Source organism: Actinia tenebrosa, unplaced genomic scaffold (assembly GCF_029948245.1).
Source record: "Actinia tenebrosa isolate PJP-AT-01 unplaced genomic scaffold, QUT_ActTen_1.0 PGA_scaffold2__45_contigs__length_23673736, whole genome shotgun sequence".
Lineage (NCBI taxonomy): Eukaryota > Metazoa > Cnidaria > Anthozoa > Actiniaria > Actiniidae > Actinia > Actinia tenebrosa.
In genome coordinates, this window is record NW_028292579.1 from 11,726,927 (window position 1) to 11,869,733 (window position 142,807).

Here is a 142,807-nt window from a genome sequence, read left to right on the forward strand (position 1 = left end):
TCTGAATCTCCCGGGAGGGGGGGGGGGGGGGGGGGTACTACCACCCCAACTTGCCGCCAGGATCTCAAAACCCTGACCCTATCCCAGGCCTAAAATTTTGATTTTACATACCCTACCCCAGACTAAACTAAGAATTGTACACCTCTATCCCAGACTAAAAGACGGAAAATACGGTTTTACAATCGATTGCAATCAATATTCACTAACATTTTTATTGTTTTTGTGTCGGCAGAAAGCGTAGCCTATTAGCCAGACAAAAACGACCAAATCGTTAACCCTATCCCAGACTAAAATGACACCCTATCCCAGACAAAATGTCAAAAACTGATACCCTACCCCAGACCCAAAAGCCGAAAAACCATACCCTATCGGCACATAACCGTATAGCAAATATAGGGGAGTACCCCTCCCCCCCTGGGCTGAATCTCTTCATAAGTTCAAATGTACACTGTAAAATTTAGAGCACTGAAGTTCACGTGATGAGACTGCGCAAATCTTAATCTGCGTCACGGAGGTTTTCAAAATGCGTCCCACATGGAATGAAGTGGCAATGGGAGGGTAGTCATCAGATGCACACTCGAATAATTGGGTCTACTGGTCATAGCAAGGGGTTAATCATCTATGGTCTAGGGGCCGACTAACCTCTCCCTTAGGCTTCGGCCGAGCTTCCTGATCAGTTTGTAATTCCCCCCGGGATAGCGGTGTTGGGGCAGAAATCTCCAGCGTAGCCGTAAGTCCATACGACGGTTCAGCATTCGATGTCTGGAAGTATGGTCCTGGTTAAATTAGTCAATAATAGTTAAAATAATCCCTAAAATAATCTGACGAGTAGATGAAGTCTAGATTAGGTCAAATTTGTGTGCATTTGTACATTGTACCTTTGCAATTTGTACTATTTTTGGAATTAGAAAACTTCCTTAGAAAAATATTTTATGTACAATTTACAGTTGTAACGGTGATCCAAGATAAATTAAGGTGTCCCGAGCAAAAAGAGCTCCTTCAAATCCAGTTTTACACCCTCAACTCTAGCTCCTCCCTTACTTTATAACCAGTCCTTAATAACACAATAATATAACCAATTTTTCAAATGATTTATTTCATATATATAAATATTTTGATAAGTTTACAAACAATGGTTCACCTTAATTACAATGGACCCTTATTCTCAAAAGTATTGTGGATGCGAGGCTTCAATACATGAAATACAAAAGAAATCTCTTTCTTGATGAAATTTGTGGCATTTCTTTTGTATTTTTATGTTAGCCTCGTATTCTTAAAATTATAGCATTCCACCATTCACAGGCAAATGTACAATATAGAATATAGTAATTTTTTATATATTTAATTTAATTAATTTGCGGTTATGAAATTGCAAAACATGAAAATTAAAACAGCTCTTCCTTCTATCTTGAAAACATGTCACGTGCTGGGCACTAAAATCGCACAAATATATGTATAGCATTTATAACTAGAAAGAATGTGACATCTTATTCCAAGAACTTTTGAAGTAGAAAAGAGATGGTTTTAATTTAAATTTAAGTTACATACCGAGTCAGTACCGGCAATTTAGTCCACGCCATTTTTTTTTTTTTTTTTTTGGTCAACTAGTATCACTTGAAACTAGACAAATGAAAATAGTTACATTCAAAGAATCGTATTTCCAAAGGTATGGCACTTTATACCTTGAGTGAATCAGTGCATTTACTATTTATATATATATATTTGTTTCTGTGTGTGGGTTGCCTGTGGTAGCCAGTGTCTCATAAACCTTCATAATTTATTTTCTGATTCATCTTCTGAGTTTGGTCTGCTGTAGACCTCATTGTACAACTGACTTGTTAGTCTCTGCATCTCGTTATGTGATTCGCGAACTTCCTGTGAATAAAACAGAAAATGTGAAACTATTAGACTATTAAGGTTACTTTGAATCTCAGTTAAAAATTGTTCTGCACGTCTCGATACAGTAAAGGTTAACGAACTATACATAATTTTAAGCTTATAAAACAGAGAATACGATAATATGTTTTCCTATAAAACCTTATCTTTGACGAATGCCGTAAGTTCGATCTTAAATCTCGGTACGCTTACATAAAAGAAAAAATGAAGTTCAAAATTTCTGTGTCATATCAATCAGCACATGCATGACTTCACAACTATGTTTGGGGCTTAGCAATATAACTTTAATTTTTATGCAAAGAGCATTCAAAGCTCAGACATTGTCAGAAACAGCTAAAAACTCAAGTAACATGAAACCCAACGTAAAATCATAAAAACTAAGGTCTTCATCAATATCGATCGGGGATCTATATATCTTTTATTTATTCTTTCATTTTTGCATTATCAGTTCATTTTTGCATTATCAGTGCAAAAGAAAGCTGCAGCATACAGCATGTCTTAGTAAAGGAATGTTGCAGTAGAGAGTTCAAATGTGCTGCAATTGAACGCTTAGTACTAACCTGCCGTGTAAATTTTCTTGTGAAGAATGGAAGGAAATACTTTGCGTCAAGCTTAGTGAATCCTTTGAGGGCTTTTCGTTGGATTCTCCATTCATCGTCCGTCAGCTTATCGGCATCCAGTGCTGTGCCCTGGATAACGAAAGCGAGATTTGCTTAACGAATAATTACACTTATTTTCAAGGTTTTGGTGGAAGTTAAACATGGAGTGTCCATGTCATTATACATAGGTACGTGCCCTAAATGTTTGTGGCATGGCAACACGATGATTGAAAGCCACAAAAGCCTTTATTTATTGCGACAAATGGGAAATTCAGTGGGTACAAGTGCACCCCTGACTTTGTCACTGGGAATACCTTGAAAATTCGGAAAAGATCATCAGTGTGAAAGAAATTTGCTAATCTAGTGGAATATTACCCGAACTCCTTCAATCAAATACTTTGGGGTTTTCCCATTTTTATTCTTCGTTATGAAGAATGGTTAAAGGGAGATACCTATAGAACCCTTGCATGTGACGTCAAAGCAACTCAATCTGGGGGACAAAATAAAAGAGTTCCCTTCTCTCGAGGATGGATATCTTTTATGATGTTAATATGTTCGGCTGTTTTGACCCCCAGGTAGGGATATAGTGCAAAGGGTCAGTCTAATAACCCAACTCAAGATCCTGGATATGATCATCCCATGATTATATAATATGAATCTGCTCCAATCACTACGCTTCTTACCTCAGTCTCTGTTTTGCTCATCGTCAGTCCTGATGCAGCAGTATTTTCAGCCTTTAAAAACTAAGAAAGGAGATCAAAGACGACACGAATGATAAGCAATTGAAACAAACTTAGAAAATACATTTAATGAATGCTGGGTGTCCGAGAAAATGGTGCTTTAAAATATCTGGAATGAGAACAGGAGAAATGAGAGGGTAATGGAAAAAATCCCTTCCCATAAATTTTTGTAGTCCCGAGATGGGGTAGGAGGATGTTTAACAAAATGGAAGGTGAAACGTCTTACTAGTGTACGTCTACAAAGGATCAGATATAACATATAATGTTTTGGAAAGTATATCTGGAAGGACTTTACGCAAAAGGGCTCATTATCTATGGAATTAATGGATCTCAGTGAGCCTATTGATTCGTTACTGAAGTCTGGCATAAAAAGTGGAGCAAGTCTACCTTGAGTAAAGGTAACGTGGAGCCACCCAGAAATAGGATAGTAAATAAAACTATGATAAGAGTCGAGGTGATCAAAACATGGCGTTTTTCATCATCTAATCGAAGGTGAAGCACGAGGGCAAAGGCAACGGCTCCCCTTAATCCTGCAAAGCGAAGAAAAAAATCAAATTTTGTTAAATGTTGGGTTCCTAGAGCAGAGCTTCTTTACTTAGGGATACATATACTGATTTTGTGTTCGCATGTTACGTCATCGCCGCCATATTGGTGGTATTTGACAGAAGATTTCTCATGTTAATACCACCAACATGGTCACCAGTTGTGTGTGACAATGATTGCACACCACAATTAGAGTTTTTGCAGCTTAGGTCCCGAACACACAATGCTTTTTGAAAACTTTCCGTTTTTCGTCTCACATAAAACACATCGAAAGCTTCGCGTTCACACTAGGCGTTTTAGCCCGTAACAAGGCATACCACTACGCAGACAGGGTCACGCCAAAGTCACGGCACTGTCAGACCAATCACATTGCGCGAGAAAAACATCAGCCAATCAAAATTCTAGAAAACATCACGGTCATGGCAAGGCACACATATGGCTATAAGCTTTTCACAGTCATATGAAATCTGCTCTATGCGGCACGGCTCTTCCAAACTATGAGTTTTCATGGTCATACGAAAACTGCTACATACCACTGAAAAACATGATAAATTGTGTTTTTCTGTCAATCTTGGTGTCTCTGAATTGATTGACAAGGGCAGAGAGTGGATAGATGTTGACGGCCCGACCAAGAAGACATAAAATCTAAAAAGACGAGAAGGAATTCAGTCAGGGTAAACAAGAAAAGTGAAGTCTTTTGTTGAACTGGTATTGTGTTCTGGAAGATACTTTCTTGCGTATTATGCAGTGTTAGAGGTGTCCTATCAGTAACTATCAACACTGTTCTGGGGTTGAAGAAAAAACTGGTTGTTGGCATTGCAGTGCATTGTGGGACTGTTTTAGGGGACCTATTTCCAAGATGGCGTCAATTTGTCTCCCAAAACATAACCACAATGTTCTGTAATGCCAACTCAGCCCAAATTATTCCACAACCTTGGAATGGCTAAAGCCAAACAAAGAAATAAGTGTGTTTCCTGTTGTGCGACCGACCATAATTTTCTTGCCGATTTTTGCCGACCCTAATATTTTTTTCATTTCCAAATGCACCACAGGGTTCCCAGTGAGCTCATTTCCACTGTCATATCAGTAAAAAAAACGACCTACCGACCCCAATTATCCAATTCTTTTTTTCGTGCAACAGGAAACACACTTATTTTTTTGTTTATTTTTTTGTGTATTTTATCACACCTAATATAGCACTAGTTCATAGCTGTAATGTTCCTTTAAGCTAAATGTAGTATTTTTCCCCAACCATATACGCATTGTGACTGGTTATATTTCATAACAATGAAAGCACTACACATGTAAGTGACTTACTATACTCCAAATAACAAAGGCTGGTTTAAACTGATGCTTGAAGCTGAATATGGCCATACCAAGGTATGCAAACACACAGGTTTCTGTCATTAAGACACAGAATATCAGTAATTAATAGTTTAAGGAAATATAAAACTTTAAGCTGAATGTACAAACTATGATTGTGTAGTTCCAAAAATGCTTAAACATAAAAGCGTAAACATAAAAGTGTTTTCACATGTATGAGAGGCTAGTCAGTCCAGAAAAAGAGTTATTCAAATTGGTCCCCACATTTTGATTTGGTGTATTGACCAACCCAATTCAAGCTGTTAAAAAATCGGCTCATGCACCCAGGATAGGTCTATATAAGATTAAGAAGAGATTATAAAAAAGCAATGGTGCAAAAGAAAGTGTCTGTTGGTTGTAAAGCAAGCATCGATGTGCCAGTTGAATGCTGTAGGTATATTGAATGTATTATTCTAACGCTGTGTTTTGCTTACTTACCTGCCATGAAAGCTGCAGTTCTGAAGATCTGTTGTACCGTGATCTGAGTCATTGGTGACAGGTTGAAATGGGTGTAGTGTGACATACAAATACCACAAAATAATATTGCCATGATGCCTAGCAAGGAATACAAAACAAGAATGTTAAGCAAAATAAAACTATGCTAATGATGGAAAGAAACAAATGCTGGGTGTCAAATGACCTATCAACCAATTTTCACTCCCAATAAAAATCCCTTCCTGTAAACTGCAATTTGGTAGAGGGGCTATGAGAAGCTATGACCCTCTTAATTACCCGTTCTGAAGTTGATATTAAAAAACTGGGTGGAGTTAGCACTGCAGGGGGCTGTTTCAGGGGATAAAATGGCCACCATTTTGGATATACATGTATGTCCCTAATTAAGACAGCCCCAAAATGCACTGCAATGCTAATTCAAACAATGTTTTTGCCATCAACCTTGAAATGGATAATACAACAAACACCTTTTTGGTGTGATCAACATTAACATGCATTATCACCCAAAGGCATTTTCTGATATGACAGCCCATCCAGATGCTAGACTTTGCAAACATTCGCTATAAATAATATATAATTCCCCTATGATGTCTGATAATGTCTATATGTAGAAATGTTGTATTGTGCTCACTTTGCTAACACAAACAACTTCTCTGCATTTACAGTGAGCCAGTCTGTGCTCAACTACTCAAATAATGACCTCCACTTCACAATTGTTAAAACAGTCATATTATACCTGACAACTGGAGCCCCTCTGCCAGACCATATGGAGCATAAGAGAATATCAGCATAGTAGCAAGCTCTAGGGATGGTGTGCTGCGCAGATCAACATGCTTTAGGAGGTGAGGAAACGTTAAGGCTAACATTATTTGAAGGGTGTATAATATGGCATATGGCCCAACAGATGCATAATCTACAGTGCACATCAACCAAAGAATCCTGTATGGAAATACAGTAGATACTGTAGATTTGTCCTGCCCTTAAATCTGGAAAATAACTCTGGGTTTGGATAGTTATCCTTGGGTGCCAAAGCTCTTCTATTGTCACTGGAGTCACAGTATTTGGTTTATGATTTAAGGTAATCCAGTTAGAGAGAAGGATTTTTAACATTCTCTCGTTGTTGTTTTTTTTTTTTACTTCTTTTTTGTTGTTGACATTTTTGAAGCAGTAATGCCCCTAAAAACGAATGCTTCTAATGGTTTTTAATAGCATCGATATTCAAAACATTATTTAAAAAATAGTACTTATAAGGATTATCCTGTAGAAATTCCTTTATTTCCCATAAACAAATGACTTTTAAGTAATAGATAATGTATTAAAGGATATCAGTGCACTGAACAAAGCAAATGCTATGCCAATAGCTGCAGATCCAGCAAACATGACCATAAAGTTAACAATTGCAGAGAAGAACGCCTCAAATGAAGACATGCTTGCATACTTTGGACCACCAAGTGAAAGAATTGTACTGAAACACAATAATTATACAATCAAGATGACATAAGAATATTCCATGACAAGCTTGTGAGCTACAGTACCTGTGTTTCACATAATGTTCTTTAGATAATACAGTTTAGCTTTGTTATCTCGAACCCTTGTTGTACCCCCCGTGAACCCCTTCTTGGGAAGTACGGGAGGTATAGAGAGAATGCTGGAGCTCGCCTCTTACCAAGGCGTTCCAATTTCAATTCCCAGACTCTGCGTAGCATGTGAGTAGAGTTGCTCATTGGTTTTTCTTCTATGCTTTGAGGGGTTTTCTCAGGTTCTCTGTTTTTTTTGTCTCTTCACAAAAACTTTTAAATTCCAATTGGAATGCAGTGGAAGAATAGCAACTCTGTTGACCCACTGTTAATTTCCATTTTATGTTATTTATTAAACCCTGGGTATCTTGAGCTGGAGGCTGCATACCGTGTTCAAGCAGTCAGTGTAATCTAAAATATTTCAGATATCTTAAACCCTCATTATTTCAAACCATTTCCCTGGTCCCCAGGAGGTTCAATATATCAGGATTCTACTCTAATCTACAGTAAAGAAGACACATTTGTATATTATTTTAGCAAGACATACTTTGTCATGACAATTGATACTGCATCATTTAGAATACTTTCTCCAAACACCAACATGTTTAGTGTTGGGTCACAATCCAGTGCATGGAATATAGCCAGTGTCGCAACAGGATCAACAGCTGATATCAGAGAACCGAATGCAAAGCTGAAATAAAACAAAAACAAGACACTTAGAAACATCATTAAACATTTTAACTGAAGCCAGCAAAGGCTAAAGAAGGTACTTTCTTTGTTTATGAATGAAACAAATTACCTTTCTCTGAGACCAAGTTGAAAAGCTACACCTCCCTATAAATGAAAGTATGATACATCAACTTCAGATAAAAGTGACTTTCAGTCTTCAAGGAATGCACAGCATTGCAAAGTTTGTTGGGCCTCTCCCTTGAAACAAGTGTTCTTCTCAAGGTTCTCTGGTTTTCTTTCCTTCGCAAAAAATAAGATGCAAAATTCCTATTTCATCTGAGTTAGCAGTACCCTGACTTATATCAGCCCAGATGTTGCTTCAGGGTATCAATAAAATTTGAAGGTTTTTCGTAGCGTGGAGAATTCATAGAAGAAACAGAAAAAAAGTATTTTTCCTTGAAGACTAATAATTTTCTCATGTGAATATTCCTTATTGATCAGTACCCTATCTTGTGGTTTAATGAGATCACATGTAATGGCACACTCAGCAGGATTATAGATATCCTCCATCATCGTTTCTAGATTAGTAGCTTACCTTTCCTAATAAATAAATACCCCCTCCAATGACTAAAGCAGATACAGCTGTACCGAACACAGCATATATAATAATGGAGCCAATGTTTGAAAAGAAATTTCCCTGAAAACATAATAAAAGAGAATCATTATATTTTGCTTTAACAAATGTCTTTTCCAGTGTCGTATGTAATTTTTACCACTGAACTGAATGTACATACATACATACATACATCTTTATTAAAGTGTCTAATCGTTCTAGCGCCAAAGGCACTAATTGGGGACACAAACAATTAATTAAAAATTAAAATCTCAAAAAAAAAAAAAGAAAAAAAAAAAAAATCTTAGTTAATGCTAATAATTACATAATTTACAATTCATGAACTAAAAAAAAAAAAAAAAAAAAAAAATTTTAACTAAAATTTAAAATTATTTCTAAAATTATTCCTAGTAAAAAAAAGACTAAACTAAGATTATTCTTGCACTAAGTCATACATAAATAACAATCCCTACCACAGCCCTCTAATACAGCCGATATATCCTTTTTTCTTATCATTTTTTTAAAGGCTGATAATGTTGAAATATTTCTTTCCTCCTTACTTAATTTCAGGTTGATTTTGATAGGATGATAATGTTTTAAGGGTAGTGCTTGCCCTTAACTGAAAGATGCTAATATTGGGTAGAATTTATTTTGAAAAGAAATGAAAATGATTCAAAAAAGCTTTCAAGTGATACATTTAATACATTTGATACATTCAGTACTGGTAAATGTGAACAATGAGATTGTGGAAACAGGAAAAAAACACTGTTCAGCACATCTGCTAAATGTGAACAATAAAAAAATCAATAACTGAGAAAGGAAATGCAAAATAATTGAAACAGAAAACTGATAATATGTTGGTTTTGTAAATATGGGTATTTCATGAATCAATTGTTCATTATTTTTTATAAACGCCATTACAGCTATACCTTGTGTAATGAGTAACCAGTAGTATAGGGAATGGGGGTTCCAGCGCAATCTCAACACGGGCAAGACCCGTGTCAAAAATCCACCTACGGACAATCCCCACTCCAAGTGTGGTTGGGGGCAACAGCGCAAATATGTTAGTCTATATATGGAGTGCGAAGAATGTAAGAGAACTTTTAAGAAAGAAGCGGACTTGAAGAAGCATTTGAAAATGAAGACGAAGTGTATGAGCAGTTATGATTGTGGATGTGGTAAGAAGTTTGAGACTAAGGTTAAATTGTTTTGGCATTGTCAGGACTGTGAGTACGACTACGACGACCTAAAAAGTGCTTGGTATTAGGTATAAAATATTTCCTATTATATAGATGGAATCCCAAAGCAACTTCAGCACGGTGTCAATACCCGGTAACGGTGAGATTGACGTTAGACAGTTTTGGCGTCAGTCAGAAAGGAAGGTTAAAAGGACTCTCCGAAAAGGTATAGAAGAATTAGGAGCCCTGAAAGCGAGCATAATGGTAGAAGTAAGTTTGTCAAAAGACGAGGTAATGACGACAGCAATGTTGCGATCAAAGTCGTTAGTGATATTAGAATCCACGAATCTGGATAGGTCACTCAGTGAAGCCTTAGAAGCAATAATGGAGTCGCTGTCTAACTACACGAAAGAAGGATCGGGTTGGACAGTAGAGGAGGTTGAAGGAATAGAGATAAGTATGGCCAGGTACGTACCCATACGAGGGGGGAGTTACGTACCGCTACCAACGTGGGTAGAAAGGAAGAAGGCTATTGTAAACGTGAAGAATGAAGACAATCGATGCTTTATGTGGGCAATCAGGTCTGCACTGTATCCAGCAGAGAAGGATCCCTGTAGGACAAGTAAGTATCCCACAGATGATTTAGAGTGGGATGGTGTGGAATTTCCCATGCAGTTGATAGACATCCCCATATTTGAGGAAATAAACGATCTAGCAATTAACGTTTACGGAGTCAGAGAGCGGACGATAGTACCGTTAGTTCTGTCAAAAAGTAAAGGAGAGCGTGTACATTTATTCTACCACGGCGGACACTACTCATGGGTTAAACACATTAGCAGACTATTCTACAGACATACTAAGCACAAAGGCAAAAAGTACTTCTGTGACTGCTGCTTGCTGTCATTTACATCCTTAAATGCCCTAAAGAAACACGATGAGATCTGCCGCGGAGTCGAAGAAGTGGCGCAACGGATCCAGATGCCCACCAACAAAGAGCTTTCATACGCAGACCATCAAAAGCAGATGCAAGTGCCTTACGTGATATATGCAGACTTCGAAGCGTTGATAACTAAGGAAGAGCAGAAACGTGACGCCACGAATAAGGTAGGATTACACGAGATCTGCTCCTTTGGTTACATAGTAGTCAGATCAGATGGTAAAGCAAACCCTCCTGTGATTTACCGAGGTAAGAACGCAGCTAATGAGTTTCTAGAAGCATTGCGAGAAGAGGAGGAAGAGATAAGAGAACAATTAAGACGCCCAAAGAAGATGGAATTTACCAAAGAGAACCAGGAGGCTTTTAACAAGGCAAAAAAATGCCACATTTGTCAACATACGCTTCTTCAGTTTGGAAGACGAGCCAAGAAAGCGTGGGATGAAGATGGAAAGTATCTAGGAGAAGCTCATTTTAAATGCGGGAAGTATGCTAAGAAAGGTGAGAAGCCGGGAAAGCCCTCCACGCACTGCATTCACTGCCACAAAGCATTTGTTGAGGATTTCTATGTGGATAAGGTTAGGGATCACTGCCACATCACTGGTAAATACAGAGGAGCGGCTCATTGGAAATGTAATATAAACTTCAAAGTAAATCCAGACATGGAGATTCCGGTGTTCTTTCACAACCTCCGCGGTTACGACTCCCATTTGCTACTACAAGGAACAGACGGCTCCGACGTCAAATGCATACCCAACAACAAAGAGCGCTACATGTCCGTAACTGTGGGTAAGCTAAAGTTCTTAGATTCGCAGCAGTTTATGGCGGACTCCTTAGCAAACCTCGTAAAGTATAACACCAACTTTCCCATTTCCAGTCAATATGGCGCGGAAAGGAAAGGAGTCTACCCATATGAATACATGGATTCCTGGGATCGATTCAAAGAGTCCCTACCACCCAAAGATCGCTTCTACAGCACCCTAAACGAGTCCGGTATAAAGGATGAGGAGTACCAGCATGCGTTAGACGTGTGGGAAAAGTACTCCTGTGAGAACATGGGGGACTACCACGACATCTACCTAAGGTCTGACGTAGTGCTGCTTGCAGATGTTTTCCAAAGCTTCAGAAAGATGGCAATGGAATACTACGGGTTGGATCCCGCTAATTTCTACACGGCTCCTGGGCTCAGCTGGAGTGCTTTGTTAAAGAAGACAAATGCGCAGTTGGATCTCCTAACGGAATACGACATGTATCGGTTTATGGAAGACGGTATTCGTGGCGGCGTATGCGGACCCAGCCGACGTTACGCCCGCGCAAACAACCCCTTAGTAGAGCACGACCCAGAGAAACCAACCACATACATTTACTACCTGGATGCGAATAACCTTTATGGTTGGGCAATGTCACAGTACCTACCTGTGAGAGACTTCGAATGGGATCCAGTGAAGCCGATAGACTTCTACATGCAGGTAGGAAAGGAGGAAGACAAGGGTTACGTTTTAGAAGTGGATCTGGAGTACCCAGAGCGCCTGCACGACGAACACAATGAGTTCCCCTTAGCACCAGAAGCGATAGAGATACCATTTAAGCAGCTAAGTCCGCTGCAAAAGCAAATGTGCCCTGGTTACAAACCGTACAGGAAACTAACTATGAACCTGATGGATAAGAAGAAGTATGTGGTACATTACCGCAACCTGCAGTTCTACGTGCGACACGGAATGCGCGTAGAGAAGATCCACAGAGTCCTAAAATTCACGCAGGAACCCTGGATGCGCCCCTACATTGACTTTAACACGCAAAAGCGTACCGCAGCGAAAAATGACTTCGAGAAAAACCTCTTCAAACTGATGAACAACAGCGTGTTCGGAAAGACAATGGAGAACATCCGCAAGCGCGTAAGCGTAAAAATAGTCAGCACCAAAGAGGAAGCAGAAGCATACGTGTCACAGCCAGGCTTCGTTAGATACGTAGAAATGCTGAACTTCTACGTGATTCACATGAAAAAGGCAAACCTCTTACTAAACAAGCCCGTTTACACAGGCTTTACGGTGCTGGATCTATCGAAGCTGCTTATGTACGAGTTCTACTACGATAAGCTTAAGCCAAAGTACGGAGACCGCTGTCGCCTCCTGTACACAGACACCGACTCCCTAATTCTAGAAGTGCAAACGGAAGACGTTTACAAAGACTGCCTCCCCGACATAGACGAGTACGACACCAGCGGTTACCCGAAGGAGCACTTCCTTTACTCTGCGAAGAATAAGAAGGTAATTGGGAAGATGAAAGACGAAATGTTAGGAAAACCCATCGTGGAATACGTGGGTCTGAAACCAAAGATGTACAGCGTGCTAAAGTTAGACGGCGTAGAAAAGAAAGCTAAAGGCGTAAAAAAGTACGTGGTTAAGAAGGACATTACGCATGAGTCCTACCTCAACGTATTACGAACACGCAAGGAACAGCGGCATAAGATGAACAGCCTGCGCAGCTATGGTCATCAGATACATAACGTCACGCAGGAGAAGGTGTCACTGTCTGCATTTGACGGTAAGCGATGGATGTGTGATGACGGAGTGCATACGATAGCATTCGGACATCACACGATAAGCAGTTCTTCCATGACGAACCCACGTGTGGGGCCATCGTGAAGATAATACAAGATGGGCTGACCCTTCTTAGCTATTACGCTTCGGATCTGGTAAGTTTCCAAAGACCAATTAGGATCCGTAGCTCTTTTGGATCCTCCTTCTAATTCACCCGGCTCATAGAGATATCGAACCGTGACATCGCCTAATTTCTTTTCCTGGGGGAAGACCGCCCTCGAACTTCTGACGAAGGACTTGTGTTCCACGTGTTTCTTTTTTATGGCATCCTTGGGTTTTATCCCCGTAGCCCTGGCCGCCTCGTTGTTCAAAGCCGCGACGACCTGGGGGAGCCTCTGAGTCCATTCCCTGTTGCGTTTGGAGGGATCTTCCAGCTCTTTCCAATACTGGTACCCAAAGAGACGCTCGGCCAAGGTTTTATTAAATCTTTCGACGATGCTCTGGCCCCTGTGGTACTCTGCTTTAGCTCTTCTAATTTTAGTGTCGTGGTCTTTCAGGGTCTTAGTAACCACGCCCATAAACTCTGTCCCCGCATCCACTTGCAGCAGCTTGGGCCATTTCAAGGCGCGCTTATAAATCCTACCTAGGGCTTCTGCGACTTCCCCAGAATCCTTGCTGGTTATGGGTTCGGCGTCCTTGTATCTGCTTGCGATATCGACTACGGTCAAAGCGTACCTATAGGTCTTCTTTCTCACCTTATCGTGCGGCAAGAAAAGCAAATCCGCCTGATGAACTTCATTGGGGGTATTTACGGTGAAGCTGGGCCTGGGAATGTACTTAGGCACGGGAAGATAAACCTGCCAGAGGGTTTGTTTTTTCAACCAGTTCTTAGCTGTTTCGTCTGATACCCTGGCCGCGGTCGCGAGTTTCTTGATGGCCGACGCTCCTCTCCAATAGCCTTCCGGCCCATAGTAAATCCTTTTAAGTTTATCCTCTACGCGGCCCATTATATGAATTCCAAAACAAGATTGATCTTACGTCCGTTAAAATCCACCGTCTTTCCGTCCACTTTAATGGTGATGTTTATGCTTTCCACCAAATTAGACAAGTCATAGCTCAAAGAAATGGGGGTGTATTCTACCAGGTCAAATGGATTACCTTTGGGTAGAAACTTGGACATAAGAGAAGACTTTTCTCCATTGTTGTAACTATGGACTAAATCGCAATAGACTTCGTAAGAGGATGCGACTTTCCATTTCACATCATATGTATTGCCGCTATTTATCGTGGTACTAGTAAGACCCAGGAGTTCTACCAATGAACTGTCCTTCAAATTAGCGCTTCCATTATTTTTCTTAAATGTCATTTCATGGGGTAATCCTGTGGTAAGAGTATATCCATGCTTTGCTAGCTCCTTAGCCAGTGTTATAGGTGTGTATTGGGAATCTGGTATTTTTGGTTTGGCGGCATTATCGACGACAAAGCCGCCAATCAAATTATACCAAGAATTGTACAAAGAGCAACTAACCAACCGAACCCTTTCCGCGCGGATGGGAGGATTCAGATAAGTGGTAAAGTCATTCTTGTCGCTTTCCAAAAAGACGATCATTATATTAGATACGCCAAGGCCACGCCTCCCGCCAGCCCTGCAACTCCTACGAAGACCAACTCACTATTTTTTTGTTTCTTAGAAGGCTGGTAGTAATTCTTAAAGTCAGGCTTCTTTAACACCACTGTGGGGTGCGCCTGCGAATAAAGTTTGAAGGCGTAGTCTGTGTTTTCGAAGTTCTTATCCGCCTGCATTTTGTCTTGGTAATTCTTATCCAACCAATCCCTGTAGGCTTGTCTTTTTTTATTCCAAGCCGCCACGTCCCGCTGATATTTCTCCAGCGCTAAGTCGTGCCTTTTTCTTTCGGCGGCACCGCTTTTGTCGCCTCTAACTAATCTATCCAAATATTGACCACCATAATTAGCCCCTGTAAATGCTAAAGCTGCAATGACTCCACCTGCGACTAAGCTAACCATTATACATTAGGTAGGTACTTTTCCTTCCGTAGGTAATCCTTTACCATGATAGCCCCGCCAACGGCAGCGGTCATCTTAGCAAAATTAGCGAAGCTCTTGCTTGGGTCTTCAGTAAAGTCTTCTTTGAGCACTTTCTTACCTACCCAACCAATACCCGCAACAATAGAAGTAATGATAGCTGCTTCTTCAACAGTTTTCAACAACGCGGTCGACATTATATTACAAAGCGAGAAGGAAAATCTAGGTCGCCACGGGTGATAAATCTACTCCATTTCAGGAATCTTACTCTTTTTCGTCTCTACAGGTGCGTGATATGTTGGCGGCACATGCACGGCCTCCCACTTTACTTCTGGCTTCATATTCCACCATTGTAAGTAAAGGCTGCCCGCTGCTATAACAATTCCTAACGCACCAATGACGTACCCAGGATTAATGGAGGATTCCTTTTCGTCCTCCACCTTTTCCACCTTCTTTGCTTTGTTCTTCTTATTCATCTCCGCGAGCTTCTTTCCCGCGGCAACTCTGCCTGCAGATTTAGGCTTGGTAATCTTCTGCTCCTCCTGAGGTTGTTCTTCGGTACCACTCATCTTATACTAAGGGACTTGAAGGACTTGACAAGTAACTTGATGACGACTTGACAATGACTTGGCAATGACTTGACAACGACTTGACTAAGTACTTGAGAATGACTTAAGGACGACTTGACTAAGTACTTGAGAATGACTTAAGGACGACTTGACTAAGTACTTGAGGTGACTTGACAACGACTTGACTAAGTACTTGAGGCGACTTGATTAAGTACTTGAGAATGACTTAAGGACGACTTGACTAAGTACTTGAGGTGACTTGACAACGACTTGACTAGGTACTTGAGGTGACTTGATCAGGTACCTCAGCAAGTGCCGCCTGGAAGACCTTTTTGACTTCTCTGTCCTTCTTGAAGTCCTTCCAAGATGTTCCAAAGGAACCTAGCACCTCCTTCAAGTCGACGTGCTGAGCTACGTGCAAAGCCGCAGAGGCTACTGCCATTAACTTACCGCACTTCAAAGACAACCACCCGCAGGTTATCTTAAGTTCTTGGGCAATGACATAGTCCTCGCTTATGTCCTTCCGTAGTTGCTCCACGTCGTCTATGGGCAGTGCAAGTCCAAGCAACTTAGTTGCAAGTCGGATAGCGGAGTCTGCTACGGCGTCCGTGGTCTTACTTGCAAGGGCAGCCTCGTACCTCTTATGGAACTTCTTAACCTCCTCTTCTGACAACTTATTAACCTGCTCATGGGTAAGTTCCTTGCCTATCATTTCTTTGCACTTCCCAGATGACACAAGGATGTTAAGTTGTTCCTTGAGGTTACTTTCGTCTAACTGCGTGGGGACTTCATCTAAGAGCTGCTCAATCTCCATATACATTAGGAATCATAGATTCCAACCTCGTACGGAAACCTCAAAGAGAAGATCATCTTGGAATGTTGGTGCGTTTTTAAATGCCGCATGTATTCGTGCAGCTGTTCCTTGCTTATCTCACCGCCGTAGTCGCTTAAAATGGTTTCCAGGTCAGACTTGCTCGGAGTATAAAATACTACGAGAGAGCCTATGTTTTCCCTAAAGGGCTTAGAGACGCTGGTAAGCTGCTGGGAAAGCAACCAAACGCTAATGTTGTCATGTCTGCCGCTGAAGGCGAGCTTCACTAATTCAGAGGTGCGCTTTTTTACGTCGTCCCCACAGGCAATGTCATCCAGTATGAGTAAAGTCTGCGTATCTTTAGGGAATTGTTTGTGCCAGAACTTAAGATGGCTGGATAACTCGTTAGGATCTAAGATATCTACGAAGAAGTCGTCATCTTTCACTCCTATGCCTTCCCAGGTGCGGTTATTCACGTAGGTGGGGCATAATAGTACTATGTAGTCGAAGCGGTATCTAAAGGGTCCTAATAGCTGCTCCACGATGAACTGGGTCTTTCCGCAGCCGGTGGGTCCTACTATCAGAACGTTACAAGGCATGTGATCTGGGTTCATATATAGATGGACCCAGTGGAAGCAGTAAGAAGGATTGCCGCCGACGCAAAAGATAAAAGAGATACCATAGAAATGCAAAGGGAGGAGATAGCCCGGTTAAAAGAGCGCGTACAGGAATTGTATGATGAAATGTGTGGTCTGAAGCGCGCGGAACGGTTTGGTGCCTTGTTGACGATGGCTACGTGGGCTAAGGAGTCCATTAAGGACTTCATTCGATATCCCCCATAGATATATGGACTGCATTACGTGCGAACTACCTGCTGACTGCATAATCCCTCCCAAAAAACCGATACCCAAACCGTGTAAAAAATACACCTGCCGTCACTGTAATAAGGTATTCTCTGAAGAAGACTTCGTTGGACATTGGTGTCCCGCGGATACTAAAGCACAAAGGACTTTAGACGACGCTCGAGAAGAGTAAGAGGTCGCAAAGAAGATCTTACTAAGCCCCGGCAAGGGGAATTAGCATAGGTCTTTCTTTTTTTATCGTTATTTTGTTAAATGCTGCAAAGAGGTCTCAAGTAAGGACCTATTTTTTATTGTTATTTTGTTAAATGCTGCAAAGAGGCCTCAAGTAAGGACCTATTTTTTATTGTTATTTTGTTAAATCGAAGAATGGTTAACATGATTATCTTTTTGCTGGTTTCAAATATGAGAAAGAATGATACCTCATCTTTTAATGGGGGCTTAACAAAATAACAAGAAATAATAGACCCTATCCTAAAACCCTCTTACAGGGTTTAACAATTTAACAATAAAAAATAAGGTGTATATAATGAAGTGCATGCAATGCGATAGAGCTTTTAGTAGCAAGCAGCGACTGCAATACCATCTTTCCAAGAAAGTCTGTCAGAAGACCATCAGCACTGTTTGCGGTGACTGCGGTAAGGAATTGTCCACTGTACAGGCCCTACGATATCACCGCGATCATAGAGTCTGCCTTAAAGGCCATTGCCGCCGATGCGATGAACCCCTCTTTGAAGAAAACTGGCATAAATACCGCTGCCGACGTTACCACCTTGAAGAAGTAGTCTGCGAGAACCACGGAGACTTAGCAGAGCGATGTTGCCCCCTTGAAACCAGCCGGGAACTTACGCGGCGTAAGAAGGAAATAGACCAAGTCTTCGTATGCTTCGACGACTACGAAGGGGTAAGGTGGGAGAATAGGGAACACTGGGATGGTATCTGTGACAAATGCGGTTGTCAACGCAGCGGACAACATATTTGGTATTGCCTGTACGACGGCCCCAAGCCCTTAGACCACTACCTTGCGATACGAAAAGAATGGTCTAATATAGGATGTTACCTTACGTCGCAGCATTCGCAGGAGGAGCCTTGATTACGATATCGATCGATCTAATGCCAGAAAAAATAAGGTCCGACGTAGCAGACCAATACCTCGAAGCCCACAAGGACGATTAATCGCACAATGGATTAGCCGCCACCGTTCTTTCAACGTCGAACTTCCATCGACCGTTGGCTTTACCATAGCTACGTATGTGAGTGTACTCTTCACCTTGCAGTACGTACCGTACGCAGTCAGGAGCCCATAGACTGTACTCTTGACCACCGTCTTCCAGGACTAACCTTAAGCGGTTGATGTCCTCGAAGACAACGTAATTTTTTATTTTGTATGCGATACCTGGTATCAATTCACGCCAGTGAGTTTGTTCGACAATCATTATATCTATGAAATATTTTTTGGTGCGTTCGTAGCGCCTCCTGTGACTTGAAAGCCTTAACGCAGCCAGGACAAGGTATGCGAATGCCGTCGACGTAACGGCCGATTTCCCTGCAGATCAGATCGTAATCGTTGCTTACCATCGTTAAGTAACCATTTAATTCATATTGCGCCAATACCGCTTTTTGTTTGTCGGACAATACGCCGTTACCCTTTGGCGTCTTCAGTTCCAGACATAGCCCATCGTATTTCTTATGGGAGTTAAGAATTAGGATGTCGGGTTGACCTGCCTGGTAGCCCTTTTGCCAGCACGTTATCCTTTTACTGGTGGTATCCTGCAATTCCCCGAGTCCAGGTGCTAATAACAGCGTAGGGTGAAACCGACGCATGTAATCTACGACTTTCTTGTGCAGGTCAAACTCATTCTCGATCTTGAAGACTAACTTGTTTGGACCATCCAGAGAGTACTTTCCTGTCTTCCTTAACGTTGGTAGGACATCCTCGAAGACCCAATCTTGGAACGCCTCTGCTGTCGGTAGCTTGGAGCTAAATATTAACTGATACAAACCAGATTCCGTCACGTACAGGGATTGTGGGTGTGAACCAGAAGGGAGGCGATTCACCTCCAACTCGCTAAGCCTCTTCTTATGCTTATCTCGCACGTGAACTTTAATAGCATCTTTGGTGTCTGCGTAACCTAATGCCTTTGCTACCTCCTTTGCTTTAAAGTACAGCTTATCGCCTTGCACTATGCATTGCAGTTTAGTTTCGTTGTTTTCGAATACGCGGAGCATATTATACGTAAGGAATATTTTTTATCCTTTCGCTTGGCTCAAGGAACGCGAGCCTAGTAGGCAACGCTTTTTAGCTGATTCATTTCTACACTCAGTTGCGCGTCTGAGACTACGAAGATATATGCGTTGATCTTAGTAGTGTCGCTGGCATGTTTGGAGCGCTTGATCTCCAACGTAATGCCGTCCTGGGTATTTATCAGGCGTAAACCCTGTCCATGTAGGTCTTCGTCGTTCGTTGTACGCATGTCGATCCACAGCGCGTACTTATCCTTAAAGAATTCCTTTGGGCCAATTTGGTCACCAAACTTACGCGCGACTTCCCGGTACATGTCCTCGGGCTTTATCCCTTGTGAGTAAACCTTATTAGGCACTCCGTTAATGCTAACGCCTACGTTAGTGATGTTAGGATTAAAGAACGCCTCAGAGTCACGCAATCCTGCCGTGTATGTCTTTGCGAACAGCAACATTATCCCTGTAAGGCTGCGCCTGGGAAGGTTAATGCTTTGGTTGATGACCTCTTCGAGATTATTTGTAAAGCTGAACGTCTTATACATCACAACGTGGTCGTAAAGAAAAGCCTTGCCGGAGCTGTATTCCATACCGGCGCTACGTGCTAAGTCTTCGCTGTATACCGTTTCATACTGCAGCTCTAAGTTAGTAACGGAGTATGGGTGGACGGCTGAGGAACTTACATCTTTTCCTTGCAGGATGTTCGTAGTATCTGCTAGGGTCACTTCGAACTGCAGCTCGCTTAGCTGCCTTGGGTAGTATGCACCGTGGTTCGTAATAACTTCAAAGTCCAAAGGAACGACATATTTAGTACCATAAGCCGTCTTTATTTCGTCTTCTCCCGAGGCGCTGTCGGTTGCGCTTCTTACCTTGCGTATGGCTTCGCTGGCGATTCCCTGCTCTATCCTTTGCGCGCGGTCAAATGCAGTCAACCATAAGTCTTTGTACGTGGTATACAGATCGTACCTATTTAAGTCCAAGAGGGATTCCCCTGCGAACTTCACCCGCATCTTTGAGACAATGTTGCGGCCAAGGTCGTTGACAACGTGACGCGCGTCCGCAGTGCTTGGTTGTATTGCTAGGTCAAACCTTAGCGCCAGGGTTCCAGGAACTAAGACTAGGTTATCCGTTAGGCGGGGCACGCCTACGTACAGGGTTTCCCCTGGCTTAGCGCTGCTGGGGGTGAATGTGACACGGTGAAAGGTGCGTTCTGCTTTCAGTCCGCCAACCTGCTTAGGTAATACGTTGGGGTTTAACTTTGAGCTTATCATATATAATGGAAGTAGAAGGAACGGATTTTGACCCCACCACCGAAGAAGGTCAAGTCGATATTAACGACGAAGAATACGACGCATGGACTAAAGGCGCGGAAACCGACCCCCTGATCTACGATATGGCTCTAGAAAACAAGTATGGTAATAGATGGAAAAGCTTCAAGGCCGCCTTGAATCGCATGTGGCAATCGAAAAACCACGGCAGCCCCGTCCCTGAGTACTTGGAGCTTCAAAACATAGAGCAGCCTGAGGCAGCCGCGCGGGAAACTGTAGAGTGGGCAACGCAAGAGTTAAGGATGCGTCATCCCCACATTGACACTGACGCGATAAGACTCACAGAAAAAGGAAACAAAGTCCTCATAAGCGTCAGAGACCTGAGACAACCCGACAAAGACCGCTGGACGAAACCACAGCTCCTTTTTGACGAAAATGGCTCGATCAAGGTTAACGTGGCAAGATTAAGGGGCTTTCAAGAGGCCGCCCGAAGCATGTTAGAAGGTATGGAAGCATTGAATGAAAGGATTGCGCTAGAAAAACGCGCTATCGAACTGCAAAAAACGTTGAAGGAAAGGGAAACAGAGTACGAAAGACAAAACCGACTACTTCTCGATGCTCAAAAGAAAGAAATCGAGGTCAAGGACGAAGTCATACTGCAACTCAAGCGAGAAGCTGAAACGGCTTTAGACGAAAGAGACCAAGCCCGACACGCCTTCAATCTTGCTCTAAAAGACCTGGATATGAGCAAGGAAGAAGCTAAAAACTTGCATATCACCATAGCCGGCTCTTTAGAGGAACGGCGGCAGTTGGTTACCGAAATTAACACTAAGGAAGAACAAATCCGGCAAAGAGATCAGGCTATTGAAGACCTGGAGGGGCAAATAGAGCGGCAGCAGGAAATAATCAACGACCAAACCCATCCCGAAGAGGAAAGGGAAGCAGCTCAAAAGGAAGTGGAGGCCCTCGAGGTACGCCTTGCGGAATTACAGGCGCAAAAGGAAAACCTGGAAAGAGAATTGGGGCTTACCACCAAGGAAAAGGTAAAAAGAGCTCTGGTGAAGTATGGTATTCCGCTGGCATTTGCGGTCGCTATTAGCACCGTAGTAGGAGTCATCCTATCCGCGCTTAAGGCTACGGGCGCGGGCGTAAAGAAATTAGGCAATGGACTAACGGACTTGGGAAAAAAGATGGCAGCCGGCTTGCCTGGGCTGCTGGGTTCGGTCGTTTCCTTGGCGCTGAAGGCCAGCGGAGAACTGTTGAAGTTTGTAGGGAATAACATCTGGATCTTGGTCGTCGCTATTGGGGTGGTCCTCCTGAAGAAGATGAAGGGTTAATCTTATCCTTGTGTATTACTGGTGGCTTATCGTCGTCGGGTATCCGAGGCGTCCTCGACTGGGGATAAGTAAAGATAGTATTCGCGCCGCCTTGATAATGCGGAACTAGTGGTATGGCTGTTATAGTAGAAATGGTTTTATGATTCCAAGTTTCATTGGGGTCGTTAGCTAAACTATTTATGAAAACCGTGCGGATGCTAAGCCTACTATCTGGGAAAAGTTGTAGCTTAGCGTACTCACAATTAACCACCATTTGAAACGTCAACACGTAAAACGCCTCGGCACTATATCGATATGGTTGCGCCGAGAAATGAGAAGGCTCTCGATTATTAGCCGATATCCTAAAGGGCGCCAAAGGCTCATTATTCTCATCTATCAATCTAAGTCCTATATTAGATTGATACGCTGGGGAAAAGTTAATACTACAAATGATCAGTGCAAGACCTCCAACTTCAACCCACATTCCAATATCACGCCAGCCGCGATGCTCAAGAGTCTTATCTGTTAAGTAATAAACATGGTGGGTTTCCCTCTGATGTGGATTCATATATTTAAAGACTAAGCACTGTCAAAGTGCTAATGGTTAAATGGTTATAGGCCGCATCTCTTTGATTTTCTATGCTATTCACGCAAACACTCCCCGAGTCGTCTACTCTTATTTGTAGCTTTACCTTCCCGTGACAGTTAGTGACCATATGAAAAGTCCAAGTCGTAAGATTCTCAGGGCTATTCGGTGGCGGCTCTACTGAGAAATGCGTAGGCTCCCTGTTGTTCGTCTTCGCGCGCATAGGCTGCAGTATGCCATTCTCATCCAGGAACCTAAAGCCCACGTTGGCATGGCCGGTCGCACCAATGCAAATACTGCAAAGGATCAATTTCTTTCCTGAGTAATTCAAATTCACGGACATGCCCGTGACATCAACCCAAGATGCTTGGGTGTATTTTTTCTCACCTGTGTAAGTCGTATAGACACAATCTACTCCAGCTACGTAGGGGTTGTTCATCGCCATATATAATAGCTCAGACCAACACCCGCGACTGCTAAGCCGGCTTTTAGTAAGTTATGGTCGTATTCCTCAGGTATCGTAGGCATAACATGGGCCTTCTTCGATGGTTTCTTAACTACGAGTGGCTTCGCTTCGTGTGACTTTTTTGGCTTCTCTACGAAGTGAGGAATGTTCCTAAGAGTGTCAGAGTTCACGTCGTTCACCCCAAACTTCATATCCTTAGTAGCTCGCTGCAGCTTGTTGTTATAACCCACAACGGAATTGGTGTTAATAACTAAATTACTTGGCATTAACCAACAACCAGGCGACAAAGCGTAATCCAGTCGCACTTTAGACTGCTGCACCGCTAATTGATATCTCTGCACCGATTTAGATATGTCATTTTCTATTATTGCAGACTCAAATAAAGTTAGGAATTCTTGTTGCGTTTCCTGTGAAGCGCCTTGGGATCCAACAATGGGGTTGCGGGTATTTACCTGCGCTCCCAGGATGCAGTACACGAATGCTTCAATGCTACGGTTAATCCTGGCTAGGTTCCTTAAACCTTTTCCTTTCATTAACACAAATGGATCCCAAGTGCCGGGGTAGTTTGTTTGAATTCTAGTAATTAATGAATTATTACCCTTATCACCACCCATATCGCTAAACTCTAACTCATTACTTGGGTATTCCTGATGTCCGTAGTCGGCTGGCTTCTCACCATTGACGCCCCAAACATAAACTATGCCTAGTCCATGCGTCTTACCCTCCTTATAACGAAAGTCTTCTTGCTGTGGTTTGAACTCATTAATTAACCTTTCCAGGGCTGCGGCGTCATATCGGTTATTCATTGGATTAAATGCTCCATCTCCTGGTAGGGGTGCGTTAAGCTCCTTCAACAACCTCCTTACCGTAAAGGCAACGTGAAACTGCATAATTGGAATGTGAAACATGTCCGCGGCAACACCACAACCTTTAGTGGCAGCCCAAATAGCAAAGTTTAACTGCTGTGACCAATACCGCATGTTGGGTCCTGCTAACCATTCCCTGGCCTCTTTACCTGACGTATGCTTCAACATCGTCTCTTTAAAGATATTTCTTACTACTACGTCAAATGATTGCTTACCCACTAAAATCTCTAGATGCGTTACCAATTTTTCAAAGTTGTTTACACCACCTTCAGCATCGTAAAATGGGTAATCTTCCGTGGTTAACAATAAGTTTCTAGGAAAATTAGGTGCTTTATAAACGGGCTTATGAACGGGTGTTTTTGGGTGTAATTTTTCCAATCCCTCTTCCAAATCCTTATTGCTGTAAACTAAGTCATTGTACTCTTTGAAGTAAATCCCGTCAGATCTGCTTTCAAACTTCGAGGTTACTGCTTTGGGATACAATTTCTTAAATGCTTCCCAATTCCAGTGGCTGTTATGTGGTTGCTCCTCTATGTTATTTCCAAAAGCGTCGTACATTAGTATATAATGGATGTTATACCATCAGCACCTCCGCTTTATCCTGATTTACCTAGGGAGGGGCCTAACGAATTAAACGCCGAGAACTTCCGCTTGAATAAGGCAAATCTAATCCTGGCTTACTTGGAAGGGCAGACAAAACACTATGAAAAAGTTAGGAAGAAATACGTCAGAGCCCGGAGTACGCTACATAAGATTGCGATAACTTCAGGATCCATATCTGTTGTGTTAACGGGCTCCGGCGTTGCTACTTCGCTTACTGGACCGGGAATAATTGTTGGAGTTCCTTTGGCCGGCGTTGGGGCAGCTTGTGGTATTATTTCTGCTGTTGCTACGGGTATTATGAAACAGTTGTCAAGCAAAATATCCAAGCATGACACTACAATAGCTCTGTCAAGGGCTAAAGTAAATACTATCACTGACCTCGTCTCAAAGGCTTTGCGTGACAGAAAGATAGACGACGTAGAATTCTCGCTTATCTTAGCTGAAGAGGAAAAGTATGAGAAATTAAAGTCGGACATAAGGAATAAAAAAACAGTCGTAAAAGATCTTTCCGAGGAATCTCGCAAAAAGATCTACCAGGAGGCAAAAGAAGAGCTTCAAAGAAAGCTTGCTCAGTAAATATTTACTTTGAAAAGAGCGTGACAGGATTTCGTTTACATATCGAACGACAGTCTGGAAATTACGCGTAATTCATACGATGAATTATTTAGCGAATTATTACGCGTAATATAATTTCAGTGAATTATTACGCGTAATACGAATTATTTGGCGAATTATTACGCGTAATATGAATCATTTAGCGAATTATTACGCGTAATATAAATTCAGTGAATTATTACGCGTAATACGAATTATTTGGCGAATTATTACGCGTAATACGAATTATTTGGCGAATTATTACGCGTAATATGAATTATTTACATAACCTTATTTGGCAAATTATTACGCGTAATATAAATACACGTAATATGTTATTGTCGCCTCGGAATCCATCCTAACAGGGGGTGGTTGGGGTCAATTTTGTAAAATATTTCGTAAATTACGTCAGGGTAATAAGGAATATCCTTATCCAGCCGACAAAACATCCACTCGGCTTTTGTCATATCAGAAACCTCGGGAATAGACTTACCGGTAATTTCAGACAAAAGATAGGGAATAGCTTTGTAATATTTCCCTAGTTTTAATTTTTTCAGCGTTTTCCGTAGACTTTGCGGGGTTGGCTCTTCTAAATGGTTCATAATTCTTTCCATTACTTCGTCGTCTAAATATACCGGCCGATGACCTTGAATGTGACTCATCCAGTCTCTGAAGTATTTTATTCTTTTGTATGGCGTCTTCTTACGACCTCCGTTGGAATAATATTGTTCCCTGGTAGCACAAGGCACGGCATTACGAATATTTTTACCGCACTCGTAACACTGTGCTGACGTGTCGTCTTCTATTTGCATTTTCTTACCACAACAAATATACTTATTTGGTGGTGGGGTAACAAACTTGGGTTTCAAGCACTTTACACAGAAATCATAAGCAAACTCTTTACATTCTTCGCACTCCATATATAGACTAACATATTTGCGCTGTTGCCCCCAACCACACTTGGAGTGGGGATTGTCCGTAGGTGGATTTTTGACACGGGTCTTGCCCGTGTTGAGATTGCGCTGGAACCCCCATTCCCTATACTACTGTAACCAGACTCAAATATAATAGGAGGAAGTAAAATTAAGAAGAATGCAGTAGGGTTGAAATGCTCCTCTCTCTGAAATAAACAAAGACAGTGTAGGAACAAGTTTTTTGGGTGTGTATAAGGTGTACAGTTTATTTGCACATCAAGTTATAATATCCTTTCTACCTTCTACCTTTAATTGAACTAATTGAGTTTCTTACAGCATAGTGGGTTAGCTTGGCATTACAAAGGGCCAAAGGGATACAGTGTTATAACTAAATGGCAAATCAGAATGGAAAAATGTCCAATGGGATGAGACTAGGGACAATGGAATAGGACAAAGAAATAATAGGATGGGAAAGAGTGGCAATGGGATGGGATAAAAGGTAGCATGGATGGCATAGCAGTGAAAACATTCGCTGCTCAATACCGCAGCACAGGTTTGATTCCCAGTCTCAATCCCATGTATGAGTTTAGTTTGTTGTTTATTCTATCCCTTGCTTTGAGGGTTTTTCTTCAGGTTTTTAGGTTTTCCTCTCTCCACAAAAATCAATTTCTAAATTCAGATTTGATCTTAGGAGATATTCTCAATAGGTTTTAACCTCTTATATCTCCTTTCACACTATAATGCAATTAAATTGGTTATTATTTATAAAAAGGGGCAATGAAAATAGAAAATGGTCAATGATATGGGACAAGTAGGAATGGCATAAAGAAGACAAAGACAATGGGAATTGACAAATGGCAAATGGGAGGGGACAAATGGTCAATGGTAAGATACATAGGTCCAATAGGAGAGTACAAATGACTGCCTACTAAATTGGTAACCCCTTCCCTTGACATCCTGTAAAGACGTTCTAAGAATATCCCAGCCAGCAGAGAAGCACCAGATAACAGCTACATTCAACAGAACATTTGATACATACCTGCCAATCCCCTAATGCAAAATGCTGCAAGGCCTTTATAACAAGCCCTATCAATGCACCTAGAAACAGCAACATTTCAAAATCGAATATTAATATGAAGTTCATTTTGTTTCCTTGTCAATTTTTGAAAAGTATAACTCTGAATCAAAATATTGTGACCATTTCGAATACTATTGTTCTGAACTGACTAGCTTCCCTAAACGTGAAAACACTTTTGTGTTTCCATCTGAACCCGAAGCTAGTCAGTCGCTAGTCTGTGCAGAACAACAGTATTTCAAATTGGTCGCCAGGGCTTAAAATAACAGCTGGACATCTGACATCTGAACTGGGACTGGGGTCAAATCGTTGCCTTGCTGTTCATTTTGACCAGTAATATTTAGTCAGAAATACATACGACGTATAACGTGATCATGACAGCCGACTGATCGGCCATTATTTTAAGCCCTGTTCGCCATATTCCATTTCAGTGTAGAAACTCAATTTATTAAAAAAATGAAAGGAGGATATAGGCTAGCAAGGAAAAAAACATATCTTACCTAAGAAAACCACTGCAACACTCTCTGGTAAATAATGGAACTTTGTCTTGATTAAGAAATGGATGACGAGGATGCATAATGCTATAATATCAAAAATAAGATTAGATCAAAATTTAGAAATCCTTTTGATATCCTGAGAAATATAAATAATAATGTCAGTAATAGAGGGAACCAGGAATATATTGGATTTTATGGGTTGACTGCTATGTATTATTCAGCCAAATATTTGAGGAAAAACCAGGAAAAACTACTAATAAAAGAATAATCATTCACCATATCAATGACTTCCGGGTTGAAGAATTTGAAATCAAAACAGTTTTAAAAAGATATTTTTATGAAAATATATTCTGTAAGTTTTAAACAAAATACACATTTTATAGTAAATATAGTGTATAATTAATCATTAAAAACTTCAATAACAGATACATGTATGGAAAAAGACCATGATATGGAAAAAGACCATGCCTGATATGAGGCCGTATCAGCACTTCCTATTTGCTCGCGCTGGGTACAATAGGGTTTAGAGAGAGTTTGAGCATTTCTTTGCAGAATTAAATGATAAACAAGCATCTGATACAGCTTTTCATTTTTACTTGTCACTTGTATTATGGCTCGCCTAAAGTCTCACTAAAATACTCTGTGACTCGTATAAATACACAGCCGTATCAGATGCTTAGCCGACTGATAACCTCTATACAGTATACCATGCAATGATATCCAAAGTTCTTGTTATTCTTTTTATTACTAAGTCACGGGCCCAAAAGAATATTTTTCATTCAATTAGAGACTTTTCATTTTCACTTTTTATTCAACTTGTAAATATTCATAATTAATTAGAATGAAAATGTGAAAATTTTCAAAAAGGGATAAAATTTGATTTTACATAATATGTCATAAACAGATCTATCAGTACTAATACACCTTGTTACAAAGTTAAATGATATGTTTCCATCTTAATTGCAAAATGCTTCATCAAAGCTAATAAAACCTTGGTAATACTGAAACTGTTACACTGTTACTTCCATTTTCCATATTCTGCGAACTCGGTAGTTGCAAGCTACACTCTGAAATGTTTCTTTTTGCTGCCGTCAATCAAAAATAATCAAAAAAGCAGAAAGTGATGAAAGCTTAAGTATTTTTAAGTAACTTTATTATTGAAATGTTTGAATATTATATATGTATTGATCTTGCTTAGACATATACAATAGCAATATATTAGCAATATAATAGCAATATATTGGGGACAAATTTAAGGCAGACAGCTTGAAACCCCTGCAAATAATATATTAATTTCAGAGATGAATTAAAACCACACTATTTTTTAAATATCACCTATCAATATATAAATGCTCAAACCATTCTATTTCTATACAGCCAATTCTATCAAACCCTGGAATATTGTATTATTGATCATGCTTAAACAAATATAAAATGTAATAGCAATATATTGCAGACAAATTCAAGGCAGACAGCTTGAGAACAGTGCAAATAATATAATCCACAGGTGCGTGTAGAGATGAATTAAAACTGTACCATTTAAAAAAAATATTTCTAAAATTACTTCTACAAAAATTTTTAACTCTCTCATTAGCATTACAATACATAATAACAAAACATTTTTATTATTGCTACTATCTTTAATTTTAGTCTATTATCAATATAATTTGGGAATAAAAAAAGAGTATTCCAGTTTACCAAAAATGTTATCATTTGCTAAAAATTTCTGGTTAGCAATTTTTGAATCACATACTATATTTTCTAATTTAGAAGCAGGTCCGAAATTCTATATTTGTGGAAGTAATAATAAGCGTTTCTAAATGCTCAACGATTGATTGAGAAATTTTAAGACATTTTGAGTTTAAATCAGACAATTAAGTTAAAATTAAAGAATTTTTAAAAAAAAAATCTGAGTATTTTATTGCGTCAAAAATAGTAAAAGTGACAGTAAACTTCTATAAGGTGTTTTCCACTTTATTTTCTCGTCATCAACTCTTATTCAATTTTGTGCAAGTAAAATTTGCTAAACAGGTTATTCTTTGAAAAAAGATTTAGTACGTCAGTCTCAAGGAATTATTTCACTTCAGTCAAAATATGGGAATTAATAAAAATGCTTACCAATGACAAGAAGAATAAAAAATATCGTCAATGAACTGTGCTGTTCAACCTCAGGTGGCTCAACTTTCTCCTCTGGAGGTTCCGTAGACGGTGGCTTCGTTGGTAGAGGAGTAGTAGTTATATTTACCGAAGGGGTAGTCACATTCCTTTGTTTAAGAAATAAAGAAAATATGATTACCCACCATATAATAAAATGACAAATAAATTTAAGACGTTTGCTTACGTCTGTGACGAGTTGTTTCGGGTGTTCGGAGCAACTGTAGGCGAACTTGTAGGGACGTTGTTTCCATCGTCTGTGGCCGAACTTCTTAAAAATATCACGAAACAAAGCGCCAAAATCCCCTGCCAAGACTTCTTCATCTTTAGAAAAGGAATAATGGTTGTTCTTGAACCGGAAAGCTTGCCATGAAGTGTTTTGAAAACACCTTCAACATCTCAGTCTCGTCATACTTGGAATATCAACTACTTTGGTGTCGTGACGCATGCGTCTGAGCATCCGGATATGCCACGAATATATTTCGGAATATTTCCGGACACCCTCGGGATTTGTTCGCCTGCTCGAGGCTCCACGGTTTATCAGTTTGTTGAAGTTACCATAACAACGCCAATGGGCGCCATGTTGAGACTACAGAACATTGTCTTTATTATTTGTACTTTTAGAAGAATTATTCCATAATTGTGTCTACACGCAAGATGATATAGTCTAGGATCTATCCGCATAGCAACTATAGAGCCTTAGGTATCATCACAAGCTAAAAATATGGGAATATTCTTTGAGAATTTCAAAAGTTTGAGAAGTTACTGAAAGTTCAGTGCTTGGTGTACTCAATATTTACGTTCATATATATAGTGGAATTCTTCTGAAAATCTTTCACGATGGCTAGCAAACTAATGGAAATGATTGAAAAAAGAACTAAGCCTCCTAATGAAGAGAATATAGGGAAAGTTAGCTCACACTGGAAGCTTATTCGTGATTCCGTTGTGAAGGGAACTGGAGAAGATCCGGCTAAAGTTGACAAGAAAGCTTCTCGTACAGTTGGACATGGAGTACACAAGGTCTCTAAGATTACCTCTGATTATGGTTTTGAAGTTGTAGTTTACAACACTTCGAATTCTCAGTACGCTGGTATCAGCCCTGAAGGACGTATTACTACATATTTACAATCTGGAATTCAGAAACATGTAAATAAGTACTTGAATGTACCACTTTGTGGATTAGTGTATGCTACCAAGACTAGACAATATGTGGGATGGGGACAAGATGGAAATATACAAGTAAGTGCTCTACTATGGTATATTTACTGGTCATAAGTTCAACCATGGTCAGACATGGTTTTCTTGTTACAGACCACATGATATGCCTTTGACTATTATTATTTTCTTTACTGAAATATATCATATAGACTAGCTACTGTAGCTGTCATGGTGCAATTTTTTGTTTAAAATTTAATGGGAGTTTGGTTTTTCAGTGTTTGGCCTTTACTAATAATTTTTGAATGGGTTAATTGTGGGATGGGTATTGGGATTTTACATGTAAGAGAGTCTAAACATTAGTGCAATTATTCTCCTCGAAGGCCACCCTATGTCCTATTGTACAGCACTAGCTTGCATTCAAAATATCAAAAAACAAAACAAAAATTTGAAGGTTTTCAAAATAAATAAATTATTTGCATTGGCCATTTATCACACCTATGAAGTGAATAAATAAATAAATGATTAGAGGATACCACATTCTTCTCACCTCCTGCTCCACATGATAATGCTGAAACCATCTTAGCCAATCAGATCTTGATGATGTTATTATGAGACACTCAACTCTATTGTTTTTTTCCCCACAGCTCATGTCAGAGAGTTTTAAACTTCTTAGCACAACTTCAACATTAAGCAGAATTTTTTGGTAAGGATTTTTTGGTTATCATATAAAGCTTAGGCTCATTGATGGTACCACTGTATCTCACATATTTTTACCAAAGGGGATGAAAGTATACTGTCGATTAATATTGATATTTAATATAATCACTTTCCATTTCAGTGGGATTTTTAATGAGGCAACCAATGAGATTATCACTGGAGGAACAGGGCATATAACGGTAGGTTTGTCTCTCTTGATTACATGTTAGAGGGAATTAAAACTTTGTAAATTTTTACAATTGATTTTTATCAATAATTTTTAAATTTTATTTATTATTATACTCATTAGTGCTGGAGCTTTAGATATGGAGCCAAATATCTACTGCAAAGAAAAGCTATTACTGTAAGTATTATGAACATAAAAAGAAACTGGCCCTTATTATTACAATAGTCATGATGATTACAATGGTTATGACTGTGCTCATTCACTCACTGTCTCTCACTCAGCCACTCACTGAATATTTGCATTCACCCTCTCATTTAGCCATTCATGCATGCATGTATCTATCTATCCATCCATCCCTCCTTCCTCCCTCCTTCCTCCCTCCCTCCCTCTATCCCTTCCTTTTTCCTTCCTTCCTTTCTTCTTTCTTTCCTTCCTTCCATCCTTCGATTTCCCTTTTATTCATTCATCCATTCATTCCTTTATCCATCCATCTATTCATCCACCCATCAATCCATTGATTTAACTTCCATCAATCATTAAACCAGCCAGCATGCTACATGAAAATCACTATTTACTGGTAAATATTTACAGTACAGATTTAATATGTGCTAATAAAATGAATTTTTTTAGGATGGTTTGCTAAAAGATAGTAAAGTAACTCAAATCTGCTTGGAGGAGACCCAGAGCAGGACTCAAAAATGTTTTGCTGCATATGACACCAATGTTATTGTACATTCATTGCTTGAAGGAAAGTGTCTAGCACATTACAAGGATCTACACTCCAGAGAGATCACTGCACTGTTGTTCTTCAATCCTCTTAAGGTACAATACGATCTAAAATAATGCAAGATATTTATATATAACATCAGAAAATAACAACAGAAAGAGTGGCAGGGAACATAGAGGCAGGGGGGGGGGGGGGGGGGGGTTAAGGAGGGATGGCTAGTGACTGATTTATGGAGTGGTCTCAGGGTGCTCGCCCAGATCCCCTTTCTAGCTAAGCTCAGACTTAGTTGCCTAGTATAAATACTGAATATTGTTAATTATTGGGGTCTCAGACCAATGCTCAATTATTTTTTCTAAAAAAATCTTCATTACTTAGAGTGTGCTACTCAACTGACTTCAGTGTGCACCATCAATTTTTGGATCCACGCTCTTGCATGCTAATTAACCAATCAGAGCACGTGTTATATTGTGCCTATGTTATAATGTTAATTATTGGGGTCTCAGATATTAGTGTCTCAGATTTGATTCCTGGAACCATCACATATGGCTAAAGTTTGAATGTTTTTTAACAATAATATTGAAATATTATTAAAATATTATTGTATGTTTTTAGTATCTTGTAACCGCTGCTAGAGATGGGTCCATCAAACTCTGGAACAATAAAGGCAACATCCAGATGATATTCATTGGCCACCTGAAGTCCGTCAACACCTTAGCCGTCTACCCATTTGGTCCCTATATTATGTCAGGATCAAGCGACAACACCATAAGGGTCTGGAGTCTTGATACAGCAGATGAGGTGGACAGAATACAGACAGACAGCCCTGTATTGGGTCTGGGGACAATTGTCAGCAAGGATGATCTTTATTCTTTTACCTGTAAAAGTCTTGACTTGTGGAAGATAAGCCATGTTCATAGTGTTTATACGACTGTTGGGAGTAAGGTGAAGTCCATGAAACCAACTACACATCCACAGGTAAATATCATGAAATGGCCGTCTTGATATTATGCTTTTATGGCCTCTATGCTATGATATATTGATGATAAGACACACCATCAGAGAGTATACTTAGTTGGGTACAATTATTTATCATTTAGCATGTTAATCATCAATAGGCCTAATACAGCTTATGCCATTCACATTGACTAGTCTCATATTGATCAATCCAATGCTTAGTACCAGTCATCATGTTAGCATCAATTTTTTCTTTCATTTATTTTTAATAGTACCCAGTACGCATGGTGTGCACCTGCAGCGATGCTACTGTGCGTCTCATATCTCCTGGTTCAGGAGCATGTGTAACATCTTTGCTTGTGCCTGGGATGAACACCATCACTGATGTTGTTTGCGCTGCAGCTGAGAGTAAGTTGTTTTTATTGATTTTATTTTTCAAACTCATGACTTGAAGTACGAGTAAATTATGTATAGAGGTTTCTATAGCAGGACGAAAAAATTTGGCTTTTGGTTAGATTAGATTTAGGCCTTTGTAGACTCTAATTTTGAGTCTTTTTACTTCTAATGAAGTATGGCTTTACTGAGCAAGAAATTCATTTTTCAGATCTTCTTTTTACACTTCTTTCAAATGGGACAATCATCAAGGCCTCTACCAAAACTAATCCATGTAAAATATTAGAAGAATGGGATAAGGAAAGTACTCAAGGTGAGAGAGGTTCATTCATACGTTCGTCTTATCATCTAACTCTTATATCACTCTATCTATCCATAATTTGGTCTATCATTATGTTCATCCGTCCGTCTGTCTGTCCATCCCTCCCTCCCTCCCTCCCTCCCTCCCTCCCTCCCTCCCTCCCTCCATCCATCCATCCATTCATCAATCCATCCCTCCATCCATCCATCCATCCGTCCATCCATCAACTATATACTTACAGTCATCCTAATGCTGTTCCCTTGCTATTTAGTCCCTAGTACCTGTGTGTGCTTATGCCTGTATGAGTATGTTGTCGAGGTAAGTATGCTTAATTATTTGGACATTATATATTACCTAATACATCAGAGGCGTATGACTAGCGGTTACTAGTTGGGACTGCATTGTTGTGTTAAATACAACAAGTGAATAAGAATGACTAGTGGTTACTAGTTGGGACTGCATTGGTGTGTTGAATACAACAAGTGTATAAGAATGACTAGTGGTTACTAGTTGGGACTGCATTGGTGTGTTGAATACAACAAGTGAAAAGAAGGAAACTGAAACACTGTGTAAGAAAGTTTTTAACTATACAGACGTTTTGGATGTTAGACCTTCGTGGGAGTAAAAGAGGAAGAATTGATTTGCACTGCAGATCCTGATGTAAATACACGAAAAAAGAAAATATCTGATCTTGTGCTTTCATTTCCATACAATATATTATCATAGGAATTAAAGATTCATAGTCGTGATCAATAATTGTCTGATTGCAGGACAAGTTAGATAGTGACCAGTGGGGTGATCTGGTCACAACAGCACTGAAGGCAAATCAACACTCCCTGGACAGCGAGTTTGACACCAAACCTAAATCAAGCAGTTATGACAGAACTCTATTATTGGGAGGCTGTGTGGATGGTACTATTGTCGTCTATGACTGGCAAAACAGGAAGAAACCAGGCCATATTTCATTTCAAATTGAGGTCAGCCCCAAGTTCTACTTTGTGCTCTATATCTCACTAAGAAATAGTGAGATGTGGGACTAGTTTACCCTGGCCCTTCCACAACAAATATTTTGGAGTTCAAAAATGACATGTCAGCACTTTTGACCCCCCCTCCCTTCAGCACAGTTTGTCCCTCATGAAGCTGATGGTGCATACATTACACCTCATCCACCCCTTTGTTCCCCTTCCTGTTCTTGACTGACATTTTGTCATATTGTGTTACAGGCACATCGTGAAGAGATCGTTACAATGATAGCAAACCCTGCCGTTGATCAAGTCATCTCTGCTGGTTATGGTAATATATAGCCTAGTATATCTATGTAGAGACGATAAAAGCAAGAAAATGTAGTTGAATGTAGAGGTGTAGGTAGGACTAGAGTTAGGGGTAGGGTAGAGGTGTAGGTAGGACTAGAGTTAGAGGTAGGGTAGAGGTGTAGGTAGGACTAGAGTTAGCTGTAGGGTAGAGGCGTAGGTAGGACTAGAGTTAGAGGTAGGGTAGAGGCGTAGGTAGGACTAGAGTTAGGGGTAGGGTAGAGGTGTAGGTAGGACTAGAGTTAGGGGTAGGGTAGAGGCGTAGGTAGGACTAGAGTTAGAGGTAGGGTAGAGGCGTAGGTAGGACTAGAGTTAGGGGTAGGGTAGAGGCGTAGGTAGGACTAGAGTTAGAGGTAGGGTAGAGGTGTAGGTAGGACTAGAGTTAGGGGTAGGGTAGAGGTGTAGGTAGGACTAGAGTTAGGGGTAGGGCAGAGGTGAGGGTAGGACTAGAGTTAGGGGTAGAGTAGAGGTGTAGGTAGGACTAGAGTTAGGGGTAGGGCAGAGGTGTAGATAGGACTAGAGTTAGGGGTAGGGGTACGAGCAGCAGTAGAAGTATACATGTTAATGTAAAAATCTCTGTGTATAAATAGACATCAGTCCTACAGAGTTGCCAATTTCTTCCAGATAATTCAATCAAGATCTGGCGACTGTTTCCATTTGCCGAAGAAGCCCTTGCACCACTGATGTCTCTGTACTGTCAGGAGACACCCAGACACCTGGCTGTTGCACATCACAGGCTCCTTGTCGCACTGCATGAGCCCGCTACTGCATCGTACAACGTGGTGGTGTTTAAAACTACTCAAAAAGGTACAACAAACTCATCTGGTTGTTTGTGTGCGCATTTGTTATCCGTGAACTTAATAATAATAATTATTATTATTATTACTATTGTGATTATTATTATTATTTGTCATTCATGAACTTAGGACGGGACAGAAACATGTTGTCGACCCTGAAACGACATCTAGGTCAGGGCACGGCTAACTCACAGATAAAATTGGACAGATGGACACGGTTGGGAAAAAAACAGAAATAAATAATGGACTCTATGATACTTTGGACGTAATGTTTTCCATATGGTGTATTTTGTCAGGCAGATTAACTTGTGATCAGCACGCCTTAGTGAGACAAATAGCAAGATCAGTTCCCTGCCTGAGCTTCTCTTTAGGGACACTGTTCAGCTAGGTTTTGCACGAATATTCAAACTTCTTTAAGTTTGCCCTGGCATCTTGATAGTATATTCTCCTCTACTCCTCGTATAGCTTTGGCACACCCATACAACGGAGCACTGATAGAGAAAGGGGTTGAGTGCGTATCCTTGGCTTCCACTGAAAGCAGTGACTACTGCAGTTAAATATTGCTGGTTTTCAATCATTCCCAAGAGAATGAAATAAAAGACACGGCGGCCATGTTGGATGATATAAAAAAAGAGACTAATGACGAATATTTTGTTAAATTCATCCAACATGGCGGCTGTGAAAACCATCAGTAGTATCTTGATAACTATTAATTTGTGTTTTAACAGAGCGCTTCGACCATAATAGCGATAACGACCATACCGATGATATCACAAGCGTTGCCAGCTGTACCAAGATGAGACTATTTGCCTCGTGCAGTCTGGATGGGTCCATCCGTATATGGGACGAATCCAATCACCTTGTGAGAGTCATCACCCTCAATGCCCTGCCAAGCTGTCTGTGTTTTAGCAGTCAGAAGGGTGACCTTCTTGTTGGGATTGGTAACCATCTGCACAAGATCGAGTACGCTACATGTAAGTAAATAGCCTGTCAATGGCTTATCTTATAGTATTTGTAGGATGTAAGATATGGGGGGGGGGGGGGGACATTCATTAAAGGCGCGATTGCACGGAGCTATTTTGTCTGAAACTTGACTCGCAACAGCGGAGGGTTTACAGCCGTACAACGGAGACGCAATCGATGTCAAAAGTAAAAAACGAATTCTACTTTTTGCAACGATTGCTGCAAAATGTCTCGCAACATTTTTTCAAATTGCGCTGTAGGTTACATTCTGCAATTCTCCATGCAACTGCAGAGACAAGCATGAGACAAGCTGCAGCATGGAGAAAATCGCTTCGTGTAATGGCGCGAACATCAAGTGTTGACGTCACATCAGGTAGTGCTAGATCAAATATACTGATCGTATCTACATATCTGTTGATTTTTTCCTTCCCCAGACATGCCACGTTCCTATATCTACCGCATGGTTGCCATGGAGTTCCAGAGACCAGTGGCCGAGAATCCTATTCCAATAGACCCTGAGGTCAAGACCAACATGACTCCAAACGACCTACACCGACTGACACAAGCCAAGTCTTCTGTGTTCAAGTTTGAACGATTTGCTGATTTATTGTCGCCGGAAGAGATGGATGAGAAGGCACAGGAAGAAGAACGCAGGAGCAAGGTTATTGAAATAGGAATATTTTTTTAGACTCGTTCTCCTTTGGTCTTTTCCCTTTTATCCACACTGCTCTCATCCACTTAACTCGTTCAGCCATACAAATCTCTCCCATCTACTCCTTTCAGTTTTTTCCGCGTTATTTATACAGTGTAACCAAGTTATTGCATGTTAACTTGTTGTTATTAACCACAGGCTTTTGCCAAGATCCAAGAACGTGAGAACGAGCTCAAGAAACTTCGTGACGGAGTGTACGAATTCCAAAAGCGTAAACCCCGCCCCAACAGTGAGTTAGTGAACCGAGATGGCTTCAACCGTTACCTGGCTATCTTCTACAAACGCCCGGGAATCGAAATCCCAGACGAAGATGAATTCTATCGTGAAGATTCAAAACAGTACGAAGACCCGGATACCTACGCACCTGACAGGCAGCCCGTAGGGTTCTTCGCCATAAAAATGAACTCAAAACGATCAAAGAAAGAACGACCAAGTTTTAAGAAAGATATCATGTCATTATCAATGCCGGAATTCCAACCACAAGTGCGGCCTCCTTCTCAAGAACCCGAGGAGGAATCCGAGGAAACAGAAGGAGAAAAAGCACGTGAATTTGCCGTCAGTCGTCAAGGCAACCTAGCAGACGAAACGGAAGTTGAAGGAATAGATCGACCGGAAGTAGAATCCCTGGACAGACCGGAAATGAGTCCAAGAAGTAAATCCATGGTTTCATTGAAGAGCAAAGACTATAGGAGCATGGCTATCGAGCCTCCTTTGATAGGTCCTTCGCAAACTAATGAGCAATATATTATCGATGTACCGAAGACTGAACGATATCCTTCTTCGACGATGTGTCGGCATATGGTCGCTCAGCGCGCAACGCGATTGGTTTCCCGAACGATTTCCGACGATGGCCGAGAGACTTTCGTTATCGCGCCGGATGGGTTTATACCCAACTCGGTGGTCGTGTCTCTGTTCAAGGACCTTAAAGTTGAAACACCAAAGGAACGAAAAGAATGGAAGCCTCCAACATTGACAGCTGAACAGCTGGCTGAGATAGAAAAGAGAAAAAAGGTTAGTGGGTGTGATCTAGCGTTATCTAGCAGTGGTTAATATATTCAAGATATCTGGAATGATACAGATGACACGGATCACGCGAAGACGGGGAAGAAAGTAAATTTGATTATTAGGGATGTAAACAAGATAAAATGGAAAAGAGATTGGTTAGAAACAAAAGATGAGGGTAAAAGATGAAAAATATTTCCTTTTCACTCCGATTTTTTTCATTCTATAAACAATTAATTCAGCTTAATTAAAATTGCATGCATTGGAATTGAATCTACAAAGAGTGAGAAAGAAAAAGAAAGAAAAAAGAAGGAAAAGAAAAAAAGGGAGGAATTTGGAAAGGTAGAAAGAAAAGTCAGTAAGAATGAAGGGAAGAAGGAAAGAATGAATGATTGCAAGCTACGCCTTAACTCTACCGAAAATTGTTGACTTTTTGTTCTGTATTTTCCCCCCTTCTAATTCCAGAAACGCGAGCCGTCTCCAGAGCCATCACCACCCAAAAAGAAAACGCCCAATCGTTTCGAAGAACAGCTAAACCGTGCGTTACGAGATATCCCATTACCTGAACCGGAACCGGAAATAAACTTGAAATCTCCGACACCACCCCCAACACCACCCCCCAAAGAACCCACGCCACCTCCGTCACCCAAGCCTTCTCCCAAGAGAGAAATAAAACCAGTCAGGAAGATCGAGAAACTGATAACAAGACCAAAACCTCCAACACCACCCCCGTAAGTAGAATATTGTAACTGTAAAGCAGCAAAGCGCAGTCCCTTTTTTTGCGTGAATTTGATATTTTTGCTCCCGGGAGGGGAGGGCAGGGGAGACATGAGAATAGTTAGCTTCAACTGAACCTTTGTTAAGTGTAGTTTTGCTGTCTTTGTTAGTGTACCCTACCAAGAGAAAATTTGATGCTATTTTTAGGATCTTTGATTCCATTTTTAGAATCACTTATCTCGGTACGCGCATACTACTAGTGCGCATACACGTGAAAAAAGTAACCCTAAACCGCTGGACATAAAAATAGAAGATAAAATGATTAAAACCACGTCAACTTTATCAAAAATAAATGGGTAATTACGAATGATATAAAAACTTCAATAATGTATATAAAAAAGATTAATTGGTTTTTTAAAAACATTGAAATCATCGAGAGAAATTACATAAAAAATACCAAAAGTTAAAAAAAAGTTCAGCAATTTTTGTGAAGACAAATGCGTGGAATTAATTTCATAAACGAAAGGGAGTCTACATTGACAAGCAAACACTGCCCGTCATGTGAATGAATCTCATGAATCTCACTAATGCCTACATTGACAAGCAAACACTGTCCGTCACGTGAATGAATCTCATGAATCTCACTAATGCCTACATTGACAAGCAAACACTGCCCGTCATGTGAATGAATCTTATGAATCTCACTAATGCCTACATTGACAGGCAAACACTGCCCGTCATGTGAATGAATCTCATGAATCTCACTAATGCCTACATTGACAGGCAAACACTGCCCGTCATGTGTTATCAACCAAAGAGTACTCTATTGCCTTGTATCAGTCAGCTGAATGTATGTCATATGAATTTCATTACCAGCCTTCAGTGACAGGCCCACACTGTCTATATTTAATCTTGCTATTCAGTTGGTAAAAAGTTCACACTTAAATGTCGTCTATAGGGTCTTCTTCTTACCTTCTGTTTAACTGTATCCTTCAACTAACTGTTCTGTTTTTTCTCTTTTTCAAAATGAACTCTTTTCTTCTCGTTTCTTCTTGTTTGGATGTTCATTTCACTTTCACTGGCCTTGTCTTAACTTTTCGTGATGAGAGACGAAAACCAAGGCCTTATCGAAGTGATGTCAATAAACCTCGATCCGAAGGACCAGCATCAGAACACTCTATGATAACTTCCCCTACTAGCGATAACAATAATAGAAAGAACAGCAGCAGAAAACACAACGACGACCACAACAACATCAGCAACAGCGACAACGGTATCGACAAAAGCACAAACGAAAACAGTAGCAACAGCAACGACAGTGGTAGCAAGAACGTCAACATCAACAGCGACAATAGCAACAATTATAATGGAAATCTCTCGAAGCCAGCACGGCCGACAGGCTTCAAGACTTCATCTAGAATCACAGGACCGATGCCACAGTCTGAATTACTTAGTTCCACCGACACCAGCAACAGCAGGAGCAGGAGCAGCACCAACAGCAGCAGCATCAACAACAGCAGCAGCAACAACAATAACAGCAGCAACAACAACAGCAGCAAAAACAACAACGACAACAAAAATAGTAGCAACAGTGCTCGTCCATCGAAGCTACCACGACCAACAGGCATTAAAAGTCGATCCATATCCCGAGTATGGACAAGACAGCCTAATAGAAATAGCACCACCACTACCACATTCACCAACACCACCACCACCACTAACAACAACAACGACGACGACAACAGTAACGGCAACCATGCACGTCTATCAAGATCTCGAGCTTCAACACCACAATGCAACGTGGTCCCCAACACCACCACTAACGACACAACACCGTTGCCTCCTGGTTTGAGTTACAAGAGTGAAGTCTCCGAGGAACTGACTGACATCAATAAGAGAAAAGACTACAGACGGTATGCAGAAATAATCGCCAGTAAAATAGAGAAGGAACAGGAGGATATCATTGCAATGGCAACTAGGAAGTGGAGAGGTACGCATGCGTGGACAACAGTACAGGGAAGTCAAAATGACCTGTTGGAAGTCGTTAATAAAGATGATCAACATGGACTTTTTTCTAGCTACTTGTCGAAGGATTCACTCGCCTTTTCTGAAAGCTCACCTTCCACTTCTAGAGCCGATAGTTTAAGCATTCTTGACTTTGATGCGGGCTTTACCCACGTGACCAATTTTGAAGACGAATCACGTGACATGCCACAAAGTCCTGTTGAAAAAGCTGGACTTAAGATAAAATATGAGGAGAGTTGTTTAGAAAGACTTGAATTAAATAATGGACAGAGCCCTATGAAGGCTAATGAGGTTGGTGAATATGAAGGTACAGATCAAACACAAGACAGCATGGCCGAGTCAACACTATTGACACAAGATGATATATCCCAGGGAATCGTGAAGGCCGAACAAGATAATGTTTTTAAATATTCTACCTTAAACAACTCTGTTTATACAGCGACATCAAGAGAAATGCATCAAGAAGGGCCAAAATCGGATAGAGCAATTATGACCCCAGCCCTGACACTAACGCTGCCTAGTGACCCTGAAGACGGCTCAGAAGTAAACGTTGGTTCACAAGACTTTCTTGTCCTTGAGTCCCTTGATAAGAGCACACCACCAACAGCATCATCAGTTATTGCTATCATTATTGATAACAGTGATGTTAGTCTTCAGTATGTTGAGTATAAGGAACCTCTGGATCAGAGCACACCACCAACAGCATCATCAGCTATCATTAGTGATAACAGTGATGTTAGTCTTCAGTATGTTGAGCATAAGGAACCTCTGGATCAGAGGACACCACCAACAGCATCATCAGCTATCATTAGTGATAACAGTGATGTTAGTCTTCAGTATGTTGAGCATAAGGAACCTCTGGATCAGAGCACACCACCAACAGCATCATCAGCTATCATTAGTGATAACAGTGGTTTTAGTCTTTAGTATGTTGAGCATAAGGAACCTCTGGATCAGAGGACACCACCAACAGCATCATCAGCTATCATTAGTGATAACAGTGATGTTAGTCTTCAGTATGTTGAGCATAAGGAACCTCTGGATCAGAGGACACCACCAACAGCATCATCAGCTATCATTAGTGATAACAGTGGTTTTAGTCTTTAGTATGTTGAGCATAAGGAACCTCTGGATCAGAGCACACCACCAACAGCATCATCAGTGATGGCTATCATTAGTGATAACAGTGATGTTAGTCTTCAGTATGTTGAGTATAAGGAACCTCTGGATCAGAGCACACCACCAACAGCATCATCAGCGATGGCTATCATTAGTGATAACAGTGGTTTTAGTCTTTAGTATGTTGAGCATAAGGAACCTCTGGATCAGAGCACACCACCAACAGCATCATCAGCTATCATTAGTGATAACAGTGATGTTAGTCTTCAGTATGTTGAGTATAAGGAACCTCTGGATCAGAGCACACCACCAACAGCATCATCAGCGATGGCTATCATTAGTGATAACAGTGATGTTAGTCTTCAGTATGTTGAGCATAAGGAACCTCTGGATCAGAGGACACCACCAAAAGTATCATCAGTGATGGCTGGTGCTACTCAGGACACTATACCCCCTTCGACATGCACTTCTCCTTCTCCCAGTCTCTCTACTTTACCTGTTTCCAAGGAGATTACTGACTGTCAATCACCTGTTTCCAAGGAGATCACTGACTGTCAATCGCCTGTCTCCATGGAGATCACTGACTGTCAATCACCTTTCTTTAAGGAGATCACTGACTGTCAATCACCTGTTTCCAAGGAAATCACTGACTGTCAATCACCTTTCTCCATGGAGATCACTGACTATCAATCACCTGTCTCCAAGGAGATCACTGACTGTCAATCACCTGTCTCCAAGGAGATCACTGACTATCAATCGCCTGTCTTCAAGGAGATCACTGACTGTCAATCACCTTTCTCCATGGAGATCACTGACTGTCAATCACCTGTCTCCATGGAGATCACTGACTGTCAATCACCTGTCTCCAAGGAGATCACTGACTGTCAATCACCTGTCTCCAAGGAGATCACTGACTGTCAATCACCTGTCTCCATGGAGATCACTGACTGTCAATCACCTGTCTCCAAGGAGATCACTGACTGTCAATCACCTGTCTCCAAGGAGATCACTGACTGTCAATCACCTGTCTCCATGGAGATCACTGACTGTCAATCACCTGTCTCTAAGGAGATCACTGACTATCAATCACCTGTCTCCAAGGAGATCACTGACTATCAATCGCCTGTCTTCAAGGAGATCACTGACTGTCAATCACCTGTCTCCAAGGAAATCACTGACTGTCAATCGCCTGTCTCCATGGAGATCATTGACTGTCAATCACCTGTCTCCAAGGAGATCACTGACTGTCAATCACCTGTCTCCAAGGAGATCACTGACTGTCAATCACCTTTCTCTAAGGGGATCACTGACTGTCAATCACCTTTCTCTAAGGAGATCACTGACTGTCAATCACCTTTCTCTAAGGAGATCACTGACTGTCAATCACCTGTCTCCAAGGAGATCACTGACTGTCAATCACCTTTCTCTAAGGGGATCAATGACTGTCAATCACCCTTTTCCAGGGAGATGAATGATTTTTATTTATCTAACGACCAGGATCACTCACCACCCAGTAGTGTGTATGTACTAGAAAGGTCAAGGCAGAATAGAAGACTAGTCAGGATAAGACACCAGTCTGTGGGCTATCACAGACGAGATACTCAAATCTCTCTACTCAGGTACTTATGCTTCTTATTATCTTACTCTATTCATTTGTCTCTTATTCCTTGAATATATTTAGCCATTTCCTCTGTTCTCCTGGTTTGTTACGGGAGGCATATTTGCTTTACTGGTCCTTCGTAGCTCCACTCTTTCTACTTCACCTTTCCATTTTCATTTTCTCGTCATTTATTCTCATCATATGTGGTTGAAAATCATTTTCAGAATCTCTCTTGGTCCTTATTTTCGTTCATCAATCAATAACGTGATAAAAGTTAAAGCACTATAAAGTTCTATAAAAAATACTTGCTCTAAGAAAGAAATAACATTAAAAAACATGCCTAACCTAATTAAATTACTAGAAAAAAATATGCCTCAATGACAAGTATAACCGTTTATCATGGTAATATTAGTATAGGAAATCACACGATCTCGAGTACAATTCGGAATTTATAGGTACGAGTGAAGTTTTGAAAGTTTTCAAAATTGGACGAACCTTTGGGCGAGTTCAATTTGAGAACTTTCAAAACATCACGAGTATCTATAAATTCCAAATTGTACGAGAAGATTGTGCGATTTTTTGTTTATAATACACTCAAAAAAATTGAGCACTTAAGCACTTAATTGGGACTCTACAGAGTACAATTTGGGAGTTAACTGTACTCCTCTTGTCCAATCAGAATCGAGTAATTTTGTAGAGTGTATTATAATGTCCTTAATAATGAATTACTACCTCTTACCACAGTCCAACACCACCCAGAGAACCAACCCCTCCACCACCACCTCCTACTCCACTACCAGAATTCATCGCACAATTCAAAGGGACCTTGTGGTTTGATAAGTTCTTTCCTGACGCTCAACCAGATGTAAGTAGATCACTCTTCTAGTTACAAACATTATGCTATGTTCATTTAAAAAACGTTTCCTTACAACTTAAGGGCGTATCTCAGCAGTTCCCAGGGTACCTGTGATCACCATATCGTTAGAAGGTTAGGGACTTCAGTTTCGCAAAATCTATGACGGGACTTCAACCGGAAGTGTAAATAATTTCTTTTTGTGGTACTGTTCATTGGCGATTTCATTCAAGACATTGTCAGTAAAGTCAACTCATCCACAGGGAAGACAGACCTTGAAGGCGCGAAATCCCAAAGTGAAGTTATTTACACTTCCGGTTTACATCGCCGTCGAAGATTTTGCAAATGTTAAGTTCCCTCGTATTTTTTTACGAGTCTGTGTTTGGGGCAAGAAGGAATGGTTTGTGAAGGGAAGTAGGCAGTGATAACCAATGAAAAGTTCTGGACTAAATACGCCTCTCAGTACAGTACAGTAACAGTACAGTACAGCAACAAAAAAAAAAAAAAAAAAAAAGACGGAAACAAAAAGAAACAAAAACAGATCCAGAAGTTTACCAGTGTTTATATATTCTAGACGTTCCCTAAGCCATGGTCGGTCGGTAGTTTCGTGCAGATCCTTCTACGGGTTCTACAGGAGTGTACTGACTACGAACTGAAGACACAGATCCTTGCTGTAAGTACAACATTACATGCACACTAGTTTCTTGCTGTTGTAAAGATTGCGCCTTTTTCGGATATTTTGATTGGATGAACGATAATCTCGATAATCTTTGATTGGTTAATGAACGTCGTGAGCCCGTACCGTGACCGTGGTCATACCCAGGAAGTGATTTAGTATTTGTTGAAAATCCACGAAACCCTTTAATCGACGATTCTATACGCGCTCTGCGTGAGTGCTGTAGATACGCTGTTAGTACCATGGGAGCGGCAATATAGGAAGATGGGGAATCAGCACAAGATTATTTTGATCTCTTAGACCGAATGCGAACGTCGAACTTCAAATGAGCCGAACCTAATGACATAAAAGAAGACTGCCTTGTTATCCATTGTTTTCAATGCGTACTGCTCATGTGAAGTTTGACGTTTGACCTGAGCCTTGTATGTGTATCAAAAACCCATGCGCATTATCTGCTAAGCATAAAAATCTAGCTTTCCATGGAGACATACCGATGTCTTATATACTCATTTATATGTTTGGATCTCTCATTAGGCTATTTTGCTTCTAAATCGCCAAGAACCCTTCGAGAAAGACTGTTCAGAGTTGGTTAGTCGATCACTGATTGCTGAGCTCAATGTGCCATTTCCTCCAACTGCGCACGGCTCGTCTGTTGCCAAGCAGTTCATACGTGTTGATCTGCAGCTGCTACAGGATATGAGGATATTCAATAAGTCGTTTATGGTGGAGTTGATGGCACAGTATATCGATGGTGATGAGGAAATAAGGTGAGACCATCATGATCTCTCTCTCTTTTCTTCTTCTCTTCAATACCGTCTTTTTTTTTTCCCCTCCTTTTCTCGCCTCTCTTTTGTCCATTCGCCTCTCCCCTGCCTCATTTCTTTTCCTTTGCTTTGCTTTGCTATCCTTTGCCTTTCTTTCTTTCTTTTCCTTTACTCTACTCTCCCCTGCTTCCTTTCCCTTGTTTTCTTTTTTGCTCATTTTTTCCTTTGTCTTATAGGAAATTCGTCCAAGATCTCTTTGTTTCTATCGGTATTCGTGACCCTGGAGGCTACTTCCCTAAAGAACTGGACAGCTTTGAGACAGAGGTGGGTAGACGATAATGTCTATAGAGTATTTGACTTCTCCATCAATGTAACACATTGATCTTAACAAAACCGGTCAAGCGGAGGTTAGAACGGCACTATTGAATTATATTTATCGTATGAGTACGAACCCAGATAGCGCTTCATCTGCAAATGGTAAGACCTTCACGTGGCTCGGACGACCACGCTAATGGTGATCCCATCCCTAATCAACTAGTGCGTTGAAGGAGGACCACAAGTTTATCAGTTCAATTACTGTCAAGTGTTATCCTCTATAAACAAAGTTATTAACTCGGGCTTTCAAAGAAATGCCCGAGGTATAAATTGGGCTTTATTTGCGTTGTGTCACAAATCGCAGTTGCGTTCAAAGCGCATGCGCAAGTTCTACGCGCGTGCGTAGTATGCGCCACATAAGCACATGGTCGAGCAATGGCGGAATTTTGTAAGGTTTCGTCAGAAGGATGACAGTGTTCACGAAGAATTCTTTCGTTTTTCTGCTATGAAGCCCGAGTTCACGCAGATATGCGTCTAGTTAACTAATATTCCTGATAAAAACCGGAAATAAACTTTTAAATCTTTAACTGCATATTCTTCGTTTGCACGTTACGTCATCGCGGCCATCTCAGCACCATTAAGGCATGGCTCTTTTGAGGAAGTGATGGAAAATCAGTTATTTATTCGTATCTTTGACAGTTTACTATGAATCTTCCCCAAATTTGGCTCGTAGTAGTAATTCATCAAGGCAAGCAATTACCGCATATCTGTTGCCATGGAAACCAGGTCACGTGACCACAAGGCCGCCATCTTGGATTTTTTAAAAAATCGTTTGTAATCGTACTGAAACTACTTCAAAAGTCCTGAAAATCCATATTCCTTTTGATATTTGCAATACCTATATGGATCTAATTGGATATCTTGGAAATTATATTAAGTTTAATTCTTAGAATATTTTTAATTTTTTGGAAAAAATAGAAAATATTCTAAAAAGTAAACTTAAATAATTTCCAAGATATCCAATTAGATCCATATAGGCATTGTAAATATGAATAGTAATCTGCATTTTCATGACTTTTAAAGATGTTTCGGTACGTTTACAAACGGCTTGCTTAAAAATCCAAGATGGCGGCCTTGTGGTCACGTGACTTAGTTTCCATGGTAACCAAGGCTCTAAGGTTCCTTCTTTTCACAAAAGACATTAACTTGCCAAGTTTGGGGAAGATTCGTAGAAAACTGGCTATGATATAGCTAATCAGTTTTTCATCTGAGAGCCATGCTCTAACGATGCTGAGATGTTGGTGTCATTTAACAAAAGATTTCTCATTAGCGTCCATTGTTAACGGTACCACAATGGCCGCCATGTTTTTGTCTTTTAACTCTCTTGGGAATGCTTGCAACCCATCAATAGTGTAAGGTTCAACTTTGCACATGATTGACCGCCCCTTTCTTGGTGTTTCAGGGGTTCGTGGACCAGAGACGCAAGGCTCGTATTCGTGAGGTGTGTATCACTTGGCTGGACAAGTGGTTGACTCAGTTCAAGCAGCACATCAGGTCACTGGCGGGCAAGATAGGACGAGCACAGGCTGGGAATGTCGTCAAGTATGTAGCAATACTCTACTAGAAATAGTATGATACTAGATATGCCACAGGGAGCCCAATTTCGATAAAAGTCAAAGAGGAAAATAGCATCAAGGAAATGAACGATTCTATCACAAATGTAAATTTTCTCGCTTTTTGATTTGTCGAAAGCTGTGGTAAATAAGAGGACATACCAACAAATTACGTCAATAAATTCCGAATCTCTCGCGCAAGGAGCCAACGCGCGCTTGAAACTGTTTTTCTTTCAATTTTTTGTTTTTGTTTTTTCTTTTTTTTTTTTTTGTTTTTGTTTTTTTGTTTTTTTGTTGGTTTTTTTTTTGTACTAAAATATGTTTTTACTGATTTTCGTAGTTGAAGCCAAGATAGTGTGCTAAAAAATACGAGTGAATAAAAAAAAGAACTAGGCACACTAAAAAAATGGTAACATTTTTCGTGCGCTTTTTGTTGATGATAGATCTTTTTAACCTTTGGCCCGGCGTAATGGTTTTCCACTTCAGACCACGTGTCATTCCCAAACTTTACCATTCCTTGCGGTTGCACATGAAAAGACACATAAAAAGGACTATGAACGGGGCTCCCTGTGGGCAGACACGACTAGAATGGTTCTCTACTTCCTTTGAACTACGGCACATAAGATAGCTAAATTTTTGCTTTATATTGTGATAACAGGGGTACAAAGGAGCCCAAGACACCTTCGTCTATCAAAGGTATTCTGAAGAAGGATGATAAACCTGAAGCCAGCAGATCCCAAGGTAAGTCACGTGGCACTATGACATACGCCAGTCAAGATATCCAATGACATCACACCACGTAAAAACAATTCATTTGTTATAGATTCGGCAGGTGTGGAATTCGACGTTTAATCTGAGCCTTAAGCTGATGTTACACAGGATGATTCACCACGACGATTTTTTCGCGATGCGTCGTTGCGCAAAAAAATGATGTGTGTAACATGCCACGTACGACGATTTTTGGATTCGAATGTTGTGCGAAAAGCTGATTCGTTTAACATGTTTTCAAAATTGGACGAGTCGTATCGCAAAAAATCGTCGTTTGAATCGTCCCGTGTAACATCAGCTTAATACCATTCTTCTCTACGGTTTTTTTTACAGTCAAATTTGACATCGAGTCGTTGGGCAGCATGGCAGCGGACAGCGCTACTCCTGTAGAAGCGGTGAATTATTTCTGTGAAATACGATTGGAGGAGGAACTAGAGAGAGCTAGACTGCGCTCACGAGCTAAAACCCCCCCACCACAAGCGAAAGACAACTCGCGCAACACAGTACTTGTTCTACCAAAAATACACAGGTAACGAGAAACAGTTGGAATATATTGGGTTTGTGTCCCTTTTTTACGCAACCAAGTCGGCAAGCCATGTTAAGTTTTTTGGCTTCTATCGATCAAAATTTAATCAATTAACCATTTTTTATACATGGGTTTACTGATCATACACAAAGCATTCACTCGAGGCTTCAAGGTAGTTTCAAGGTATTGGTCAAATTTGATCCTTACATCCTCGGTTGAATGGTGGTGAATGTAGCGGGGTGGGAGCGGGGTTTGGGATGAGGGGAGATGGCGCTCGTAATTCTTTTGGTAAGGGGCGTATGGGTGGGGTTCAGAGAGGTTTATGAGAAAAACATGAGGATGTGTCAAAACAATATAACCAATCTCTGGGTGGCGTAAGCAGAGCTGTTCTTCTCTATTTCTGTCTGCGTTTTAGTATCATTTGTTTTGAAGATCTAAGTTCCTTACTCTGTTTGATTGACAGTAAGCGAAGTCTGGCTCGACTTGGTGAGACACACTGTAGTCACTGTCATCCTGAACGAGAGACGTCCCTGTCTTTAGGTAACGTACAGTAATCAATCGTGATGATAAAGCCTTTTAAAACCATACTGGTGCTTTGGTAATCTAGGATGATAGGCCGTACGGCCCTCAATAGTTCTGTGATAGTAATAAAGGTGATGGTGGTGACGACGACGATGGTGATGATATGGTGGTAATGCATGATGGTGATATAATGATGATGCACGATGATGGTGATACTGATGTTGATAATGATGGTGATACGATGATGGCGATACATGATGTTGATTATGATGGTGATATGATGATGATGGCGATATAACGAAGATGCAGGATAATGGTTATAATATGATTGTGATGCAAGATGATGATGATGATGGTGATATGATGATAATGCATGATGATGGTGATATGATGTTGATGCATGATAATGGTATATTATGATTGTGATGCAAGATGATGATGGTGATATGATGATAATGCATGATGATGGTGATATGATGTTGATGCATGATAATGGTTATATTATGATTGTGATGCAAGATGATGATGATGGTGATATAATGATAATGTATGATGATGGTGATATGTTGATGATGATACGATGATGGCGATACATGATGTTGATTATGATGGTGATATGATGATGATGGTGATAATGATTGTGATGCAAGATATTGATGACGATGATGATGATGATAGTGATACATGATGATGACGGTGATATAATGGTGGTCGGATGTTGGCAATGATAGTGACTTCCATCATCTCAATACTGACAAACCAATTTTCTCCCTTGTAGCATTTCCACTTCCCTCGATCTACAAGCACAAGAAGGAGATTCCTCTAACAAACGTAGCCCTTCACCTTAACACACAGACCATCAACCCGTTCCCAGACGAGGCGGATACTTACCTGTACGAACCGACTAAGCATGCCAAACTACTCACCTTGAGATCTTCACAGAAATACTTTATTCCTTCTCAGTCTGTTGTAACAATCTACGACGATAATTTTAGCTAACTTGTATAGTAATTTAGAAATAGAATTCCCAGTAGGGAATGATTGGGATCCCTGTGTTGACGCCCGTAACACAGGAAGCCCAAACAATAAAAATGTAAGCATGCGATTATCAGCAATGACAACAGATATGGATTTTTTACAAAGGATAAATAATGCGCAAAAACAAATGCGCTTCAATTATAAGAATTATTTGTAAGCAAAGCAAAGTTATTTTGATGAAGTTTTATGAATACAAATGAAGTTTTAACTTACTTGATAAACTGATTTGTCTAGTTTACCTGCAGAAACTTTTCTTAAAAAAACAAGTGAAAAAGCGAGGCCAGTATTTTTTCAGTTATAACTTATGCGCATAATCCGAAATATGCTGCAAAATAGCGGGCGTGGAAAAGCATTTTTAAGTCGTCAAACAGAATATGGTTTTCAGACCCTCCCAGCAAACTCTCTTGGCAACAACCTACCCAGAGCCCGCGTACTTCTTGATCAGCAGCGAGAAGCAATATCATTCATATTTCACGCGCTTTTTTCTATAGCGTGTGCTACACATAGTGCAGTTTTCGTATGACTGTGAAAAGCTCAGTGCCGTAAGCGTGACGTGCCGTGACCATGGTTTCTAGAACTTTAATTGGCTGATTTTTTTTCACGCGCAATATGATTGGTCTAAAAGTGTCGTGATCTTGGTGTGACTGTGTCCGCGCCGTGTTTATGCCGTGTTTCGGGTATTTGATTGGATGGAGAGTAAATTCTCGTGCAATGTGATTGGTCTGGCGTATCCCATGCTGTGTCACGACCGTGTTCGTGCCGTGAACTTTTCACAGTCATACGAAAACTGCACTACTGTGTCCTGAAAATGACCACGCCAGCTGAAAGTAACAGTACCAAACATGGAGTATCTACCTATAGGAACGGCGCTCAATCACAAGCCAAAAAAAGCCGCACTCGACTCTGATAACGAGATTATACAACCTTCCCTCTCCTCCCTAGAGTATTATTTTTGAATCAAGCAAAAAGAGCCCCCCCCCCCCCCCTTCAAACCTAGAAATTTTTAACTAACCACTTTGATAAACTAAACACGCAATATCTTTACTAAAAGTGTCTGACACCAAAAATCATGATTTAACACACCTTATTTTTTTCTCTTTTTCATATTTTTTCCTTCTTTTTTTTTAAAGTTGTAAATATTTACCGTTAGCGGAGTGTTTTCTAGGTTCATATTATCTAATCTAAACATTCATTCCGGAACTCAAAAGTGAACTTCTTCAATAATTCATCTCTAAGGTCATAAATTCGCGATAATTTCTCACATATATATATTATTGCCTCGTAAAAAGTAGATTCCAAAACCTCATTTACCCAATTCGATCGCCCGCTGGGTCCGAAGATATATATATATATTATTATCGACAAGCACAAAAGACACCCCCGTAGAATAGAATTAAGATTGGTTTACCAGATACCTCTAAATTCTACTCTTTTGAGGATAAGTAAAGCTTTTATTCATGTTGGTATAAATGATTTCCTAAAATATTGATATTATTGTTATTATTCTTTGTGAAGACTATTTCTGGTCAAAAGTCTGGTCCATCTCTAAAATCAACCTCTTTGGAAATATTCTAGTACTAAGCTTTATTTAAAAAATCCCCCTTTGTCTTTTAGATATCTATTGTTTTTTTACAGTAATGATAAAAAGGTAAATTATACACCGTGAAAAGATGAAAAAACTTATTGACGTTTCAAACGCTAGTCCTTCGTCGGAGTAAAAGAGAAAGAGGTGGTAGAAAGGAGTGTTTATATGATTTGTCTTATTCTGTCATATAAACACTCCTTTCTACCACCTCTTTCTCTTTTACTCCGACGAAGGACTAGCGTCCGAAACGTCAGTGAGTTTTTTCATCTATTCACGGTGTATAATTTACCTTTTTATCTTTACTGTTTCATTAGAAACACCGACGCAGCTCACACTAGTTTTTAGCTAGTTATCTCTTATTGTTTTGTTTTTTTTTATATATATATACCTAAGTTAGAAAAAAATCAAATTGAATATAAACAACGTATTTCTTTTCTGGGAATAAATGTTTTTCGAGTGTTTTAAGTCGTAAAAATTTTGTAACTTTGAAAATAAAACAAAATTGAATTACATTCATCCTTTAAAGTAATGATTTTATGTAATTAAATTATATATTTAGATGTGTCTAGGAATTCTTTAGACAAAGAGGTTAAAAAGGAAGGGAATTATTTGCCTTTTTGTGCTATTTTATGCTGAAAAAATGCTCCGGAATTTTGTAGAACCCAATGTCGTAAAATCTTTTTTTTTTCCCGAATATTTTTACGACTTTCTCAAGGTCCTCAAGCATGCAATTACGAATAAACGCTAGTTGTGAATTACTGAACAAGTTAATAACACTCAATGTAAGTCATTTGAAGGTCTTCAAAGCTTTTTGATGAAACCATTGGCACTTCAACACAAATGCACAGCAGTTTAATGGATTTAAACTTAAGCAGAAACCCATAAATAACTCATTCAATCTTTACTCATTCGCTGATAAGTGTAGTTTCTCTGAACACAAATCTGCAAACTTCAATGCAAACGAACACCTGTTCCCACGAAAATAAAAGATTTACTAATTTCTATTTATCGTAGACTTTTTAATTCATTTATATAATTCTCTTAAAATTAGGACTTAATGAGAGAAAAAAAAAACGTTCAGCTATTTTCTCGTGAAGGGTTTGTTAAGTAGGTCGAGCTTACCTAGTAGTTCATTCAACATCTTCAACAGCTCTGATTCGAGTCTTATCGCTTGGTTTAGAAAGATCATCTCGACTTCTCAATCAGTCTTGAAATCAGCTTTGTGGGTTTGTGACGAAATGAGCGCTAATCTTTCAGCTGAGTTTAAAAATGACGAGCCACGGCTCACAAACGCGGAAGAAAATCCCCAGCACAGATTCCCTCGAATTGCGAAGATGAGTATAGAGCTTCGGTTACTCCTCAAACGAAAAATATTTACGGCGTATAATTTAATAAATAGTGAAGACAACAGCGAAGAAAATGAAGAAGTGCTCGCGTTTGGGGAAGCAGAGGAAGATTATACGAAGACTTCCTACCTGCACACATTTTGGAATATTTTCAATGCAAATCAAGGAGTTGCCATCCTTGCTATGCCGTATGTTATCAAAAATGGAGGCTACGCTGCGATATTCAGCATCATAGCTGTGGCCGTTATTTCAAATTTCACGAACAAGAGACTAGTGGATTGTCTTTACGAGTACACAGAACAAGGAGAAAAGTTTCGAGTTCGAAGCAGTTACGTTGAGATTGGAGAGGCTTTTGCTCCTAAGTATGGTCATCATTTGGTCAACGCTGCTCAGATGTTTGAACAAGTGTCTTACTGTACATTGTTGTTGATTCTGTGTGGTTCAATCTTGGAGTCCACATTCCCGTTCACGAGCCTTTCTCAAAGCGATTGGACGGCAATAGCAGCTATTGCCTTGCTTCCTAATGTCCTTCTAAAATCGCTAGCCGATGTATCTTGGGTGAGCTTTATTACTGTAATTATTGGGGAAGTTATCTATCTGATTGTATTCTTCTACGGGTTTTGGCATCATCAACGATGGGACGTTGCGTCGATGCCGCCATTCGCGCTCAAGAAGTTGGGCGCCGCTGTGGGGATTGTCGTCGTAAGCTACTCCTCTCAACCCTACATGCCTGCCATAGAGGGAAGTATGCAACATCCAAGTAGGTTTAACAGTGTGATGGACGTGACGTATATCGCTGTAACCTTCGTCAAAGTCTTCTTCGGTTTCACTGGGTACCTGACATTCACACATGACACAGATCAAGTCATTACTAACAACCTTCCCGAAGGAGTTCTTCATATCACTGTTAACTTACTTGTCCTGTTCCTAGCAGTGACGTCCTACACTATTCCCGTCTACACGGTGTTTGATATTCTTGAAAATATTTCCTTCCCTTGTGGACAAATGGACAACCCGAGCGATGCCAAAGGCAAGGACAAACTGTCTTACATCCAAGCCCTCGTAGCAAGACTTTGTGTCATTTCTTTCACACTTCTCGTAGGAGTTTTAATCCCCCATTTCGGATTGTACATGGCGTTAGTAGGTAGTTTTACAGGGATGTGCTTGGCGTTCATTTTCCCGGCTTTATTTCACATGAAGATCTGTTATTCACGTATGGAATGGTATGACTTTTTTATTGATTCGTTTGTCGCGATATTCGGTGTCGTTGGAGCCATCATTGGCTGTCACTTCTCAGTGTTAGCACTTATTTCAGTTTACCAAAAACACGACTTGTAGGGCAAAATCAGAATCGAAAATTATAAGAAAGCTGATACAGGGGAAAATGTGGGGAAATACACGATATGCTGTATTTAATTTAGCTATTCACAAGATATTATGAGTGCCTATGAATTAAATATCGAGGAAATGCCAGAAATGTGGGAAAATAATGTAATGACACAAAACCCGAAATATCTGATGGTTTGCCGGCGGATTTCCTATGCGAAATTCCCCAAAATTTTTGTCCAATAAACAATAAAACCAAAAAAATCAAAATCTTGAAAAGGGTCAAAAAAGGAATAGAAATTCAACTAAGATCTAGAAATGCTAAACTTTGAGAGAGATATGAAAAATGTATTTTTTCACACGCAACTCTTCCATGTGAATGAGTGATAACTTGGCGGGCGAGAGATAGATCTATCATCAACAGTAGCGGCTTATGTCCACAATAAAACCAAACTTGGAACAAAGGTTGTTCCATCAAAATATTATTTTCCTCCAATATCCATAAAGAAGTCCTAATTCATGGTTCCCCTTCAGACAACAGCGAACCAATCACCGTTACAGCAGTTATCTCAGTGGAATTAAGATCTTCTCCCACAAACAACTACACAGTATCTATTTTAAAGAGTACTACGAGGATTCGAGGCAATTTTCTTTTCTTTTCGCAGGACAGTTAACTAGTGAAACAATTTATAATCAATTTTCCGTGTTCAGAGTTTAAAATTCTGAGATATTCTATATACTTTGTTGAGCTTGTAGGACATAGCAACGGTAACCAAGTGTAGTCGGAAGCACGAACTTTCAACGGTTAGTAACTTTGTCATTCTTTGAAAAACGTAGCCATTTTGAGTGAGTTAGGTTAGCCCGTCACTCACCCCACAACCGGTAACTTATTTTTAACACGTGATATACATTCTAGTTTTGAAAAGGCCATCTTTTTCCTCTTTCGTTTGTTTGTTTGTTTTTTACTGAGTTAGCATTTCCACAGTCTAAACGTGAAATAAAAAGTTCTTTTTCGTTTATTGATCAGATATTTATCCTAAGATTACTTATAGTTTTTAATCTAATTAATAGACTTACGATAATTTTACATCAATACTCGCAAATATAGGGACTTTAATATTCAAAGCCTCCCTGGTTATCTAGAAAGATTAGCCTACGTCAAGCATTCCGACTTTTTCAGTCATAGAAGCGAGGAAAATGGTCAGTAGAGAGAACGAACCAACTTTAGCGAGGGAAAAAATATCGTACATCACTAGCCTTGCACCCAGGGACACCAAAATATGTAATGGTGATAAAGAAAGCATTGAATGCCGGGACTCAGTGGGTGGCACTTGTCGTTGCGTACTACGAAACAAGGCTTTAAGCCATCATATAGAACACTCAAGTTTTAATAGCCCACTTCTGAAATATGCTTGGCTTGTCACGAACAACGGTTTCAGTACGAGGCTACGTGGCATATGAAATTTATTATAGTTTCTCTTGATCACGAAGCCTCACATTGAAACCTTTGTGAGGCACAAGCGAAGCTTTCCTGCTAGCAGAGTCTATTTTCCTTTGTTTTGGCGGAGTGAGAAAAAAAGACGTTATACTTGTCGCGCCTGCGTGGCGTAACTTAGCAACGCTGTCATGATTTTGACAGCCGCTCTCGTCAAACACCGTTCGGCGCCACGGTGTGTCATATTTGCTCATGCGCATTACATGTACCCGGTTAAAAACCGGTTTTAAAACTGGTTTTGATCATCCACGATGCTGGACGGCGCTGTATCAAAGGAAACGCTCTACGTCGGCAGTCTCCCTCCTCCCCGCCTAAAGAAGGGAGAGAAAGAGAAGAAACTCTGCAAGCAGGGACAATCGAAGCATATCTCAGAAGTGGGCTATTCATCCTTGTTTGCAGATTATCTTGTTATGACTCCACTTTCAAAAAACTTTTCTTACATTCTTGTGTCATATGTTGCTATTCTCGCCCCAGGTCCTAATAAACAACTACGAGGCTTGGCCACCAAGCAAACTGACAGAGCAATATACCGTATCTATGGTTACTGCCAAGCCATATACCAGAACAAGGACCAATGAGGCATCACACATAAACATGCTAACACAAACGACCACGTTCCGAGGAGATGTGAGTCTCTTAAAGCAGATATGATTGCACGATACATAGTATCCATGGTTACCTTTACTAGGCGACCAGGATCAATGTTTTCTCCCATCGATATGGTGTTATAGGCCAGACAAAGCCAGAAGAGAACTGCAGGCGGCGAAGCGAGTAAAAGTAGGAGTATCTGAGACACTCGACGTAGGCTGAAAAAAAGAGGGAAACAAATATAGTCAAGATATCTTGGTAGAAAAGGTTTAGAGAGGCATAGAAAGAGTCCAAAGAGGGCGCGGAAGCGAACATCAAGGAATTCACTGGTTTCTTACGACCCGTAAAAAATTTTGATTTGGCACATTTGCATCAATTAATTGGGGGGGGGGGGGGGGTGGCACTTTACGTAAACACAATAGTTTTTATGTGCAGTGAATAATAACAAGCTATTGAATTTATGCAAAGTGCCCCTCAAAGTCGAAAACTAGTCAATAAGAGCGTCGAAGATCTGCGAGAGGGATTACAGAGGGTCAAGAGAGAATTTGTGAGGGCATAGATAAAGAGATTTTGAAGAAACAGAGATGAGAGTAAGAAGAAGTAAAAAAATTGGTAAAAAGTTAAAGAGGAAGAAAAAGAGAAGTCAGAAGAAGTAGAAAGGAATTTAAAACAGGTAGGGAAGGGTCGAGAGAATCAGACAAGGAAGGAGTGGTTCAGAGAGGTTCGAATCAGCTGTCACACCAATAAAATAGAGCTTTTAAGCTGTGACGTATTTCCGGGTCCAAATGCTCACAAAAACGCTAACGACAAATGTGTTCACTGATCTAACCTCCACTTGAAACAACTACAACTTCGTACAACAAATTCTGTCATGAAGAAAAAGTAAGAAAAATCTTTATACAACCCGGAAGTCGTTTTTTCATTCCATTGACGTCACACTCAAAAGCTCTATATAAGGCTTCTGGCAGCGTTGGCCAACAAACCCTATCACCGAGCTAGGAACCCACCTGCTTTGCGTAGGACCAACATACAAGTAGGCAGGAATGCTCAAAACGGCCAGGAAAAAAGCCAGAGAAAAATTCATGGCGGCGATGGAAGCCATGGTGGCGGAAAAGAACACAAAAGCCACACACTTGACAAGGTATAGGTACTCTAATGGCGGCTTGGGCGACAAGAAGCTGTGACAATGAAAAAAAAAAAATTCAAAAGTCAAATGGCAGCCACCAACAAAATATAACAAGACGTAAATCGGTTATTCTTTTAGAGAAATGAAAAGCGAAGCGACGTAAGGTGATGTTAATTGGTAGCTCTCAAGATTTGAAAAAGACTAAGTGATCCTACTTGCTTCACTATCGAAGGAGAAAATTTAGACCATATTGACTCATTCAAATATCTTGCGGTCATACTTAATAAATCGCTTATCTCTTTTTAGAAGAATCAAGATGTACTTGCCGATAAGAGCCAGAAAACTGTTTTGTTATACTTTGATTTTACCGCTCTTTGACTACTGTGACATTATCTGCGGTAATAGAGGAAATTCTACCTTGATGCAAAATCTTCAAGTTGTGAATGTAGTTCAATCTGGGCGACAAAACAATAGGTTTCCAGTTCTCAGGAGATTGGAATTCCTTTCAGTGTTTTGTCCTCCAAATTGACCTACTTTGACGTCACATGCAAGGGGTCTATTGGGTTGCTTCTTGAGATAAACTTTATTTGGAATCTTAAAGAAATTGAGGAATCCCTGAAGTCAATCAACACTGGCCTACCAAAATGACGGTCAGTAATTACGTGATCTTCTTATAGACCTCTTGCAGCATGTCGGAATGCAGCCCAATTTGGAGGACATATAACAATCTGTGGCGGATTTAGGGGGGTTCATTGGGTACCTTGGATTTTTTATATTTTTTAAAATAAATAAATAAAAGTATGGTACTAGATAGATATGGATAGGTTATCCTTATCAGGAGCGCCCCTAGGCCAGTGATGTGCCTCATGGGAAAAATGATGATGCAAGAGAACGTTATTGTTGTGCCGAGATTTGCAAAAATGAACCCCCCCCCCCCCCCCTCTTAAAGTCCTGGATCCGCCACTGACAATAGGTTCCTTATTCTCAGGAGATTGAAATTCTTTGACAGTCACATGCTAAGGTCTATTGGAGTTAGAAACAGAATAAAGTTTTACCTTTGGAAAACTGGAGCCAATACTATAAGCCCAAATACAGAGAAGAGAGAAACTAGAGAAGCAGCCAGACCATCTTGCTCCATGGCAACGCCTACTGAATACCCTATCACTGGACTATAGTACAACAGGACACCACCCAAATGGGTCGCCATGACAACAGGGAAAACACTGCTGACCTGCTGTGGGCTCCAAGAAAAACCAACCTGTTAAGATGAAACACGTTGATAGTCAGGACTGTGGGTTTGTTAATAGAACTAATTTCGCCTTGGTCTAATATTTTCCCATTACAGAACACGTGTCATTCCCTAGAGTATCATTTCTTTGTTTAACGGTTGCGCATGAGAAGACACATGGATACGACAAACAAAGAATCTTATTCTAAAGAGAATGGCACGTGGTCTGAAATGGATAAACCTTACGCAAAAGGTAAAGACTCGAGGTCAGTATATTGCATGCCTGCTAAGCGTGACGCAGGGGAAAGAAACGCGAAGCACTGACGAGAGGAGGGTAAAGAGTGTACCGGCCTCATCTTTGGAAAGTAGAGTCTTTTTATATTGGTCATTTAGATGTCGTGCGGAGTTCAAACACAGTTGCAGTAGTAAAATGGGGTAGAATGGCGTATATCCCGCTGGTATAAACAATAAAAAGATTTAAAAAGATAAAAAGAAGACAATATTTTGGGTGTTATATACTTTATAACAAACCTTTTCTCTCAGTACTAACTCGTCAATTTCTTTGCTTGTTTGGTCAGAGTTCTGGACAATTTCCTCGCCATCTTCCCGTTTTTCTTCTCCTTCCTTTTTATTTTCTATTTCTCCGCTCTCATTTTCCTTCTTACTTTCATTTTCCTCCGAACCTTTAAGAACATGTTTCTTCTTGGTATCAGATTCTATATTTGGATCTCCAGCGAGGATCCAAAACACGATGGCCGAAAGCAGGGGCCCTACCAGCATACAGCCAAACGGGGGCATATACAGCCCAATGGAGACATATCGATGATGGGCTGGTAGAAGATAGAAGAAAAAGGACTGATGGAAGCGCTCTAGTAAATTGTTTAGGCTCCGGAATATTCCTTCTATGACCCTACATTGGACAAAACAGATGAAATTATGATGAATATAAAAATGGAAAGGTAGTCTTAAAAGTATTTTTATTATAGTATACGGAAAAACGGGTGCACCGAGTGCGCTGCTTACGTACCTCCTTTCCCCGTTAAGTTAGTTCAAGTGCATATGTGATTTAATAGGACACTTGCATTATGGCGTCATTGACTACAAGTACCAGAATACCTTGCACACTTTCTTTTCTTCAGTTAATTAGCACCACATCACTTTACAATTCTCTTGAGGCAATTCAAATTTTAATAACAAAGGAGATTCGCGAAGCATTATGGTAGTCGTAGTAAAATGACGACATCATGAAACATCCTATTCTGTACTTTCAGTATTGATTCTACATGAGATGAATAGTTCTGAGGTAAATTGGATATGCTGAATTAGAGCATATATGCTCTTAAAAAAAAGCAAAAAATAACTAGCCTGAGTATCAGGCTCTCTTCAGTCCGTCTTGGAAAGCCCAAGCCCCCCCAAGCGCCCCAGAAGGCCTGATACTCAGGCTAAAAATAACAGCTTCTTGTTACCTTCCCATATTTTCGAATTCAAAGTTAGAGTGGTCACTTTCCTTTACTCCACGTACTGTGACAGCCTCGATCCTATACCGATGAAACAAGCCGTGATTGGCTGAAGGAAGACCTGACGCTTGGTTAAACATCATCATCACCATGGAAACCAATTCGTGTACAGGACTGCGCATGTCGCTATAGTATGGGTGGTATTCCTGGATAGAGAAAAAATGCAGGTTAGCCACTTTAACAGAGTGGGATCCCTGTGGTGATGCTTGCTAAAATAAAACAGTTTTCAATGTTTTTTACTGTGATCCTCTTAGCTAATCTAAAACCAAAATAAATAAATTCAAGACCGTGATTGTAAGAAAATGAAAGAAATGACACAGAACTATTTCGATGCCGTGGAAAAGGCTCGACAAAGCAGGCACGAGCTTCAAGAAGCATCAAAGAATATCTGTCGCGCCTGGGAAGAACAACGAGCACCATCTGAAGCAGTCAACACTCAAGCTAAAAAGGAGTTGGATGAGGAAGATGAGTTTGACTATCCATTCTTGGTGGACAATGCAGTTTGTCCCACTGCTAAGGCCACAGGCACCCGTCACAACTCTACTATACTGGTGCACTTAGAGAATGGCAAGACTAAAATAGACAAGAATAAAGATGGAAAAAGAGAGAAATATTTGCATTTTTTAGCTTTATAGCACAATGAATAGGGATAGGAATAATTAATAGTTATAGTAATAGTAACAATAATAATAAATAGTAATTTAGTAATAATTAATAGTAAATGTTTATAGGTATATTTAATGGTAATAGTAACCGTAATAAATAGTAATAGTTGTTAATAATTGATAGTAATGATAAAATATCATAATATCAAGTGTTTCAAATAGTAATAATTAATAGTAATTGTGAAAGATCTTAGTAATGATAAATAAAAGGTTATAGTAATAATATTAAAATAAATATAAAAGTTTATAATAATAATAAATAGGTAATAGTTTAAAGGTTATAGTAATAATTAAAAGAAATATAGAAGTTTATAATAATAATAATGAATATTTATTATTTATTTTGAGCATATTCTATAAATCATAAGCCAATCACATAAAAAAATAACCAATAACATTAAAATAGCCTAATTAAGATAAATACTAAAACTCATGCTATATTTACAGCTAGAAATGGCTGGTTAAATGCCTTCACTTCAAATATATCAAGGCAAGTAGTTTTTTATTGAAAACATTTATAGTCATAGTTAACAATAAATTACTATACAGTAGTAATAAAGGATTCTTGTTTTAGATTCTGCTTGGATGAATGGAAGTGAACCTCAAGCAGCGAGGAGTGCAGGAAGTGCACTTTCAGATGAAACAATTGCAACGCCAATGCTTGAACACCAAGACAAGGCTGAGACAGATTGCCCTAAGCTTCAGGATGGGACAGACAAAGATAATGTTACCAACGAAACTAAAGAAAAAGCTAAACAACATTCAAAATCTAAGACTCATGGTATTTTTGGTAAAAAAAACAAAGAATGATGCAGAGACCACAGCTCTCCCGGTAGGGGCCAGCTAGTATAGCAGTGAAACCAATGCACTTTCCAGTGAGACAAGGATACACCCATCAAGAACAAGATTTCCTGCTATCCTTGGGAAACATTCTAAAAAAGACATCATAACTGAATTCCTCAATGGGACCAGTTGGGATGAGAGTGAAAGATGTACATCTGCTAAACATCAAGAGGAAGCAAAGGGATCTAGACCTAAATCAAGAATTTGTTCTATTCTTGGTAAAGAGTCGCATACAGGCACTAATAATAATTCAAGAAGGTACATCATGGTCAACAAGGTGGCAAGGCCGGGTAAGAACTTTAGGCAAAATTTATTTTAGCAATAAACTTTAGTTAGTAAACAACTTTCATTGAAATCTATTCAAAATTCTCAATACTTGTCATTTCAATAGAAAATAGTGAGGAAAAGGTTTACAGCCATTCTCAATCACACATGCCCTCTAGCGATTTCCATAACATTGTTGGAAAACACAAAGCTAAAAGGGCACATACATATAGAATGTCATGGAAATGCCTTGATTGGTGTCCACTAAAAGCTTCTTCATCACAACAGAAACAATCGTTAGAGTGGCACGTGTGATTGAGAAAAAAAAGACCAAATTTCTTGGTCAAGGAAAAAAAGTTTACTTCATGAAAATTTGATTGTTTCCTGCATAAGACAAAAACATTTTTAAAGCAACTTTTTAAGTTTGTTATTCATAATATACATTTATTTTGAGCATTTTATTTCCAAGTTTAATTTTACCACTAATGCAGCTTTAAAAAGCCAATTTATCTCTCTTCTAATGAATAAAGAATAAATTTTGTATATCTTCTAAATAGAAATGGTAAAAAAGCCAGTGGAAAGTGAAGACGATCAAGAGGAGGATGAATATGAATATGATTTTGATGATGAAGTTGAAATCCCAATAATTACCCTCATTGACAAAATGAAGCCTTCCAATGTCAGGATGAAGGCTTTATGAGGACAAGAACAAGCCTTCTGAAGACAAGAACAAGCCTTCTCATAACAGGAAGAAGCCTTCTGATGACAGGAAGAAGCATTCTGATGATAACAACAAGCCCTCTGATAACAGGAAGCCTTCTGATGACAGGAAGAAGCCTTCCAATGACAGGAAGAAGCCTTCCAGTGACAAGAAGCCTTCTGATGACAACAAGTTCCCTGAAAACAAGCTGCTTGCAAGACTTAAGAAGAGTTGGTTCATACGAGACTGGTTGATGGGCTTCCTAGACTAGTGACACCCAAGTAACCTATTGGATTACAATGACTACTTTGTAAGAAGCTTTAAACCAGCCTCAGATGCCTCATGTCCATATAAGATTTTGGGCACACCATCACAACCACTCCATTATCTCTGACATGCAACCAAGTTTCAATACAAGATGCTACAAAATTTAGACTATTGAACATCCTTTTCTAAAAAATTTAGCATATTTTTGATCATGATTTTGGAAAGGTCATACAGCAAAGTTATAAGCAAATTTATTGCTAGTTCACTGGACTTGATTACTGGTACCAGTATATTTCGTGCCCAAAACCTTTTCATTTGTAAATATCTTATATACATATACATGGTATATAATGAAAAAATTGAAAAAATTATGGAGATTTACATTGTAGTCCAAAAAAAAATTATTATTTATAACAAAAACTCATTGTAAAACCAAAAAAAAAAACTTAAAAAATTGTAAAAATGCAATCCAAAAAAAATGAGTGGGAAAGACAGAGAGAGTGTGTTTAAGAGAGTGTGTTTAAGTGAGTGCGACATTTTTATAATAATATTATCATATATTGTTAATTATATTGTAAATTACTTGTAACATAAGAATTCTCTTTTTTCGACTCACTAGGAGTCATAAATTTTTAAAAAGGTACAAACAGTAGAGTACAACAATTGTAATAAAAAAATCTGTGGTGCAATATTCCTGTCTGTCTTTTACTGTTTCAAAATGTGGGGTAGACTTTCTCCTCATTAGTTCACATGCACTCAATAAAGCACACGCAGCTTAACTAGAATCACACACCCTAAGTAAAGGACTTTTACAACTTGTTTAAAAGGGTCACTGGACTCTGCTTGTGCTCTAAGCACAATTTAGTGCACTCTACAAAAAATATACACCATTATTGGCGCAAAATGTAAACAAAAATCATGAAACAAGTTAACCTAGAGCTCATCTCGCAACTTTGATGCTCACTTTTTTTCCCACTTGTTTGGTTTATGAGTAACTGAGAGATCAGCTTGGAGCAAGTCTAATAATTGTGAGGAAATCTATGTGAAGCTAAGTGAACAACGTTTCATAGTTTTCTTAAATACAAAACTTTACAAATTTGACAGCTTTAAATGTAATTGATACTTGACAGTCAACCCATGATTGGCCAACAGTTGGCTGAGTGTCAGTTGACAGGCTAGGTGTCAGCTTGTCATTTAAAGTACGAGTCTTACATGTACACTATCTTACTGAAATAAGGCAAAGACTCAGGAAAAGACTTTTGGTTTCAGTTGGCATGGCTACTGCATAACCAAGGCCGTTGTACAGAGACAGAGAGAGAAAAAATTGAGAGAGAATTAAGAACAACAAAAGCCTAACTTGACAAAAATCATGACATTATTGAAAGGTGTCAAAAGCATTTTTCACTTGTGGTCCTCTTCTAAGGTGTGCAGTTGACGAAATCAAAAAGTTTTTTTTCAATTTAAGTATTATTTTATATACATACAATGTATGTATTTTAATACATGTATTTAAAATATTTAATACATGTATTTAATACATGTATTTAATACATGTATTTAATACATGTATTTAAAATATTTAATACATGTATTTAAAAATATCTAAATAAAAATATAGTATTCAATATTGATGAAATTAACCAACTATCACTATTTCTACCAGTAGTTAAAAGAAATGCACATACCTGGGTGTGTAGGATGGAAGGGATCATCTCTTTTCTGCATAACCTGTCCACCATGTTGATAAGATCTAAGTTCGGCAGTTGACCATTTAGTCCTTCGCCTAGGATGTTGATCCTACCAATTGAGCTTGAGGTGATTTCTAGGTTGATAGCCGCTTGGATGGCCCCTGAGTGGGATTCCAGTGGAAGAGACTTGATGTCTGGATAACAAGATTAACACACTATTAAAGAGACTTAATTGTCAAAAAAAGTTACATCAAAAATGTGCCACTGATTTTTTTAAAAAGCTGAATATGATGCTGATGGTGTTGGTGTCGATATTTACTAATGATGGTGATGGTGATGATAATAATGATAGTGGAAGTGGTGGTGGTGATTACTGTATGATGATGAGTAGGGTGATGATGATGATGATGATGGCAATGGTGATCAGGTGATGATAGTGATGATGATGGTAATTACAGTGACAATAATTATGGTGATGATGATGATGAAGATGGTGATAATGATGATGATGGTAATGATGGTGGTGGTGATGCAAGATCATGATCATAATGATTTTGATTATGGCGATGATGGATAAGGTTGATGATGATGCTGATGAAGTTAATGACTGAAGTTAATGAAGATGATAGGGGTGGTGAAGATGATGACTTCATGGTAGAAAAGCCCTCAATCGAAATTTTATGTTAGAAAACCAATAAACAACTCATTCTTCCTTGGTCAATTTTTGAAGGCTTCTTGACCGCTCAGTTTTGCAGTGATGCCATTTATACTGTATGTCACTAATGAATTGATAAAGCTGAGTAAAAGTATGACTTATACTAACATTGATTAGGTATATCATGATAGGCTTCTAACCAGGCATTCATTCCAAGAGCACCTTCATCTGTCACTAGAAAAATGATGTCCTTGGCCCAATAGCTTTTACCTGGCAATAAAAAAAATATAGATATGTCTGAATATATAACTATCCATAGTAATGGTAACGAATAATGGTTTGACAAGTATATAGTGTAATTATAGCACATAACGATGATCATAGCACATAACGATACCATAACAACATACTTCTAAAATGATCAGCTAGTGATAACATTAGTGCTAGTGCTCCCTTGTTGTTGCCATGGCGATAAGGCAGACAAAGCACAACTGCCTCAGTGCCAGCAATCCTTGGTGCCCTAAGAACACCATACACATTGGTGCCCTGTATGACCCCAGGATCATTTGGACCAGGTAAAGGAACTTGGACAGTGAAATTTTGTCGGTAGGTTTGCAGGCCAATCTCTGACATTTTTCTGGAAAGCCAGTCCATTGGGATGGTCTTTCTGTCAATTGAAAAATTACAAACCAGAAAGGTTTTTACAAAAAAGACTGTGAGAGGATTTAATGATTCAATGCTTCTCAATAGAAGGCATGGAATTGTCATTAGAACAATGTTTTTCCATTACTGTACACACCACATGTCACTCTAGTGAGTATCATTTCTTTGTTTAATGGTTTCACATAAAAAGACACATGAATATGGATACACTTTAAACAAAGGATCTTATTATCTAGAGAATGACATGTGGTCTGAAATGGGAAAACAGTTTGTCCAAGGTAAGCGGTCTGTTTAGTAAAGTGACTCTCCAGTTGTTTGAGTAGACACATGAATATGGATACACTTTAAACAAAGAATTATATTCTCCAGAGAATGACACGTGGTCTGAAATGTGAAAACAGTTTGTCTAAGGTAAGGGGTCAATTTAGTAAAGTGACTCTGCAGTTGCTTGAGTAGACACATGAATTTTATTCTCTAGAGAATAACACATGTCCTCAAATCGGAAAACACTGAAACAGTTTCTTGAACAGAGTCAACCCAAAAACCATTTTCGACTTACAGCTGATCTTTATTCATGTTTTCAAGCTCTGTGAATATTCTCCTAGCCATCTTCTGGTTGTGGTACTCGGACTGAACTTGACCTGGTAAAAGTGCATTCTCAGAAAAATATGTTCTGCTATTGAATGATGAATCTGATAGCACACAAAACCAGATTATACCAACCAAATAACTCAGAATGCTAGGAAAGAAATACAAAAAAATAATAGCTTACTCTTGCTATTAATGCCAAGCAATTTTCAAAAAAACACAGCCATGGAAAAGATTCTTCATAATCTCCTCTAAAATGGGTTACAGTATGGGTTAATATGGGTTTATTATAAGGTAAAATTATTGTATGTTCTGTTTGATCAACTAACATGCCAGCTATCTTTTTTGTCTTTTGTTTCTCATAGGAGGGGTCTTAGACTACAAAGTCAGTGCCTAACTGTGGTTTTGATAGCATGTGGCATGGTAGGACCATCACTTCCTGTATGAAAATATTTTTGGGGAGAGGGTGGAGGGGCAAGATTGGGTTCATATTTTCATTTTTCATGCTTTATTTGTACATTCTAGGTTTATGCTCTATGTATATACCGTAAATGGTTTGGATGAATTTATTATCGGACTTATCAAGCTCACCTTAGTTTGGTGTAGTGTTTGGCGAGCAATATTCCAGCCTGCTTTCTGCCTCTAGTATCTGATAATATACCCATGCTGCTTCTAAATAAAATGATAATAATGATAATAATTTATGATTTATATAGCAGCCTTGGTATATGGATATGATCAAAGGATTACAGATACAGTGGATGGCAGATTTCTTTTATACAATTTACAAGCATGAGAGATGTTTAATATGAAGTGTAGGCACCGAGGGTGGTCACTGCCAAGGTTTCTTACATCCTCAGTGGTTCTTTTACGTCCCTCCGATATTGGTTAGTAATGAAGAGACGGGACCGCCATTTAAAGTGGTCATCCGAGCCACTTGAAAGTCTAACCATTTGCAGATGTAATTACATTTTAAGACCCTGAGTGTTGGTCTGGCCGGAACTCAAACCACGACCTCCCGCACGAAAGTCCAATGCTTAACCAACTGAGCCAACCGGTTACAGGCCCGTAAGTAGGATTTTTGTTGGGGGGGGTGCTAATTTACAAAAAGTGGACCAACCATATACTTTATTTTTTAAAAGTCCCATAGGACGCATAGGTATAGATAAATTATTAAAGTAAAATTGATTTTTTTTACTTAGTTTTACGTGAAAATATCATACCAGCCAATATCTCACTTGCTTAAAAAGCGGACCTTTAGCTCGTGTGGGGGGGGTTCGAACGCACCCCCTGCACCCCCCCTAGCTACGGGCCTGTGTTAAAACAAAAGAAATAGATAAACAGAACCGATAAATCGTCTAAAACAATCACTTCAGTCTTCTTCTCCCTACCCACTGCACCACCCCTATTCATGCCAGGACAAACAAATATAATATATTTCTTTATCATACCTTGCAGTGACGAAAGCCTTTGAAACATATAATCTAATCCGGGTTAAACTGGTAAAATTTTGAGGTCAAAAATAAAATAATTATAAATGTTTCAAAAAGTCTTCACTTTTGCGCGCCGTCCGCCATCTTGGATTTGAAACTCGGCGCAGTTACTCAATACTAAGCATGCGCAGCAATGAACTCACCTCGCAAGGCCTTGTGGGTTCTCAGTCAATGGTTTCAAAATGGCGTTTAGGAGTGTGGTGAGGTGGAGGAACTTTCCACGGCATTTTCAGGAAATCTTCAAGGTAAACTACGATTTCTGAATGCTAAAACATTTATGGACTATTATTCTATAAGCTAGCCGTTTTTGAGGATATTTTATCCACATTTTCCTACATATAAAGACAATTTTTCTTGGCTCCCCTTCTTAGAGCTCAACTTTTCTTGATTTTTTCCCTTTAGACCGGTGTTTTACTTTAATTCCCATTATTTGTCTTCATTAGACTAGAAATATTTCTTTAAAGTTTAATTTAATGCCTCTATTTTGCGTGTACGTGGTAGTTTTCTTATATTAACATTGCAGGATCATTATCAGACGCTTTTAGAAATACCGTGTCGTCGTATTATACAGTACACTGGAGTTGCATAACATTATGGAGTAATTATTTGTACATAAATCCTTTAGATCTGGCGATCACGACTTCTCTTCTTGAAGTTATGTCAAAAAATAACAAGATATACTACGTTTAGATAAATGTCCTTAGTGTAATTATCTGTGCAAATATTTGTGCATATCAACTCACTATTAATTTTAATAATATCTAATAATGTCCCCCTATCGATCAAACATTTACCTCTATTCTCAGTTAACTTTGTTACCTTTGTGTAATTTGGAAGTCTCGGTATATTAAGTCTCAATGTTTTATAATGAATAGAATTTTCTTTTAACATTTAGGTTTTTTCAACATTTCAGGCCCAAACTCGACTTTCAAACACACAAGTTCAAGCTGCACCAAAAACCAAGGTAGAGATTGACCCTTATCTTTGTCCCTTCATACAACATACAACTTTTGTGCACAAGTAAAGTCTTTTTGGAATATATTTTCTATTTTTTACCAATTGTTTGGTGTCGCTAGACACCAATTTCTTTCTCTTGTGAGATGTTTATCAGCTGAATCACTAGTTTTCATAGAATTGTTTTTGGTTGACAGCACCATTTCTTGTATGTGAGTGTAGCTGTTCATTGGTTCTCTCCCCTGAGGGTTTTTCTCTGGGTTCTTCAGTTTTCCTCCCTCCACAAAAATCAACTTCTGAATTTGAAAATAACAAACAATGCTTCATAAACTGAGATTTTTAATTAGCATGTTTGGGCAAAACATTTGCCATCTTCAGAAAGAAGAAAAAGATGGCAAACATTTTGCCAAAACAATCAAGTAAGAACCTCAGTTTACGAAGTTTGTTTGTTAATTTATGATTGTTACACAAAAAATACTTCTCTTAAGATCATTTGGAAACTTCTAAATTCCAATTCCATCTTTGGGCTTTAAAACTAGTTGGAGCCTAACTCTGTTGTGATTATCCAACGCTGTGATACAAATGCTAAAACTTAATAGAAACATGTAATGAGATTCATGATAGTTATGATTCATCAGCTTTTTAATTATAAATCAAGCCAAGCTTTCGAGCATCTTGCTCTTCATCAGGGCAAACGGTTGTGACAGTTTTACAAGAAACACACAACATAACAATGTGCGCGTGCTATAGTTAAATGTATCAGTTGCTAGGAGTGCGCATGTTACGAATGTAATGTAATGAGATCTTAAGACTCTTATCAGCTGATTGAAACCAGGCAATAGAAATAAAGCTTGACATACCAATTCAAATCCAATTTAATTTTTTCCTAAAAATATAACTTTTGTAGGCAACTGCTTGGGTGACATTGGGAGCTCTAGCCACTGGTGGCCTGGTAACTGGTTATGTATTGCAACCAGATGTCAATGCCGAAGAGCTGGAACTTCATCCCCCTAAGTTACCATGGAACCACAGAGGGTTATTAAGTTCTTTAGATCATGATGGGTAAGTACTTACTGTTCTAAAGATTTTGTATTGTATGCTTAAATCTTTGGCAAAATGATCTTGGGATTAGCAAAGCAATCATAAAAGCATGCATAGATCTGCAAGGAGGCCATACTTTGGCTTAAGGAGCATCCTGCATATTGCTTTTACGAGAGACACTGCTAGCCAGCAATGCATCAATGATTGATTATTTTAACTTTCTATGCACAAATTTAGTGAGCGTGCACTTATCATACCAATGTTTTGATAAGCAAAATATCATGAAAACGTCTTTAATCTGTTAAAGCTCTAAAACAAAGTTGGGTACCCCTTTTTTATTTCGTTTTTTGAAAGTACTTTGTAATATGCAACTTTAGGGGGAATACACAAATTTAGTGAGCGTGCACTTATCATACCAATGTTTTGATAAGCAAAATATCATGAAAACGTCTTTAATCTGTTAAAGCTCTAAAACAAAGTTGGGTACCCCTTTTTTATTTCGTTTTTTGAAAGTACTTTGTAATATGCAACTTTAGGGGGAAAATATAAAAAATCTGATCTTGGGATCAAATCGAAATTCCATATTTTGTGCATAATTGGAATAGAATTTCAATAATCCCAATAACATTTAATATTTCTAACTTTTTAACACAAATTTTAAAAGCTACTCTAACTAATTATTTGTTTATTTTCTAAAATTCTTGGGGAAATGGGACGATCAGATTATTTTTTCATTAAAATATGGCTTATTTTTGACAGCTTTCCATGTGTACATTTTTATAATAAAAAGGGTCAACTTCCACACATTCTGACGGCCAAAGGAAGTTAGGGACCCCAATTTTTTATTCACTTATTTTACTTCTAGTATGATGTACTTTCATCATGCAATTTTTTCAAAATCTGACGATGTGAGCTTTTGCTCTTGCCAGGAAAGTCCTTAAATTACATTTTGCTGCTTTGTTAGACTGGTAGTATCCTCAAACTCTATCTCTAATTTCTTAATACAATTATAACTGCAGCATCCGACGAGGCTTTCAGGTCTACAGACAAGTATGTGCAGCATGTCACAGTTTAAACAGAATAGCCTTCCGTCACTTAGTGGGTGTTTGTTACACTGAGGAAGAAATGAAAGCAATAGCTGCAGAGGTAAGACAATATTATTATGATTCTAATCAGCCGCCACTACAAGCAGCTCCCTCCTTCAGGGTTTTCATTACGGGTTGGGGATCAGAGAATACTCTGGTAGCTGAGCAAAATTCTCTGGCTTAAACTACTTCTAATAGCTTTGTATTTAGTGTTTTTTGTCCACATGACTCTCCAGCTGTTCATTATCTTCTATTATTTCAAAACTAAACCCTTCTCCCTAATCCGCAGTATTTCTGTCATTAACTCTGAAGAAGACTTAAATATTTCTGTATATATTATTAGTATGATATAGAAGATGGCCCTGATGATGAAGGCAACATGTTTACAAGACCTGGAAAGGTAAGTCTTCTAAGTTCCAAACCACACTGACAGAAATAGTTCATTGCAGTAATTACAAAGAAATAGCGACCTTCACTTGTTAAGAGCTTGATATCATTTTTATTCACAAGTTTCCATATCACATTGCAAACAAGCGCATCTGTGAGCAATATGAAATGGAAAACGAATGAATAAAAAAGATATCAGGCTCATAACATGTAATAATTTGCTTATTACACATTTAAGGAGTTGATACAATGACAAAACTCACAGTTTCCAATTTACCACGAAGTGATTTTATTCAAGACTTTATCACACTGATATCGAACCTAGATGTGTAACAAAATGAAATAGCAAATAACTTGATAACCATTCCACGTTTTCTTTTGTCGATAGCTTTCAGATGTAATCCCAGATCCGTACAAGAATGAAGAGGCAGCCAGAGCAGCTAATGCTGGTAGGATTTCTTATCTAGTTCTTCTCTTTGACTCAATCCCTCTCTCTCTTCCTGCCTCTGTACAGCAATATTAGTAAACACAATATTTTTCAGCATTAAATGTATGTATAGCATTAGCCTTTCTAAGGTTAAGTGAAAAACTGGCTCAAATTGGATTTGCAGTGCATTTTGGGATTGGGCCAAACAAAAAAATAAGTGTGTTTCCTTTTGCACGAGAAAAATATTTGGGGTCTGTAGGTCGGATTTTTTTACTGAGACAACAGTGGAAATTAATCTACTGGGAACCCTGTGGTGCATTTGGGAATTAAAAATATTAGGGTCGGCAAAAGTCGGCAAGAAAATTAAGGTCAGTTGCGCAACAGGAAACACACTTTTTTTTTGTTTGGCCTTTTCTTACGCAACAAAATAGATGCCATTTTGGGAAACAGCTGTATTTCCCCTAAACCCCGCAAATTTATGCACTTAACCTCGGAAAGACTCAGTGATACTTAATGCGATGTTTTTCATTTTTTCAATAGGTGCCTTGCCTCCAGATCTTAGTTTAATCAATCTTGCAAGACATGGAAATGAGGTGACGTTAATAAACTAAATAAAATAGTTACCATATGATTGGTCATACATGGCTTAAATTAATGGCTGGACCTCAGACAATGTCTGCCAGAATTTGAATTTAAAATCTATGCATTCTGGCCATTTTGACCAGTAAAGTTGAGCCAAAAATGAGGTATGACCTAGTTAAAACTAATTTGATTGCGACTTAACCAGCCGTTATTTCAAACTCTGTCATGACCTTTGACAGGTTTCATTGAACCAATCAGTGCCAGTGGAAATGAGCATTGCTTATTAAAGTAATAGAAATGCTTTGACATGCAGGTATCCATACCATGAGTTGATCATCTTGCAATTCTAAATCTGGTCTATTAAAAGATACATGCCATTCACTTTCAATAGCACACACATATTTGACACGACCAAGTACAGTAGGTCAGTGGATGTAAATCAAGGGGCAACATTCCATAGGCACGTTCTCTTGAAAGGTTTTTTCCCCAACATTGTCATGGAAACACTTTGATTAACATTTCAGTGCTTCTATTGAGAGCAGATGAATCTATCATGAACCCAAACCCTATTGTTTTGAAAGGCAAATTATATGATTCTGTACATAAATTAGGGTTTTCAATAGAAGCCGGCAGCCAGCAAATCTCGTCAGGTTATTTTACATGAAATCAGCTCCTTTTTTGATTAAAGTTCCCCAAAGTTTAGGGAAAACATGAAGAAATATTAGCTTGCTGCTCAAATGCACTGCTTCCCGCCTACTTATTAGGTTTTGCCCCTTAATCAAGCTGGTATTGAAAGCCCTGATAAATGAATAAAACTCTTAAAATGGCCTCTTCAAACACAATTTTTTGATTTAATGGTGTGGTATTTCCTGCAGGATTACATTTTCTCAATATTGACTGGTTATTGTGATCCTCCTGCTGGAGTAGAGATCAAGGAAGACCTGTACTTCAATGCTTACTTCCCTGGACAAGCTATAGCAATGGCACAGGCCTTGTACAATGATATCATTGAGTATGAAGATGGTGAGTCGGCACAGAACCATGGATATTATAATATGAATATCTTGTGAACTGTTAAATGGATGTATTTAATACTGGGAACAGGTTACAGAGTTGCTCTTAGAACTTTGTAATCCACTGAATACTGATACGTGAGGAAAGCACTTGAAAACAGAATCAAAAAATAAATAAAAATGGTTGCTAAATTACCGTCAAATTCAGAAAACTGTGAACACCTAAAGAATTTCTGCAATGTTAAACATCATATTCTGACCAATCGCATGTGACAGTTAATTAAAAATTGATTCATTCTCGCATGTGATTTGACAGAACGGGATGTTCAACATTTCAGACATATTTTAGGTGTTTTCTGAGTTTGACTGTAATGTTGAAATTAGTAATATTGTAATAAAAAATTATAGAAATTTCAAATCCTTTGTTGTCTTACAGGTACCCCGGCATCTGTAACTCAGCTAGCTAAAGATGTGTGCACATTCCTTAAGTGGACAGCAGGTATATTACTTGTATTATCGGTTGCTTCTCAGGGTCGTATCTGGGGTGGTGGGGGGAGGGGGGGTGCTAGGGTTGCTGTAACCCTCCTTTCCTTCGGCTTTCAATTCGATCTAGAAAGGGTATAGATGAAAATTATTCTGCGTAAATCTAGTTACCTGACCAAACTTTGCAGTTTTTCTTTTTTCTTTTTTTTTCTTTCTTTTTTATTATTCTTGGAGTTAGCTGGTTAATGACTTGAGTTAGCCATTGTGTAAAGACAAAATATGTAATTTTTTTTATTTTTTGTTTTTTGACAGAACCTGACCATGATGATCGCAAGAGAATGGGAATGAAGGTATGCATTATTTGCCTTTCTTCTGCTGTAAAGATTAGCATAACAATGGTAACCTTTCTTTTCCATGTTATTCTTCCCTCTAAAATTATCATTAATGCTCCACAGGCTATCATTATCCTGTCTCTGGTCATGGTAGCATCTTATTACTACAAGCGCCACAAGTGGACTGTCCTTAAAAGCCGTAAAATAGCCTATCGTCCTTCACCTCACTCCTAATGTCGTGTTTATATAATTATGATCCTATTCTGCTCTAAATCATTCATAGAGCCTGGCTTTCTTTTCAAAAGCAGTCCTTTTCTGCGATGTTAGTGTGCAGAGTGAAGGGTGCAAAATCTCTGTTGACCAGAATTTTTAAGATCTTGTAAATGGATTTGTAACCTTATCATGTATGTTTTAATCATGAATGAACAGATGTTGTCATATTAAATAAAAGATTAAGTTTATCATTGGTTTTGTCATTACACAGTTGTACAGTTTACAGCATAGCAAGGGGTTAATCATCTACGGTATAGGGGCCGACTCACCTCTCCCTTAGGCTTTGGCTGAGCTTCCTGATCAGCCTGTAAATCTTCGGATAACAGTGTCGGGGTCGAAATCTCCGGCATAGCCGTAAATGCTTCGCGCTGCCATACGATGGTTCAGCATTCGATGTCTGGAAGTATGGTCCTTTTTCAAGTAAATCAAAAAGTAAAAATTCTAAAATCATGTTTCCATATAGCAGATAAACAACGTTACGTTTAGCAGAGTGGAACTAAATCTGCCTGATTTAGTTAAATTTTTCAATGTAGTCTATAATTTTGAAAGGGGATTGATACACTTTCATATTGTTTTATTCATTTGCTTTATTCAAATATATTTACATTTGCTAATTCTTAGTATGAAAATTTTAAATCAGGATTACAAAAATTACCCCCAACTTCCCCAACTTTATACTAAGGCCGGTACAATCTTCAACAACAACATAAAACTATATCTTATGTAATTTGTCGCAAATTCCACTAGAATCTAAACTACATAGAGTAGTATAGGGAATGGGGGTTCTAGCGCAGTGACCACACGAGGATTTCCCGTTTAAAGTCACTAACCCGTGTTTGCGTAGCCCTCATTCCCTATGAGACCCCCAGGATTACCCGTGGGGGTAACAGCGCACTCGAAATATGTTAGTTTACGCCAGGATTACCCGTGAGGGCAACAGCGCACTCGAAATATGTTACTTTACGCCAGGATTACCCGTATAGGGAATGGGGGTTCCAGCGCAATCTCAACACGGGCAAGACCCGTGTCAAAAATCCACCTACGGAAACAACCCCACTCAAGTGTGGTTGGGGGCAACAGCGCAAATATGTTAGTCTATATATGGAGTGCGAAGAATGTAAGAGAACTTTTAAGAAAGAAGCGGATTTGAAAAAGCATTTGAAAATGAAGACGAAGTGTATGAGCAGTTATGATTGTGGATGTGGTAAGAAGTTTGAGACTAAGGTTAAATTGTTTTGGCATTGTCAGGACTGTGAGTACGACTACGACGACCTAAAAAGTGCTTGGTATTAGGTATAAAATATTTCCTATTATATAGATGGAATCCCAAAGCAACTTCAGCACGGTGTCAATACCCGGTAACGGTGAGATTGACGTTAGACAGTTTTGGCGTCAGTCAGAAAGGAAGGTTAAAAGGACTCTCCGAAAAGGTATAGAAGAATTAGGAGCCCTGAAAGCGAGCATAATGGTAGAAGTAAGTTTATCAAAAGACGAGGTAATGACGACAGCAATGTTGCGATCAAAGTCGTTAGTGATATTAGAATCCACGAATCTGGATAGGTCACTCAGTGAAGCCTTAGAAGCGATAATGGAGTCGCTGTCTAACTACACGAAAGAAGGATCGGGTTGGACAGTAGAGGAGGTTGAAGGAATAGAGATAAGTATAGCCAGGTACGTACCCATACGAGGGGGGAGTTACGTACCGCTACCAACGTGGGTAGAAAGGAAGAAGGCTATTGTAAACGTGAAGAATGAAGACAATCGATGCTTTATGTGGGCAATCAGGTCTGCACTGTATCCAGCAGAGAAGGATCCCTGTAGGACAAGTAAGTATCCCACGGACGATTTAGAGTGGGATGGTGTGGAATTTCCCATGCAGTTGATAGACATCCCCATATTTGAGGAAATAAACGATCTAGCAATTAACGTTTACGGAGTCAGAGAGCAGACGATAGTACCGTTAGTTCTGTCAAAAAGTAAAGGAGAGCGCGTACATTTATTCTACCACGGCGGACACTACTCATGGGTTAAACACATTAGCAGACTATTCTACAGACATACTAAGCACAAAGGCAAAAAGTACTTCTGCGACTGCTGCTTGCTGTCATTTACATCCTTAAATGCCCTAAAGAAACACGATGAGATCTGCCGCGGAGTCGAAGAGGTGGCGCAACGGATCCAGATGCCCACCAACAAAGAGCTTTCATACGCAGACCATCAAAAGCAGATGCAAGTGCCTTACGTGATATATGCAGACTTCGAAGCGTTGATAACTAAGGAAGAGCAGAAACGTGGCGCCACGAATAAGGTAGGATTACACGAGATCTGCTCCTTTGGTTACATAGTAGTCAGATCAGATGGTAAAGCAAACCCTCCTGTGATTTACCGAGGTAAGAACGCAGCTAATGAGTTTCTAGAAGCATTGCGAGAAGAGGAGGGGGAGATTAGAGAACAATTAAGACGTCCAAAGAAGATGGAATTTACCAAAGAGAACCAGGAGGCTTTTAACAAGGCAAAAAAATGCCACATTTGCCAACATACGCTTCTTCAGTTTGGAAGACGAGCCAAGAAAGCGTGGGATGAAGATGGAAAGTATCTAGGAGAAGCTCATTTTAAATGCGGGAAGTATGCTAAGAAAGGTGAGAAGCCGGGAAAGCCCTCCACGCACTGCATTCACTGCCACAAAGCATTTGTTGAGGATTTCTATGTGGATAAGGTTAGGGATCACTGCCACATCACGGGTAAATACAGAGGAGCGGCTCATTGGAAATGCAATATAAACTTCAAAGTAAATCCAGACATGGAGATTCCGGTGTTCTTTCACAACCTCCGCGGTTACGACTCCCATTTGCTACTACAAGGAACAGACGGCTCCGACGTCAAATGCATACCCAACAACAAAGAGCGCTACATGTCCGTAACTGTGGGTAAGCTAAAGTTCTTAGATTCGCAGCAGTTTATGGCGGACTCCTTAGCAAACCTCGTAAAGTATAACACCAACTTTCCCATTTCCAGTCAATACGGCGCGGAAAGGAAAGGAGTCTACCCATACGAATACATGGACTCCTGGGATCGATTCAAAGAACCCCTACCACCCAAAGATCGCTTCTACAGCACCCTAAACGAGTCTGGTATAAAGGATGAGGAGTACCAGCATGCGTTAGACGTGTGGGAAAAGTACTCCTGTGAGAATATGGGAGAATACCACGACATCTACCTAAGGTCTGACGTAGTGCTGCTTGCAGATGTTTTCCAAAGCTTCAGAAAGATGGCTATGGAATATTACGGATTGGATCCCGCTAATTTCTACACGGCTCCTGGGCTCAGCTGGAGTGCTTTGTTAAAGAAGACAAATGCGCAGTTGGATCTCCTAACGGAGTACGACATGTATCGGTTTATGGAAGACGGTATTCGTGGCGGCGTATGCGGACCCAGCCGACGTTACGCCCGCGCAAACAACCCCTTAGTAGAGCACGACCCAGAGAAACCAACCACATACATTTACTACCTGGATGCGAATAACCTTTATGGTTGGGCAATGTCACAGTACCTACCTGTGAGAGACTTCGAATGGGATCCAGTGAAGCCGATAGACTTCTACATGCAGGTAGGAAAGGAGGAAGACAAGGGTTACGTCTTAGAAGTGGATCTGGAGTACCCAGAGCACCTGCACGACGAACACAATGAGTTCCCCTTAGCACCAGAAGCGATAGAGATACCATTTAAGCAGCTAAGTCCGCTGCAAAAGCAAATGTGCCCTGGTTACAAACCGTACAGGAAACTAACTATGAACCTGATGGATAAGAAGAAGTATGTGGTACATTACCGCAACCTGCAGTTCTACGTGCGACACGGAATGCGCGTAGAGAAGATCCACAGAGTCCTAAAATTCACGCAGGAACCCTGGATGCGCCCCTACATTGACTTTAACACGCAAAAGCGTACCGCAGCGAAAAATGACTTCGAGAAAAACCTCTTCAAACTGATGAACAACAGCGTGTTCGGAAAGACAATGGAGAACATCCGCAAGCGCGTAAGCGTAAAAATAGTCAGCACCAAAGAGGAAGCAGAAGCATACGTGTCACAGCCAGGCTTCGTTAGATACGTAGAAATGCTGAACTTCTACGTGATTCACATGAAAAGGGCAAACCTCTTACTAAACAAGCCCGTTTACACAGGCTTTACGGTGCTGGATCTATCGAAGCTGCTTATGTACGAGTTCTACTACGATAAGCTTAAGCCAAAGTACGGAGACCGCTGTCGCCTCCTGTACACAGACACCGACTCCCTAATTCTAGAAGTGCAAACGGAAGACGTTTACAAAGACTGCCTCCCCGACATAGACGAGTACGACACCAGCGGTTACCCGAAGGAGCACTTCCTTTACTCTGCGAAGAATAAGAAGGTAATTGGGAAGATGAAAGACGAAATGTTAGGAAAACCCATCGTGGAATACGTGGGTCTGAAACCAAAGATGTACAGCGTGCTAAAGTTAGACGGTGTAGAAAAGAAAGCTAAAGGCGTAAAAAAGTATGTGGTTAAGAAGGACATTACGCACGAGTCCTACCTCAACGTATTACGAACACGCAAGGAACAGCGGCATAAGATGAACAGCCTGCGCAGCTATGGTCATCAGATACATAACGTCACGCAGGAGAAGGTGTCACTGTCTGCATTTGACGGTAAGCGATGGATGTGTGATGACGGAGTGCATACGATAGCATTCGGACATCACACGATAAGCAGTTCTTCTTTGACGAACCCACGTGTGGGACCATCATGAAGATAATACAAGATGGGCTGACCCTTCTTAGCTATCGCACTTCGGATCTGGTAAGTTTCCAAAGACCAATTAGGATCCGTAGCTCTTTTGGATTCTCCTTCTAATTCACCCGGCTCATAGAGATATCGAACCGTGACATTACCTAATTTCTTTTCATGGGGGAAGACCGCCCTCGAACTTCTGATGAAGGACTTGTGTTCCACGTGTTTCTTTTTTATGGCATCCCTGGGTTTCATTCCCGTAGCCCTGGCCGCCTCGTTGTTCAAAGCTGCGACGACCTGGGGGAGCCTCTGAGTCCATTCCCTATTGCGTTTGGAGGGATCTTCCAGCTCTTTCCAATACTGGTATCCAAAGAGACGCTCGGCCAGGGTCTTATTGAATCTTTCGACAATGCTTTGACCCCTGTGGTACTCTGCTTTAGCTCTTCTAATCTTAGTGTCGTGGTCTTTCAGGGTCTTAGTAACCACGCCCATAAACTCCGTCCCCGCATCCACTTGCAGCAGCTTAGGCCATTTCAAGACGCGCTTATAAACCCTACCTAGGGCTTCTGCGACTTCCCCAGAATCCTTGCTGGTTATAGGTTCGGCGTCCTTATATCTGCTTGCGATATCAACTACGGTCAAAGCGTACCTATAGGTCTTCTTTCTCACCTTGTCGTGCGGTAAGAAAAGCAAGTCCGCCTGATGAACTTCATTGGGGGTATTTACGGTGAAGCTGGGCCTGGGAATGTACTTAGGCACGGGAAGATAAACCTGCCAGAGGGTTTGTTTTTTCAACCAGTTCTTAGCCGTTTCGTCTGATACCCTGGCCGCGGTCGCGAGTTTCTTGATAGCTGACGCTCCTCTCCAATAGCCTTCCGGCCCATAGTAAATCCTTTTAAGTTTGTCCTCTACGCGGCCCATTATATGAATTCCAAAACAAGATTGATCTTACGTCCGTTAAAATCCACCGTCTTTCCGTCCACTTTAATGGTGATGTTTATGCTTTCTACCAAATTAGACAAGTCATAGCTCAAAGAAATGGGAGTGTATTCCACTGGGTCAAATGGATTACCTTTGGGCAGAAACTTGGACATAAGAGAAGACTTTTCTCCATTGTTGTAACTATGGACCAAGTCGCAATAGACTTCATAAGAGGATGCGACTTTCCATTTTACGTCATATGTACTGCCGCTATTTATCGTGGTACTAGTAAGGCCCAGGAGTTCTACCAATGAACTGTCCTTTAGATTAGCGCTCCCATTATTTTTCTTAAATGTCATTTCATGGGGTAATCCTGTGGTAAGAGTATATCCATGCTTTGCTAGCTCCTTAGCCAGTGTTATGGGGGTGTAATGGGAATCTGGTATTTTTGGTTTGGTGCCGGAAGTCACGACGACAAAGCCATCAATTAAATTATACCAAGAATTGTACAAAGAGCAACTAACCAACCGAACCCTTTCCGCGCGGATGGGAGGATTCAGATAAGTGGTAAAGTCATTCTTGTCGCTTTCCAAAAAGACGATCATTATATTAGATACGCCAAGGCTACGCCTCCTGCCAGCCCTGCGACTCCTACGAAGACCAACTCACTATTTTTTTGTTTCTTAGAAGGTTGGTAGTAATTCTTAAAGTCAGGCTTCTTTAACACCACTGTTGGGTGCGCCTGCGAATAAAGTTTGAAGGCGTAGTCTGTGTTTTCGAAGTTCTTATCCGCCTGCATTTTGTCTTGGTAATTCTTATCCAACCAATCCCTGTAAGCTTGTCTTTTTTCATTCCAAGCCGCCACGTCCCTTTGATATTTCTCCAGCGCTAAGTCGTGTCTCTTCCTCTCAGCGGCACCGCTTTTGTCGCCTCTAACTAATCTATCTAAATATTGACCACCATAATTAGCCCCTGTAAATGCTAAAGCTGCAATGACTCCACCTGCGACTAAGCTAACCATTATACATTAGGTAGGTACTTTTCCTTTCGTAGGTAATCCTTTACCATGATAGCCCCGCCTACGGCAGCGGTCATCTTAGCAAAATTAGCGAAGCTCTTGCTTGGGTCTTCAGTAAAGTCTTCTTTGAGCACTTTCTTACCTACCCAACCAATACCCGCAACGATGGAAGTAATGATAGCTGCTTCTTCAACAGTTTTCAATAACGCGGTTGACATTATATTACAAAGCGAGAAGGTTATTATTCCATTTCAGGGATTTTGCTCTTTTTCGTCTCTACAGGTGCGTGCACGGGCGCGTGATATGTTGGTGGTTCTACCTTTTTCGTAGCCCGCCATTGTAAGTAAAGGCTGCCTGCTGCTATAACGACTCCTAACGCGCCAATGACGTACCCAGGATTAATGAAGGATTCCTCTTCCTCCACCTTTTCTTCTTTCTTTGCTTTGTTCTTCCTGTTCATCTCCGCGAGCTTCTTACCGGCAGCAACTCTGCCTGGAGATTTAGCCTTGGTAATCTTGGTATCTTCTACGGGTGGTTGTTCTTCGGTGCCACTCATCTTATATTAAGGGACTTGAAGGACTTGACAAGTAACTTGATGACGACTTGACAATGACTTGGCAATGACTTGACAACGACTTGACTAAGTACTTGAGAATGACTTAAGGACGACTTGACTAAGTACTTGAGGCGACTTGACAACGACTTGACTAAGTACTTGAGGCGACTTGATCAGGTACCTCAGCAAGTGCTGCCTGGAAGACCTTTTCGACTTCTCTGTCCTTCTTGAAGTCCTTCCAAGATGTTCCAAAGGAACCTAGTACCTCCTTCAAGTCGACATGCTGAGCTACGTGAAGTGCCGCAGAGGCGACTGCCATTAACTTACCGCACTTCAAAGACAACCACCCGCAGGTTATCTTAAGTTCTTGGGATATGACATAGTCCTCGCTTATGTCCTTCCGCAGTTGCTCCACGTCGTCTATGGGCAGTGCAAGTCCAAGCAATTTAGTGGCAAGTCGGATAGCGGAGTCTGCTACGGCGTCCGTGGTCTTACTTGCAAGGGCAGCCTCGTACCTCTTATGGAACTTCTTAACCTCCTCTTCTGACAACTTATTAACTTGCTCATGGGTAAGTTCCTTACCTATCATTTCTTTACACTTCCCCGAAGACACAAGGATGTTGAGTTGTTCCTTAAGGTTACTTTCATCTAACTGTGTGGGGACTTCATCTATGAGCTGCTCAATGTCCATATACATTAGGAATCATAGATTCCAACCGTGTAGGGAAACCTCAAAGAGAAGATCATCTTGGAATGTTGGTGTGTTTTTAAATGCCGCATGTATTCATGCAACTGTTCCTTGCTTATCTCACCGCCGTAGTCGCTTAAAATGGTTTCCAGGTCAGACTTGCTCGGAGTATAAAATACTACGAGAGAGCCTATGTTTTCCCTGAAGGGCTTAGAGACACTGGTAAGCTGCTGCGAGAGTAACCAAACGCTGATATTGTCATGCCTACCGCTGAAGGCGAGCTTCACTAATTCGGAGGTGCGTCTTTTTTACGTCGTCCCCACAGGCAATGTCATCCAATATGAGTAAAGTCTGTGTATCTTTAGGGAATTGCTTGTGCCAGAACTTCAAATGGCTGGATAACTCGTTAGGATCTAAGATATCTACGAAGAAGTCGTCATCTTTCACTCCTATGCCTTCCCAGGTGCGGTTATTCACGTAGGTGGGGCATAATAGCACTATGTAGTCGAAGCGGTATCTAAAGGGTCCTAATAGCTGCTCTACCACGAACTGGGTCTTTCCGCAGCCGGTGGGTCCTACTATCAGAGCATTACAAGGTATGTGATCTGGGTTCATATATAGATGGAACCAGTGGAAGCAGTGCAAAAGATCATCGCCGACGCAAAGGATAAAAGAGACACCATAGAAATGCAAAGGGAAGAGATAGACCGGTTAAAAGAGCGCGTACAGGAATTGTACGATGAAATGTGTGGTCTGAAGCGTGCAGAACGGTTTGGCGCGCTTTTGACAATGGCGGGCTGGGCTAAGGAGTCCATTAAGGACTTCATTCGATATCCCCCATAGATATATGGACTGCATTACGTGCGAACTACCTGCTGACTGCATCATCGTTACCCCTCCGACGCCTCGTAAGAAACACAGCTGCTGTCACTGTAATAAGGTATTCTCTGAAGAAGACTTCGTTGGACATTGGTGTCCCGCGGATACTAAAGCACAAAGGACTTTAGACGACGTTCGAGAAGAGTAAGAGGTCGCAAAGAAGATCTTACTAAGCCCCAGCAAGAGGAATTAGCATAGGTCTTTCTTTTTTATTGTTATTTTGTTAAATGCTGCAAAGAGGTCTCAAGTAAGGGTCTATTTTTTATTGTTATTTTGTTAAATCATCACGATCGAAGAATGGTTAACATGATTATCTTTTTGCTGGTTTCAACAATGAGAAAGAATGATACCTCATCTTTTAATGGGGGCTTAACAAAACAACAAGAAATAATAGACCCTATCCTAAAACCCTCTTACAGGGTTTAACAAAATAACAATAAAAAATAAGGTATGTATAATGAAGTGCGTGCAATGTGATAGAGCTTTTAGTAGCAAGCAGCGACTGCAATACCATCTTTCCAAGAAAGTCTGTCAGAAGACCGTAAGTACCCTTTGCGGTGACTGCGGTAAGGAATTGTCCACCGTACAGACCCTACGATATCACCGCGAGCATAGAGTCTGCCTTAAAGGCCATTGCCACCGATGCGATGAACCCCTCTTTGAAGAGAACTGGCATAATTACCGCTGCCGGCGTTACCACCTCGAAGAAGTTGTCTGTGAAACCCACGGCGATTTAGCAGGGCGATGTTGCCCCCTTGAAACCAGCCGGGCGCTCACGCGACGTAAGAAGGAAATAGACCAAGATTTCGTATGCTTTGACGACTACGAAGGAGTAAAATGGGAGAATAGGGAACACTGGGACGGCATCTGCGATAAATGTGGTTGTCAACGCAGCGGTCAGCATATTTGGTGTTGCCTGTATGACGGTCCCAAGCCTTTAGACCATTACCTGGCGATACGAAAGGCTTGGAAAAATGAGGAAGATATATGATTCCTCAAATCGCAGCGTTCATAGGAGGAGCCTTGATTACCGTATCCGCTTACCAGATAACAGAAAAAATGAGGTCCGACGTAGCAGACCGATACTTAGCCGCCCATGAGGATGACTTCTAATCGCACAGAGGATTAGCTTCCGGGTGACGTTCGACGTCAAACTTCCATCGGCCGTTAACCTTACCATAGCTACGTATGTGAGTGTACTCTTCGCCTTGCAGTACATACCTTACACAGTCAGGTGCCCAAAGACTGTACTCTTGGCTGCCGTCTAAGAGGACCAACCTTAAACGGTTAATGTCCTCGAAGACGACGTAATTTTTTATTTTGTATGAAATGCCATGTAGCAAGTCGCGCCAGTGAGTTTGTTCAAGAATCATTATATCTATGAAATATCTTTTGGTGCGTTCGTAAGGTCTCATACGATTTGAAAGCCTTAACACACCAAGGACAAGGTATGCGAATACCGTCGACGTAACGGTCGATTTCCCTGCAGATCAGATCGTAATCGTTGCTTACCATCGTTAAGTATCCATTCATTTCATATTGCGCCAATACCGCTTTTTGTTTGTCGGACAATACGCCGTTACCCTTTGGCGTCTTCAGTTCCAGACAGAACCCATTGTATTTCTTATGGGAGTTAAGAATTAGGATGTCGGGTTGACCTGCCTGGTAGCCCTTTTGCCAGCACTTTATCCTTTTACTGCTGGTATCTTGCAATTCCCCGAGTCCAGGTGCTAATATCAGCGTAGGGTAAAACCGGCGTATCTTATCGATGACCTTCTTCTGTAAATCGAACTCAGTCTCGATTTTGATGATCAACTTATTTGGACTATCCAACGAGTATTTCCCCTTTTTCCTTAATGTAGGTAGAACGTCTTCAAAGACCCAATCTTGGAACGACTCTGCCGTTGGCAGTTTGGAGCTGAATATCAATTGATACAAACCAGCCTCCGTCACGTACAGGGATTGCGGGTGTAAACCAGAAGGGAGGCGATTCACCTCCAACTCGTTAAGTCTCTTCTTATGCTTGTCCCGCACGTGGACTTTAATAGCATCTTTGGTGTCTGCATAACCTAATGCCTTTGCTACCTCCTTTGCTTTAAAGTACAGCTCATCGCCTTGCACTATGCATTGCAGTTTAGTTTCATTGTTTTCGAATACGCGGAGCATATTATACGTAAGGGATATTTTTTATCCTTTCGCGAGCCTAGTAGGCAACGCTCTTTAGCTGATTCATTTCTACGCTCAGTTGCGCGTCAGACACGACGAAGATATATGCGTTGATCTTAGTAGTGTCGCTGGCATGTTTGGTGCGCTTGATCTCCAACGTAATACCGTCCTGGGTATTTACCAGCCGCAATCCCTGTCCATGTAGGTCTTCGTCGTTCGTCGTGCGCATGTCGATCCACAGCGCGTACTTATCCTTAAAGAATTCCTTTGGGTCAATTTGGTCGCCAAACTTACGCGCGACTTCCCGGTACATATCCGCGGGCTTTATCCCTTGTGAGTAAACCTTATTAGGTACTCCGTTAATGCTAACGCCTACGTTAGTGATGTTAGGATTAAAGAATGCCTCAGAGTCACGCAATCCTGCCGTGTATGTCTTTGCGAACAGCAACATTATCCCTGTAAGGCTGCGTCTGGGTAGGTTAATGCTTTGGTTGATGACCTCTTCGACGTTGTTCGTGAAGCTAAAGGTCTTGTACATCACGACGTGATCGTAAAGGAAAGCCTTCCCGGCGCTATATTCCATGCCAGCGCTACGTGCTAAGTCTTCGCTGTATACCGTTTCATACTGCAGCTCCAAGTTCTTGATGAAATAAGGATCCACGGCTGATGAACTTACATCTTTTCCCTGTAGAATGTTCGTAGTATCTGCTAGGGTTACTTCGAACTGCAGCTCGCTTAGCTGCCTTGGGTAGTATGCACCGTGGTTCGTAATAACTTCAAAGTCCAAAGGAACGACATATTTAGTACCATAAGCCGTCTTTATTTCGTCTTCTCCTGAGGCGCTGTCGGTTGCGCTTCTTACCTTGCGTATGGCATCACTGGCGATTCCCTGCTCTATCCTTTGCGCGCGGTCAAATGCAGTCAACCATAAGTCTTTGTACGTGGTATACAGATCGTACCTGTTTAAGTCCAAGAGGGATTCCCCGGCGAACTTTACACGCATTTTGGAAACGAGGTTTCTACCCGCATTATTGACGACGTAACGCGCGTCTGCGGTATCTGGCTGTATTGCTAGGTTAAACCTTAGTGCTAGGGTGCCAGGAACTAAGACTAGGTTATCCGTTAGACGGGGCACGCCTACGTACAGGGTTTCCCCTGGCTTAGCGCTGCTGGGGGTAAAGGTAACCCGGTGAAAGGTGCGTTCTGCTTTCAGTCCGCCAACCTGCTTAGGTAATACGTTGGGGTTTAACTTTGAGCTTATCATATATAATGGAAGTAGAAGGAACAGACTTCGACCCCACCACTGAAGAAGGTCAAGTCGACATTAATGATGATGAATTCGACGCATGGACTAAAGGCGCGGATACCGACCCCCTGGTTTACGACGCAGCCTTAAGAGACACGTTTGGTAGTAGGTGGAGGAGGGTCAAGGCCACATTAAATCGTATGTTCACACGAAAAAATCCATACAAATCCGTTCCAGAATTTTTGCAAATGGATTACGTAGTAGGTCCAGGCGGCGACATTCCTGAAGCCCCCGGCGCTGCATGGCTTAGCAGGGTTCAGGAGCAAATGGACGAATCCATGGAAGAAACCCCGGACGATTTTGATAGGATCAAGGAAGAATTCCCAAACTGGGATCCAAACAAAGTCCAAGTAATGTTTGACGCGGATAACGAATGGGGCAGGGAAGTCATAGTAGCAAGGTTAAATAGGTCTAATGCTCATCCATACGTCATCAGGGACATAAATGGTAAATACTACGCAGATAAAAATATTCCTTCAACCCTTAGAAAGGCATTAGGAGAGCCCAACTTACCCGAAAGAATGAGAGAAAATAGTGAGAATATTGACGAAGCCGTCGAAAGAGTTAAGACTATAATGCAGCGGCAACAAAAAGGTCTTGAGGTGATAAGGGAAGTAGAAGAGCTAAAGCAAGCGATGGAGGAAAGGGAAGCAGATTACATGCGGCAAAACCGACTACTCCTTGATGCTCGAAAGAGAGAACTCGACGATAAAAACCAAAGAATAACAGAAATGAGAGAACGAACAGACAATGCCCTACGCGAAAGAGACCAAACCCGACACGCCTTCGAACTTGCCCTGCAAGACCTAGACATAAGCAAGGAAGAAGCTAAGAACTTACGTACCGCCATAGCTGGTTCTTTGGCGGAGCGGCGGCAGTTGGTTGCCGAAATCAACACTAAGGAAGAACAAATCCGGCAAAGAGATCAGGCCATTGAAGACCTGGAGGGGCAAATAGAGCGGCAGCAAGAAGTAGTTGCAGACCAAACTCGTCCCGAAGAGGAAAGGGAAGCAGCTCAAAAGGAAGTAGAAACCCTTCAGGAAAGAGTCGCGGAATTACAAGCGCAAAAGGACAACCTGGAAAGGGAGTTGGGGCTTACCACCAAGGAAAAGGTAAAAAGAGCCCTTTTGAAGTATGGTCTTCCGCTGGCATTCGCGATTGCTATTTCGAGCGTAGTAGGAGTTATCCTATCCGCTCTTAAGGCTACAGGCGCGGGCGTAAAGAAATTAGGCAATGGGCTGACGGACTTAGGGAAAAAGATGGCAGCCGGCATTCCTGGGCTGCTTGGTAGTGTTCTTAGTCTGGCACTTAGGGCCGGCGGCGAACTGTTGAAGTTCGTGGGGAATAACATTTGGATATTAGTTGTAGCTATTGGGGTGGTCCTCCTGAAGAAGATGAAGGCTTGATCTTATCCTTCTCATCGGGCGGTGCCCTGCTTTGAGGATAATGAAAGACAGTATTAGCACCGCCCTGGTAATTTGGAACCAACGGTAACACACTCATGGTAGAAATGGGCTTATGACTCCAGACTGCATTAGCGGGCCTGCGACCTACGCGATTTATTCCAAACTTGCCGTCATCAGAAGTGACTTGCAACTTAGCATATTTACAATTGGCTAGCATATGAAAAGTTACTGGCGTTAGGTCTTCAGTGGACCTAGTGTAGGGCTCCATCGAAAAATGGGTAACTTTCCTGGTGTTCGTTGAAGTTCGATAAGGAAGCAGGGGCTTATTATTCTCATCGATAAGCCTAAACCCCACATTCGCATGCGTATTTGCATTAATGCTAATAGTGCAAATGACCAATGCAGTGCCCCCAACCTCAACCCACAGTCCAACGTCATGCCAAGCGCCGTTGTCATATCCCTCTTCATCTAAGCGGTGGGTATAACGCGTTTCCCTCACGTATGGATTCATATATTTAAAGGCTCATTACCGTCAAAGTGCTGATGGTCATGTGGTTATAGACAGTATTCCTTTGATTTTCTATGCTATTTATGCAAACACTCCCGGTGTCATCTACTCTTATCTGCAGCTTTACCTTCCCGTGGCAATCAGCAACCATGTGGAAAGTCCAAACGGAAAGATTCTCAGAGCTATTCGTTGGCGGCTCTACTGAGAAATGCGTAGGCTCCCTGTTGTTTGTCTTCGCGCGCATGGGCTGTAATACTCCATTGTCGTCACAGAAACGAAATCCTACATTCGCACTGCTAACGGCCCCCAAAGAAATGCTGCATAATATAAATTTCTTTCCTGAGTAATTCAAATTCACGGGCATGCCCGTGACATCAACCCAAGATGCCTGGGTGTATTTTTTCTCGCCTGTGTAAGTCGTATAAACACAATCTACTCCAGCTACGTAGGGGTTGTTCATCGCCATATATAATAACTCAGACCAATGCTTGCAGCTGCTAGACCGGCTTTTAATAAGTTATGGTCATATTCCTCAGGTATCGCAGGTAGGACCTTCTTTGATGGTTTCTTAACTGTGGGTAGCTTCGTTTCATGTGACTTTTTTGGCTTCTCTACGAAGTGAGGAATGTTCCTAAGAGTGTCAGAGTTCACGTCGTTCACCCCAAACTTCATATCTGCGGTTGCTCGCTGCAGTTTGTTGTTGTATCCTACTACAGAACCAGTATTTATAGATAAATTACTAGGCATTAACCAACAACCCGGGGCTACTGCATAGTCCAACCTCGCCTTAGAATTTTGTATGGCTAGTTGGTAACGCTGTACGCCCTTGCTAATGTCGCCCTCCAAGATTGAACTTTCAAATAAGATCAAGGCTTCGGCTCGCGTTTCTTCTGCGGCGCCAGTATTTCCGATTATGCTGGATCGGGTGTTTACCTGAGCTCCAAGGATAGAATACACGTAAGCTTCTATGCTGCGGTTTAAACGGGCAAGGCCGGCTTTGGTTAGTCCTTTACCTTCTGGGGGTATGAAATTAAGATATTGCTTTGTTTGCTCGTCGTTGGTAATTTTGATAATCAGTGGATTAGCCCCTGCATACTTACCGCCCTCGTCTTTGAACAAAGGTCCGTCTCTAACTTCCTTAGTGGTCTTAGCGTTTGGTTCAAAGAAGGTGCTACTGTCGTGAGTTTCTTTGTGATACCCAGTGTCCCACTGCAACCGCAGCGTATGCACTTCCTTATCGCTTAGCTCGTGCCCACCAATCCCCCAATAAGCCCAAACGTGTCCCAGCCCATTGTTAGCGCCCGTAGTGCATCGGAAATCCTTCCCTACAACACCAAACTCCTTACAAAGTCTATCATAAGCCGGCACGCTGTATTTGTTATCTCTTGGATAAAACGTGGCATCTCCCGGCAGCACAATAACGCCCATTTCATGCAGTATTCTTCTAACCGTGAAGTGAAAATGAAACATAAATATTGAATTCTTCATCAAGTTTGCACTTACACCACAGCCGCTAGTGGCACACCAAACCGCAAAGTTTAGTTGCTGCGGCCAATAACGCATGTTAGGACCACTTAACCATTCATGAGATTCCTTAGCGGTGGTATGAACAATGGGCACGTTTTTGAAGATATCTCGCACCTTTAACGGAAAGGAATGGTTGTTAGAGACCCGCATGTTCAACGTTAAGTCCAGGCTTGGGTGTTTATCAAATGAAACTGCGGGTATCGGATAAGTACCGGTACCCAGCAATAATTCCTTTGACCAACTGGGTTCAACATGCGTTGGCGCTGGCGTTGGCTTATGCATTGGCGAATGCTTCAGTTGATCGTCTATTTGATTAACCAGCGTAGGCTTCAAATCCTCGTTGCTGTACATCCTAGAGCCGTTATAGTAAATACCATCGGGTCTTCTTTCGAACTTACTGGGGTCTGCATGTGGAAACATCTTCCTAAATGCTCTCCAATTCCAGTAATCCCTGTTGTCATGATGTGGCTGCTCCTCAATATCATTCCCAAAAGCGTCGTACATTAGTATATATAATGGATGTTATACCATCAGCGCCTCCACTTTATCCTGAACTTCCTAAGGAACCTAACGAATTAAACGCTGAAAACTTTCGTCTGAATAAAGCGAACTTAATCCTGGCTTACTTGGAAGGGCAGACAAAACACTATGAAAAAGTTAGAAAAAAGTACGTTAGAGCCCGGAGTACGCTACATAAGATTGCGATAACTTCAGGATCCATATCTGTTGTGTTAACGGGCTCTGGCGTTGCTACTTCGCTTACTGGACCGGGAATAATCGTTGGAGTTCCTTTGGCTGGCGTTGGGGCAGCCTGTGGTATTATTTCAGCTGTTGCTACGGGCATTATGAAACAGTTGTCAAGCAAAATATCAAAACACGACACGACAATAGCTCTGTCAAGGGCTAAAGTAAATACGATCACTGACCTTGTCTCAAAGGCTTTGCGTGACAGAAAGATAGACGACGTAGAATTCTCGCTTATCTTAGCCGAAGAGGAAAAGTATGAGAAATTAAAGTCGGACATAAGGAATAAAAAAACAGTCGTAAAAGATCTTTCCGAGGAATCTCGCAAAAAGATCTACCAGGAGGCAAAAGAAGAGCTTCAAAGAAAGCTTGCTCAGTAAACATCTGCTTTGAAAAGAGCGTGACGGGATTCTATTTACATATCGAACGTCAGTCTAGAAATTACGCGTAATATAAATTCAGTGAATTATTACGCGTAATATGAATTATTTGGCGAATTATTACGCGTAATACGAATTATTTGGCGAATTATTACGCGTAATATGAATCATTTAGCGAATTATTATGCGTAATATGAATTATTTGCATGACTTTATTTGGCAAATTATTACGCGTAATATAAATACACGTAATATGTTATTGTCGCCTCGGAATCCATCCTAACAGGGGGTGGCTGGGGTCTATTTCATAAAATATTTCGTAGATTACGTTAGGGTAATAAGGAATATCCTTATCCAGCCGACAAAACATCCACTCGGCTCTGCTCATATCAGAAACCTCGGGAATAGACTTACCGGTAATTTCAGACAAAAGATAGGGAATAGCTTTGTAATATTTCCCTAGTTTTAATTTTTTCAGCGTTTTCCGTAGACTTTGCGGGGTTGGCTCTTCTAAATGGTTCATAATTCTTTCCATTACTTCGTCGTCTAAATATACCGGCCGATGACCTTGAATGTGACTCATCCAGTCTCTGAAGTATTTTATTCTTTTGTATGGGGTCTTCTTACGGCCTCCATTAGCGTAATACTGCTCTTTGGTAGCATTTGGTACGGCATTACGAATATTCTTACCACATTCGTAACACTGTGCTGACGTGTCGTCTTCTATTTGCATTTTCTTGTCACAACAAATATACTTATTTGGTTTAGTAGGTACAAACTTGGGTTTCAAGCACTTTACACAGAAATCATAAACAAACTCTTTACATTCTTCGCACTCCATATATAGACTAACATATTTGCGCTGTTGCCCCCAACCACACTTGGAGTGGGTTGTTTCCGTAGGTGGATTTTTGACACGGGTCTTGCCCGTGTTGAGATTGCGCTGGAACCCCCATTCCCTATACTACTCATAGTAACTATTATTATTATTATTATTACATGAATTTTCTACTGTTTCAAACTCTCTAAAATAAAGCACCGAGGTCAAATCTTATTTCCAGTTAATTGGCTCAAGGGATGATTTACAGTAAGTTATGTGCATTTTTAAAAAGTGACAAAAAACTCAGGTTTGTTAGCGGTTTGAGTGTCCTCACTATAACTCATAATATTTAAAACTTAGACTTAGTATCTAACATCATATTTGATTTTTACCATGACCCAACTCCATATAAAACTCCATATTACCCTGGGTTAGATTTTTCCACGGATTCACTGAAAATCCCTCTGGAACCCAGAGTAACTCCATATTGAACTCAATAGTTTTCCTAGGTTTTGTAAGAGAAGCATGTTAAGAATAGGAGAGACATTCCTGTCCTGACTTCAATCAGTTTAAAGGTTGTTTCAAAGTTTGATAAAATCACATAAATATTCAAGTTCTAATCACCATAAATTCCCTATTTTCATTGATCCTGTGGTAGTACTATTAGTGATAGTAGATAGATAAAGTGTTTCCTAGATAAATACCTAAATATGTGTGAAACAGGACAGGCATTACTCAAGGCAGTGTTTGTTGTGTTTTAGCTGTGTCCTGACTTCAATCAGTTCAGCTCAAAGGTCATTTCAAAGTTTGATTAAAATCACATAAATAATCACTTTCTGATTACCATAAGTTTCATAAGTTTTTCATTGATCCTGTTGCAATGGTTGACAGGTAGTGCAACAGTGCGAAATTTACTTTGCACGAAATAGTGTGATGTCTATAGTGTTTACACTTGTGCAACAGCTGTGCTATTTTTGTCTTCTTCGTGTGACATTTATTTACAAATTGTTGTGTTATTTTAAATTTTATCTGTTTTGAAGTTGCATCATTATGACTCTGATTTTGGTATTCTCTTGGATATATGTTGACGGCAAATGGGACAGTGTTCAACCTTCAGCGCACAGGTCATACATAAATCCCTACAAAAAGTACAAAAATTACATTTTTAATGAGACAATAGCACTACTAAATGCCCTCACAAACAGTCCCAATATTTGACAGTCCCAATATTGTTCCTGTATTCTCTAAGGAATCAAAAATTTTAATATGAAAGAATTTTAAAAACTATTATGCAATTGAGTCAGGGGTAAAAAGTCATCTCGTTTCAGGCTTATTGATCCCCAAAAAATGTTGGGACTTTTTATCAGGTCCTTAAATGATAAAATTTGAACGTGAAGTGGGTTGCCTGTGATAAGTCATTCAGTCAATTTACCTGTGTTGGCATGGTAACAGTATGGTGTCAATAACTTTTTCAAAACATATTTTACATGGGTCCCCTAAGATGCTTTCTGTTTTCATGGCAGCCATCCTGATATGTCTGTGGATAAGCAAAACACTTATTCATTAATGGTTATATTTTGAAACATTCTTTTCTGCATATTTTTCAATTTCCCAACTCTATGTCATAAGTGAGTAGAGTTGCTCGTTGGTACTCTTCAAGGGTTTTTCTCCAGTTTCTCTGTTTTTTCCTTCCTCCGCAAAAATAACTTCTAAATTCTAATTCATACTTTTGGCAGCCTAATCAAGTGGGTCACAAAAACCTGTTTAACTTCCTTTTTACTTCACACTTAGATCACCATGCCGTTCTTACTGCATGTGCTGGATGAAAAGTTTGAAGACTATTGCAGATACATGGAAGTGAAAGGGGTGTGTGGGGGGGGGGGGAGGGGGGGTGGTAGGTTGGATAGGCACCCCTTCCACTTTTAAGTGCCTGCAGATACCAGCAGTACCATAGATGTAGAAGGTTGTCGACTGAGTGGGGATAAAGAACCCCAAGATAATACATGCAAGGGGAGGGCTGGCTCAGGTAAGGTTTTGGGTGTTGCTATTGTACTTTGGCACATCTCATATACAAAATTTTCTTATAAATGTGCATTACAATTAAAGAACCAGCACAGATAAACTATTAGACTTGGTAAAGAGCTTAACAACCAACTGACATGCATTACTTACTTTGGTAGTATGATTTTATCTTCTTCAGTCAGAATAGCGTAATCATTAAAACACTTGAAAGGGACTGTACAAGGGGGATATCTTGAAGAAAACATTAGAAAAGTGGAGTTATTTTTAATATTTAGAAAGAATGTCCACAGTTAATATTAAAAAGCACCATATTAATTAATGTTAACAAGAGTGAAAGATCAAGATTGATAATTTAATAACAATAATTATTATTACTATTGATATTAATTTAATGATAAGTAACGTACTTAAAAGGTTCTGATCCAAAGTTAAAAATACAGTGTTGGAAAGACATGAAGCTAGCTGCTGCAAAGAATCCAGACCTAAAAAAAAACAAAAACAAAACACTCACCACAAAATACTGATACTGATTTTAAGTGAACTCCCTAGATGAGCTCGAATGAGAGCTCTTGGTGTAAACTTAAAGAATTTATATGTTAAAAAAAAAAATTTTTTTAAATACTGATAGAACATGTTTATTTGTTCCTTAATTAATTTTATAGAAAGGCAGTGTAATTGGCTATTCGTACAGTAACCATATGCTGACTTGCAATTATTTTTATTCATACTGATGATAGATAGTTTGGGAATTTTTCAAGGATTTTGGTTCTCCTCGACGCTTAGGGAAAAAAATCAATGGCAGGCAAGATTCGAACCTGGCACCCTTGGCACCAAATGTTATATTATGAAGCCTATCCCAACCCTGACCCTAAACCTATCCGCTCAGCCTTGAAGTGATTTTGCTGGGATGCTTTCCGATTTTTGTCATATTTAAAACAATATCAAAATATTTAAATATCCGTACGAATAGAAATGTTATTGCAAGATGGCGTACCCTTACCATACGAATAGCCACTGCATTTTTAATAAATTAACTACAGTATTGTGATAATTGTTGTCAAATTAATATCACAATACTAATATTTATAAACACCAACTAGCACTAGTAATGTATGGTGTGAAAAGACTTACTTGGAGAGTGCTGGCTTGAAGTCTTTTTCAAAGTAATAACCATTAAGTGAAAATTGTATTTTCCGTCGATCAAGATCCAAAAGAAGACCTAATACATCCCCTGCAAGACCAAGACAATAGCGAGTCATTACTCTGATTAATAATGAAATTATTAAATTTTGTAAATAATGATAGCACTGCTCGATATTGCAAATTATTGCAAATTCCTCACTATGAAAAACAAAAACAAAAAACGAGGCACTGTTAAAGTATTGATTGGATACAGAAGCTATCTTGCAAGGCATCATGGGGCATCCAGGGGGCCAATAAAGCTTTTTTACAAGTTACTACTTATCCAATCAGAATATAATATGTCATATAAATCTGCTCTATTACCATTGACATTATGTCAGGCCAGCTATATATTATAATATCAAAAATTATATCTTGGTTCATGCTGAATTATTCACTTAAAATTCAAGGAGTATTCAAGGCCTCAAAAATGATCAGCTAACTAACCCATGGTTTTACACGGTCTTGCGCGTGGCCAACTTTCCAAATCATTTCCATTACCCCTCATAAAATGGAAGTAATGCCTGGTTGATATTGTATTTAAGAAATGAAAAAATTTGAATGACTAGATCTATTTCAGAACCATGCAAGCAAAGATCAAAGAAGAAACTCAAGGAGTTTTGCTAAAATTGTGAAATTCAAGAATGATTAAAGTGCGCTAATTAAAACAAGGAGTTTAATAAGGAGTAGCATGAACCCTGTGTATATAATTACCTGGTTTCCAAGGTGGATGCACATGTGGATAACTTTTAGCATTGTACCATATCAATTGCCTACAACCATCATATGCATAAGAACACTCATCATCACCAATACCATAACCTTCCTGGAATTACAAACAAAGTCATTACTATCTATCTATGAAAATTCCTGGTCACGGTACTGTACCCTAATTTGGAACAGATTTTAGCCTTTTTTCTTTGCAAAGATCCTTGAAAGCAAGATTACAACACAACATCATGAATCTTCAAATTTTATCAATACCTTGCAACAATTTCTGGGCTGATCTAAGTCAGGGCATGGCTAACACCCAGATTGTATCCTGAAACAACCACTGGGCTGATCAAAGTCAGGACAAATCTAACTCACAGATTAAACCCTGAAACAACCTCTGGGCTGATTTAAGTCAGGGCATGGCTAACTCACAGATCAAACCCTAAAACAACCTCTGGACTGATCTAAGTCAGGGCATGGCTAACTCACAGATCGAACCCTGAAACAACCTCTGGGCTGACCAATTTCTGGAAAATCATGACATCATCAAGTACAGGTCACTTACGTGATTAAGAAACTTGCTGTCTTTAGTTGCCCAGCCAATTTGCATGACACCTGCTGTCAATAGATTCACTTCATAATACCATACACCTGTAGATATGTTAACAGTAGAGAGTTTTAGATTTACGTTCACGGCAAACGTGAAACGTCAGTTGACCAGTAAAAAATTCTTTTAAATTACTGAAAAAGAATCGCAAAAAAGTCCAAGTACATGTAGTAGAAAAACAAAGGAGTATTTGTGCTTGGTGAGAAGGTTTGTAAAAGGTGAAGTGAAATACAAGAAAACTATGAAAACGTGTTCACGTTTGCCGTTCGTGGGGAGGAAAAAAAGTCAATCTAGAACTCTCTGTTATCAATAGATTCACTTCAAAATACTGTACGCATGTAGATATGTTAACATTATCAATAGATTCACTTCATAATACCATACGCCTGTGGATATGCTAATGTTTGTAAGACTGCACATCTATTTTCAGTCTCTAAAGGCAAGGCCTTGCAATTTTCAGCCTCTTACCTGATTCGACACTAAATGTACAACGAACACTTTCAAACGATGAAGCATCACATCTTGCCTGAAAATGAATAGTCATGGTTAAATAAGTAGTTTTCATTTCATTTTAGTTTTAAAAAAATTTCATTTTTCATTTTTTTTACTTTTCATATTTTCATTTTTCCCCATTTTTATTTTAATGTTTTTTTTTTTGAAATAGTTATTTTGTACAAATTGTACAGAAATCCCCCTATAGACCTCTTACCTATGATGTTAATACTATAACAGCCCAAGTGGCGGTCAAAATAAATGAGATATTTATGTAATATTTAACAATTATTCCCTGAAGGCGAAGTGAATATCGGGGAATATTTACCGAGACATGAGTAAATATTCCCCGCTATTCACTGAGGCGGAGGCAAATAATCGTTTTAGTATAAATACACAGGTGATTCTTTCAAAAAATGAGAAAAAAAGAAGATAAAAGACATTTTTCCCCCGGTAACAGCAATAAAGCAGCTGGCCGCTATTTTGGATTATCACTAGTAAGAGGTACTTATCATGTGATAGTGTGAGTTTCTCAACCAATCAGCGCACAAGATTTTCAATAATCACCTGTGTATTTTTACTAAAAGCATAATATAACATACCTCTAGTCCTGTGGGGGATATCTTAAGATATTCACTGACGTCATTACTATTCAGCATGGCTTTTATATCACTAACATCTACATTTTTATAGGAGAATACGCGACCCTTAAAAAGAAATGCAACAAAGTTGCTCTAAGTAACCCTGATGATGACGAGACAAAAAAAATTTTTTTTAATGCAGAAGAAATAAGTTTTTTTACAACAAGTATAAATATAAATAGGTTGAATCAAAACTACTTACAGAGTATTTAACTGCTCCAGGTTCAACGAAAGGTATATGAAATAGGAAAAAAGTAACAAAATAAAACATTGCTCTTGAAATACAATGACAATGTATAGATCAACAATTAATTAGTTTATTTTTTACTTGTTTATTGTAGTTCTCGCCGTTTGTTGTGGATTGAAGCATGGAAAGAAATCAGGTTGTTGTTGTATTGTCCGTTTGACTTGGTCACAAATAAACAAGCATCCTAGTTTTTTTATTTAATAAAAAACAAGCCAACTTACATGAATTGTCTAAACACCACTGAGCACAGAAGCCAGCTTGGTGCTCCAGCAGGTTGATACTCTTAAGAAATTCCTTTTCGATGACCAACAGTCTTTCTGCTATATCAGTCTCTTTAATAGTCTTCATATTTTCACCTAAAATAATATAATCATAATCAAATTATCACTATATATAATTATAATTATTATTATTAAAGAAAAGATATTTGCAATGGCTAATATTTTCTTAAAGCTTATGGTTTCCCCTTTGGTGCTTTTAGTGTTTCTCAAGTCCATCCTTTCTAATTCTTCATCATCCCATCCCATCCCATCCCATCCCATCGATCCCTTCCCATCCTTGCTCTCATTCTTCAGAGCCTATTACTCAATCTGTCCTCCCCGCCCAGGGAGATGAAAAAACTATTATGTGGGGATGGGTGTTGGGGGAGAGCTTAGTACTGTCAAAATTGTGGGGGTAGTGGTCTGTCTGCTATCTCCCACAGCTTCTTCCTCATCCCCACCCCTCTCCCCACAGTTCTTTTGGCCATATTGACTGGCCCTGTAACCATCCCTCTATTTATTTCATTTACTTTTCTCTTACTTTTTACTTTCACTTACTTGTTTGGGCAAATTTTTCCAGTGCTAATATTGAAAATAAGATAACAGCTGGGTGTTCTTTCACATTCTATTAAAAAAAAGGTATTTTATGAACGGGTTACCACAGGTAACCCAGTAAAAAATTAAAATATAAAATCATAAGAAGCCTAGTCATGGAAAATGCAAACAAATATTGTCCAATCTTGGAAGAAACCTAATAGCATGAGTTAATGATCAATGTTGCTACTTTTAGGTATTGAAATGAGCATAAGCCACATCATCATTATCAAGTTCCATGGACACCTAATTAGAAGAAGATGAATGTACAATAGCTGTTATTACAGTTGAGCCTGCAATGCGATATTCTTTTGTGTTAGAATCATACAAGTGAGGCTATCGGGTCGATATAATGCTCGTTGTCTCATTTGAATCTCATTTGCATGCATCCACAATCTGCTATTTTATTACACCACTAAATAAGTTACACTACTAGCATAGGGAGGTCGCGGTCACTTTCCTGCCATGTATGAGTTATATCTAGAGAGCTTCCCACCATATAAACAGGTTAGTAAAACTCTTGGGGATGGCACCCCCTCCCCTCCCTACTTGCTACAACCAGAGTCGCAGAGAGCATCTCTTGGATGCCTTAGTAATGTGTAGAAAGAAGATAGAGTGGCACTGAGTCTCACCAATCGTTCAAGTAGAAATTCTAAGTTTCCTGGACTAAGTAATGCAATACTCATTGGACCTGTAACGATAAATTATTATAAAATAATTACACAAAGTAAATAATAAATGTAGTATGAATGTAGAGAGTGTAAAGCCTGGGTTGGTACTACTGTAATATGGCCTCACAATGCAAGTTTTGATATTAGCTTCAAGTGCCCCGTATATGGATAAGAAAGACCCACACCCCAGAAATTACAAACACTCCCTATTTTTAGTATTTTTGGGTAGAAATCATAGAATGACAAAATAGACACACCAGCCAATTTGTCTGCTAGACAAGCAAGTACCACGGCCAGGTTGCGGCATATAGCAGGTGTCAGTGGACTCTCTCTGGTATCCATCTTGGTTTCAAGTTTAAGAAGTGTAGTATCTTTGGACAGATCTAATCTAGTTATCAGGGAATTGATACCATCCTAATGAAATAAACATGATATTTAATGATTATTTGATGAAGGCAAAGCAAATATAGTGAATATATACTGAGCCACGAGTCTTCGATCGTCAAGGTAAATATTCATTATAATCAATAAGCCTGAGGTGAAGAATTGTTTAAGTGTAATTTTAGTGCCACTGATGGACAGATATGCCCCTTAACACAAGTAGTCCAAGAGTAAGATTGTCTAAGTACCTCTATTTTTAAAGATAATTATTGTAATTCTTTAGCATTTCCAATATGTTACCTTGGTAGGCAAAGGGCACTCGTCAAGCAGAAATGACAAGATCGCAGTACCAAGGGAGTCCTCTAATGGAATCGCAAAAATACAAGACTTGACGATTGTTAGCCATCCATCATCTGAAGAAAAAAAACAGCATATGTAATAGACTTAATCATGATTAATCAGAGTGGAAAAAAACCCAGCTACAATCATGATACCCTTCCAGCATTTATTATAATAATAATTTAATAATTTATATTGCATAATTACATTGAAGGAAGATCAAGTATGCATTACGATAATTATTATGATAAGTTCATGATAAATTAACAATAAAAATGACTAATAACTAATTAGAAAGAATACATATGGAATGAATAAAACAAAATAATAATTAAATGCCAAGTTGATTAAAATCCAATTGAATAAAATATAAACATAAAAATCTAGTAACTAGCCATAGGCTAACCTAAAAAGATACGTCTTATTCAGTGGTCTCTATATTTACCGTAAGTCTCAAAATCTTATAGCAGTTAAACACTAACCTAACTCTACATATAAACTGTCCACTTATATTCTTCATAAAATGCAAATGGAACACGTACAGTAGTGTTGTCATCAGATAATAATAAATTGATGGAATAGTATAACTAGATACTAGCTACCTAATAAACTCACCTTCTTCTGCCAAGTAATGCAAGACTATCATGCATTCTGGTGGTTCCTCATCACTGGAGGATTGAAATAATACAAAGAGATTATTTACCAGCCAGTATGTCTAGCTAGGGAAAAATTGTGCGTGAGGTCTTGAATATATAGACAAAGGCTCTTAGGCCAAGGATATTAGGCCAAGGATTTTAGGTCAGGGTCCATTTTCAAGGCCGAGATCACAGTTTTCGATATCAGAACCAACTTTAAAACAATAAATAACTTAGTTTTTTTCTCTTCTAGGTTCCTGGAACAAAGTCAGGGATAGAAAACACTGCCTGCTAGATGAGACAATATCAGACGAATGATTAGGTCATCATGTACAATTTCATTGTTCTCTCCATTTTAGAAACCCTCAGTCAAATCAACTAAAACCTCTTTTACTCTGACGAAGGACTAGCGTCCGAAACATCAGTAAATTTTTTCATCTTTTCACAGTGTAAAATTTACCCTTTTATCATTAATACTGTTTCATTAAAAACACTGACGCAGCTCACATTAGTTTTAAGCTAGTTATCTCTTCTTAAAACCTATGCTACTATTATACAGGTCCAGGTTCATATGGTACATCCAATGTGTAGTCCAAAGGCCTTTCCTGAGACATAGCAAACATGATGCACTGTGTCATACATTGATTAATTATTAGTGAGCCTGCTGTAGCATACAATGTGATGGAAATGCCATTAATACATGCGCATCGTTATTATACTCAACTATTACTATATACTCCCATGTGCTTTAAGGTCGGCTTTAGATATCTTCAGCAATCAGTTGAAATGGTAAGTACGCTTAATTTCAAATTTTTTTGATTATAAACTCAAAATTTACTCTTAACAAAGTATTAGGATTTTTAATGCTATAAAACTGAGAGAGCTAAGCAAACCTTAATATGAAAGTCAGTCACTTTTTTGAATGCAAATGCTGTCTTCAGGAATGAAACTGTTGAAGTTAGCAAAATCATCAGTTTACTTATGATACTGCTTGGGAATATTTAGCAATCCAGAAAGCCATTTGTTTATTTACTGAAAGAATTTGATTGTTGACCATTGTAAAAGCCTTTCATAATTTTTCCTTTTAAAACAGCCTCTATTACTGAGAAAAGTAATTGCCAATTAAATTGTGGGTTGCGTTCTTGGACAGTAATATACATGTACAGGCTCTAGCCTAAGACACGTAAATGATCGATTATGTGATCAATAATACATACTTCTAAATTTCTTAGTTTTTATCCAAAGTAATATTATTACTGACCAAAGTTGTTTTGTATATATGCAAATGAAAAAGTGATTTTTATGAAATTTATTAACTATTAGTTAAACATTAACAATCTTATACCCCATTCACACCTAAACGTGTTTATAGTTAAACTGTGTTTTCATAAGGAAAAAAAAGAGAAACTACAGTAGAAACCTACAATATAATGAAAATTTCTAAAATATTATCAGAGCAAGACAAAGGATAGCTTACATGCATATTTCACCAAAGATTGTGCAGTGTTGGTAGATAGTTTTTCAAACCTGTTTAGTTAAACCACTTTAAAACATGTGCCTTGGCGAATGGGTATTAGTTTATAATTTCAACAAGGCTTCAAGACTTGTCTGACATTTCATGTCTCCAAGGTTGCATCCACATGTGTCCGCAAATTTTTGTATCCGTATCCGCAAATTTTACGAAAACGGATACGTGTGGATGGTGAAAACGAATATGCTGGGTGTGGACACGAATATTTTCATATCCGCAAAAAATAATTTGCGGATACAAAAATTTCCAGATACGTGTTTGGACGGGGCCCAAATTTCCTAGTTTCTTTCATTCTACTGGAAAAATAAGAATATTTAAAATGTGCTTTCAAGAAATTATTCTAACTCACTTTTTGAAAATTACCTCTAATACAACAATTATTGATAAGGAAAGTGAAAGTTAAAAAAAATAGGGCAATACTAAGTAAAGGCCATAAAAAGGGAAGCCACAAAAAATAAATGTTCGACTGAAAAGTATACCAATTCCTATAGGATGTGTACAAATAACTCTATAGTAACATAATTTATTTAAAGTAAAATAGTAAAATAAAAAAGTAAAATAAATAGGAGAGTTAAGCTATGTACTGCAGTATGAATTTAGATAAAATATAGAAGCATTTAAATTATTATTGTGTACTATTTGACTCCCCTTATAACGTTCTATAATCCATTGAAACAAATTATTGTATTTGACTTACAAAATAAACTTAACATTTACTTCATCAAATAGAACAAAGAATGCTGAGAAAATTCAATACAGCAACTGGAGAGCATTTCCTCTGAAAATATAACACAATGTAAGGAAGAATGAAAAGGAATTGGCTTTGTTTCTTACCTATCTGCTAGCTTTCGTAGAGCAGTCAGAGCTTCAAGGACGAGGGAGTCAGTCCCACCAAGGTTTTGTGGTCTTTTCCGACCATATCTTCGTCTCTCTGGAGAGTTCACCTCTTCGCCATCATTATGATCTTGTCCAAAGTTATCGTGAGATTTACAGCAGCAAACTCCCATAAATAAGAGACTTAGACTCTAACTAAATCAACTTGAACATCTAGCTACTCAATATGGGGAATTTTAAAAAAATATCAAAAAAACTCTGCCATTTTTTACGTTATTTCGTCACGTTCTTTGTGTTTTATTTTTATTTTGAGTGGGCAGGAACGACGCATGCGCACAAAAGTCATGCTGACAGTACTTCCCATAATTTTGACAGAAAAAATGAAAAAGAAGTAGAAAAAAAAAATTTGATATATATATATATATATATTATTAAAAGAAATGAGAAAATTATTTAAAGTAACTCTCAGCAATTTACGGCAAAATACCTAAACGCACAGCTAAAACTATTTTGCTTATAAAGGCAAAGCTGAATTTCTTGGTTAAAAAAAAGTTCTGAACGACAAGTAAAAAAGTGCTATAATTCTTTCATGCTCTACGAAAAAAAATATCTAAGTCTGGAAGCACTTTTTGCACTTTTTTATTTCATATACCTTTTTCACTTCACTTGCGCCTAGTGCCATACTTTTTACAGTTTTATAGTTTTACAGAAGTTTTGAAATTCTTTAAAGCTTTAAACCATATTATCTGAAAATTACGAAATACTTATTTATTTATTCTTCATTTCATTTCACCCATTTATTTTACTCCAAATTTAGCGTCGTCTTGAGCCCTCGTGTATAGCTGGACAGCAGTAATAATGTATAGTATTATGCGTAAGCGCAGTGGCCATCCCATAATGCTAGTAGTCCCTTTTAAACTAGTGCATCAATAGAATGGTGGTCAAATGGCGTCGTCCTTTATCGATGACCTTCTCGGTAAAAAAATCGACGAAAATGAAGTTAGTGCGATGAAAGGATCGTTAGAAAGTCAACTAGCGTCATCTACAGTTACTAATTCGACTCCACATGAAGTAAAGCCAGTGTTTTCTCAGGCCAAGTCCACAACTTCCCAAGCCAATGTTACAAGTCAACCGCCCGAAGCAAAGCAGCCCAATTTTAAGCCAACCGACTAACATCCGATCAGCGATCGCGACTCAGAGAATTCCTGTTTCGACGACAGTTATACACATAGCGCCTAGACCGACTCCTAGTACAGCTGTTCCGTTAGCGCCTAGGCCAAATACGATGACTGTGTTAGCTTCAGGAGCCGGTGGAAGATATGTTATAAACGCCGCGGACTTGTTGAACAGGAATGTTAACGTGATTAATGCTTCTCGTCTTCTTGCTCCACATATGGTGACGGGAGTCGCAGTGCCTGGTCAAGGGCAGGCGATCGCTCCCCGTATTATACAACAAATCCAACCTTCATTAGCTGGAGTACCTATGGCACAAGCCAGAGCACAAACTCCAGGAGTACAGAAATCTACAGATAGTAAAACTGGAATGATTTCACTTAGTCAAGCACCCATTCATTCAGTAGCAACTGCGTCGAATACTGGCGTGACGTTTTCTACTGTACCCAGACCTAGTCTTCAAGTCCAACCCAGCGGAAACAGAAACTCTATTCCTGGAAATGCTGCAATCCGAATGCCTGCTCCAGTGCAACTTGTTGCAAACCACCAACAAGGCAGCTCACCTATAAAAAATTCCAAACAGGGTCTAGTAGCCAGCTCTTCCAATCCATCCATCACTAGCATAAGCTATCAAAATAGCACCAACACAAACACTGTAACCACATGCACTAAAACCATACCCAGGCCTACCACTCCTATTGGTGCTACCCAAGTCCCCATTGCACAGCCTCCGGCGAATGCCATTAATGCTCATTTAGAGGCAGTAAAGGAACAAGCTTCTAAACTCAAGAATTTTTTTAGCAATTTGATAAGGCTTGCTTCTGAAAAATCTCCAGAAGTAGGACCGGCTGTAAAAGACTTGATCCAAAAAGTCATGGTATGTATGAGGGTGGCTTGGATTTAAATCTGAAACATGATAATATTCTAATAAATATTCATATATATTTATAAAATATTTGAAATATAACAAGCTCATTGATTGGCTGGCTACCATGTTTATATCAGAGGACAGAGACACACTTGCACAAAATTGTTCAAAAATATTCTACAAAACCAATATAAAATGACTGCTTATGTCTTTTGATATAAACATGCTGGGAGCTGTAGAGCATTCAAGAAGAAAAAGAAACATTCAGTTACGCCTCATGTTCCTAAGCTTGCTTCTTTCTTGCCCTATAGCTCTCACTGTGTACCCCCACCTTTTACAAGGGCATATTAATTTTCAAATTTAGCAAGGACCTGAAGGCTATGGTAACCTATGCTCAGGGCAAATGAATATATTTTGGAAAGGTCGAGAGTAACCTCTAAGTTTTCACATTCTTTCTGACATCAGTTTTTACATTCTTCCTGGATTATATCAAAGAGTTATTTCTTAGCAAGAAAAATAGAACTTGGAGGGCATGTCCTCTCCTTTTTTTTCAAAGTTTCATATCTCAATCTGGAAATGAGTCCCTGCTTCTTTTTTTTTTTGGGGGGGGGGGGGGGGGTTCTCCCTATATCATTCTGTCTCAAAGTGTATCTGTAATTTAGCCATACTCATACTTAGTTCAGGGCATAGTTTGTTTCAGGGTTTGTTCTATTTATCAGTAAGAACCCAATAGTGTATCAGTAAGGACCAAATATAATTTAATTTTCTTTTAGACTTGTTTCATGTTTGTCAGGGACCTGTTACTATAGGCAGTATTTTTTTTCAGCAAATATTTCCATCCAGCCATACTAAAGAAATCAATAATGTGTTAACACCATCAAAATAATGATGAGTTAGGTTTTGAATTTGTGTTGACTGATCTGGTGTTTGAAGAACTCCAAATACTCAAGTAGAGGTCATGTGACTTTCAAAATACAATACAAATCATCAAAACAGAGTGGGACAATAATGTCACTTGACTATTTGGAGCTGTCCAATTGGTCATGTGAGTTAATTGTATTTCAAAACCAAGTGGATCCTTATATTGGCGATGCCAATAGTTTAGTAATTTTAGTAGCATAACTTTTTTAGCAATCTAGTAATATATCTATTGCAACATCTATATTATTACATTCATTGATGATAAAACCAATCAGAATTCAGGAAAAACATTGTATATCTGGGGCTATTCCACTGTTCCTTCCCATCAGGCATTGCAGCCAATGTGTATTTTCAATGGAGTGGGATAAAACAGTTACACGATGCTTTCTTGTGACATTCCATGGAATATTGCATTTGTCATTTGTATTTTTCCTCGTAAACACACTAGGGGATACTAGAAAGTACTAGATACTCTTCGGATATTCCATGGTATGCCGCTCAAAACCATGGACCTCTTACAGTGCAGGCACCTTGGCTAAAACTTAATGCGTTTCAGAATGCAGTTACAGAGGTTTAAATGGAGGCTTTCATTCTTAAACAAATATTTTCATTCTCATGAGAATAAAAATGGTGCCATGTGATCAAGGTCCATTGTATAACAAGTATATATATTTAATGTTTGAGATTAATACTTGTCAATTTGAAATCTTACAGGAAGGCAAGCTGACAGAAGATGAATTTGCTTCTAAGCTTCTTGAAACCCTCAGCTCTGGACCTCAACCAAATCTTGTGGGCTTTCTCAAGGTATCATTTCACCCACTCTTTATAAAATCATGTATTTGTAATGTAAAGTAAAGACTGACAACTTCAACACTACAAACACAATTTCTTCAGACCTTCACTAAATCATATGAATTTTCAACACAAAATTTAGGCTTACCCTGAACAACAAAGAACTTGAAACTAGAGTATTCCAACAGCCATGCACTACACATACACAAGTATGAGCTACAGGATTTTCTTAGGCAAACATTTTAGATTACAAACACTATAGCCATGCAACACAATTAGCACTAAATATTTCCTCTTTTACTCCGACGAAGGACTAGCGTCCAAAATGTCAGTAAGTTTTTTCATCTTTTCATGGTGTATAATTTACCTTTTCATCATTACTGTTTCATTAGAAACACCGACGCAGCTCACACTAGTTTTTAGCTAGTTATATCTTCTAAATATTTTCTATTGTCTAAGTAGTTCTATTTAGTACTAATTAGTGCAAAATGCCATACGCTTTAAGTATTTGCACTCTACCTGAGTATCACATTTCTTTGCTCATTAGAAAGCATTGCCCATGTTACGAGCACAAGCAGGGACACAGATTCTCCAAGTTGCCCCTCAACAGCAGCAACAACAGCAGCAGCAACAACAGCAGCAACAACAGCAGCAACAACAGCAGCAACAACAGCAGCAACAACAGCAGCAACAACAGCAGCAACAACAGCAGCAACAGCCACCACATACACAACAACAAGTACAAATAGCAAATTCACCTGGTCAGAAGATACTCTACTACACTCAATCACCACAAATTCAACAGACTATATCATCTCCCCAACAAAGAATAACTACACCTGCAAAAACACAACCACAGCAGCAATACAGACTGCAACTAACACCTGAACAGCAACTAATGCTTATGCACAAGCAATCAGTTGTAACATTAACTCCAGCACAGCAACAGTTGTTACAGCGGCAGCAGCAGATCAACTCACACCGGGTCCTTATAGCAGCATCAAGTGCAGGTTCAACCTCTGGAACACAAGTCCCAGCACGTAATATTTTGCTGCAGGCAGCACGGCAAGGAAGTTCTGGGATGAAGACAGTCGTTTCACAGTCCAGACCCCATCCAGTCGCAGCACAGGGAGCTGACAAGTCCAAGCATAAGCCACATGCTGGTATTAGCAGGTAATAAAAGTTAGATATAAACAGAGGTTTGTTAGCCACTGGTAAAAAAGAAAAACAAGGATATGACCAGGACAACAAGCTATAATTTGACACATCTTGGTTTTTGGCTTCATCAATGATCTAATCTGATGATTTTTAGGTCAACAACAGCCTAAAAATCGGGTTCGTTTCCCGCCAAGGGCATTTGATATCTTTCTCTTATTCTCTCTAATTCATTACACACACCAAACGCATAATTTATTACTACTACACCATGTCTATCCTTTGCATACATATTTACGATGTTCATTTTACCTATAGAGACAAAATATCACTCTGGGATCCTCACAAATACCCTACATTTCATATTCTGGCTGCGTTACCAGCGTGGTTGGTCCTTGTGGTGTAGTGGTTAACACATCGGACTAGAATACCGAAGACGTGGGTTCAATTCCTGCCAAGGACATTTGTTATTTTTCTCTTATTCTCTCTAAGCCAAAAACTCAGACGTCTTGGGCTGTGTCGATTGATTTCCCCCTCCACCACAACTTATGCCAATACTCTATCAACTGAGCCAACCAATAGGAGAATAAAGTTTAAATTTCATTAGACTTTTTTTCAAAAACATTGTGATAACAGACATGGTATGATAGGAATGTTAGCATGTTCAAGCATTCTGAATTAAACTACTAAAACACTACAAATCCTGCTCTTTGATTGATCTGGCTTTATAATTTTTTTATTTTGCAGTAGTGGGGATGATGATATAAATGATGTCACTTCAATGGCTGGTGTTAATCTCATGGTAAGTTTTTCCAAGCAATCTTCTTTAAGGTAGAGATTGCTTTTACGAGAGATTGCTACACACATTTCATATTTCCAGGTCCAAAAGGCTCAAAAAAACGCTACAATAAAGCAAGTTAATCAAAGATGTAAACCTCCACCACAGGCAGTGTGTGTCTGGTGTGTACCTACCCATAGCATGTACTCCAGACCAAACCCAACTTTGATTTTTGAACATACATCTTTGTGGTGCTATGATTTTTATTTAAAAACCCTGGATTAGGAAAGGTATATTTTTATTGAACGGTGGAAGGGCTGGCATATTTACAGTAAAGCTCAAAATAATTGTAGCCCTCCCCCTTTCACTCAGTAATAAATTTATGACCCTCCTATTAAATTAACGAGGAAACAGCTTTCGTCCAAATAAAAAGGTTTGACGATCCACAAAAGTTCAAACTATTACTGATAAGCCTCCACTCAGAAGTTCCAGTCTTACCACCCCCACCCCCACCCCCGCACTTACCTTCTTACCTTAGCACCTTTTTGTGTGTGTGTGTGTGTTAAATGTTTTACGCGTTTCTTGTCTTACAGGAAGAAAGTCAGAGAATCCTTGCTATAAACTCAGAACTACTCAGCTCTCAGACCAGAAGTTGTCGAGATGAGCTGTTCCTGTACTCAGAACCACTCCAAAAGAAATTAGAATCACTAGGTAAGGTGCCCTGTTTGTCAGAAATAAAAAAAGAGTCAAGTTGATGTGGTTTAGTGGCTCTTTTTGGAATGGACCGCTTTCCATTCATCTGTTTTGTAATGGTCTTCCAGAAGAAAGAAATGTCATTGATACTAACTTTTGAAAAGCCTGGCTGTAAGGATGTCTAAAGCTGCTAAATTACGGAAATCTGCTTTACTATTGTTATTTTTGGTCATAAACGTATCCAATGTTTTCTGTGGAATTGTGACTTCCGGTTTTGAAATCGCGTGGGAATCTAAATGTCGGGGCTTAGAATAACGGCCAGACATCGGACAATGTCCGGCCAGAACTCGGACTTTTCCGCCGTCAAATCTTTGCTCTGCCGGTCATTTGAGGTATTAATCAGCTAAAACTAATTTAGATGCAATGTAGATGTACAGTAAGTTTGCGCGCTGGGGTTAGTGGCCATCATCCAACAAGTTGTAGTAGTTGGAGCTCCCGCTCTTCTACAATCAGGTTAGGACTAAAACCATGACTAAATGTATTTTATTCTGCAGTCAGAAAACGAGGTATAACAGGGCTCCCTCAAGATGTCTGTGGATTGATCTCACATGCAACTCAAGAAAGACTGCGAGATATCTTGGAAAAGCTGTCAGTAATAAGCTTGAATCGGCCTGAGAATTACAGGGTATGTTTGGCCAAGGGAAAGCGATAATATTTCACAAAAAGAGAAAAGAGTATTGTTTTTACTGAAAGGATTATCTGAATGAGGAGTATGCTGGTTTTCTAATGCAATCAAACCTAAAATAATGTGTAGTGAGCAAGAGATTATTGCAAAAGTTCGCAAAATATATTTTTACATTTTCGACGTGAAGTTTAGAGTCCAGGGGTGCTTACCATTTACCCGGAAAAACTGGAAATTCCGGTTGGAAAACGAAAGATATACGTTAATCGAATCGAAAAGTTCAGGGAGACTCAGTCTTCATATTGAGGTAATCCACTTTTCCCGGCTCTTGTCGGTTATTCCGATTGACGCGTGTACCATTTTTTGGAAGAAACATTTTCCCGCTCTTTTTTACCATTAGCAAACGAATTTCCAACCGGATGGATTGGATGAAATGAAAAGCCCCCCGTTATCGAGCCTGAGGGAAAATAAACTTTCAAATTTCACCGATACTGACCTAAAATTAAACAACTTTTAGCCTGATCAGAGTCAGGACACGTCTAGCTCACAGTTCGAACCCCGAAACAACCTCTTGGCTGATCAAAGTCAGGGCAGACTAACTCACAGATCGAATTCGAATTTAGCGTGTTAGGCTTCGGGGAGGGAGGAAAAGCGGAGATAAAAACCATCAAAACAAGGGAGAGAGACTTAACAAACTCCATTCACATTGTGAGAGGCAAGTGCACTTGTTATGGCAAATTATTTATTAATAAAGTTCGTTAAATTTCTTCAGGACGACCCAAGATACGAGACAATATCCGAAACCAAAGCGCAGATACGAGTGTTTGAACAAATAGACGAGGTGGAAAGAAAGAAGAGAGAACAAAGAGAACGAGAAGTACTGATGCGAGCAGCAAAGGTAACAAATCAGAACGGTCTTTAGGGTGGGTGGGGTTCGGGTGGATTCTTGGTTTACTCTCTTTTCTATCTGTGTGATGTTTGTAAGTTTATAGTTGCATTAAGAGGCATATTGATTCTGACTTTCAAATCGATTTGCAGAGTCGATCACGACAAGAAGACCCAGAACAGGCGAGACTAAAAGAAAAGGCAAAACAGGTACTTACTACAAAATCTAATCTCTCATTTTCTTCACGATTATTATTACCTTCCTTTCATTCTTCTCTCCTTCCTTCCTTCCTTCATTGCTTCCTTACCTCCCTCCATCCCCGTCCGTCTATCCACTGATTCAGTTGATACCATACCTCCATACCTTCCTTTCATTCTTCTCTCCTTCCTTCATTGCTTCCTTACCGCCCTCCATCCCCTTCCGTCTATCCATTCAGTTGATACCTCAAACTGTCATACGTGTGACATTCATACTATCGTTTTCCACGCTTTACGCCTTATCAAGAGAATATGAAAGGCAGGTCCTTCATGACCGGTCACTTGACCTTAAAGATACGGTTGACCTTGTAGATACGCGGTTGACCTTGTAGATACGCGGTTGACCTTGTAGATACGCGGTTGACCTTGTAGATACGGCTGACCTTATAGATACGGCTACTGTAGACTGTCTAAACATTCCTTATCTGTAAGTCACTTCAAACAAGTGCCGTTTGGCTCTTTGAACGAAATACGTTCCGTATCGATGGTTTGCAAGCATTCCTAAGAGAGTTAAAAGACAAACACATGGCGGCCATTGTGGTACCGTTAACAATGGATCCTGATGAGAAATCTTATGTTAAATGGTACCAACATGGCCGCGTTGACGTATAACGTGCAAACGAAAAATAGTCATGTCTGGATCATTTTCCAGATTTTACATCCTCCTACTCACTCGTAGAATTCCCCTGGTATATTTTTATTAACTCTGACTTTTTACACGAACATAGCTCCAACAAGAGGAGGAAGAAATCATTCGCAAACGAGAAGCCAACAACACCGCCCTTGCTGCCATTGGACCACGTAAAAAGAGAAAACTAGATGAAGCGTTAGAAGGTTTTAACCCAAATCAGGTATGCATCTGACACTTAGATTTGTGTTTTAGATTTGCCTTAATCACTCAATTGAAGAATCGTTGTCGGGTTCAAAAACATAGAACATAAAAGCTGAGACCGAAATGGCACATGGGAAATGACATAAGTATATTACAATTTATTCATTTTCGCCATCCATGCAGTCGGTTTAGAATGCCAAACGCGTATCAAAAACAGTGGATGATGCCACGGGTCGCCGGTCACTGCATGCATCTAATTAACGTACTTCTTATTTTGGTCTCAGCTTCTATGTTCTATGTTTCTGAACCCGACAACGATTCATCAATTGAGTGTATACTTACTTCGATAAAGTTAGTCACCTGAAAAGCTACAAAGTTGAGACCGATAAGGATTATGGGTAGATACATTTTACATGTTCCAACCATTTGATAACTGCTGATGGACTTGCACATCTTTTACCAGTCACAGTCTCGCCTCTTCTGAGCATCCTCAAGCTGCAGTTTGTATCGAAAAGCTTTACTTGTTTGATATGAAAAGTTTCCCATGATCCCCAGTAATCTCAGTTTTCTAGTTTTTTGGTGACTAACTTTATTAAAATAAGTAGACTCCTTATCACTTATAGTTGTTCCTCATATTTTAGGGTTCGTCATCGCCAAGCGCAACAATTAATTCCCCTCGCGGTGGAAGACCACAGGTAGGTTTAAAATAGAAACAGTGTTCAAAATGTTAATCAAAGTATTATGATCATCCGGGTGTATGTAATCGTGAGAAGGACTGTTTGAAGTGACTGACGTTTCGACAACCTGAGCGGAAGTCATCTTCAGAGTTCAAAATGTCATCTAGTAATAGGGATTTTTCAGTATGACGCAATTTCAGCCCTAAAGCTTACATTCAAAGATGCCAGTATCAGGAAACTGGCTTTGCTTTAATACCAGCAGTTTTAGGGACGTAGTGGGATTCCCAAAGTTGGGGGCGAGGGCGCGCGTTTTGGCGGTAAAGTTCCAAAACCACAAGAATTCCATCATTTGATTATAAGCCAATAGAAGACCATAGAATTTAATGACATATTGGCTTTTCTTGTTAAAAGTAATACTAAAATTGGAAATCTAAATCTTAGAATGGGGCGTTCCCTCTCTCCTCCCTTCAGTAAATCACTGAGCGGTTTAAAGCCCTGCCCCCGAAAATTCCTAGCCAGCAGAATAAAGAAAATCGCTGTAATCATTCATTTATTTCTATTTGTAGAGAACACGGCGCATTACTTTGAAAGATCTTGTATTTGTACTGGAACAAGAAAGAGAAGTCGTCTAAATCCACCTTACTATACAAGACACTCCTGAAATGAGCCAAAGTGCACGCTACAGATTCCACCAAGTGCTTACCAAGTGCTATGGTTCCGTTCGTCAAGGAAAGGAAGGATTATCACGCCAGCGTATCTAATATTAGGCTTAGAGAATATACTATATGGCGTGGCAGAGAAGTCTTCCTATTAGACCAATCTCCTATTTTTTATCATGGGCTTGTGATATAGACGTGGTAGGCATAGACCACAGGTAACCCACTGAACAAGACTGCAGCCTCGATCGATTACTATTTACAAACTAGACTGTGTGAGATCATGAGGATTGTTGTCTAATTAATCTCCTATTCATTTTACGTTGTGCTGGGCACTAATTTGAAAATGAATATGAATCATCTTGTAGTTCATTGGATGACAGTTCTCTGACCGTCAGGATTTGAGGGCGTGCCACAATTAAACGTTACGTCAAAATAAACTAGAATTTAGGAGCGATTTACAAATGAACAAAACGTTCTTGCATTGTTTTCTCTATTTTCTTATGACGCAATCAACTTAAACACCCTCAAGTAATAACGGTCAAATATAGGCTATAAAAAGCAGTGTGTAAAATTATCAAGTCCTTATCGTACTCTTTTTCGTTCTAGGCCATCAAAAAACGTGATGGCGTGTATTTTATTAACGCCCTAACTTTATTCGTTTTTTTACCCAAACTTTATACTCTAAGAGCCAGTGAGCTGGCAAGTGTTTTGCGTCCTCGATGTAGATTTGTAATGTTCAAGGTACAATGTGTACACACCGTGTTAATAAATAATTGAATATATAGTTAATAAGCCATTGTTGACCAACATCGATAAAAACAATAACGTAATACAAGGTTTTATAGACAATTTAAAGTAATTTGTAAAGTTTATTATTCGGCTTTCGTCCACTCTCGTAAATAAATAAAACTCCTGACATAAAAAAGAAAAACATGTTTTGGTTTCCATGGTGACGTTTCCTCGGTTCGTTCGACTACCAAATATGGGCCCGGGAAAGTGGGTGTCGTGTTTTCAAGTAATAAGCCTGAAGCGAGATGACGTTTTACCACCGACTCTATACCATAATAGTTCTTAAAATTCTTTATATTAGAATTTTTGATTCTTAGAGAATACAGGAACAATAGTCATAATTAAAGTAAGAACAAAAGCAGTGTGAAAAGGATTATGTTCTAGAGACGGGGGTAAAACGTCATCTCGTTTCAGGCTTATGAAATTTCGACCATAAGCTATAGAGTACGAACACTAAATGTGTGCAATAGTTATCGCTATTTAGCAGTAAATAGCACTAATTAAACAAAAGAAAAATATAATTAGCATAAGATAACACTATTTAGTGATATTTATGTTGCACACTTTTAGTGTTTGTACTCTAATTGATGGAAACTATTTTTACATTTGCGGCCTATTAAGTGGGTAAACTCCAGTTTAAACTCTCATAAAAGGAAAGCATGAATCATATGTAGTATAAATTAAAAGGAAGAAGCATGCCCTGGTGGTTTATAACAGAGGGTGTACGTAGTTGGTTTCCATGGAACTGTTCATCATCCAAATGAATGTAATTGCAAATTTTAACATGCTAGTTACAAACGGAAAAAGACCTTAAACTCAGAGAAAACCCTTACAATCAATGGAAAAAGTGGATGTTGATCAGAATCGTGAGGGGAGGTGTGAATGCAGATCGGACTTTTTCTTTAGAGGGTTCAGCTGACATCTGTCAAGAGCGCGGGCTCAATGTTATTACATAACATTCGTCATAAAAGAGTCCGTTCACGTTCCCTCGTGAGCAGAGTAAGTTGGACACAGAGCAGATACAGTGAAATTTGACCTATCATATTAGTCGATAATGGCTCAATCCAAGAAAAAATTTGAACGCTTCAAGCAGAAAGTTCAAGAAGCATGGAAAGACATCTCTTTGATCACTTACGTTCTCGTGGTCCTTTTCGGTATCGGTGCTTGGGTCGCCATTAATGGCCTTTGGGTGGAAATGCCGGTCATGGTTCAAGAGATACCCGAAAGTTGGTCCTTGCCGTCTTATTTAACCGTTATCATCCAGCTTGGGAATATAGGACCTTTGGCCTTCACTATCCTTAATCTTTACCATCCGAAAAAGATAAACGAAGTTTCTGTGACGTACGTCCTCATCGTCATCGGTATTTCGTCTTGTTCACTTTTGGCTCTCTTCTGGAAAGAGACTGTGTATATAGCAGGAGCTGAACGTAGCATTGCTCTCTTGATTCTCTCGTTTTTCCTATCGACGGTCGATTGTACATCTTCCGTTGCGTTTGTACCCTACATGGCACGCTTTCGTGAGATTTATTTGAGTCCCTACTTCGTAGGTGAAGGTCTAAGCGGGCTCATTCCCAGCTTGGTAGCACTTGCTCAAGGGGTGGGGGAGGGTGCCACTCACGAGAAGTGTGCAACCCCCTTAACTATGAACACCTCCAATGCAACCAATTCAACCTCACAGAGCTGGGGTCCTGGTCCGAGGTTCTCAACAGATGTCTTTTTTTGGTTTTTGACTGGTATGATGGCATTATGCGGGATTGCATTTCTGGGTCTTAATACACTCCCTGTCATCAAAAAGCAGAAAGTTCGGAATAACTCGATGCATTCATCAATGAGTGATGTATATGAATTACAGAATATAGACAATGTTGAAGGCAGACTAAAGCATTTCATCAATAATCCAGTTATCGAGCAGTCAATGCGGACCAATGTCTTCCTCCTAATTCTCCTTGCCGTCATAAATGGACTAAGCAATGGCATTATCCCAGCTATCCAATCATTTGCCTGTATACCCTACAGTTACTACATCTACCTACTAACATTAACACTATCTAATATTGCCAATCCGTTGACGTGTCTGATATTCCCCATGATCAGAACCAAATCAGTACCAGTTTTAACAGTTTTAAGTGTTATCTATTGTACTATGTGTGTGTATATCCTGGTCATTGCCTCACAGAGTCCACATGTGCTTCTAAAATGCCATGATGCTGGTGCCGTTTTAATAGTAAGTATTCATTATTTAATGTTTATTTTCTATATGAAATTTAAACACAACTATGGAATATTCCTTAACCAATTTTGTTTAAAGTGACTCCTATTGTTACTTGCCTTCTCCTCCAAAATGGAAATCCTGACTGAATCTTAAGTTGCAGTCATGATTTCAAAATATTTTTGAAAGTAAGTAGTTATTGGGTCTTAATTCATTCTTCCATATTACGTCCTGATACCCATCTGCTACTAGAATCACATTCACAGTTCATATTGCTAGCTTAATGATCAAGACCGTTACCATACAACCAACAGAAGACTGTTTTAAACATAAGGGATGTATTTAGAAACATAAAAACGTAAGAATACAATATAGATTTTGAAAAACATTTCCGTAGTACAAAATGATATTAACTATAAAGACATACATTATTGGGAGTAGAGAATTCCCAGTACAACAAGCAAAACATAATGACTGGTTTTAATTCCAGGGAAGGGCATTTCTTTTTTTTCTTTTTTTATTCTCCATCAGCTTCATGGAAAAAAAACACTCCAATTATGAGTCCATGAGTCCACATTTCATAATTTTTAGTCCTGTTGTTTGGTCTTCTTAAATTCGTAACCCTTCTAACTGAAATTCAATCTCTTTCCTTTTGCTCTCTTCCCATTCTTGACACCAGCTGAACTCGTTTCCTGACTGATATCAAAATTCAGGTTTATTTATTTATTCATTTATCTAACTTTGCCTCGAGTTCAAAATATGAAGAAGAAAAATGATTCAAGTATAAATACAATGTCATGTTCTGAGGCGGCAGGGGAAACGGCAACAGTTAACGCAAATTTCTGTGGACTCTTATTAAAAGAATAAAGTCAGTGTCTTGACAATACATTTAGGGGTAGCACATTGAAGGTCTGGTTAATAATAACATTTCCCTTGAGGCACTTTTTTTTTCTCCATCTATTTTCAAATGACTTTTTTTAGAAATAGTCGAATGTCTTATCCAGCAATTAAAGGAGCTTTCAGCTCAATTATTAGTAAAATGTTAAATGACAAAAGGATTAGTGGATATAGGATAAAGGATAGTATTTTTCAAATATGTTATAGTGCATAGCTTTAAGACATAGGAACAGTAGGGAGAAGAAAAGCACAATTTACCATGACTATGGCATTAAAACACTTTCAATTGAAAAATTCTCTTTTCCAAAGTATTAATGGATGAAGGGAAAATGTATCTTTTCTGGCCGGCTGTTCTGGTTCGTTTTCAGCTGTGCTTTGTTTGCTAGACATTGGTTGGACTGTTTGTGATGTTTGGATATTTTTTCAGATGTGTAACACCTGCTTTTGTGCTATCCCACTGACTTTCACTTTTCCACTATTCCACTCTGCTGTTACCCTTCACTACTCTACTCTGCCTTATTCTAATCAACCTTTTTGTTTTTCCTATTAAGGAATTTCCTAGCAACCTATTCTTAGAAAAAATATTTAAAATAACAATGGCCGTAAGAAGTAAAATAAGAGACATTGTTGAGACAGTGGGTTCATTTGGACTTTAAGCTTCTTTATACTTGATTTGCCCTTTTTCAAGAGTCTCATTTCATAGCAACTTCTTATCAGCCAAAGTTCACAATATTATGGCTCAGTCCAGGGGACATTTTTTAAACATAAACTTACCCTAGTGTTAGAGGGGAGATGGAATGATAAAGGGGGAATAGTGGTGAATGTTTTTCTGAAGCTATACACGACATACGCTCATCATCTTGGAACTTTAATTCTAAACCTTAATAATTTTTCATGAGGATAATATTATTTAACAAAGAAAATCACTAGGTTGGAGGTTTGGAAATGCAATTTTAATTAGCAAAATTTGGGCAATTTGTGCTTTGAATTTCTCCAAGAATTATTATCAAACGCATTAATAATTCATAAGGAAAACAATAGAAATCACGACCATGAAGAGTGTTGTAAATCAGATACAGAATCGTGTTCATTTGCATAAACTTTAACTTGGATTTTCTTGGGCCGATTCACGTAATATTTCAAACACGCGAGAGAGTTCTTCATCCAATTTTTTAACTGACTTTGAGGTGTTTTGAAATTGGAGGAAGAACTCTCGCAAGTGCTTCAAATTACTTCTCAAACTCATGAATATTTCTTGGAGAAAATCAAGGAAAAAGTTTACGAAATTTAATGCAAATTAAGAACACATTTCCAAACCACCGTCACAGTAGTGATTTGCTTCACTTCTCCTCATTAATTATTCATGAGTTTTAGAATTTATTTTTGAAAATTTTAGTGAAACACAAAGGAACTAACCTAGACGTCTGATAAGCAATCTACAGTATTCGTGTCCGTGTTGTATCCGATGTACAAACTCTCGGCGACTATATGGGATACAACACGGCCACTCATACTGTATATATTACTTAATAGTTTAAGAAGCCATATCAAGCACTTGAAAGTAGTGTTTCATCCGATTTCCAAACACTGAGAAGTGAGTTTCAAAAAGCTCTGCTCCGCCTCAGTTTTTTCAACTCAATGTCAGTGTTTGGAAATTGGATGAAACACTCTTTAACCTGTTTGATATATTACTTTGACCTCCATGATTTTTTTTTTTTTTGCAACTACATTTAATATGCTCTCCATATACCCTACCCATCCCTCTCTTATTTTAATCTAAATGGGAAATAATTTACATTCCTGTAACACCCATAGGGGGTCGAATCAAACTGACTATTTTAATTTCTTGCATTTTTTCTTCTTTCTAAAGGTCTTGATAAGTGTATCAGCAGTTGCCGTAGTTAGTTACTGCAAAATTGCAATCAGCGCATTGATGCGTGAACAGGGTCGAAAGCATCTGCTGTGGTTTGGCATCAGCACTCAAGTTGGTTCATGTATTGGTGCTCTGTCCATATTTGCCCCAGTAAATGTCTACAAAATGTTTAAACAAGCTTAGTGCTAGAAATATTGAATGAAGTAAGAAAATATATATTTATTTGCCTATTTTAAAAATTTCATAATAGATGGGTTTTGTGGAAGCCATGTTGTGGGGGAACAATAGGAATTATATATTTTAGACCATCACTCCCCATAAGGTATCTCCCATGAGGTCTGCTCCAAATGCACTACCACTATTTACAACACACAACACTCAACTAACATTTTTTTCTGGAGAACCTGGAGAAAAGCCCTTGTGGCAAGGGAGAAAACACATCATGGCAAATTCAACTTACATGGTTAGTTCAGAGAAGAATCAACTCGCAAACCCAGGTGTGAACTAAACAGTGGTGAGAGACAGCGCCATAGCAGTGCATGCCATCCCATTTTAGTAAATGGATTCTCTTTTCATGCAAAAAACTGCATTGTTCATGCAAAACAACATGGCTGCCTCTATAACTTTCTATAGAGAATGGACAAGTCTAGATACTGCATCTAGACGCTCTATATTTATTTTGTAATCTTATGCACAAACATTGTGTTTTGTATTTGCACTTTTTCTGTCTCCCATAACGAGACAGTTTGTCTGTGAACATCTTTGCACAGCTCAAAAAACATTTCTGTCTTAGCTACATGAAATAGACCTTTCCTGAATTCCCATTGTCAAACCTTGAGCAATGGTATCAAGTAGTTTTGAGAAGATATTTTGATATAGAAATAACAAATTCTGCTACTCCAACTTCGACTTAATGTTTTTCTGATGTTTTTTTTTTTCTGGTCACTTGAAAGCGAATTCACAAAAGGTGTATTGATTAATGTTTCTTCAAGGTCAAAGAATAGAATGTTTTTAAGCCGCAACCAAAAAGTTTTTAGCTTTTTTTAATAATTAATTTATAAGCAGGATGAAATTTTGATTTTTTTTTTTTTTTCCTGAAAATTTCAAAAATATTATTTTTTCAAATAGAGCCAATAAATTTGGATAATTCGATGAGATAAAATATTTATAATAATTTTGGAACGTATTTATTAATGACTAATTCTATGCACAAAAACTAAGGCAGCGTAAAGGGTGCGCTAATATGGGCAACAAAATCACGCGACGTGCAACGATGAAAATTTGCGCGCGAAGTAGTAATTACGAGCAACGTTTGCTCTGCAACTTGCAACGCACTGTTGCATAAGAAGTTGCACGATTTCGTTGCCCGTATTACTTAGATCTTGCAGTAAAATATATCTTGTGAACAATCACCATACTGTTTGAACTACGGAAAGTCTTGAGACACGATAAATTTTGACAAGATAGAAGTGTAAGATGGACGCGCTTATAATATTGACAGGAGAGCCTAAGAGGAGAAACACCAGTGCGTAGTTTCTGCACTTTTTTCAAGCTTTGTAAAGGCACAGACACACGGTGCACCATTGCGCGCAACATTGCAGGCAATGTTGCTGAAGTAGGATAGTTTTCTTACTTCAGCAACGTTGCGTGCAACAAATTGCGTCGTGTGTCACTGGCTCGCAATATCAATTGCATGTAACATTGCGCACAGTGTTGCACCGTGTGTACGTAGCTTAATTGGATAGTGTGGCAATTTCGTGTTTGTGATTAGTTCAGAGTAAAAACCTATGTGAAGACGATTTACCGTAGTTTCTCACTCGGACGTCTGCTCTGATATCAAATAGTAAGTTAATATCTATGATTGTAAGTAATAGTCTATAGGGTAAATGAAATAATACACAAAAATCTTAATTATTCATTGGTGGAATGGGATGATTGAGAACTGGTGACCTTTTACTTTTACTTCAACTCCCCATTATTCGCAAAGCATCCAAATTTTGAGACGAAATCTACGACTCCTTCCCTACTGACTTCTTGGGCTAGAGATTATTGTTTTCCCATTTCAGACCACTTGTCATTTTCTTGTGAACAAGATTCTTTCCTTGAAGTTGCAAATTTTTATGTATCTTTTCATGTGCAACCGTTAAACAAAGAAACGATATTCTAGGGAATAACACGCGTGGTCTGAAATGAAAACCATATACGCCCAACCAAGAAAATACCAAACCATTTTATTAAGCTACTTCTGAAATTTAACCTTCCCTAAAATGGATGGCAAAAATTGAAGATCATCCCATTTTCTCACCCATTCCTCCAATTTTGGTGCCAATTCGTATTATACTTGACGAAGTGAATGGTAAATCCTATCACTTTCTTTGTTAAATATTTCGTGACATGAGTCTTTGGACTTAACATATTTTAAAATATCTGAAATCCACAGAATTTGAGAAATGAAAAATAAATGTGAACTAATTTTTGGATTACGTTATCGTCCACATTCTAACTTTTTTGTAATTGCAGTTTTTTTCTCGTAGGAGGCGTAGTTGAGAGGATTTGGGGTTTTAGCCTTCGGACACTTCTAGAATTTACACTTTGACCAACTATTACGACAGTATTTTATTGGCTCCGTGAAATAAATTTACATTGGAGTTTATGACCTTAAATATGATAATAAGTGATAGCAACCACAGCCCGCCTTAATATTAATAATTGTCTTTTTTCCCTTTTTTCAATGCACCTAAACAAATTTTGCGTCAATATTTTGAATGGACTTCTTTAGATTTATCAGTAAGAAATTTTTCGTTAGCTTGTAACGAGACTTTTTTAAGACCTATGAGCCGTCCAAATCTCACTTTCAAAGTCGCTTGGTCGTCTATGCTTTGTGGTGGTGGTTTGCGTTCCCTAACGTCTTGGGTCTCGGATTCTATTCGTGGGGCCAGTTACATTGAACCTGAACTTATGAAACACTTTAGTTTATAACTCAATTAGGGTTTCTGCATGGCGCCACTGGTCGACGCCGTGAGTATACCCATAGCACTATTTTATGCAACCGGCCCCTAGATAGATTATCCTTACTGCTGACTGCCGCACTAGCAGTAGTCCAGACGATGATCCATCCTTTGACCGCTCTGCTTTATTCTGCAACAAGCAGGCAGCCCAAAGGAAAGCAAGGCACCAGCGAGTGCTGTTTTTTTGCGGAGGGAAGCGAGAAAATCGAAGACTCTCGAAGGACAGGAGAAAACCGGCAAAATATCTTGATAATGAACCCGGGAATTTTTACTTTCATAACTTAATTCCTAATTAAATGATTATTCTTCAAGTTGACCTTTTAATTAATTAATTGAATTGATAGGCCATTAGCGCACTTTGAATAAAAATCTTAATCCATAAACCATTTTATATTTGACGCAAATAAGATATTTTACATTTCTTTGTCGCAAAAGTAGTAAAATGAAATAAAAAAGAGAATGAACATGAGTTTGGCTCCGCCGCGCTAAAAGGAAATGTCGATCCTCCATCCCGAGTCCAATCCATCCTGCTCACATCCCACAATCCTTCACCGGTCGCGTTTCCTCTGTGTTCGCCACGTCCATGGTTCATAAAGGGGTTCTGTCACTAAAAACATAATTTTCTCCTAAAACAACCAATCAAGACTAACCACAGCGACACTGAAAGGAGGACGACATCTTAAAAACTCTTCTCGAAAGTTTTTAGCCAAAAATTGTAATTTAAAGAATCCAAAGTGAAGCAAGATGGCGGCTGAGAATGAAATTGGTGAATGGTTTCAAGGGATCCCAATTGTTTCTCGTTACTGGTTTTGTTTATCTATTATTTTCCCTCTTCTTGGACGAATTGGATTGTTGAATCCATATTACATGGTGTTAGACTTCGGACTGGTCGTTTATCGGTTCCAGGTGAGTTGAAAAATACGAGTTAAATAGTGTGCGTACTTTTCTCTTTTATGCAATTTCTTTTTGTTTAATATTAGAAACAACGGGATTCAAAGCCAGACTCAAATTTCTGACACTATGAAGAATTTATTTCTTGTATACAGAAGAAATATTCTGTTCTAGTACAAAATCAAACAGATGGTCAAACAACTTGGAAAAAAATTATATTCAACAGCTGCAAAGGAAGTTTGAATACCCTAACTCTGACGTCATATAGTGCATTATCCAAAGATAAACACCAGTGCTGATGCAACAGACAGTCCTCTTAGCACTATGACATCATTTACTTTTAATATTAGTAATATATCCTCACTGAAGCCATTATCACGTCGCAGTATGATTAAGTTATGGGGCGAGATCCGCGACGATGATGAGGTCCAAACGACGTTATGCAATGAGTCATGTGTGTTGACTTAATTTATACTGCTTGGCAATAATTTATTCAGTGAGAATAGTGAATACCTTTCAAATCCTTGCATTATGCATCCAAATTTAAGGAGGCTCAGGGTAGTTTTGGTCTGGCACACCTAGCCGCATTGAAACGGCTACAACTTCGTCTTAAATAACTCGATCTGCAAGCGCTTTTCACACAATGTCAGGAAAGGATTAAAGGTTTCAAATATGATAAATTAGTTTAAAGCGGCCTTTTCATTATGACGTAATGATGACATCATAAAAATCGTTTACCGCTTATTTTCTCGAAAACTAGACCTAAACTTTCAAAGCGACTTGCACCAGTCGATAGTATTCATCAAGGCACCCAACATATTGCAATATGAAAAAAATGTATGAGAGCGTTTTCCAAATATTACGCGGTGAATATTTTCATGGACTTTTACTATTATTTCCAGCGAGTCAACTTTATACCCTCAAAATCGGGACTTTAATTTAGTGGATTCAATATTTTTAGTAGCTAGAATATAGGTACGGATATAGACACTGTCCTTATTGAGTATGAATCAAATTGTGACTTTCTTTCTAACGTTATGGATTTTTAGATATGAATCTAAATGATAAGTACGCTCGATACTAACAGCGCACGACAAGGAATAACACGGAAGTCAAGCGTGAATAATCAACAAGCAGCCGTGAGCAAAAGTTGTATCGAGCGTACTTATTTTTATTTGACGATTTTTTTCTAAATGAAGTCACTAAAAGATGTATCTTTTACAAATATTTTCCTTTAAATTTCATATGCATTGAAGGGTTTTAAGGCAGTCAAATAAAAATATTAGAAAAAAATTGTTTGACGATTTTTTGAATGCCGCTTTCAACGATATTTTCTATCACTTTTGACAACAAATGGAGTCATTTAGCTTCATATCTAAAAATCCATAACGTTAGAAAGAAAGTCACAATTTGATTCATACTCAATAAGGACAGTGTCTATATCCGTACCTATATTCTAGCTACTAAAAATATTGAATCCACTAAATTAAAGTCCCGATTGTGAGGGTATAAAGTTGACTCGCTGGAAATAATAGTAAAAGTCCATGAAAATATTCACCGCGTAATATTTGGAAAACGCTCTCATACATTTTTTTCATATTGCAATATGTTGGGTGCCTTGATGAATACTATCGACTGGTGCAAGTCGCTTTGAAAGTTTAGGTCTAGTTTTCGAGAAAATAAGCGGTAAACGATTTTTATGATGTCATCATTACGTCATAATGAAAAGGCCGCTTTAAACTAATTTATCATATTTGAAACCTTTAATCCTTTCCTGACATTGTGTGAAAAGCGCTTGCAGATCGAGTTATTTAAGACGAAGTTGTAGCCGTTTCAATGCGGCTAGGTGTGCCAGACCAAAACTACCCTGAGCCTCCTTAAGTAATAATTTCATGGAAAATTAAAACAAATAATAAAATAGATAAAAAGTTATGGGAATTAACAGTAGTTCTTCTTCCACTGGATTCCAACTGGGATTTAGAAGTTCATTTTTATGGAGGAAAGAAAACCAGAGAACCCAGAGAAAACCATCGAAGCAGAGGAGAGAACCAACAAGCAACTCTCCTCAGCACCGTGCCGAACTGACTTGAACCTGGGTCGTATTGGTGGGAGGCAAGTAGTCTTACCACTACACTACCCATGCTTCCCACAAAAGGCATCTCACTTAAATTCAGACTTCTAATTACATGGGCCACAGGAAGGGGGATAGGGGCCATATATTCTATTTATATTTTGTATTGCACCTATCTTTATATGTGTTTATTTTTTTCAGATCTGGAGACTGATTACAGCATTTGTATACTATCCAATAACTCCACAAACAGGGTTCCACTACCTCATTAACCTATACTTTTTATATTCTTATTCAACTAGACTTGAGTCAGGTATTTAGAGACTGCTAAATTACAGTGCACACCAAATATCTGTGAAAAAGTTAATCAACAAAATTGTACAAATTAGTGCAACGTTTTGTAGTCTCTTATAGTTTCTTAAAATTTCTTAAAGTTTCTTACAGTTTCACAGATATACAGTATGCGCTCTATGAGTACATTTTCAAACATTTGTTCCATTTTAGTAGACAAGACATGTATCAGTGATTACACATAAATAGAGTAGTTACTTAAATATAGATATAGAAAAAATAGTTAGATGGAGGGATGGGCGAAGAGAGAGAGGAAAGAGGACTGGATGGATACAGTAGATGAATAAGTACATAAAAGATAAAGAAATTATTCAGCTTGTATCCAGTCAATGACTGACTAGATAGACAGTTTAAAAAAAAAAGAAGTATTAATAATAAATATTGATTCTCCGATTGATTGATGTTAGGTCTATTCGATGGACGACCAGCTGATTTCCTATTTATGTTGCTGTTCAATGCAGTTATTTTAATTGTATCCTTTTGCATATTGAAGATATACCAGTATTTTCCCTTTTCATGGATCTGTTATCATAAAGCATAAGTTTTGTTTTTTTTTTCTTTGAATCTCATCTCTTTTAAAATCATTACAGTCATTACCTTGGAGCTTCAAGTTTTATCAAACCCTGAAACAACATCTGGGATGATCAAAATCAGGTCATGTCTAACTCACATTGAATTGGGAGTTAGCATGTTAGGTTTTGTTGAAAGAGGAAAACTAGAAAACCCATCTGTAAAACTTCAAAAACGAGGGAGACCTAACAAACTCTATTAACATATGATGTTGAAATCAGGAATCGAACTTGAGACCTGATATTAAGGTGTGAAGCGAGTATGCTACCACTTACCCACCATGGATTCCCTTGATAGGCCTCTTCTTAGGTTTACTGTGTCTCATATCTCCAGACCTTCTTGGTAAAATAAATAAATGAAACTCTTAGTCAATTTTAGTTTTATCAAATGCAGAAAAGTATAATTCCTTGACATTATGATCAGATAATTGGTTTTGTGGCAACAATAAGGGTAGGTAATATTATAAAGCCATAACATTTTATGCATTTTTAGATCTTAAATCTATGCATTTTAGATAATTTTAGGTTATATTATAAAGCCATAACATTTTATGCATTTTTAGATCTTAAATCTATGCATTTTAGATAATTTTAGGTGATATTATAAAGCCATAATATTTTATGCATTTTTAGATTGATAAAGATTTTGATAAATAAATATTTTTTTATAAATGAATATTTTTCATTTTTTCAGTTACTTATGGATCCCCTGGTTCTGAGTGTACTATATGTGTGGTGTCAGGTTAACAAGGACATGATTGTGCAGTTCTGGTTTGGAATGCAGTTTAAGGTACGAGTAATGTGTCAGGTCTTCAGTCTGCAAGATGTATTTAATGAAATAAAAATGATGATGATGATGGTGGTGGTGGTGGTGGTGGTGAGGATGATACTTAATATTGGGAATGATGGACCTTGAGGTTAGCCCCTGATGTTCCTCTGAAACAGCCAAAAAAGTTTTTGTGATGGTTTATAGTACTTCTTTTACACTCCTGATTTTCAGTCGGGACAAACTTACCTCAGTTTTGCTATTCTGATTTCCTTCATTTTTAGACATTCAGTCAAAATGTTAGTCCAGGATGGAAGTTAGACATGATGTTCATTTTACATGAATTCACCTTTTCTGCGCTAGCCGTCACTGGGTATAAATTGTTTTAGATCGTGTTACAGTCACCAAAAAGTTTGGACATTGTTCTCAAATTTCCGTACAAATGTACTGACTCTAAATGAACTATTAATTTTACTTGGTTAATGTTTAGTTAGTTCTCTAAATACAAGTAAATAATCATTTTTCTAGCTTGATTGAAGCTTTTCTTTCTGCTGTTAAGATAGCCAACTAAAGAAATCTACCTATATTTTCTCTTTAAAGTCAGTGAATTTGTATGGAAATCCGAGAACGATGTCCGAACTTTTTGGTGACCGTAACACAATCCAAGCTAGCGCCGAAAAGGTGAATTGGCATTACCATAGTAACGATAAACACATCTCCTCAAATTCAGCTTTTCTAAAATATCTTTTAATTTTGCATTCCCCTATAACAAGCGAATATACGCGTGATAATCTATGCAAGATGATGCATAACATATTATTAAATCAGACAATGTTAAACTTTTTGATTTTAATTTTGATAATATGAAAATTTATGTCACAACTCATCTCCTTGTGTTTGTTTATGATTACAGGCAATGTATTTACCTTGGGTACTGGCTATATTCAACATGGTTATTCAAGGAGGGTGAGTATGACTAACACACAATAGGGCTTTTAGGTTGTGATGTATTTAGGGGTCCAGTCACACAAAAGATCGCTAAAATCTTGCCACAACTTATTCCCAGGATTTATCCTCTACCTTCAACAATTAGATACATGAACGAAAAAATCCTGCTATGAAGAAACAACACAGAAAAATATCTGTAGAAGTAATTATTAATTTGAACCCGGAAGTGGTTTATTTCGTTAAATGCATTACTGTAAAATCCCAAACATAAGCCACAGCGCCAGGTGTAGGTTTATGTAGATTCATGATTTTTTTAACTTGACAATAAATGCAAAATTGTTGATTATGTTAATTTGTCTTTTGCTTTTTTCTTAGTGGTATGATGGAGTTGATTGGTATATTTGTTGGTCATATGTACTTCTTTCTCATGTTCAAATATCCACAAGACTTTGGTGGCCATAGATTTCTCACCACTCCATCATTTTTGTAAGTATGCAGATAACATCAGTGTAGGCTTAGTGCATCAAAGGTAGTGTAGTGGTACTGCAGTATGCCTCTAATCTCCAGTTTCAATTCAAACTGTGAGTTGTATTAGCCATGCCCTGATGTGGATTAGCATAGAGGTTGTTTCTTGGGGGAAGAGTTCTCATCACTATTTATGATTCATAATTTATGCTTTTTTCCCTTCTTTTGTTTTGTTCCTTTTTTTTTTTTTTTGTTCTTCTTTCTTTTCTATTGAACATTGAGAAAATTATAACATAATTTATTTTACTTTTTCAGTTACAAGTACCTCCCAAACAGACAAGGAGGGGTGAGTGGATTTGGTATGGCACCATCAAGTAGACGACCACAGGGAGATAACAATGGTGGTGGAGGCTGGGGAAGAAACTGGGGTCAAGGCAGACGCTTGGGAGATGACTAATCAAATAAGATTAACTTAAATCTAAGTTAAAGTGCATGCAGATTCAGTTAGACATACAGTTGGATATATGTACTTTCGCAAATATGTATTTTGGCAAAAAAGACCATTGTCAAGCTTGTCATAATAATTCTTTTTTTTTCTTTTTTTTTTTCTTTTTTTTTTTATTGTTGGTGAGATGACACTATGGCTTACATATAACTTTTTTATAGCAATAAATTGCAGCAATTGCTAATACTATAACTGCTATTGTTAGTTTTGTTGTAATTGACAGTGTCTTGTCATTTCTTTTGGATAAATTTTTTGTTAAACTGTCAGAAAGATCAGAACCTGGAATCAAGCATAGGTTTCTTGACTGGCTTTACAGTGTTCCCTATGAATAGCACATGCAGTATTTTCATTACATGACCAAATAGGTTTTGGTGGACATCACTTAAGTCATTTCCATAACATTTGGATCATGTCATGGAAACACTTTGATTGACATCCAACGTTGCTAAATGGTAAAATGTAAAATTTCACATGTGTGATTGGGGAGCACTCTATATTCAGGATGGTAAAGGGTTATTTCCTGAAACACAATTGACTTTTTTTATTTTTCATGGAGTGTGATTCCTACCCCCTCCCCCTTACTATTGTCTGGGAAGCAGCTACAAAATGTCATACCTACAATAAAGGCTTTTTAAAAGGATTTTCTATTCTCATGTCCAAAGGAGGTTGGAGGTAGGAAGTATGATTTGGTGAAAGTCTAAATTTCCTGTAACCTTATTTAAGGACTCCCCTAACATTGTTTAATTTTTTGTTTGTTTTTCTTTGGCTATTGGAAATACTCGTAACCAGCCTCAGACTGCTGGCTTTATGAGACACTGAATAGTCCCCTTCATACAATGATAGAGACCTTTTTTAACACCTTGAGCAATATTATCCGTCTCCATCATTGAAAGCTCACCGTTTGTCTCGCTTTGATGCAAAGTTACAGTTACAGTACCTTTCAAGATGGCACAGGGAACTTTGAAAGGTACTTGTAGTACAATTCCTTAATATATGACAAGTTTATTAGACATGTAAGCATAATTAAATATTTGTTCTAATAAACATTTAATTGTATTGTAGCACAATTCCTTAATATATAACAAGTTTATTAGACATGTAAGCAATAATTAAATATTTGTTCTAATAAACATTATGTGAAACTGTGTCATTTTAACGATTACTTAGCGACAGACATATTTGTTTTGCTCTGAAGACTTGGGAATAGAAGTAAGGAATGTATATATGGATTTAATCACAAATTTTAAGTTTGAGCTATGAATATCATGAGAATAAATGCTTATCAATCTATTTACATAATCATTTTTAACTTGTTTCTCCCATGACAGGCCATCCCACATGCCAATGCCTTGTAATATTATTTGTTGCAACTGAAACAAATAAATTCACAAAAGAATTATCTTGGACAGTCTAGATAATAATAATAATAACAATAATAATTTATTAAATTTCTATAGCGCTATATACATTAACTCTATAGCGCTTAACAACTAGGAAAAACAATAATAATAATAATAATAAATACATACAAATAAAATTTCAATATATTTAAAAAAAGAAAACTAAGAAGGTGAAAAATTATAAACTATATTAAAAGCATATTATAAGAAATGTTCAGTCCATTTGTAAAACTTAACATATTATATGCAACAATCACTAAAAATTTAAAATAGAAATATTACAAATTGTAAGCATCGCGGAACAGAAATGTTTTTAAGAGTTTTTTAAAGTGATCAAAATTAGTACATGTTTTAATTTCTCTTGGTAAAGTGTTCCATAGACTGGCTCCCGCAGATGCAAAAGATCTTCCACCAAATGTCTTGTGTTTGATTTTGGGTACTATAAGATCGTTATTTCCATCAGCTCTGGTTCCTTTCATGGGTCTTTTTTTCGTCATCTCGTCTAGCTACGATGGTGCAAGACCATTTATTGTCTTGTAGGTTAGATACTCAAAGCCCGACTTTTAATCTTAAACCAGGGTTAAAGTATGAGTGCATGCAGGCTATGGCTGCTTAGACATGGAAAAATACCACACCCAAGATAAACAGGTCTACTTTATTTATTGAAATTGAATAATGTATCAATGAGGATCAGATGTAGTTAAAAAAGATTTTTAGCATTTAGGTATACAACATCCAATAAATGATAAAAACAATTAAAACATATGTCACGAAAGTTAATCGGCCCTCTAATAAAGGACAATAAAAATGTTTTGTATTTTTGAACTTTTTCTCATTTTTTAAATAATTATATCATTAGACCTTTACAGACCATAATTTCATTAAAACGTGCTAAAGCTAAATCATACTAAATGTTCTAAAGGTGTTTTAAATGGTTAGTACTTTGAGTTTTATCCCTAATCATGCATATCATTTTTTGTTTTTAGTAAAGAACTGAAGACGCCCTATAGGAGTTTACTGGGTTGCCTGTATCGTGCATAGAGATCTAGCACAGCTGAAGAAGTTTGCAATGTTAGCCAAAAGATAATGGAATGTTTCACAGAAAAGAAGGATTTCGTTTAACTCGTCTAAAACGATTTTCTCTCTTAAGGTTTTCTCTACATAACACCAATATAATTGCAGTTTCTGCCCTTTCGTAGGCTATAAAATAAACAGTTTTGCGTTATGCATGTCACACTACTTGTGAATTTGAACTTGCGCCATGACGCAACAAGATCAATGTTCTCAGTAGTCAGAATCCTCAATTAATCTTTAATCTTTTTATCATCCTTGGTTATTATATTATTTACTGGGGTGGCTGTTTATTTTCCTTGTCAAAAATGCAGAAATTGCGCAATAGTACCCAGAAGTGTTCACGGCATCACCCACTAGTCCTTTGCGGGCATATGATATAGAGATCCAAAAAATGTTCTTGTCAGCAAACTTTGCCAGGAAAGATAGGATAAAGCATAGCTCTATAACGTCTGATCAGTCCAACTTATACTGGCTCATAAGCAAAAAGACTAGGAATAAATCTTTTTTCACTACGAGAAAAAGATTGCCTTATCGTTGTATATTTAAATCTAATAAGAGATGGATTAAAAAAAAAAAAGAAAAATCATATGTGGATAAGATGGGGTTCGAACTAACCGAGAGAAATAAAAAAAATCGATTCTAATTTGCCATACCCCCGAGACATCCGCAGAGCTGAGGCGGCGTATGGACTTCGGACCTGACGGCGATTAAATCCTTCTGCCCTTGGGTGTACGAATTACGCAAGAAAATGTTCTAGCCGAAGCATCAGGGGAGAGACCAGCCGGCCCCCAGACCATATCGGCTAATCCCTTGCATCTCTGCCACGCACGGAATCGGTTGAAAATATATTGTTAAAAAGTCTAGTCTATTCGGTGAATTGTTTTCACGGCTATTGTTATGCTGATTCACCTGGAACCGTGGTCCAGTGGATAAATCGTTATCGTTCAAAATACTGAGTCAAGCTCGTCTGAGGAAGGTTAGCACTTGGATGGGTGACCTAAACATTGTACCTACTCACGCATTTGCTCCATTTTTTTCGTTTTTCTTTTTTGATTTTTAATATAATCCAAGATAGAATAGTGAAGCTCTTCAATTTTTGACTAACCTATTCCTGTCTACCCAAATCCATCAAATTGTTATATTATTTATTATTATTATATTAAATTAAATTCCATTTCAGGTTTTTTTTATATAGGAGTGTCTAAATGACCGTAGCCGGTCAAGAGTTTCAAAACACTAAATGACCGGCGGTTCCATTTATCTTTAAAAATCTCAAAATAAAAATCTGGCCGGTAAAATGACTTAGTAAAACTTTTTCTGTATAGAATACTGCTTTGAGGAGCTAAATTGACAATTTGAGTAGACAAATAAAAGAAAGATCTTTTCACGGCATCTTGAACTTTCTTGGTCAGTCTATACACCCGCGTAATTCCTTATTTGTACTGAGCCTTGAATTAAGCAACTAACGAAAAAAGAATATATGCGTAAACATAATTTCGGACACGTGATTTGCAGCCCCACCCCCAATCAATCACTTTGATAAATTAGACATTGATTAGCATTTGAATATAAATCAGAAAGTACAAGGACTCTTGGGTAGTGCCGTGAAGACACCTGGGTAGTACTATTGCGCAATTTTGACATTTTCTGACGCAGTTCTGACGCAGGAAAATACGGAAGACACGCAACGCATTTTTAGACTGGGCTGCCACAGGCAACGCGGTAACAAGAGAGCACAAATATAAAGAAATGATGTTCAAGAGAATGGCATGCCAAATAAATGGTCCAAAGTGGATAAACACCAAATTTTAAGGGTTTTTTATTATCATTATTATTATTTCTCCATTTTTTTTACTCAATCTGAGCTCCACTTACTGTCACTAAAACCTCTATTCCTGAACGTCATTTTCCTTCCATCCCTTTCCTTCACTCCCTCCCGTCCCGTGAATAATATTCAACAACCTACACTCTTCTGAAGTCCTTGAGATGGGTTACCTCTTAGCTAGCCAAATCGGTTAGGACTTCATGGTGGAATATCATATAGTCGCCCTAATGTTATTTCTATAAACCTTAAGCTTTACCTTCATTGCTATACGTTCATTTGCATCATTTCACTGTAATCATGTGTATTCACTGTAATCATGTGTATTCACTGCAATCAGGTGTATTCACTATAATCATGTGTATTCACTGTCATCATGTGTATTTACTGTGATCATGTGTGTTCACTGTAATCATGTGTATGAGTCCTAACCGCCAAATCGCGCTAAATTACCCCTGGGTCTAGTTGGTTTGCGCATGCTCAGTTCGACTCACATGGCGGACAAGATGGCGGGTTTTATGAAACATTTGGGATAACTTCTTCAAAAATTAACTGTTTAATTCCTTGAAAAAAATATCTGGAACCGCCAAAAGCAAAGGTTATTAAAAGCTTTTTGCTTTAAATTCCGTTCACTTGTTTTTTTTCTTGCTATTGAACCAAGAGCAAGCAGTCAAAATGTCGTCAACATTCAGTGATTTACTCCAGCAAGCCGAGCAACTGACGGCCGACATGGACACCGGTGGAGATTTACCAAGAATTGACTTAAATCTTCATCAGTTGGCTGAAGCAGGAACAAGGCTGTGGTCCAGGACTACAGGGACTGTGGGGGATAGTGCTGATGTTAAGGCGTAAGTATAAAAATTGCGGTCTCTGAACAACAAGATATGTAAACTTAGTCGTACAGCGTTCCCCATCCATGTGTAGCGACATCTGATCCAATCAGGAAGTGATCCAAGTTGTCTTTATTTGTACAATTTGTAGGCTGTTACAAACGTTTATGGTTTTAACATTGTTCTCTAAGCTGCAAAATAGTTATTGTTTCAAAATTTGAATTTTCAATTGAGTAATAAAGTTGTATAAAAATCAAATTGACATCAAAGGGACCAGAAATAGTATCCATACCAGGGCTAAATAAAAATAATGGTTGCTCAATGGCCAGACATGATGACCAGCCACTAAAGACTGATCAACATGTGACCAGTCAATGATGGGTTAAGAGAACTGGCCCAAGAAGTTTTTGTTGAACAGCCATTATCTTTATTCCTATATAATGACATAATATATCCATATAATCAAATACTCCAGCTTCAAGTTCTCTGTTACTCAGGGTTAGCCTCGCTTTTGTGTAGAACATTTATGTATTCCAGTGAAGGTCCGTGGAATTTAAAAGTGTTTGTATTGTTAAAGTTGTGCATTCCTTACTTTACTGTTGGTAATTGTGAATATTTAGACACTGATTCATGCCTAACCCTGGGTATTGAGTCTGTAATCAAGGAACACAGCAGTAATCTGAAACTCTAAAATGGTCTATTTATTTAATAGTTATTGAAAATTGCATTTTTTCTGGGACAAAAACTACCATATGTAATAGCAAGGTGCCTATATTTAATGTGTGGGTGTTTATGAAAGAGGTTGCATAGGTCAATAACAGGCTTTTGGTAGAGATCTGATTTGATTTGAGTGAGTAAAAGAACATCATATAATTAAATTTTGTACCATTTTACAAACAAATAAACTGATTGCTTTTGTTCCTGTTAAGGTCCATACTGTTAGGCTCCAAGGGATTTGATGTTCCAAAGCTATCTGAGAAACTTGAACAGCTGGACACAACAAAGACATTTGAACCTCTTGAACCTGTCAGAGAAACAAATATCCAGGTATAAATGATCTGATACAATCATAAGACCATTGCTAAATTTGCTTGAGTGACCATGAAACAATGATTCCAAATCGAGGCTAAGGACAAACAAAAAAATAAGTGTGTTTCCTGTTGAGTGAGCAACCTTAATTTTCTTGCCAATTTTTGCCGACCCTAATATTTTTTTATTCCCAAATGCACCACAGGGTTCCCAGTAAGCTCATTTCCACTGTTGTATCAGTAAAAAATAAAATAATTCGACCTACCAACCCTAATTATTTTTCTCATGCAACTAACTACACAAATATTTTTTGGAAATAATGTGTATGTGAATATTGTGAACCATTTGAGAATAACATGTGACTCATTGCTAGATTTATTTTGTATTTATATGTAAAGCCTTTTTCTAAAAGTTATAGTGAGATATACTGTAGGATAATTATGATAATATACTTAAATTACTGAGGGTACCTTGACTCAACATGTTTATACCTAAGTACAGCAACATGCATCTGCACTTTATATCGCTTCAATTTATATTTGTTCCCGTGAAATTTACAGGGCTTTTTGAGGAATGAAAGAGAAAATGCAATACTGTCAGCTATTGAAGAAGCAAGAAAGAATGTAAGTAGAAAAAATACTAATGAAAGTACAGTACCAAGAAAACTTGCTGTGTTTCTGTTTAAAAACTTCAAATTTTATTTGTCATTTGTTACAGACGTTCAGGCAGTCTGAGAAACATCAGTGGAATTGCATGGAATGTGAATGGGAGAAAGAGAAGGAAAAGATTCTTAATTCATTGCTTGGTGCAGGACAGGAGGCTTTAGATTTCCCATCCGAACCAGAGGTAAGTCTTGATGGTTGGATTGATAATACCTTACAAAACAGAGATTTTTCAATATTTGGTTATGACAGAGATCATAACCTTATTTTGGTAAATCAAATCTTTTTTTTTTTATTTGTTTATTTTTTTTTTATTTGAAAGGGTTATGGCAAAAAAGAACAATTTATTGAAATATTTTCAGGCCAGATTTTTAGAGTTCATTTTACCAATTTGTTCACATCGGTGAAGTCATCTCAATAATTTTGCTATAAAACAACAGTATGCAAACTCAGGCGGATAGAGTGTCTATACTCCAGTTTGGAGCTCTCTGAAGCTCAGGGCTAGCCTCGACTTTGTGCAGAATATTTATGTGTTCCAGTGGAGGTCCGTGGAATTTCAAAGTGTTTGTATTGTTTGTTGAAGTTTTGTATTCTTTAATTTTACTGTTGGTATTTATGAATATTTAGACACTGATATGAGTTAAACCCTGAGTAAATGAGTCTGTAATCAAGGAACATGACCATAATTTGAAACTCAAAAAAGGTCTATTTGCAGTAGCAACTAATATAGGGAACTAAAAATTTGAAAAACAATTACTGAATGAAATGTTTTTACATAACACTCCTTGAGAAGTAATTAAGAACCTTCAATTATTATTGAGAAATATTTTATGTTTTTACAGGTCTTTTCTACCAGTTCTCTGAACATGACTGGGCGTACTGCTTTGGACTCCATAGAGCTTGCTTATGCAAGACAAGTAAGGAACAGAATAATAATTACTAGTAATGATAATAAGAATAATGGGATTAACCTTGGATTGAACCGAGTGGCTCTTCTTCCACTGTATTTCAATTGGAATTTAGAAGTTGATTTTTGCAGAGGGAGGAAAGCCAGAGAACCCAGAAAACCCTCGAAGCACAGGAGACAACCATCAAACAACTCTACTCACATACAACACCGAGCTTGTCAGGAATCGAACCCCGGTCACATTGGTGAGAGGCAAAAGCTCTCACCGCTATGCCACCCATGCTTCCCTGACTTCTAGATTCAAAATTATATATTGTTTAGTATTGAAGATACATTGTACTATAAAATCCTGGTTACAAGTTCACCTTGATATAAGCCCTATAGTCCCAAACTCTTTTCTTCTGCTCATAGGCCTTCTGCTCATGAGCCTCATTGATCTTCTATTCGTAAATAGGGATTTATAAGTAATAATAAATTATTAACAGCTGGTCAGTCACTGGTCAGTCACCAGCCATCATGACCTGTCAAGATAGTTTTAGCTCAGTCATACATGGTTTCTGGCTCAACATTACCAGTCAAAATGACTGGTGAGGCAAAGTATCTGGACATTGTCTGATGACTGATTGTCATTTTAATCCCTGATTCTATGAAAAAACCTCATTTATAAGTATAAGCCAAGGTCTTGTAGTCAGGATTTTTCAATATATATATTTTTATAGCATTTCCTGTGATTTTTAATGTCTAGATTTATATTCACAATGAAGCCACTGTCCAGGACACTAGACATGATATTGTAGATGGATTTCTTTGTGTTGCAGAAAAGATTGAAGATAAGGTACTGTATGCTTGATTTAAACCAGAATGAGTCCATTCTATGGGTCATAGAGCCCATATTTATAGACCAATTACATGAAAGGAAATGCAACATGCAACAAAACCTTCACCAACATTTTTTGAAATGTCTATGTCTTATATTTTTCTGGTCCGCTATCCTAAAATAGTGCATTCTGATTGGCAGTGGGACTGGCAGTATTTTCTATCTCTAGCCAGCAATCTGATATCCTGACAGTCATACACACTCACACATAGGAAATCGGATTGTTAAAAACAAAACAAATTTCAAAACAAGTGGTAAAATAAATGGGGAAAAGATAAGTAAGTTATTTAACAGCCTAAGGTTGGTATGGATAGGGAAAAACTGTGCCCTCTGGCATTGGGAGAAAATATAATATTATCCCATATTGGCCTTCATTGCTTTCGCAACTACAGCCCAACTATGGCCAATACAAGATATATTTTTTCTGTCCAGCAAGCCGAAATATGAAATCGACATTGGTGGCTCAAAATCACAATAACTTATAATTACTGCTTTCAAAATTTCTTTTTCATCAGAATATTAATGATATGTGGCAATTCATGGAGAGTCTACAACCACTACAGAATACATCAGGATCATCACCACACAAACTGAGGTGGGTTCAAGAATCAGAGATTTCTTCATCAGTTTAGTTTGTTCAGTTAGTTTGTTCAATTATGCTGACATGTTAGTGAAATTTAAATTACACCTCAGGTGTTCTCCTGACTTTCAAGTGAAGTTTTTGGAAAAAGCTAGAAGTTTCTTAGAGTCAAGGTACAAAACTAACCACATGCATTGAATAATTTTATTAAAGATTATGCTTATTTTTTTGTCTCACGATAGTGCTGTGATTGGCTGTGGGCGGTGGTATGACAGGGTGCTTTTATTCGATAGGGACTGCAGAATTGAGTTTGAAGAGTGGATACCAACCATTCAAAAGCACTTCGTCATGCACACCACCCAAATATCAACCAATCAGTGGTCAGCTGCTACAATGGCACACCCTCACAGGATATCTAATGTCATTGATCATGAATTGCATTTAAAATCTCTCACAATATTGTATTTCAGATACCTGCAGTATGTCCAGGAAACTGTCTATGACAACCTGCAACAGTCACGGCTGGGAGGTGTACCTGGTACATTCAACCTTATCAAAAGCTTCCTCAAGGTGAAGCTGTCCCATAGCTTCCAAGGACTAGAGGTACAAAATTCAGAGTAATTATTTAACCTTTTGGGTCATGTACTGTGGAATAAGAGAATAATTGAACTTATTGTTTCTAGAATTATATCTATTGTCTGTTGTTTTAGGATGGAGATATTGATGGTACTCCCATCTGGCCATTAATTTACTATTGTATAAGATGTGGAGATCCACAGGCTGCTCTGCAAGCTATGGACTACATACCGTAAGTCAGTCATTTCTTATCATCATAGTCTTATAGACCACATTCATAATTATATGATTATCATATACTTTTAGTTTATAATTATTTTCATATTGATTCTCCACATGGTGATTTACCACAAGGGGCAATTAATGTTCCTTTTGTAAAGTAACACCTGCCTTTGGCAAATCTTCAAATGAATAAATGCATTTCATGAAATGCAGGGGGGCTGTCAAAATAACCACTGCAAAATGATACTTGGGTTCCCAAATTGAAAAGTCATCCCAAAAGGCTGCAGTAATGCACTGGTTATTTATATATTAAAAATACTGTTTTTCAGGCAACATTTAGGCGAATTTAGGGAATTCTTCAGAGAATATATCAACAGCAAAATAAGAAGGTAACGATAACATCAGTACTGCTACTACACTATTAGTGAACACACTTACATTCAATACTTTAAAGACCCTAATCCTAGGGTGGTGATGATGATGAGTGATGATGATGATATTGATAATTACTGGAGCAATGTTATTTAGGATGTCAGTTTGTTACAGCACTTTCCTACCTGTTTTTCACAGACTAAGTCCAAGTACTGAAAGTAAGGTCCGTCTTCAATACAAGCGTTCAGTTCGTACCAGCCAGGATCCATTCAAAAGGTACAGTTATAAGATGCAATGAGATGTTATTGATAGAGGTTTTGCGACGAAGAAGATTTTGGTGGACATCGATTACATGGCGTTTCCACAACAAAGCTATAAGTGCTTATAGAATGTCATGAAAACACCTTGATTGACAAAAGGCTTCTTCGTTGCTCCAGAAACAATCGCTAGAGCGGCATATGTGATTTAGAATGGCTGTAATAGTGTCCAGTATTTTTGTACACCTCCCAAAATAAGAGAATAAATGAAAATATTCCTAGGTGTAGATATGAAGGTAACTTTCTTTATCAGTCTTAGTGAAGATTGGATACCAATCATTCCTCCATGAGGGGGTGTTGAAATTTTCTAAAACTCAACAGTGCTTAGTTGATCATTGGTTAGGCCAAAAAAAAGTGTGTTTCCTGTTGCGTGAGAAAAATAATTGGGGTCGGTAGGTTGGATTTTTTTTACTGATACGACAGCTCACTGGGAACCCTGTCATGCATTTGGGAATGAAAAATATATCATGGTCGGCAAAAATCGGCAAGAAAATTAGGGTCAGTCGCACAACAGGAAACACACTTATTTTTTCGTTTGGCCTTATTAATTTGTCCTTGTAAATTGTTTTGTCCCCAGAGCTGTATATTGTTTAGTTGGTCATTGTGATTTAGCTGATAACCATCAAGAGATTGCACCCAAAACAGATGACTACTTATGGCTGAAGGTAAATAGAACATGAACATTACTGCAACAACTCTTTATTGTTTAGAACATGCACCCGTTGGATTTTACTCATTTTGTCAGTCTGAAAATCATCTAAGATAACCCATGATCAGAGTTCAAGCTTGGGGTACCTGTGTATAACAAGGGATGAGAGAGACTAGGGATGAGAAATTAATATCACCAATTCATTCCCTTCTCTTCTCTAAGAGGTGTACAAGTAACTGTACAGAATCCAAAAAGCAAAGAGTGATTGTTTCTTTTGGAGGAGGCTATCTTTCTATAAAAATTTGTTAAAAGGTTTAGAGCATAACAGCAGATTCTCAAAAAATCTCTTGTGTGTTGTCTTAGTAGCATTTAGATATATATTTTAATCCCAGGGCCCAGTTGTACAAAGGGTAGATAGCACTATCTGATGAATAATTTCTTATCAAGTGGATAAGTTATTGTTGTTACCCAATAAATATATCCACTGGATAAGGGTTTATCCATCAGATAGCACTATCCACCCTTCTTACATCCTGGCCCTAATGAGTAGTCACTTTCCACGTTAACATTGGCTCCTATTTTTACAAAATCTTCTCTGAACTTTCCTTTTTATTGAATGCAGCTCAGTCTTGTCAGTGGTGACCAAGATGGTGGATCACAAGATGAAATGACCCTTAATCAGCTACAG

The 142,807-nt window shown here is 38.9% G+C and overlaps 10 protein-coding genes, 1 long non-coding RNA gene and 1 other non-coding gene across 13 annotated transcripts in view; 9 read left to right on the plus strand and 3 right to left on the minus strand.

The window, feature by feature from the left end:
• Positions 1-1,077: 1,077 nt before the first annotated feature.
• Positions 1,078-30,325, minus strand: LOC116293108 (sodium/hydrogen exchanger 8). The gene is made up of 18 exons (XM_031700505.2): positions 30,092-30,325; positions 29,869-30,014; positions 27,754-27,834; positions 27,218-27,276; positions 26,313-26,384; positions 9,322-9,333; positions 8,375-8,476; positions 7,910-7,944; positions 7,658-7,801; positions 6,920-7,058; positions 6,330-6,435; positions 5,579-5,695; positions 5,096-5,178; positions 4,312-4,423; positions 3,623-3,765; positions 3,179-3,238; positions 2,457-2,585; positions 1,078-1,875 (listed from the first exon to the last, which is right to left on the minus strand). Exons 1-18 carry the CDS (start codon positions 30,226-30,228, stop codon positions 1,771-1,773), a joined length of 1,782 nt encoding a protein of 593 aa, XP_031556365.2. The 5' UTR covers positions 30,229-30,325; the 3' UTR covers positions 1,078-1,770.
• Positions 30,326-30,494: 169 nt separating this feature from the next.
• On the plus strand, positions 30,495-51,807 carry LOC116293114 (uncharacterized). Its single transcript, XM_089033937.1, has 25 exons — positions 30,495-31,143; positions 31,707-31,765; positions 31,901-31,958; positions 32,069-32,122; positions 32,576-32,767; positions 33,285-33,647; positions 33,899-34,034; positions 34,231-34,332; positions 34,592-34,638; positions 35,091-35,297; positions 35,544-35,613; positions 36,255-36,437; positions 37,156-37,401; positions 37,825-38,051; positions 38,241-39,113; positions 39,570-39,835; positions 45,310-45,430; positions 45,993-46,091; positions 46,629-46,861; positions 47,095-47,182; positions 48,636-48,775; positions 49,445-49,527; positions 49,888-50,083; positions 50,544-50,620; positions 51,381-51,807. Exons 1-25 carry the CDS (start codon positions 30,745-30,747, stop codon positions 51,599-51,601), a joined length of 4,740 nt encoding a protein of 1,579 aa, XP_088890063.1. The 5' UTR covers positions 30,495-30,744; the 3' UTR covers positions 51,602-51,807.
• Positions 51,808-54,516: 2,709 nt separating this feature from the next.
• LOC116293111 (vesicular inhibitory amino acid transporter-like) lies at positions 54,517-56,171 on the plus strand. The gene has a single exon (XM_031700508.2). It carries the CDS (start codon positions 54,560-54,562, stop codon positions 55,907-55,909), a length of 1,350 nt encoding a protein of 449 aa, XP_031556368.1. The 5' UTR covers positions 54,517-54,559; the 3' UTR covers positions 55,910-56,171.
• A 719-nt stretch (positions 56,172-56,890) lies between these two features.
• On the minus strand, positions 56,891-69,769 carry LOC116293112 (GPI-anchor transamidase component GPAA1). Of its 2 annotated transcripts, XM_031700510.2 has the most exons (12): positions 69,636-69,769; positions 69,408-69,497; positions 68,776-68,856; positions 68,156-68,335; positions 67,344-67,600; positions 67,102-67,203; positions 66,276-66,472; positions 61,801-61,997; positions 60,866-61,244; positions 60,162-60,364; positions 58,988-59,158; positions 56,891-58,198 (listed from the first exon to the last, which is right to left on the minus strand). In XM_031700510.2, exons 3-12 carry the CDS (start codon positions 68,847-68,849, stop codon positions 57,934-57,936), a joined length of 2,025 nt encoding a protein of 674 aa, XP_031556370.2. In that variant the 5' UTR covers positions 68,850-68,856; positions 69,408-69,497; positions 69,636-69,769; the 3' UTR covers positions 56,891-57,933. The 2 variants fall into 2 exon arrangements, with proteins under 2 accessions (XP_031556370.2, XP_031556369.2); XM_031700509.2 differs by lacking the exon at positions 69,408-69,497.
• Positions 63,614-64,697, plus strand: LOC148909260 (uncharacterized). The gene is made up of 2 exons (XR_016120374.1): positions 63,614-63,649; positions 64,181-64,697. It is a non-coding gene; the product is annotated as an uncharacterized LOC148909260 (long non-coding RNA).
• Positions 69,770-69,848: 79 nt separating the features above from the next.
• LOC116293115 (cytochrome c1, heme protein, mitochondrial) lies at positions 69,849-76,442 on the plus strand. Its single transcript, XM_031700513.2, has 11 exons — positions 69,849-69,922; positions 70,591-70,641; positions 71,539-71,693; positions 72,692-72,818; positions 73,101-73,157; positions 73,533-73,593; positions 74,112-74,164; positions 75,029-75,176; positions 75,603-75,665; positions 75,962-75,999; positions 76,105-76,442. The coding sequence occupies exons 1-11, from the start codon at positions 69,860-69,862 to the stop codon at positions 76,213-76,215; spliced, it is 927 nt and encodes a 308-aa protein (XP_031556373.2). The 5' UTR covers positions 69,849-69,859; the 3' UTR covers positions 76,216-76,442.
• A 17,724-nt stretch (positions 76,443-94,166) lies between these two features.
• Positions 94,167-105,412, minus strand: LOC116293095 (RING finger and SPRY domain-containing protein 1). The gene is made up of 17 exons (XM_089034257.1): positions 105,088-105,412; positions 102,703-102,755; positions 102,049-102,161; positions 101,625-101,781; positions 101,329-101,387; positions 100,661-100,727; positions 100,064-100,198; positions 99,798-99,808; positions 99,557-99,661; positions 98,931-98,988; positions 98,421-98,506; positions 97,856-97,967; positions 97,091-97,190; positions 96,367-96,441; positions 96,110-96,190; positions 95,370-95,474; positions 94,167-95,076 (listed from the first exon to the last, which is right to left on the minus strand). Exons 1-17 carry the CDS (start codon positions 105,258-105,260, stop codon positions 94,986-94,988), a joined length of 1,581 nt encoding a protein of 526 aa, XP_088890383.1. The 5' UTR covers positions 105,261-105,412; the 3' UTR covers positions 94,167-94,985.
• A 584-nt stretch (positions 105,413-105,996) lies between these two features.
• Positions 105,997-115,931, plus strand: LOC116293102 (transcription initiation factor TFIID subunit 4). Its single transcript, XM_031700500.2, is given in 12 exon segments — positions 105,997-106,182; positions 106,184-107,137; positions 108,764-108,853; positions 109,389-110,014; positions 110,744-110,798; positions 111,368-111,485; positions 112,022-112,152; positions 112,922-113,047; positions 113,188-113,244; positions 114,021-114,143; positions 114,766-114,819; positions 115,368-115,931. Coding segments are annotated over 12 exon segments (2,550 nt in total). The 5' UTR covers positions 105,997-106,032; the 3' UTR covers positions 115,434-115,931.
• On the plus strand, positions 110,388-110,459 carry Trnas-aga (transfer RNA serine (anticodon AGA)). Its single transcript has one exon. It is a non-coding gene; the product is annotated as a tRNA-Ser (tRNA).
• Positions 115,932-117,221: 1,290 nt separating the features above from the next.
• LOC116293096 (solute carrier family 52, riboflavin transporter, member 3-B) lies at positions 117,222-121,692 on the plus strand. The gene is made up of 2 exons (XM_031700492.2): positions 117,222-118,473; positions 121,226-121,692. Exons 1-2 carry the CDS (start codon positions 117,304-117,306, stop codon positions 121,409-121,411), a joined length of 1,356 nt encoding a protein of 451 aa, XP_031556352.2. The 5' UTR covers positions 117,222-117,303; the 3' UTR covers positions 121,412-121,692.
• A 3,108-nt stretch (positions 121,693-124,800) lies between these two features.
• Positions 124,801-131,947, plus strand: LOC116293092 (derlin-1). Its single transcript, XM_089034525.1, has 8 exons — positions 124,801-125,142; positions 127,400-127,511; positions 127,957-128,021; positions 128,543-128,569; positions 128,813-128,908; positions 129,798-129,850; positions 130,208-130,318; positions 130,613-131,947. The coding sequence occupies exons 1-8, from the start codon at positions 124,981-124,983 to the stop codon at positions 130,752-130,754; spliced, it is 768 nt and encodes a 255-aa protein (XP_088890651.1). The 5' UTR covers positions 124,801-124,980; the 3' UTR covers positions 130,755-131,947.
• Positions 131,948-135,587: 3,640 nt separating this feature from the next.
• The window catches only part of LOC116293097 (nuclear pore complex protein Nup93), a 13,897-nt gene continuing 6,677 nt past the window's right edge, over positions 135,588-142,807 (plus strand). Inside the window, exons 1-14 of the mRNA XM_031700494.2 lie at positions 135,588-135,946; positions 136,858-136,975; positions 137,518-137,580; positions 137,675-137,803; positions 138,462-138,536; positions 139,272-139,361; positions 139,919-139,998; positions 140,097-140,156; positions 140,454-140,586; positions 140,694-140,791; positions 141,111-141,170; positions 141,352-141,429; positions 142,048-142,135; positions 142,742-142,807. The exon at positions 142,742-142,807 is cut by the window's right edge and continues 22 nt beyond it. Of these exons, the coding sequence (XP_031556354.2) occupies positions 135,774-135,946; positions 136,858-136,975; positions 137,518-137,580; positions 137,675-137,803; positions 138,462-138,536; positions 139,272-139,361; positions 139,919-139,998; positions 140,097-140,156; positions 140,454-140,586; positions 140,694-140,791; positions 141,111-141,170; positions 141,352-141,429; positions 142,048-142,135; positions 142,742-142,807 (1,311 nt within the window). The 5' untranslated portion in view covers positions 135,588-135,773. The remainder of the gene's footprint in view (positions 135,947-136,857; positions 136,976-137,517; positions 137,581-137,674; positions 137,804-138,461; positions 138,537-139,271; positions 139,362-139,918; positions 139,999-140,096; positions 140,157-140,453; positions 140,587-140,693; positions 140,792-141,110; positions 141,171-141,351; positions 141,430-142,047; positions 142,136-142,741) is intronic.

Bases quoted from the DNA above. Each gene is read 5' to 3' on its own strand.
- LOC116293115 (XM_031700513.2), top strand. From the start codon at position 69,860: ATGGCGTTTAGGAGTGTGGTGAGGTGGAGGAACTTTCCACGGCATTTT. The intron at 71,694-72,691 runs GTAAGTACTTAC...TTATAACTGCAG, and splicing joins AGTTCTTTAGATCATGATGG to CATCCGACGAGGCTTTCAGG. The intron at 75,177-75,602 runs GTGAGTCGGCAC...GTTGTCTTACAG, and splicing joins TATCATTGAGTATGAAGATG to GTACCCCGGCATCTGTAACT.
- LOC116293114 (XM_089033937.1), top strand. From the start codon at position 30,745: ATGGCTAGCAAACTAATGGAAATGATTGAAAAAAGAACTAAGCCTCCT. The intron at 34,035-34,230 runs GTAAGTTGTTTT...TTCATTTTTCAG, and splicing joins TGTTTGCGCTGCAGCTGAGA to ATCTTCTTTTTACACTTCTT. The intron at 46,092-46,628 runs GTAAGTACAACA...ATCTCTCATTAG, and splicing joins TGAAGACACAGATCCTTGCT to GCTATTTTGCTTCTAAATCG.
- LOC116293096 (XM_031700492.2), top strand. From the start codon at position 117,304: ATGGCTCAATCCAAGAAAAAATTTGAACGCTTCAAGCAGAAAGTTCAA. The intron at 118,474-121,225 runs GTAAGTATTCAT...TTCTTTCTAAAG, and splicing joins ATGCTGGTGCCGTTTTAATA to GTCTTGATAAGTGTATCAGC.
- LOC116293111 (XM_031700508.2), top strand. From the start codon at position 54,560: ATGAGTATAGAGCTTCGGTTACTCCTCAAACGAAAAATATTTACGGCG.
- LOC116293112 (XM_031700509.2), bottom strand. From the start codon at position 68,849: ATGGGTATATTATCAGATACTAGAGGCAGAAAGCAGGCTGGAATATTG. The intron at 61,245-61,800 runs GTAACAAGAAGC...TGTCCAATGTAG, and splicing joins GAATTCGAAAATATGGGAAG to GGTCATAGAAGGAATATTCC. The intron at 58,199-58,987 runs GTGGGTTCCTAG...TCTTTTTTTCAG, and splicing joins GTTGGTCCTACGCAAAGCAG to CCTACGTCGAGTGTCTCAGA.
- LOC116293095 (XM_089034257.1), bottom strand. From the start codon at position 105,260: ATGGGAGTTTGCTGCTGTAAATCTCACGATAACTTTGGACAAGATCAT. The intron at 101,782-102,048 runs GTAACATATTGG...TTATTTCATTAG, and splicing joins AGTGCCCTTTGCCTACCAAG to GATGGTATCAATTCCCTGAT. The intron at 98,989-99,556 runs GTATGTTATATT...ATTCATTTTCAG, and splicing joins TATCCCCCACAGGACTAGAG to GCAAGATGTGATGCTTCATC.
- LOC116293108 (XM_031700505.2), bottom strand. From the start codon at position 30,228: ATGAAGAAGTCTTGGCAGGGGATTTTGGCGCTTTGTTTCGTGATATTT. The intron at 27,835-29,868 runs GTAAGCATTTTT...TTGATATTATAG, and splicing joins TTTTATTCTTCTTGTCATTG to CATTATGCATCCTCGTCATC. The intron at 5,696-6,329 runs GTATAATATGAC...ATTCCTTGCTAG, and splicing joins AGAGGGGCTCCAGTTGTCAG to GCATCATGGCAATATTATTT.
- LOC116293092 (XM_089034525.1), top strand. From the start codon at position 124,981: ATGGCGGCTGAGAATGAAATTGGTGAATGGTTTCAAGGGATCCCAATT. The intron at 125,143-127,399 runs GTGAGTTGAAAA...TATTTTTTTCAG, and splicing joins TGGTCGTTTATCGGTTCCAG to ATCTGGAGACTGATTACAGC. The intron at 128,909-129,797 runs GTACGAGTAATG...TTATGATTACAG, and splicing joins GGTTTGGAATGCAGTTTAAG to GCAATGTATTTACCTTGGGT.